Raw genomic sequence first — 144,179 nt, 5'->3', positions numbered from 1 at the left:
GCATTGAATGGGGGCACGCTGGTCATTGTGAATTGAAAGGGGGCACGCTGGTCATTGTGCATTGAAAGGGGGCACGCTGGTCATTCTGCATTGAAAGGGGGCACGCTGGTCATTCTGCAATGAAAGGGGGCACGCTGGTCATTCTGCATTGAAAGGGGGCACGCTGGTCATTCTGCATTGAAAGGGGGCACGCTGGTCATTCTGCATTGAGAGGGGGCACGCTGGTCATTTTGCATTGAATGGGGGCACACTGGTCATTGTGTATTTAAAGGGGGCACGCTGGTCCTTCTGCATTGAAAGGGGGCACACTGGTCATTCTGTATTGAATGGGGGCACGCTGGTCATTCTGCATTGAATGGGGGTACGCTGGTCATTGTGAATTGAATGGGGGCACGCTGGTCATTGTGCATTGAATGGGGGCACGCTGGTCATTGTGCATTGAATGGGGGCACGCTGGTCTTTGTGCATTGAAAGGGGGCACGCCGGTCATTCTGCATTGAAAGGGGGCACGCTGGTCATTCTGCATTGACTGGGGGCACGCTGGTCTCTCTGCATTAAAGAGGGCATGCTGGTCACTCTGCATTGAAGGGGGCACACTATAGGCCCCTTTCACACTTTTGTGACCTCAAAGTCACGCAATTTTTTACTGCGTTTTTTGCCGCAAAGCAATGCCTATTACATTTTTCTGTTTGCGCCCCCCAAAAATTTGGAGCACCAGCCGCCACTGGTAAGGAGGATCCATTGAAGTGCATTTTACTGGGGAAGGGAGGGGGGAATGTTGTGTGTGAGGTCTGTTTTGTATAGTAGTCAGTGTAGTGGGTGATTAGTGGTCACGATAGTGGTCAGTGTAGTGGTTAGGGTGGTCAGTGTAGTGGTTAGGGTGGTCAGTGTTGTGGTCAGGTGGTCACTGTAGTGGTCAGTGTAGTGGTTAGGGTGGTCACTGCAGTGGGCAGTGTAGTGGTTAGGGTGGTCACTGTAGTGGTTAGGGTGGTCACTGTAGTGGTCAGTGTAGTGGTTAGGGTGGTCACTGTAGTGGTTAGGGTGGTCACTCTAGTGGTCAGTGTAGTGGTTAGGGTGGTCACTGTAGTGGTTAGGGTGGTCACTGTAGTGGTCAGTGTAGTGGTTAGGGTGGTCACTGTAGTGGTTAGGGTGGTCACTGTAGTGGTCAGTGTAGTGGTTAGGTAGGTTAGTGTAGTGGTCAGTGTAGTGGTTAGATAGGTTAGTGTAGTGGGTAGATAGGTTAGTGGTCAGTGTAGTGGTTAGGGTAGTGGTTAGGTAGGTCAGTGTAGTGGTTAGGTAGGTTAGTGTAGCGGTTAGATAGGTTAGTGTAGTGGTTAGGTAGGTCAGAGTAGTGGTTAGGTAGGTGAAAGTGGGAACCAGGTAGGTCTGTGTAATCTCCACTGTATACATGGGCAGGGCAAAGGTAGTGGAGTCAGGGGCGAGGCCAATTGGGGGGGAAGGGGGGTTGGCAAAATGAGGTTTGGCCTAGGGTGTCAAAAATTCTTGCACCAGCCCTGCACAGTACACAGGGGGAGCACCTCCCCCTCGCGGTCTGCGTAGGAGCGCCGGGTGTCACGTGACTACCCGGCACTCAGCATGACACAGACAGCATGCCAGACATCGAACGCCCCCCTCCGCTCCCCTACCATGACAAGCAAAATGGCAGGGAGGGAGGCAAGTAAGGATAGCCCTTTATTTGACAGATGGCTCTGCAAGTGCTGCGTGGGACGAGGATTGCATGGGTAGATTTCAGGAAGGGTGGGAGGGTATATTGAGTAAGGGGGGGGAGGTTGGAAAGGGGGCTGGGCTAGAGATATTGAGGAAGGGGGGAGGTTGGCATGGTCATGGGGGGGGAACACCGATACAGCTCCTCGCCAAGGGCGCTGGAGACCCTAGGTACGCCTCTGTTAATTGGAAACATTTGGACATTTATATACTGTATTGATATTTATTGTGTACATATGGACATTTATTTGGATTTATATTTTTTTATTCTGTTTATTATGTATGTGAGCGAGTTTTAATCACGGAAGGAGCTCACTCCTGTGATGGTATCATGGAGCAGTAATGACTAGGCCCCTCTTAGCAACGTTCCAGGAGTATTCCAGTAAGGCTAGTAAGGTAAAAGTAAAGGCTATAGCAAGGGCATTATTCAACTTTGGTCAAATTTAGAAAGCTTGTTTTTATCTACAGACACCTCTTTCCTCTTAACCCTTTCAATTCAATAATGAAACACGAAGGCAACATGTGTGCCACCTATGCAGTATACGTGGCATATGGATTGTTTTAAACATGTCTATTTTTTTTTTTATTGCTTTTTTTTTTGTAAAATTTCCCATTCACAGAGTTGGGGAGTTATGGACATTTATTTCTAATGGTACCCCAATGAACATTTATCTCCAAAACAAATGCACCCACACCCTAACAAAAAATAACATATGCAGTAGAAAACTGCATAGTTGTCAGATGCCCCATATTTTGCAAGACCGTGCATATATGTTCATAGATGTAAAATGCAGCTACTGTATATTTTGTTGTATTGGTTTCTAAACTGACTTTTAGGCTCCATTCGCACCTAATCATACTGCAGCGACACCTGCTGCACCGCGTTTTTTTTTTTTAGCTTTTTTGTGTGTTTTTGTGGCACATCTTGGCAGAGGCACTATTCATTTCAATGGGCTTTCCTCTGCTCCAAAAATGTGCCAAAGAAACTTATGTACCAAATTTTGGCACATCGCAAGGTGCGTTTGGTGGTGCGATTTTTGCCACAATTTTAGCATGTTTTGTAACTCGAAAATCGTGGCAAAATTGAACCGCATTTGGTGTACCATTATGAAGTTATGGCATTGACAATGCGTCCCATGTTTTGACGCAATTCTGGAATCGCGGGCATAATTGCACGATTGTGCCCATGATTCCGGTATGGTCTGATGTGAATGAAGCCTTACATATGGACTCTGCACAGTAGTGTGTCTTCAGTTATACACACTGAATATAATTCTCTGTTTTGATTTTTACACACAACGCAGTGCTGTTCCACTCCTTCTGTATGCTGAGTATCATTTTCAGAGTCTGTTCTTATTCTGGTAGCAGAGAAAACAATCGGGCAAGATGGCCCTCACTCGACTCTATGGCCTTGGAGGACCGGAGCGACGTCATACGTCGCTTCCTATCAACGGATAGGAAAAATTACTTTCTTTTTCTTTTCTTTTTTAGTGTAGATGTGAGATCTGAGGTCTTTTTGACCCCAGATCTCACATTAAAGAGGTCCTGTCATGCTTATTTCTATTACAAGGGATGTTTAAATTCCTTGTAATAGGAAAAAATGTGATCCATTTAACCACTTAAGCCCCGGAGGATTTGGCTGCTAAAAGACCAGGGGGTATTTTGCGATTCGGCACTGCGTGACTTTAACGGACAATTGCGCGGTCGTGCGACGCTGTACCTAAACAAATTTGACGTCCTTTTTTTCCCACAAACAGAGCTTTCTTTTGGTGGTATTTGATCACCTGTGCGATTTTTTGATCATGCGCTATAAACAAAAAAAAGAGCGTAAATTTTGCAAAAATAACAATATTTTTTACATAATTTATATGAAATTCCCCCCAAAAAAATGTAAAAATCAAAATTTTTTAACATTTACGGCCAATTTGTTTTATGCTTCATATGTTTGGTAAAAAAAATCGCAAAAAGCGTATTTTTATTGGTTTGCGCAAAAGTTATCGCGTTTGCTAACAAAGGGAAAGATTTTTGTTGTTTTTTTTTTTAACGCGTAATGGCGGCGATCTGCGATTTTTTTGCGGTACTGCGACATTGCAGCGGACAGATCGGACCCTTGACTGACATTTTTGACACTTTTGGGGTTACCAGTGACATTTCTACAGTAATCAGTGCTATACATATGCACTGTTACTGTAAAAATACACTGGTAGTGAAGGGGTTAACTTTATTTGAGAGGGAGGGGCTGTGTATGTCCCTAGGGGCGTGATTCTTACTGTGATTTGCTGTGGCTTGAGCTGTAGGAACACTGATCAATGGTCCCACATTGTAGAACCGTGTGATCAGTGTTTCTACACCGGGGAGAATGACAGGTGGCTTGTTTACACAAGCCGCCTGACTTTCTCCCTCTCCCCCGACGATCGCCGAGTGACCGGCGGACATCGGGTCCGCCGGTCACATGCGCGGGGGGGTCCGTGACCGCGCGGGAGTGGGGGGGGGCCTCCGCGGGCACACGCTCGCTCCCCAGAGCCTCACAGGCTAGCGACGTATACCTACGTCGCTCTGCCTGTGAGGGGCTGACTGCCGCAGTAAATATACTGTGAGCAGTCGGCAAGCGGTTAAACAGTATAAAAATAAATGATAAAATAAATAGAAAAACCCCCCAAAAAAAATTAAAGTACCTTGTCCTTGTTAGCTCGTGCTCAGAAGCAAACGCATACGCAAGTCGCGCCCACATATGTTCAAACCACACATGTGAGGTATCTCCATGATCGTTAGAGTGAGAACAATCATTTGAGCCCTAGACCTCCTCTGTTAGTCTAAACTGGTAACCTGTAGAAATGTTTAAAGTGTCGCCTGTGGGGATTTTTAAGTAACAATATTTATCGCCATTCGACGAGCATGCGCAATTTTGAAGCATGACATGTTAGGTATCTATTTACTCAGTGTAACATTATCATTTATATTACAGAAAAAAATTGGGCTAACTTTTCTGTTTACCTATTTTTTTACTCAAAAAAGTGTATTTTTTTAAAAACAAATTGCGTTTGTAAGACCACTGCTCAAATACGGTGTAATAAAAAATATAGCAACGATCTCTATTTTATTCACTAGGCTAGGGTTTCTGCTAAAAAAAAATATATATATATAATGTTTGGGGGTTCTAAGTAATTTTCTAGCAAAAAAATCAATGATTTTAACTTGTAAACAAGTGTCAGAGAAAGGCATGGTCCAGAAGTGGTTAAAGCGGAGTTCCGGGCACAGAAACCATTTTTCAATAAACATACCCCCGGGACAGTCAGGGCTAGTACATTCCACAATGGCTAGCCTCTGATCTGTCCCGGTTCGCACTTACCTTTTAGAAGAAATACTTACTTATAAAATTTCTTCCACAGCATTTCCATCTCTCTTGTGGGTAGCTGAAGCCGGCGCGGTCCTCTTCGGCGTCTTCTTCCGCGTCTTCTTCTCCCAGAATGCGCCTGCACCGGCCCCTCTCATCACTTCCGGTGCGGCGCCACATTCCTCCACAGCTTATGGGCATGCCCAGAAGATGTTTAGCAGGGAAATGCGGCGTCGCCCGGAAGTGACGAGCGGGGCCGGTGCCGTCGCATTGATTCCTGGGAGCGATGACGTTCAGCTCCCAGGAATCAGTGCAAGCCAGGAAGTGATGGCGGAGCCGTGTCGCTGAGGGAGGAAGTGAAGACTAGGTGAGTATATTCGATCTTAAATTACAAGGTGAGTTTTAAAAAAAAAAAAAAAAAACCTTACTATCCAATTCCTTTTCAGGTGAAGGGGAACAAGTGGACGGGCACAAAAAAAAAATATTGATTTTGTGCCCGGAACTCCGCTTTAAGTCTTAAGACTTTTTAAGGAATTTAACCACACACAGACTTGCTAAATCTTCTGCCACTTCCTTATCACTGTTCCTTCTAGTTCGACAACTCTGCATGGATGCAAACATCCAATGCATAGAAAGCCTAAAAAATCTGCAATTGCACAGCTTTGGGTTTTAAAAAATTGCCAAGAAAGAAAGCTTTTGATTGACATGAGTGAAAAAAAAAACCACATCTAGTTAATCAAGAAAAGATGGATGCATAAGCTTAGAAATATTTTTAGCTGGCAAACTGAGCTCATGAATATACATTAGTGCAGTTCCCTCTGTACACAGTATGCTGTCAATTGGATACAGGCGATCACAAAGTTTCACATTTGTGATGGGGGCACACTGAAAAAAAAAAATGTAATTTTTGCTCAAGTGTGCGTCTAAGTGATAGACAAAGTGGATAAGGCTGTCTTCGTATCAAACTGTTTTAAAATCATTTCTATTATTTTTTTTATTTATTTACCCATTTCAATTAGAATGAAAATATTCAATTGTATCCCAACTGTAAATCATATAAAAAAAAAAAAGCCTTTAACATAACAGAACATTTTCAGAAGCTTTGCTAAATAACATAGTTTATTGAATAGCCAAGGGTGAAGCAGATGGAAAATATAGCAGGGATTATACTGAAGTGTAATATTAATGCAGGCTTTTACATTTTAATAATAAAATATTAAGAGGAAATAAAAGTTTCTGTGAAACAGAGTTCATGTTATTGAAAAGTCAAAAAATATTTTGACTACCTTTGAAGGACAACTGCATTTGTAAAACACTTTAGCTCCTAAATACATATGAGTATACTAAGGCACTTTACAAATATAACCTATTACCTATCTGCCTTTTCTATCATCATGTGTCAAGTCTTGTGCATTTAAAGTATTGGTTAAATTTAGCTTATCTGAATGTTGAAGGGTTTTTTTTCCACAGGGGGCGGTAAAAACAGGTGAAAGAGCCATGGTTTTACCACCCCCTGGCCACCCACTAAAATCCTAACAATACAGTTAGTCAGGGCTGTACACATGCTGTAGCCTCAATGTTTTGCTTTAAGGCCACTGTGTTTTTAACTTGGGCTGCAGAGTTTGTCTAGCAACAGCTCCTGGTAAACTTACCCATTGAGATAAATGGGGCTGCTCCGCAACTGTGTGCAAAGTATGCAATTGTGGTAGTGCGGCACTGCGGGGTTAAATCTGGTGGTAAAGAGGTAATATAGCAACCCCCTCCCGCCCGTCAAAAGCAATCTAAACACCATAAGTGTGAAAGAGCTTTAACTGCAGAGTAGGACTGAGAAGGAAGATATCAGCTCCCTAGATCAGAAACCGATATACAGTAGAAGTAGGCAGTCCTTATATAGAAATGGGTGCAGGCCAGTACCCAAAAATAAGAATGCCATCACTATTTTATTTTCCACAATCGGCTGCATGGATCAGGGCCGGGGCTACTTATAGGCAAGCTAGACGCCGACCTAGAGTGCACATTAGTAGGGGGCACCAGACTGGTGCCTCCTCAGGCTGTGCAAGTTAGGTACAGCTTGAGAAAGAAAGGGGACTTCACTCCAAACAGCACAGTGCAGGCTGAAATGGCTGCTGGAAGGAGGATTCCCCCCCCCCTTTCTCCAGCTGCAGGACTTGATCTCCTCTGGCTACCAGCCAGACTCTTATTGTGTGGGTGGGATGGGAATGCAGCCAGCTTTGGGGATTCCACCCGTCTGAACCCCCTGCTGCCCGCCCGTTTGCCCACCCACATGTCTGAACCTCCTGCTAACCGCTCATCCGTCCGCATGCCCACCCACATGTCTGAACCCCCTGCCGCCTGCTTGCCCGCCTGTCTGTCTGCCTGCCCATCTGGCTGCCTGCCTGCCTGCCTGCCAACCCTTGCGGCCACCTGCCAGCACTTGGAGGGAGATGTTAGCTGACCAGGAGCAAGTGTGTGCTGAGGTAAGCTTAGCTGATGGTACGTAATTGCCAGAGCACTAGGGAATGGGACTGAGTCCACCGATGCAGGTGGGGGGTGGGAAGAGTCAGTGGCAGCAGTGCTGTATCTTGGCCTAGGCTGACAAGGCCCAGGCCTAGGGCGGCACTTTGCAGGGGGCAGCAGATAGATGCACCCCGCATGAAAATAAAAAACAGCCTCCTCCCAGCTCATGCATGAAAAGGTTCCCCGCCGGCTTGTCCTACACTTCTAGTATAGTGCCAGCCCTATGGGGCGAATTGGGCCAGAGGGCAGGGTCCAGGAGGCAAAAAAGATGAGGACATTCGGACAGACCGCATGCCGCCAACCACACTTAATACAACTGGCCCAACAGCCGCCAATGCTCTGCATAAGTGTAGCACTGCAGCCTAATGCTCCGACTACCCTACTCTGCCCCCAGGTATCCCGATATGGTAGGCATCATGTCAATAATATTTCATTTCTTTAAACATCCTTGTCCTTGACCAAGCATATTGAATTGCATCATATACAATTAGGACTTTTCATTGTATATGATGGCAATAATCTTTTGGACCTGCTCACCTCATATGTGCGATCACATTATGTCACTGGATTAGTAAGATTACTCCTATCTTCTAAGATATTTGGACTTGTGTTTGCTGCCACTGATTATTTCACTTATTTGTATAATGACTATGGACTTCCTAGTCATTATACAAATAAGTGAAATAATCCTATAATTACAATCAGTGTCAGCAAACACAAGTCCAAATATCCTAAAAGAAAGGAGTAATCTTACTAATCCAGTGACATAAGGCTGTACCAATGGGCACTGATAAGGCTGCACTGATGGCCACTGATGAGGTGGCACTGATAAGCTTCAATGATGGGGCTACACTGATAAGGCAGCACTGGTATGCTGCACTGATGGGTACTGATATGCTGCACTGATGGGCGCTAATAGGCTGCACTGATGGGCACTAATCTGCTGCTCCTATTTCCACTGATGAGGCGGTTATGGCAGGTACTGATAAACTGCACTGATGGGCACTAATGAGGCTGCACTGAAAAGGTAGCACTGATATGCTGCACTGATGGGCACTGATGAGGCTGCACTGATGGGCACGAGGTGGCGCTGATAAGCTTCACTGATGGGGCTGGACTGCTATGGTGCCCTGATTGGCCTCACTGATGGGCACTAATAGGCTGCACTGATGGGGCTGCACTGATGGCCACTGATGAGGCTATGCTGATGAGGCTGCGCTGATGGCCACTGATGAGGCTGCACTGATGGCCACTGATGAGGCGGCACTGATAAGCTGCACTGATGGGACTGCACTGATAAAGCAGCACTGATGGGCACTGATATGATGCACTGATAGGCTGCACTAATGGGCACTGATGGGGCTGTACTGATGGCCACTGATGAGACCGCACTGATATGCTGCACTGATGGGCAATAATGAGGCTGCACTGATGGGCACTGATGAGGCTGTACTGATGGGCACTGATGAGGCTGAATTTATGGGCACTGATAGACTGTGGTTGTGGTCTGTTGTTTACAGATGGCAGGGCGGGTCTTAAACAGGAAGGGGTGTGACCTTTACAGGAAGGGGTGGGTCATATTTAAATTAGGGGGTGCACAAGTATAGTCAAGCCTAGGGCAGCACAAAACCTAAATACACCACTGAGTGGCAGTGAAAGTTATCCCCCCCCCCCCCACACCATCCTCCACCTTGCATTATCCTCATAGCAGTGATATTTTACTTTCAAAGAATTTATTAAAGATTTTGCATCTAAATAACAATCAGTACAAATAGCAATACCAGATCCGACCAAAGGGTCTGGCCCATAAAACATAGGTCAAAAACAGACATCAGAGTTTCTGAGCACATCTTTAAGTATCAAGAACAACAAAATATATAACAGCAGGCCATACCAGCCTGTAAACTAAGGTATCATAAACACAGCTGATACAATAAAGATTACTCCTTGGTCCAGTAGTACATAATAAACACTGTAAACTTGCTAGTTCCCCGGAGCAATCCCTTTTCTCAAAGACCAGGGACAAAGGTGGAGAAAAAAGAGGAAAGAAGAAAATGGAAAAAGAGAGAAAGAGGAAGGATAAAAAAGGATCAAGCCAGAGAGGTGAGGTAGAAGATAGGAGGAATATGGTCCAGCTTGGAGACGGAAGGCAAGAGTGTTCCCTCACTCCAATGGGAACAATCATACTAACCATCTAGGGAGACCTGCATATAAGCAGCCCAGGGCTCCCATGTTTGTTAAAACGTGTGAACCGTGTCAATCAGGATACTCACAATGTTCTCATGTATCATAATCCATGTACAGTAATTTTCCTCTTTGACTGTTTTAGAGATATGGTAGGCTGCTTCCAGGATTTAACCATCGTCATCTTAGCCCCCAGAAAAAAAAAGAAAATTAAACGCTGTAAATGTTTAGATAAGCCAGGGATCGGGGAGTTAAGAAGAGCTACCCGCGGAGTTCGTGGCACCAACCGGCCTGTCACCCTCTGAATCAGGGTGGAGATGCCATTCCAGAGATCCTAGGGCACTCCTACCAAATATGACACATCCACCCTAATAACTGGCAATCTCGGAAACACAGGGGCGAAACTGAGGGATACATTCTAGCCTATCTAGTCAGCACCAAGTACCAACGAGTAATAAATGAGCTAGTGGTTTAAACTGGGAACCCAACTGACCGCTAGAGCGCACTTTATCCCAGAGCCCCACTGGAATGACAGAGTAGGCGCCAGGATGGGGGGTCTATGTCTTGGGGGGCACCACAGAAGGTAATCCAACGTATAGCCTATAGACGCCATTCTCTCTATGTACACCCAATCTGGTTTAACATAACGAGAGTAAACTATCGATAATTGTGTGATTTGGGCCGCTTGAAAATATCTGAATAAATCAGGCAACCCTAAACCACCCTAAGTCCTTGGGTAAAGTAGAATCTGTTTCCTAAACCGGTGACCCCCCTGCCCCACACATACTGTATTTTATGACTTTTGCCTGAAGTCTGTGAAGCACTGCACGAGGCACTGGGATCGGTAGGGACGTGAAAAAATAAAGGATCCGTGGTAGAAGAGTCATTCACTGAATGAAGTTTACCCAACCAGGACAGATTATGCAGTGACCACCGTTGGAGGTCCTCTTCCAACTTTCGGCTGAGAGGGGGGTAATTATATTTATACAAGGAGTCTAAATGTGCTATCAAGTGAATACCCAAATATGGGATAATTACAGGGTTCCAAGAAAAAGAAAAATGGTCCCTCAGGCAGTCAACCACCTCCCCAGGAAGAGAGATATTTAATGCCATAGACTTCGCAACATTAACCTCCAGGCCCGACGCACTACCAAAATCTTTCAATAGTCTAAACACCTTGGGGGTTGTAGTCATAGGACAAGTGAGGAACAAGAGGAGATCATCTGCAAATAAAGTGCATTTATGTTCCTGATCCCTGCAACGCACCCCTTTGAATATCTGGGTCTAACCTAATTGCTACTGCCAGAGTTTCGATAGCGATCGCAAAAATTAAAGGAGACAAGGGACAGCTCTGTCTGGTCCCTCTCTCAATATAGATAGGTGAACAATATTTACCCTGGAGACAGACCTGGGCCCGTGGGGAAAAGTACAAAGCCCTCAAAATAGTGAGGAACTGAGGTCCAAACCCCCATGCCTCCAGAACCCAAAACATGTACCTGCCCTGTGTCGTTATCCTGGAAATATTCCCGTATCATACATTCCAGCTCAGAGCAACGGACCGGATCACTGAGCAGAGATTCGTTCAATCTCCATCTAAAAGGTCCTGGCCTCCCAAAGTGTACTGTGAGAATCATGCAGACCAGGCCGTCTCTCTGATCTGAGTTTTCTGTATCAAAGGTGTACTTGCACTAGATATAATGATATGATCGATTCTAGCGTACGTATTATGAGGTGCAGAAAAATTAGTGTAATCTCTACCCGTCAGTTGCATTTCTCGCCAAGCGTCCACCAGGCCAAGAGAATTAAGAAGCCTGGCAAGGTGTAGACTTTCCCTGGTTGGACTTTTAAGGCCAGCTTTGGAAGGTCTTGATTTATCCAACCCCAAATCAAGGGTGAGGTTGGAATCCCCACCAAACAACACCACCCCTTCCACATGTGGGGCCAATTCCTTAAACATGACAGTAAAAAAGGGCATCTGGCCCTGGTTAGGTGCATAATAAGAAACAAAAGAAAAAAGCTGCCCTTCAATCGTGCCCTTCAAAAATAAAAATCGCCCTTCAGGGTTCTGGGCTTCCTGAGTGCGACAAAATCTATCCTTTTAGAGAGAATGGCGGCTAATCTAGTTTTGTCCTGTGCACTCGCGAGATAGAACTTAGGAAACCTATTGTGTATAAATGAGGGCCTATAAGTAGCAGGAAAGTGGGTCTCCTGAAGAAAAAACATGTCTGCCCCCTGAGAGTGATAATACTGAAGGGCTTTGCAGTGCTTTACAGGATGATTCAAACTCTGAGTGTAATGGTTAAAAATTTGCAAGGTCGGACAATTAACTGGGGCCATGGATGCAGATCAACAGGGTGGGACCCCTCTCCCCCATAGGCTGTCACTCACCATTCCATGACAACACGATGACGGAACATCCCGCTGAGCACCGCCAACTCCATTTCCCCCTGCACTGCTTGTAATGGCCGACTCCGACTCCAGACTGGACCTAAGAAAGAAGGCAGAAAGGGAGAAAAAGATAAAGTAAGAATAGAGGATTGCAGAAACATACAAGAAAAAAGTAGGCGAGAGGTAAGTGGGGACCAGCCCACACCCACTATTCGCCCCCAAACTTTTGGTGGTCATCAAATAGAATGACCACAACCCAGGCCGATGTGTCAAATCAAAACCCACTGGGCTAGGTGAAGACACATGTCACCCCAACTCAGCCTTTTCGCCACCAACGTATGCTAAGAAAAAATTCCAATAAAACAACAATAAACAGTTTGAAACCCAAACAGTCCTTAGACCTGCTATCCAGAGTCCCCCATCCTGTCACCCACCAAGGCAACCCAAGATCCCAGCTGGGGCACTCCCAACCTCCCCCATAAGTGTCTCCGGGCATCTCCAGGTACAGCACAACACCGTCCCGCGAAGCCCAGGTCAGGAAACAAAAGAACAGTCCCAGCCCTCGTAGAAACAAAGTAAACAGAAATTACCTGAGAGCGGGGGATCTACGTCCCCCACTTAAGATATCCGGAATAAAGAAAATTAGTTCCACAGAGGATCACCACATAATGACAACTTCCAGTCATCTGGGAAAATGTTCAAGGTGGTAGGGAATTCCTGGAGGAGCAGGATCGCGCCTCCCGCCACAGAGGCAAAATCGGGTGCGGCGGAGAGGATCTCTGAGCTGGAATCACTTCCACATGTGTGGAAGATGAGGGGGGCCCCAGACTGATGACCTCCAGGGGGAGTAAAAGCTGCTACCCCTCCTCCAAGGACGAAAAGGAGTAAGATTTATTCTACATAGTGAACGACTGAATGGAAATGGCTAACAGTATTTCACCCCTTTTTTTGAATAGGAGGGGCTTTAGGGCTCTTCTTCTTCGGATCATATAGGGAGACAGGTCTGAAAAAATCATGAGTTTATGTCCTTGGATAGAAATGGTTCTCCAGATCATCAATCTTGGCCATAGCAATATCCAATTGCTCCTGTAGGGATTGTATACAGTTAGTATTCTGGTTTGTTCAAGCCACTGTGACATCCAATTTTCGTTTAGGCCTGCTCAATCCGCAAGCCTAAGCCCGCCAGGTCAGCTTTAATATCCGAAGTGATCTGGGTAGCAATTTTAGTGAGCCTAGAGTCCAGCATCTCCAAGAATTTAGTGAAGAGAGAGCCCACACAATCAGAGGCTATGGTGTTAATGGCTGCTATGGGGGGAGCTGGGCTGTGGGGCTGTAGCAGGGAGAGCATTATGTCCTCCATGGGGCAGTTTATGAGGGACTCCATGGATGCTGGAGAACCCCCACCGCATAGTGGATCACTCACCCCCGAGTCCTGAGTGCCCAGCGTCCCCAGAGGATCCTCCGATTCCCCCCTCTGAACAGACGGTTTGGCTCCACATGTGGAGCCGGAAGGTCAGGGTGCCATCTTGGATTTGTCTGCCTGTAATATGTCCCCAGCGGGGGCCAAAAATGGGCATCTCCTTGCATGATCGTGTGCAGGGGGACTTTTCCCTCCCGCTGTTGAGTAGTGGCAGATTCAGGGTCTGTGGGCGCTGTGGTGGCTGAACTGCGGCCAGCTCGAGATAGACCTCTCGGCCTATGTGGTCATCTCAGAGAGCCCCACGCATGCGATTTGACAGTGACATTTTAACCCACCTCCCCCCTGCTGCATTTGTGGTAATGTAATTATCATTAACCCCCACTCCCACATTGGTGGTCATGGAAGGGATTCAATTTCAATGTCATTGATCACCAATGGGGGGGAGGGGGTTAATAATACTGACATCAATGCTGGGGGGGGGGGGGCTTTTAATGCATCCACTGACATCAATGCTGGCAGGGTCTTTAATGCATCCACTGAGATTAATGCTGGGAGTTATTAGTGCACCCACTGACATCAATGCTGGGGGTTATTAGTGCGCCCACTGACATCAATGCTCGGGGTTTTTAAATGGATCCACTGACATCAATGCTGGGGGTTATCAAAGCATCCACTGACATCAATGCTGGGGGGTCTATTGCGTCCACTGACATCAATGCTGGGGGGGGGGGGGATTTATTGCATCCACTGACATCAATGCTGGGGGGGGGGGTTTAATAGGTCCACTGACATTAATGCTGGTCGGGGGGGGGGGGGGGGTTAATGCGTCCACTGACATTAATGATGCTGGGGGGGTTTTCAATGCATCCACTGACAACAATGCTGGGGGGGGGGGGTTGTGTCCACTGACATCAATGCTGGAGGCTTATTAATGTGTTCACTGACATCAATGCAGGGGGTTTTTAATGCATCCACTGACATCAATGCTGGGGGGGGGGGGGGGGGGGTTGCGTCCACTGACATCAATGCTGGAGGCTTATTAATGTGTTCACTGACATCAATGCAGGGTTTTTTTAATGTGTCCACTAACATCAATGCTGGGGGCTTATTAATCCATCCACTGACATCAATGGTGGAAGGGTTATTAATGTGTCCACTGACATTATAGCTGGGTTATTTAATGCGTCCACTGACATCAATGCTGGGGGCTTATTAATGCGTCCACTGATATCAATGCTGGGGTTTTTTATTGCGCCACTGACATCAATGTAGGGGAGTTTTTAATGCCTTCACTGAAATCAATGCTGGAGGGTTTTTATTATATCCACTGACATCAATGCTGTGGGCTTATTAATGCATCCACTGACATCAATGCTGGAGGTTTTTGATGCGTCCACTTACATCAATGCTGGAGGTTTTTAATGCGTCCACTGACATCAATGCTGAGGGTTTTTTTTTTTTTTTGCGTCCACTGACATCAATGCTTGGGGCTTATTAATGCGTTCACTGAGGTCAATGCTGGGGAGTTAATAATGCATTCACTGACATCAATGCTGAGAGTTTTTAATGCATTCACTGACATGAATACTGGGGTTTTTTTTAATTCGTTCTCTGACATCAGTGCTGAGGCTTATAAATGCGTCCACTGACATCAATGCTGGGGGGGTTTAATGCATTCACTGACATTGATGCTGGGGGTTATTAATGTGTTCACAGGGCCGGTTTTAGACAAAGTGTGGCCCTGGGCAAACCTAAAAGTGGGGCCCCAAATTTTTTTATATTCTACCAAAAATATAGGCGCCATATGCTGCGCGGCACCCAATTGCACCAACCGGCAAGGGAAAGGGAAGAGAGGGGCCGTGTCCTTCCACAGGTGCGCTAGGAATCTGTAAGATCGGTGCTATGGGCTCCTGACAGTGACAGGGCCCCTTTGTAAAATGAAGCCCGCCAGGGGCGGACTGAGAACACTCAGGGCCCCCGGGCAAAATAAATCAAGGGCCCCCTTCCAGACCCCACCCATGTCCCGCCTCCAGTTACACCCTTGCCCCGCCTCCAGACACACCCACATCCCGCCTCCAGACACCCTACACAATCTTTAGACACAAGGAACAAAAGTGCAATAATTTATAAATAAGTGCAATATAAATAATTCACAAACCAAGACCAGTGCATTACAAAAATCATACATAGACAAAACCAGAGCATTACAATAGTAAATTGCCAGGTCTAGGTGGGGTAGGGTTGCTACCTCACCCCTTTAATCCAGAACACATACGAATTACCAGTGGCGGCTGGTGCTCAAAATTTTTGGGGGGCGCAAACAGAAAAATGTAATAGGCATTGCTTTGCGGCAAAATAACGCTGTAAAAAATTGTGTGACTTAACAAACAATCATTAGGTTGGTTCAAGATTGACCAGCGTGTCCCCATTCACTGCACAGTGACCAGCATGTCCCCCATCAATGCACAGTGTCCACAATGCACAGTGACCAGCATGTCCCCCATCAATGCACAGTGACCAGCATGTCCCCCATCAATGCAGAGTGTCCAGCATGTCCCCCATCAATGCACAGTGTCCACAATGCACAGTGACCAGCATGTCCCCCATCAATGCACAGTGACCAGCATGTCCCCCATCAATGCACAGTGACCAGCATGTCCCCCATCAATGCAGAGTGTCCAGCATGTCCCCATTCAATGCACAGTGTCCAGCATGTCCCCCATCAATGCACAGCGTCCAGCATGTTCCCCATCAATGCACAGTGTCCACAATGCACAGTGACCAGCATGTCCCCCACCAATGCACAGTGACCAGCATGTCCCCATTCAATGCACAGTGACCAGCATGTCCCCCATCAATGCAGAGTGTCCAGCATGTCCCCATTCAATGCAGAGTGTCCAGCATGTCCCCATTCAATGCACAGTGTCCAGCATGTCCCCCATCAATGCACAGCGTCCAGCATGTTCCCCATCAATGCACAGTGTCCACAATGCACAGTGACCAGCATGTCCCCCATCAATGCACAGTGTCCACAATGCACAGTGACCAGCATGTCCCCCATCAATGCACAGTGTCCACAATGCACAGTGACCAGCATGTCCCCCATCAATGCACAGTGTCCACAATGCACAGTGACCAGCATGTCCCCCATCAATGCACAGTGTCCAGCATGTCCCCCATCAATGCACAGTGACCAGCATGTCCCCCATCAATGCACAGTGTCCAGCATGTCCCCATTCAATGCACAGTGTCCAGCATGTCCCCATTCAATGCACAGTGTCCAGCATGTCCCCCATCAATGCACAGTGTCCAGCATGTCCCCATTCAATGCACAGTGTCCAGCGTGTCCCCCATCAATGCACAGTGTCCAGCATGTCCCCCACCAATGCACAGTGACCAGCATGTCCCCATTCAATGCACAGTGACCAGCATGTCCCCTACCAATGCACAGTGACCAGCATGTCCCCCACCAATGCACAGTGACCAGCATGTCCCCATTCAATGCACAGTGACCAGCATGTCCCCCACCAATGCACAGTGACCAGCATGTCCCCCATCAATGCACAGTGACCAGCATGTCCCCCATCGATGCACAGTGTCCAGCATGTCCCCCATCAATGCACAGTGATCAGCATGTCCCCCACCGATGCACAGTGACCAGCATGTCCCCCATCGATGCACAGTGACCAGCATGTCCCCCATCAATGCACAGTGACCAGCATGTCCCCCACCGATGCACAGTGTCCAGCATGCCCCCCATCGATGCACAGTGTCCAGCATGTCCCCCATCAATGCACAGTGTGCAGCATGTCCCCCATCAATGCACAGTGACCAGCATGTTCCCATTCAATGCACAGTGACCAGCATGTCCCCCATCAATGCACAGTGACCAGCATGTCCCCCACCAATGCACAGTGACCAGCATGTCCCCCACCGATGCACAGTGTCCAGCATGCCCCCCATCGATGCACAGTGACCAGCATGTCCCTCATCAATGCACAGTGACCAGCATGTTCCCATTCAATGCACAGTGACCAGCATAGCATGTCCCCCATCAATGCACAGTGACCTGACCAGCATAGCATGCCCCCCATCAATGCACAGTGACCTGACCAGCATAGCATGCCCCCCATCAATGCACAGTGACCTGACCAGCATAGCATGTCCCCCATCAATGCACAGTGACCTGACCAGCATGTCCCCCATCAATGCACAGTGACCTGACCAGCATAGCATGCCCCCCATCAATGCACAGTGACCTGACCAGCATGTCCCCCATCAATGCAGAGTGTCCAGCATGTCCCCCATCAATGCACAGTGTCCACAATGCACAGTGACCAGCATGTCCCCCATCAATGCACAGTGACCAGCATGTCCCCCATCAATGCACAGTGACCAGCATGTCCCCCATCAATGCAGAGTGTCCAGCATGTCCCCATTCAATGCACAGTGTCCAGCATGTCCCCCATCAATGCACAGCGTCCAGCATGTTCCCCATCAATGCACAGTGTCCACAATGCACAGTGACCAGCATGTCCCCCACCAATGCACAGTGACCAGCATGTCCCCATTCAATGCACAGTGACCAGCATGTCCCCCATCAATGCAGAGTGTCCAGCATGTCCCCATTCAATGCAGAGTGTCCAGCATGTCCCCATTCAATGCACAGTGTCCAGCATGTCCCCCATCAATGCACAGCGTCCAGCATGTTCCCCATCAATGCACAGTGTCCACAATGCACAGTGACCAGCATGTCCCCCATCAATGCACAGTGTCCACAATGCACAGTGACCAGCATGTCCCCCATCAATGCACAGTGTCCACAATGCACAGTGACCAGCATGTCCCCCATCAATGCACAGTGTCCACAATGCACAGTGACCAGCATGTCCCCCATCAATGCACAGTGTCCAGCATGTCCCCCATCAATGCACAGTGACCAGCATGTCCCCCATCAATGCACAGTGTCCAGCATGTCCCCATTCAATGCACAGTGTCCAGCATGTCCCCATTCAATGCACAGTGTCCAGCATGTCCCCCATCAATGCACAGTGTCCAGCATGTCCCCATTCAATGCACAGTGTCCAGCGTGTCCCCCATCAATGCACAGTGTCCAGCATGTCCCCCACCAATGCACAGTGACCAGCATGTCCCCATTCAATGCACAGTGACCAGCATGTCCCCTACCAATGCACAGTGACCAGCATGTCCCCCACCAATGCACAGTGACCAGCATGTCCCCATTCAATGCACAGTGACCAGCATGTCCCCCACCAATGCACAGTGACCAGCATGTCCCCCATCAATGCACAGTGACCAGCATGTCCCCCATCGATGCACAGTGTCCAGCATGTCCCCCATCAATGCACAGTGATCAGCATGTCCCCCACCGATGCACAGTGACCAGCATGTCCCCCATCGATGCACAGTGACCAGCATGTCCCCCATCAATGCACAGTGACCAGCATGTCCCCCACCGATGCACAGTGTCCAGCATGCCCCCCATCGATGCACAGTGTCCAGCATGTCCCCCATCAATGCACAGTGTGCAGCATGTCCCCCATCAATGCACAGTGACCAGCATGTTCCCATTCAATGCACAGTGACCAGCATGTCCCCCATCAATGCACAGTGACCAGCATGTCCCCCACCAATGCACAGTGACCAGCATGTCCCCCACCGATGCACAGTGTCCAGCATGCCCCCCATCGATGCACAGTGACCAGCATGTCCCTCATCAATGCACAGTGACCAGCATGTTCCCATTCAATGCACAGTGACCAGCATAGCATGTCCCCCATCAATGCACAGTGACCTGACCAGCATAGCATGCCCCCCATCAATGCACAGTGACCTGACCAGCATAGCATGCCCCCCATCAATGCACAGTGACCTGACCAGCATAGCATGTCCCCCATCAATGCACAGTGACCTGACCAGCATGTCCCCCATCAATGCACAGTGACCTGACCAGCATAGCATGCCCCCCATCAATGCACAGTGACCTGACCAGCATGTTCCCATTCAATGCACAGTGACCTGACCAGCATGTCCCCATTCAATGCACAGTGACCTGACCAGCATGTCCCGACTCCCTGGTGACCATGCTGCTCGGGAGTCGACTTCTTCCTCCTCCATGGCGTCGCGACTCGGTCGGACCGGTGTCCTTCGACCGGACACTGGACTATTCTTCCTCCATGCGCGCTGCCCACTGCCTCTTCTCTGACGGCGGGCGGGAAGGTGACGTCGGGACGGGGGGGGGGGATAGGTAGTAGTGAATGATCAGGTCTGAAGGGGATCGCATATTGGGATGGGGGGGAATCACAGTGTTGTGCTGAATTTGGGGGAGATCATATATTGGTGGGGGGCAGTGCTGAATCATCAGCCCCGAGTGTCAGTGGTGAATTGTGTGTTGGGGAATGAGAGCAGTATTGAATTTGGGGGAGATCACATTTTGTAGGGTGTAAGGGGGGGGGGGTGGCACAGCAGTAGTGAATTTGGTGGGGATCACATATTAGGGTGGGGGGTGTCAGTGGTGAATTGTGAGGTTTTGGGGGGGCTACACCACCATTGTATCATACCCCCCCCGCACACAATTCACCGCTGATCTCCTCACCAAATTCACCACTGCTTGTCATTCCCTCCGAATGACAAAGAAGTGGTGAATTTGGTGAGGAGATCAGCGGTGAATTGTGTGTGGGGGGTTATGATACAATAGTGGTGATCGGTGAATTTGGTGGGGAGATCACATGTTGGGGTGGGGGGGGTGTCAGTGGTGAAATGTGTGGGGTATGACACAGCAGTGCTGAATTTGTTGGGGAGATTACATATTGGTGGGGGTGTCAGTGGTGGTAAGGGGGGGGGGGGGAATGACACAGCAGTGGTGAATTTTGTGGGAAAATCACATATTGGTAGGGGGTTTGTGCCACAGACCCCTACCAATATGTGATTTCCCCACAAAATTCACCACTGCTGTGTCATCCCCCCCCCTTACCACCACTGACACCCCCACCAATATGTGATCTCCCCACCAAATTCAGCACTGCTGTGTCACGCCCCCACCCCCGACACCACACAATTCACCACAGAGTCTGAGTCTAAAAAAAGTCACAGAGTCTGAGTCACAGAGTCTAAAAAAAAAAAGCAATTCCAGAGAGAGAGAGGTTGGAATTGCTTTGACAAAATGTGTTTGCCACCATATTAAGGGCTGCTTCCAAAGCCTATAAATGTAGCACACTGACCTGACACCCCCTCCCCCCTCCCCCTGCTATTACTGTGCTTCCGAACTTACACAGATAAGCACAGTAGCAGGCAGCAGAGCAGCAGACTCTCCATTCTTCTGCACGAACTTCACAGAAGCACAGTAGCAGCAGAGGCAGAGCAAACTGTAAATCTCCACATACCTGTCACAACCCGTGGGTGGCTGCAGGCTGGGCTGGCTGAGAGATGTCTTCCGCTCTCTTCTCTCTCTGCACTCTGGCTGCCCCCCGCAGCGGGAACGTGTGGCCCCGCCCCTCAGCTAAGCAAGAGTGTGTATGCACCTCCAGGGACAGACTGCTGTGGGGCCCCCCTCCCCCCTCAACCACGGGGCCTCGGGCAGTGCCGCCCGACTGCTCGAATGATCAGTCTGCCCCTCGCCCGCCGGCACATAGTGTCACGCTGCCTCTGCTCCGCTGACAGGGGGCGGCTGGGGGCCCCTGGACACTCGGGGCCCTGGGCAGTTGCCCAGTTTGCCCCCCCCTAACGCCGGCCCTGTGTGTTCACTGACATCAATGTTGAGGGGTTTTAATGCATCCATTGACATCAATGCTGGGTATTTTTTATGGCTTCCACTGACATCAATGCTGTTTTTTTTTTAATGTGTGCACTGACATCAATGCTGGGGGGTTTCAATGCGTTTACTGACATCAATGATGGAGGTTATTAATGCATTCACTGACATCAATTCTGGGGGGTTTTGATGCATCCCCTGACATCAATGTTGGGGATTATTGCAGTGGCATCACTAGAAGGGGAGGCCAGAGGGGGCCATGCCCCCCCCCCAACATTATACTGTGCCCCCTCAACAGGATCCCACCTCCTGCTCTGGGATGGCGGTTCGGTAAGCCCAGATTGCAGGTTCCCGACCCACCATCCCTGAGAATTATTGTGAAGAACGGAGCCGCAGTAGAGGAAGCCGATGCTTTCTGTATAGTTCCCGCTCCTGTCACAGGCGGAGTGATATCAAATGCACTCCACCTGTGACAGGTGTGATACAGGAATCATTGGCTCTGCTCTCTTCACAGCGGCATGCTTCCTCCAGCGCCGCTCATGTCACATCTCCATTGAAGTCTCAGAGGAGCTAGATTTCCCAGCCAGCAGTACCCCCCAGCAGTACCAGCTAGCAATACCCACCAGCAGTACCAGCCCTGGAGAACAGCCAGCAGCAGCCACCAGCTATACCCGACTGGGGGACAGCAGCAGCCAGCAAAACCTGCAGGAATCCTGAGGAAGAAGTGAAGATTGAGGTCAGTTGAGGAGCAGGTAAACCGCAGTGCATCCGTGTGAAAGCAGCTTTAGGTCCTTCTCACAAGATCGGTCTGATCGGGTCTGTCTGTTTTTCAGGTGGACCCAATCGGACCCTTCATTCATCTCTATAGACCAGCAGATGTAAACAGACCTGTGCCCGTTTATACCCACCTTTCTCCAATCCGATCCACTTAGGTCCCATTTTGTCTGGGCGGATCAGAGCAGAGGGCCCATAGAGTAGAGCGGGCTGTGTCTGCTTTACATATGCTGAGTGGACACGGATCTGTCATCTGCTCGATCTGCTCATTGTGACCCGCAACCGGTTACCAAGTCGCTAAAGTGGCCCTCCCTCCTCAAAAGGTTGGGCACCCCTGCTGTAGAGGCACGAGTCCCGGGTGGAGAGGTGCGCTGTAGCAGCCTTTCCCTTGGTTTCACCACAGTGTGCGGCAGAGGGAAGGAGTCCCAGATGGAGAGGTGCGCATCAGGAGACCCACAGGGAAATCATAAAGATCGCCCATGAAGTTGATAAAAGTGTTAAGACTGCCGCCACTGTCGCTGCTGGCCTTAACCCTTTCATCACTGTGGTTGGCAGGCCTCACTATTCTTCCCTACCTGGCATCAATACTAGGCATCAATGCTAGGCTTTATTACCAATACTAGGGGCTATTACTGCGTAAACTGGCACCAGTACTAGGCTTAATTTTTGCGTAAACTGGCACCAATATTAGGCTTTATTACTGCATAAACTGGCACCAATACTATTGGCTATTATTGTGTAAACGTACACCAATACTAGGGAGTATTACTGCATAAACTGGCACCAATACTAGGGGCTATTACTGCATAAACTGACACCAATACCAGGAGCTATTACTGCGTAAACTGGCACCAATATTTGGGGCAATTACTGCGTAAACTGCCACCAATACTAGGGGTTATTACTGCATAAACTGCCAGCATTGGTAGGGGTTTTTACTGCTTAAACTGCCACAAATACTAGGAGCTATTACTGAGAAAACTGGCACCAATATTAGGGGTTATTACTGGCTAAACTCTTTAAAGAATAGCTGTTTTGCTTATAGCAATTTCAGCAAAGAGTTTTCCTCTTTCTCAGGTCTGAAGCAATACCTGAGGAAGAAAGGAAAACTCTTGAAAACTTGTCTTTTAGTTGTTAGGTTAGTACAGTAAAAATGTATCATTGCATACTGTATTATGCTTATATTTTGTAACCATATTTATATAATGTAATCGTATGTATATACAGTGGGTACGGAAAGTATTCAGACCCCCTTAAATTTTTCACTCTTTGGTATATTGCAGCCATTTGCTAAAATCATTTAAGTTCATTCTTCTTCCTCATGAATGTACACATAGCACCCCATACTGACAGAAAAACACAGAATTGTTGACATTGTTGCAGATTTATTAAAAAAGAAAAACTGAAATATCACATGGTCCTAAGTATTCAGACCCTTTGCTGTGACACTCATATATTTAACTCAGGTGCTTTCCATTTCTTCTGATCATCCTTGAGATGGTTCTACACCTTCATTTGAGTCCAGCTGCTATGTTTTTCTATGTTTTTGGAGGCTATTTTGTTGATGGCGCAGACAATAGCAAAATTAAGGGGGTCAAAATGGCAACACTTTTAACAAGAAATAAACAGAGGGTGCCCTGGCCTAGCACACTATCCTCAATGCACACAGCTTAATTAAAAGAAAGTACAAATTCATACTCACAAACGTAGATTTGACAAAGGCACATCAACACTAATGCGACAATCTCAATGCTGTAACATCACAGATATAAAGTCCTTACAGCGATTGGCTGATACAATTCCAGGTCTCGCCTCTTCCTCAGAGCCTGCTGTACTGTGTCTCAACCGCTATATTTATAGAATGAGACTCATTGCAAAGAGGTGTAAACCAGGGCTAACCCCTCCCAGATGGGTGTGTGAGATTCTGAGGAGTCAACCCACCCAGCGATGCTAAGCACCCTCAAAGGAAATAATGCAAAGGCATATATTGGGTGCATAAAAACATTGCAAAAGGATACTTATAAAATTCATCATGAGCGAAATACTTAAAAAGCATATACATACCATAATACATCTTTGTCATATAATGGCTCATCCTTTGGTGTCATATGGGAAAGTGAGTGTATAGATGGTAATCCATACATCTGTTCCATGACTCCAGTGGAGGGGGGGGGGGTTGTTGGGAAAAGAGACAAGACATTGGGGGGGGGGGAAGAAAAGGAAAGGCTGAGGAGGGGGATAAGGAGGCCAGGGATGCTCCAGCCATCCAAATTGATTGATGCCCTACACAGTGTTTTTCAACTCTGGTCCTCAGTTCACATTAACAGGCCAGATTTTAAGTATTACCTTGGTGAGATGCAGACTATAATACTGCAATCACTGAGCAGCAAATTATATCACCTGTGATGTATTTCAGTTTTCTTGCAAACCTGGCCTGTTTGTGTGCCCTGAGGACCGGAGTGGAGAAAAACTGTTCTACAGAGTGAATGAGTGGGGTCTCCCATGATGGCAGGGCTCTGGAATGGCTGGAACTGCCCCCTGTCACTACCAGATAGAGCGGGTGCCTCCTGCGTTCCAAACCACTGATTTCCGCGTCATTTCCGGGCCGGCAGCATCTGTGTCCCTTAAAGTTTATTGCTTGTATTTTGTTATCTTGTAAGTGCAATTTAATAGGCGGGTGGGGGCAATAAAAGTTTAAATGACATTATGCCATGTACCTCATCTCTTCATTACATGCACTGTGTTGATGGATGGTTTGATGGATGTACTGCCTAATTGGATGCAAAGCGGACCTATGACGCTGGATGATTCCTATACATTATTGTATCAAGGCGTAGCTTTGTCCATGTTCTGGTGAGTTCTCTATTCAAAGGGGAGAGGAGGATCACATGAAGAGTGGTGAAAGTACTGACAGGATTTAATCCAGTATTAAGTTATTGATTCAACTTTGTCTACCACCTATCACGTTTGGCCTTTCTCTCATGATTTCATCTATGGACTATGCATAAACTCTATTATTTTATTTTATATGGTTGGTTTATCCCTTCAGTGCTGCCTGAGCTTTCTTGGTGATTTTTTAAATCAAGCATTGTGTTTTATATATATATTATACTTTTTTTTATAGATATATCACTATTGCCAATAATATGAGTTTTAATGGATTTTTTACTGTATCTTTTACGAGTTTTAGATTTATATTTATCACTACATTCTCAATGTTTGTTATTGAATTCAAACCAGTCAACATTGTAGGAATTTGTATGGGGATATATACTGTATATATACAGTATATACAGTATCTTACAAAAGTGAGTACACCCCTCACATTTTTGTAAATATTTTATTAAAATCTTTTCATGTGACAATACTGAGGAAATGACACTTTGCTACAATGTAAAGTAGTGAGTGTACAGCTTGTATAACATTGTAAATTTGCTGTCCCCTCAAAATAACCTAACACACAGCCATTAATGTCTAAACCACTGGCAACAAGAGTGAGCACACCTCTAGGTCAAAATGTCCAAATTGGGCGCAAAGTGTCAATTTTTTGTGCCGCCATCATTATTTTCCACCACTGCCTTAATCCTCTGGGGCATGGAGTTCACCAAAACTTCACAGATTGTCACTGGAGTCCTCTTCCACTCCTTCATGATGACATCACGGAGCTGGTGGATGTTAGAGACCTTGCGCTTCTCTATCTTCCAGATCCAGATTGCGCTTCTCTACCTACCTTGGCCAGTCCATCACCTTTACCCTCAGCTTCTTTAGCAAGGCAGTGGTCGTCTTGGAGGTGTCATTAACAAGTTGGAATACTGTTCTGCGGCCCAGTCTCCGAAGGGAGGGGATCATGCTCTGCTTCAGTATGTCACTGTACATGTTGGAATTAATGATTCCATCAATTAACTGTAGCTCCCCAATGCCGGCAGCACTCATGCAGCCCAGACTATGACACTCCCATGACCATACTTGACTGTAGGCAAGACACACTTGTCTTTGTACTCCTCACTTGGTTGCCACTACACGCGCTTGACACATCCTGAACCAAATACCTTTATCTTTGTCTCATCTGACCACAGGACATGGTTCCAGTAATCCTTGTCCTCAGGGGCGGACTGACAGCTCATGGCCCTGGGAAATCAGAGATCATGGGGCCCCCAGGTTTAAAAATGGCCACCATACAGCAGCCATCTTAATGATGCAACAATAATGTGGCAGGGCCATGTGGAGAGGCATGAAGCTCCATGACATGCAGAGTGGCAGGAGACTTAAAGCTGCACCCGGAGCCTCTTATGGCAGGGTTCGTACAGTCATGAAAAACCTGGAAAAGTCATGGAATTTTAAAATGGCAATTTGCAGGCTTGGAAAAGTTTTGGAAAATAATTTAACCCACAAAGTTTTGGAAAAGTCATGGAAATTTGTTTCACAATCACTGTATATTCGAATATGCAGAAAAGAGAGAAAGGCGCCACTCAGCATAGCAGATGTAAATAATTTTATTGACACATATTAAAAACTTACATGGAGGTAAGCGTCTATCTTCATAGCTCGGTGTCCTTCTGGGTCCACGGTGTTTCCGTCCCTGAGGCTGGCCAGCAGCCAGCAGATGACACTAGGGGAGAACCAATCAGGGGACTAAGTGAGATCGAGGCAGCGGTGAAGCACATACCTCACTGAAAGGGCTGCAACAACGTGATGACGCGGGGGGGGGGGGGCGATAACCGGTTTTGGAGCATGCGTGAACTGCTCCTGCTTGTTCGTGGGACTGTTGCCTAACAAAGAGCTGCCCTCGATGTAAGCACCGCATTTGTGCATCTGTTCCATCCATATCAGTCCGGCTGCACCTTACCCATCATGACTGTACACTACAAAGCTTGTCATTTATTTTAGTAAAAATATGCTGTGTGTAACATGGATTTTCTTCTTATTTAACATGTATACATAGACATTTCATGAAACATTAGGTCATGAATATTTACTTGAAGTCATGGAAAAGTCATGGAATTTTATTGGTAAAAATGTGTACGAACCCTGTTATGGGAATTGCCACCTTAAAAGCATCATGGGCCCCTAGGCGAAGTATTGCACTGGGTCCCCTACCAAGGAGATGGTGATCTGTGGTGTGCATAGTGAACTGCGGCACACAGTGGGTGTGGCTAAATTATGCTGCATATTTGATGTAGTTTTTGTAAACTAATTAGAAATTTTAGTTTATTTTTGTACAAGTTTTTTTTAAATTTTTTTATATCTTTTCATGTGACAACACTGAAGAAATTACACTTTGCTACAATGTAAAGTAATGAGTGTACAGCTTGTATAACAGTGTAAATCTGCTGTCCCCTCAAAATAACTCAGCATACAGCCATTAATGTCTAAACCGCTGGCAACAAAAGTGAGTACACCCCTAAGTTAAAATGTCCTAATTAGGCCCAATTAGCCATTTTCCCTTCCCCAGTGTCATGTGACTCATTAGTGGTACAAGGTCTCAGGTGGGAATGGGGAGAAGGTGTGTTAAATTTGGTGTTATCACTCTCACTCTCTCATACTGGTCACTGGAATTTTAACATGGCACCTCATGGCAAAGAACTCTCTGAGGATCTGAAAAAAAGAATTGTTGCTCTACATAAAGATGGCCTAGGCTATAAGAAGATTGCCAAGACCCTGAAACTGAGCTGCAGCATGGTGGCCAAGACCATACAGCAATTTAACAGGACAGGTTCCACTCAGAACAGGCCTCGCCATGTTTGACCAAAGAAGTTGAGTGCACGTGCTCAGCGTCATATGCAGAGGTTGTCTTTGAGAAATAGATGTATGAATGCTGCCAGCATTGCTGCAGAGGTTGAAGGGGTGGGGTGGTCAGCCTGTCAGTGCTCAGACCATAAGCCACACACTGCATCAAATTGGTCTGCATGGCTGTCGCCCCAGAAGGAAGCCTCTTTTAAAGATGATGCACAAGAAAGCCTGCAAACAGTTTTCTGAAGACAAGCATACTAAGGACATGGATTACTGGAACCATGTCCTGTGGTCTGATGAGACCAAGATAAAAGTATTTTGTTCAGATGGTGTTGAAACGTGTGTGGCAGCAACCAGGTGAGGAGAACAAGGACAAGAGTGTCTTGCCTACAGTCAAGCATGGTGGTGGGAGTGTCATGGTCTAGGGCCGCATGAGCGCTTCCAGCACTGGGGAGCTACAGTTCATTGAGGGAACCATGAATGCCAACATGTACTGTGACATACTGAAACAGAGCATGATCCCCTCCCATTGGAGACTGGGCCACAGGGCAGTATTCCAATATGATAATGACCCCAAACACACCTCCAAGACAACCACTGCCTTGCTAAAGACGCTGAGGGTAAAGGTGATGGACTGGCTAAGCATGTCTCCAGACCTAAATCCTATTGAACATCTGTGGGGAATTCTCAAATGGAAGGTGGAGGAGCGCAAGGTCTCTAACATCCACAAGCTCCGTGATGTCATGGAGGAGTGGAAGCGGACACCAGTGGCAACCTGTGAACCTCTGGTGAACTTCATGCCCAAGAGGGTTGGGGCAGTGCTGAAAAATAATGGTGGCCACACAAAATATTGACACTTTGGGCCCAATTTGGTCATTTTCTACTTAGGGGTGTACTCACTTTTTTTGCCAGCGGTTTAGACATTAATGGCTGTGTGTTGAGTTATTTTTAGGGGACAGCAAATTTGCACTGTTATACAAGCTGTACACTCACTACTTTACATTGTAGCAAAGTGTCATTTCTTCAGTGTTTTCACACAAGATATAATAAAAAAAAAATTCAAAAATGTGAGGGGTGTCTTCACTTTTGTGAGACACTCTATGCCATTGCATTATGTGCTTTGAGTGTGTTTAGCAATGCTGGGTGGGTTGACACCAAAGGAACTCCGATCTGGGAGGGGCTAGCCCTGGTTTACACCTCTTTGCAATCTGGTTCTATAAATATAGAGGTTGAGATACAGTACAGCAGGCTCAGAGGAAGAGGCAAGATCTGGAAACGCATCAGCCAGTCGCTGTAAGGACTTTTTATCTGTGATGCGCCAATATCGATGCTGTAACATTAGTGTTGATGTGCCTTTGTCAATTCCATGTTTGTGAGTATGAATTTGTACTTTTTTAAATAAAGCTGTTTGTATTGAGAATAATGTGCTAGGCCAGTGCACCCCCTGTTTTTTTCTTGATTCCAGTGCATCTTGACATCCCCAGTCTTGAGAGGGCAGCAAGGTGGGTGCTATCCCGGGTGGACAAGTATTAGAGCCCTGAGTAACACCTTTCATGAGGCCCATCTCTAAGCACAGGAGAGTGGTGTTTTTTTTTTTTTTCTTTAACACTTTTAACACTGGGTTTGTGCTTGTGTTTATGACTGTTTAAAATTTTCAAGTTGAAATATTGGATTTTTTTAATTTTTTTAAGAAAAAAAAAAAAGAAAAAACAGCTACATAGTTCATTAAAAAGGGTAAATGCAAAAAAAAAGATGTTTTGCATTTTTAATGATTTTTTTACTTGTACTTATTGAATATGTATTTTGTGTTAATAATCCAATGCCTCTTCATGTACTGAATGTACACTGATCAGCCATAACTTTATGAGCACCCACCTAATGCCAATGTCCCCCTTTTGCTGCCAAAACAGCACGGACCCCTCGAGGCATGGCCTCCACTAGACCTCTAAAGATTTGCTGTGGTATCTGGCACCAATCCATCAGTAGCAGAGTACTGTAAGTTGCAAGGTGGATCAGACTAGTTTTTCAAGCAAATCCCACAGATGCTTGATTGGATTGAGAGCTGGAGAATTTGGAGGCCAAGTCAACACCTAAAACTTGTGTATAAAAAATCAGGTGCGCTATATTGATGCGTATCAAATCAATCAAATAAAAGTTGATCAAATTACCAATAAAGTGAACATAAATCACACAACTGAGATGTATATAGTGAATGATATACAATTGAAATAACTGTGGCAACACTGTAAACAAATTCACACTCAAGTGAAAAATAAATGGTATATATTGTCATGCATACAAAAATAAAACTCTCAATGGAGTTATCTGCACCTGACATTTTGAGTGGAATTTTCTTCTCTGGATCTCTCCACATCCCACTGGGATTATTATTTGGGACTTTATGCACCTTCACCTTTGCTCTTCACCTTTTCCCCACTGCACCCAAGGGAGCAGTGGTGATTCCACTTGGACTTTTTTCACAACTCCGTTGAGAGTTTTATTTTTGTATGCATGACAATATATACCATTTATTTTTCACTTGAGTGTGAATTTGTTTACAGTGTTGCCACAGTTATTTCAATTGTATATCATTCACTATATACATCTCAGTTGTGTGATTTATGTTCACTTTATTGGTATTTTGATCAACTTTTATTTGATTGATTTGATATGCATCAATATAGCGCACCTGATTTTTTATACACATATTTACCCCCATTTGGTTCTAAGGTTGCAGCTTTATTTGATTACACATCCTGCGCACTTTTTTCACAAACACCTAAAACTTGTTGTTGCTTTCATCAAACTATTCTTGAACCATTTTTGCTGTGTGGCAGGGTGCATTATCTTGGTGAAAGAGGCACTACCATCAGGGAATACTGTTTTCATGAAGAGGTGTTCTTGGTCACCAACAATGTTTTAGGTGGTATATGTCAAAGTAACATTCACACGTATGGCAGGAGCCAATGTTTTACAGCAGAACATTGCCCAAAGTTTCACACTGCCTCTGCCAATTTGTCTTCTTCCCATTCTGCATCCTGGTGCCCTCTCTTCCCCAGGTAAGCCAAACACATGCACCTGACCGTCCACATGACACAAAATGTAATTCAGACCAGACCACTTTTTTCCATAGCACTTTCGGATGTAGACAGGGGTCAGCATTGGTATCCTGACCAGTATGCGGCTATGCAGCCTCATATACAATAAACTGAAAAACCTCCTTTTTATGCTTTCAAAACATCAGCTTCAAGGGCAACATGTTTACTGCCTGCCTAATATACTGTATTCAACAGACTTTCGGATGCCATTGTAACAAGATAATATTCACTTAACCTGTCAGTGGTCATAAAGATATGGCTGATCAGTGTAAATGACAACCTATTCATCATCATGACCTTGTTTCACTTTTACAGTCTATTCAATATGTTGTGTTTACTATACAGCTCATTAATTTGAAAGGTACATTGAAAATAAATATATGAATGGACTTCTCTATCAATCAGCTGTACAGTACAACTCATTGAATAGACTCTACAAAGGTGATATGGGGATGTGGCGAGGATCAAACAAGTTTGGATGACCCCAAACTTGTCCTTCCATTTCTACATGTTTTAACCACTTCAATACGGGGCACTTTTCCCCCTTCCTGCCCAGGCCAATTTATAGCTTTTAGCGCTGTTGCATTTTGAATGACAATTGCGTGGTCATGCAACACTGTACCTAAGCCAAATTGATGTCATTTTTTTCCCACAAATAGAGCTTTCTTTTGGTGGTATTTGATCACCGCAAGGTTCTTTCTTTTTTGCTAAAAAAATTAAAAAAGACCGGAAAGTTTGAAAGTTTTTTGTTTATGTTATAAAATTGTGTAAATAGATAAGTTTTTTTTCCTGCACTGATAGGCGACACTGATGGGCACTGATAGATGGCACTGATGGGCACTGATGGGCACTGACGGGCACTGATAGGCAGCACTGGTGGGCAATAATAGGCACTGGTGGGCAGCACTGATGGGGAGGGCACTGGCGGGCAGCACTGATGGTGAGGGCACCGGCGAGCTCCCTGAGCCCTGATTGCCATCCCTGGGTCATGGGTGGGCATCCCTGGGGTCATGGGTGGGCATCCCTGGTGGTTCTAGTGGCACCCCTACCCCAAGGGTCTGCACTGGTATTCAATGCTCTGATTAGCCGGCGGCTTGATCCATTAGTTGACCCGTGTATTCCTGATATTACTGGATTTCCTATTACCGTCCCAGCTTGACCTGTCTTATTTCCATTCCTGGCTTTGACCCTCGTCTTGCTCCATTGACCCAGCTTCTGCCTGCTGACCAGTGTATGACCCTGGCTTACTCCCGACTCTGCTTGCTGCCTTAACCCTGGCTGACATTCCATGTATGACTACTGGCCTGGCTCCTGACCGTGCTTCTAGCTCTCCCTTCTGCCAAGTCTTAACTGGTAAGTCTGTAAGTAAGGACTCCTGCCCAGCAGTGCATCCTGCTTGTACAGCCGCCATCCAGCGGACATCTCCTCATCACTCTTGATCATTCTTGTTGCAACTGGCAACCCCTGCTACTTTGGGCATAGAACTCCCTGTCACCACTTTCAGGGGTGCCCTGCACTCAGCCGCAATAGAAGCCCTTTCAGCACTTTGACCTCCAACCCGGTATGTGACACTGTACTGGTTACAGTGAGCACAACTAGATTTGATTAATATGCTGATTACAGCCACAATGGTTGCAGTAGGGCAAGCTAAATTTACCAAAAACAAAAACACACCCAGCTCCACTGAACATGGTAAGCCAGCACTAAGACTCTGTTCACACTAGTGTGGGCCATGCGTTCCGCCTTTGCTCGGGCATGGCATCCCATTTATTTGAATGGGCTGCTGTGCCATGTGAAACGCACAAAAAAGGTGCATGCACCTTTTAGAATCGTGGCTGCAGGGAACCCACATGGACTTTTTGACCATGCAATTTCCCTGTGGTTCCTGCACTTGCAATCAGTATGAATGAATGAAATCAGAATGAATGGCAACCTCCATGCATCTCGCAAGAGCAGTGTGATTCAACTGCGAGTGGTTACAGGTGCGGGAATCGATGACTAGTGTTAACCAAGCCTCAATCTAACTAATACTAACACCTATGTAGTAGGGTGCTACGTATAAAAATGCATTGATGGGTGGCTGTCACATCCAGAGGAGTGGGAGTTTTAGGTATTTGCATTTAGACTGCCCTAGGTATTGACCACATGTGATACTAAACCTACACAATAGAAAGAACTTAAATCCAATGAATGAAACAGGCAAACTAGGGACAGACAAGGCTGGGGAATAAGCACTAGATGATACTGGATGCCCTCTATCCAGGAATGCCAGCATGAAACATGCTCTATCTGACTATCTGTAGTTTCTAATGCACACTGAGAAAGCTCAAAGTATGCACTGAAAACAGAATAAGAAATGTCAGTACAGGAGAGGAAGCTTTATAATTGTGCTGCACTAAAGGTAAAGGCCGGATTCAGTTTAAACACATTGCACCTGCACCCGCATGGCTGATAAATTGGAAGCAATGGCTGTGTCTTTGCAGCTGCTCCTCCCAATAGACATAAATGGGGCGGCCTGTATACGGATACAAGAAGCACCTGTGCATCCCATGTAGGTGAAGACAGCTATTCGCACAGGTGTACACATAGATACTCCCCTGTGAACGAGGCCTTAGATCAGATGGTTTGTGACACATACAAGGAATGATAGGTGAAGCTCTGAAAATGAATTTAATCTAATCATAAAGTCATTTTATAAAAATGAGGGTCGGTGACTGTGGAAACGTTGAGTTAATACTTGAGTTTTCCTTTAAGATCCTCACCAAGCATAAGAATGTCACATTAGCTGCACAATTTTCAGCAGCATATTTCAGCAGATGGCCATGCAAATATATGTGCAATATCTAAAATATTTCACTTAAAAATCTGTCGTGTTCCATATTAAAAAGGCACTTTGTGTGGCATATTGTTAACTCTACTCCATAAATATATATTATACACATAATAAACCTGCTTAATAGCCACATATAGTAATTCCACCTCTCTCAAAAGCCTAAGCCTGATAAAGGAAGCACATTTGACTAGAGAGGCACACTGCTCAATGACCCTGCTTGCATCTGTTTGTATTTAATTGGATTGAAGGGAAAGATTGCAATTGCTGTAACAAAGATAAAAGATGAGGCCAATCTAGGCCGGGGTTCATGGTGCCGCAATCCCAGGGAGTTAAGCAATGAGCATTCTAGAGGACGAGGACAGATCAATACGTGGTGCACTCATGCTGTGTATGTAATTTTGTTTTAATTGAGAGAATGAAATTTCTATCTCTGTTTGGGTCACCTCTATGCTGTAATGTTGAAGGATCTCAACCTCTTCTTGAGATACAGACCTGCAAACAAAAATGTTCTCAGCAGCACCATCTAATAGTGCAAATTGGCACTGATGCATGACCTGAAAATGTTTCTCATTTTTTTTTTTTAGCCTGTATTTTTTATTTTAGCCTTTAGCCATCCAAAGCACTTCAAATAACTGTTGTGCTATAAAGCTGTGTGTGGTCAAAGTGTGATCCTGTCAAAAAGGACATTAAACATAAACAGCCTGAAAATAAATCAGACTATTTTGTTTTTGGGAGTAAGCAACATCATCAACCCCCCTACCCCCATACACTGGAGCACCACACAGTACCTAAATTTGACTTGGTATTAGACTCTTGCAATCCCCTATAAAGCAGCAATAGGAGAGATATGAGCAGGAATGGCAGCCAATGTTCCACATGCAAATGTGTTGACAAGGAGTATAAGGATAGTAGGAAAGAGCAGAGAGGTGACTTGATTAGTCTTCCACTGCTATTTTACTGTCCAGTTTTCAGCTTGGGAGTGGTGAGAGGACACCACGGTATTCCTTAACTGTTAGGCCCCTTTCACACAGGCGGACCGTTCAGATCCGCCTGTCCATTTTTTTTGGCGGATCTGAATGGTCCCCCCATGCATCTCTACGGGGCATCGGATGTCAGCGGAGACATGTCCGCTGACACCCGATCCGTCAAATCTGGACGGATGGAAACCCTATTTTCCATCCGTACAGCGGATCGGATGGGGTCGGATGAGAACGGACCGACGGTCCGCTCCTATCCGATCTCCCCCATAGAGATGCATGGGGAACTGACAGCTGTGTCTCCGCACACAGCGCGGAGACACAGCTGTCATCCTCCTGCTCAGCGGGGGATCGGCGGCTCGATCCCCCGCTGAGAAAAATGGAATCCGTCCGACGGACGGATATTGTGGAAGGGGCCTAAGGCCCCTTTCACATATACGGTCCGTTCAGTTCATCAGTTCAGTCACGTCAAAATGTATCAGTTTTCCATCCGTTTTTCATCCATTTTTTCATCCATTTTTCATCTGTTTTTCGTCAGTTGTTATCCGTTTTTCATCCGTTTTTCGTCAGTTGTTATCTGTTTTTCATCCGTTGTCATCCGTTTTTCATCCGTTGTCATCCGTTTTTCATCCGTTGTCATCCGCTTTCATCTATTGTCATCTGTTTTTCGTCAGTTGTCATCCGTTTTTCATCCGTTGTCATCCGTTTTTCATCCGATCCGTTTTTTTGACGGATGAAAAATAGGGCATTCATCCGTTCAAAAAAACGGACATTGACAGAAGTGGATGAAAACGAATGTTAACTGATGATCATCCGTTGTCATCCGTTTTTACATAGAGATACATTGATGTCCGTTTTTCATCCGTCAACGGATGGATGAAAAACGGACAAACGGACAGCATGTGTGAAAGGGGAATAAGCAGTATCATCTGCCTGGCTGTTTAACTTAAAGAAGCTGTGTGAACCTTTGGAGTTTAGCTTTAAAGTTTAGTTTTAATGTGGTTGTAAACCCTCTCGTATACCCAGTGAAGTGACTGGCCTCAGGTGATACACAGAGATGAACCAAATTCTCCTATACGTTGTACCTATACCAGACAAGAATTTATAAAGCTTGTCCGAGCTGTCAGAAAAATTGATATTACACTCTGCAAAGCTCAGAGAGGAGAGCTCCGAGAGCTGATTGAAAAGATTGGACACCTCCCACCCCCCCACCCCCCACTCACACAGCACACAGGAACAGAGCTGAGGCTGTCAATTAGATGGGAATCCCTGCAATGTCACCTTCTATCTCTTGGTGTCAGGAAACATTGTAAGAAGTGATTTATTCTGATAGCAGAGGAATGAGGCAGAAGACAGTGAGGTTTCTATACATACAAAGAGCATTTAAAAAACACCTTTTTTGTTTTGGTGTTTTTAGCACTTTTTTGTTCTGGCGTTGAGTTGCGACTAGCTGGTTGTTAAGGAGCAAGCCGGCAAACTGGCCTTTGCGTCCTTAATAGCCGATGACTCCCCCCCCCCCCCCCTCCTGAACTATACCAGACCACATGTCCTCAACATGGGAGGGTGCTTTGGAGCAGGGGGCTCCCCTTCCCAGAGCACCTTATCCCCATGTTGATGGGATATGCCTTATTCATATTTCATATCTGAGGTTTAAAATCACTACAATAAACAAATGGCAACAATTTTATTTGTTAAAATTACATTACAATTTCAGTAAACAGACACTGTAATTACAGTGCTTTGCGAAAGTATTCGGCCCCCTTGAACTTTGCGACCTTTTGCCACATTTCAGGCTTCAAACATAAAGATATAAAACTGTAATTTTTTGTGAAGAATCAACAACAAGTGGGACACAATCATGAAGTGGAACAAAATTTATTGGATATTTCAAACTTTTTTAACAAATAAAAAACTGAAAAATTGGGTGTGGAAAATTATTCAGCCCCCTTAAGTTATTACTTTGTAGTGCCAGCTTTTGCTGTGATTACAGCTGTAAGTCACTTGGGGTATGTCTCTATCAGTTTTGCACATCGAGAGACTGACATTTTTGTCCATTCCCCCTTGCAAAACAGCTCAAGCTCAGTGAGGTTGGATGGAGAGCATTTGTGAACAGCAGTTTTCAGTTCTTTCCACAGATTCTTGATTGGATTCACCTCTGGACTTTGACTTGGCCATTCTAACACCTGGATATGTTTATTTGTGAACCATTCCATTGTAGATTTTGCTTTATGTTTTGGATCATTGTCTTGTTGGAAGACAAATCTCCGTCCCAGTCTCAGATCTTTTGCAAACTCCATCAGGTTTTCTTCCAGAATGGTCCTGTATTTGGCTCCATCCATCTTCCCATCAATTTTAACCATCTTCCCTGTCCCTGCTGAAGAAAAGCAGGCCCAAACGATGATGCTGCCACCACCATGTTTGACAGTGGGGATGGTGTGTTCAGGGTGATGAGCTGTGTTGCTTTTACGCCAAACATAACGTTTTGCATTGTTGCCAAAAAGTTAGATTTTGGTTTCATCTGACCAGAGCACCTTCTTCCACATGTTTGGTGTGTCTCCCAGGTGGCTTGTGGCAAACTTTAAACGACACTTTTTATGGATATCTTTAAGAAATGGCTTTCTTCTTGCCACTCTTCCATAAAGGCCAGATTTGTGCAGTATACGACTGATTGTTGTCCTATGGACAGAGTCTCCCACCTCTCTGCAGTTCATCCAGAGTGATCATGGGCCTCTTGGCTGCATCTCTGATCAGTCTTCTCCTTGTATGAGCTGAAAGTTTAGAGGGACGGCCAGGTCTTCGTAGATTTGCAGTGGTCTGATACTCCTTCCATTTCAATATTATCGCTTGCACAGTGCTCCTTGGGATGTTTAAAGCTTGGGAAATCTTTTTGTATCCAAATCCGGCTTTAAACTTCTCCACAACAGTATCTCGGACCTGCCTGGTGTGTTCCTTGTTCTTCATGATGCTCTCTGCGCTTTAACCACTTAAGCCCCGGAAGATTTTACCCCCATTCCGACCAGGGGGTATTTTGCGATTCGGCACTGCGTGAATTTAACGCACAATTGCGCGGTCGTGCGACGCTGTACCTAAACGAATTTGACGTCCTTTTTTTCCCACAAACAGAGCTTTCTTTTGGTGGTATTTGATCACCTGTGCGATTTTTTGATCACGCGCTATAAACAAAAAAAGAGCGTCAATTTTGCAAAAATAGCAATATTTTTCACATTTTTTTATATGAAATTCCCCCAAAAAAAAATGTAAAAATCAAAATTTTTAAAAATTTTCGGCCAATTTATTTTATGCTACCTATGTTTGGTAAAAAAAATCGCAAAAAGCGTATTTTGATTGGTTTGCGCAAAAGTTATCGCGTTTACTAACAAAGGGAAAGATTTTTGTCATTTTTGTTGTTTTTTTTTTTAACGCGTAATGGCGGCGATCTGCGATTTTTTTTGCGGTACTGCGACATTGCGGCGGACAGATCGGACCCTTGACTGACATTTTTGACACTTTTGGGGTTACCAGTGACATTTCTACAGTAATCAGTGCTATATATATGCACTGTTACTGTAAAAATACACTGGTAGTGAAGGGGTTAACTTTATTTGGAAGGGAGGGGCTGTGTGTGTCCCTAGGGGCGTGGTTTCTACTGTGATTGGCTGTGGCTCTAGCTGTAAAGACACTGATCAACGGATCTACATACCAGATCCGTTTTATCAGTGTCTTTGCAGCGAAGAGAATGACAGGCAGTTTGTTTACACAAGCTGCCTGACATTCTCCCTCTCCCCCGCCGATCGCCGAGTGACCGGCGGACATCGGGTCCGCTGGTCACACGCGCGGGGGGGTCCGTGACCACGCGGGAGCGGGAGCGCGCCCCGGGGGGCGCGCGCTCGCTCCCTAGACCCTCACAAGCAAGCAACGTAGCCCTACGTTAGTTTGCCTGTGAGGGGCTGACCGCCGACGTAGATAGTCGTGCGGCGGTCGGCAAGTGGTTAAACGGACCTCTGAGACTATCACAGTGCAGGTGCATTTATACGGAGACTTGATTACACACAGGTGGATTCTATTTATCATCATTAGTCATTTAGGTCAACATGGGATCATTCAGAGATCCTCACTGAACATCTGGAGAGAGTTTGCTGCACTGAAAGTAAAGGGGCTGAATAATTTTGCACGCCCAATTTTTCAGTTTTTTGTTTGTTAACAAAGTTTGAAATATCCAATAAATTTTGTTCCACTTCATGATTGTGTCCCACTTGTTGTTGATTCTTCAAAAAAAATTACAGTTTTATATCTTTATGTTTGAAGCCTGAAATGTGGCAAAAAGGTTGAAAGTTCAAGGGGGCCGAATACTTTCGCAAGGCACTGTATAACAATTCTGATTACCATTTTCAATGTCTTTTAGTAAGGCAACTCAGAGGTGTTCTGTAAAGTAACAGCGCCCATTGTATTCTTCTTCTCTGTTTGTGTGATTGGTTCACTGAGCTACAAGTCAAATTTTAGGCATTCCCTGCAAAAGAGGGATCTAAAGAAATGCATGCACTGCACCTTTTTTCATATCAATAGTTGTTCATGTGGTTATAATGAGGCTGGCCCTCCAATTTGGAAATCAGTTTGAACAGGTATGTATCTGAAAAAAGAAGTTTGCTAAACTCCTGCAATGTTTGTAGCTCACCTGGAGGTAGGGTTGCCACCTCATCCCTTAAAACCAGAACACATACTAATTACACGGGTACTGAGGCTAATTTAATGCAGATAAGGCACCACATGAGTTTAATTACCACCTTAATCCACCACAGAACTTGTGTAAATAATACATGTTTGGGTTTAAAAGGATGAGATGGCAACCCAACCAGGAGTGCGCTTTTTTTTCTCAATAAAATTGCAGTTACACTTTAAATATTTAAGATTTGAGATGAGTGTGTGACTTTAAAGCGGTTGTATACCCCGCTTGGGGATTTTTTACCCACAGGTAAGCCTATAATAAGGCTTATAATAAAGCTTACCTGTAGGTAAAATGAATATCTCCTAAACCTACACGGTTTAGGAGATATTCACCCTGCATGCAGCCACTAACATCAGCGGGGTGTGAGTTCTGAAGGTCCAGCATATCGTGCTGGAACTTCAGATCTCCTTTCTGGGAACAGGTGGCTCCCGTGCGCATGTACGGGAGTGACAGCATCGCGGCTCCAGCCACTCACAGCGCCAGAGCCCGCGGACCCTGAAAAAATGCCAAGGGAACATGTAAGCCCCCTCAGCGGTGCTCGCTGTGAAGGCTTCCTTCTAAGGTAAGTATTTTATAATGTGCTAGCATGCGATGCTAGCACATTATGCTATTGTCTTGCAGGTTTTTTTTTTTTGGGGGGGGGGTTTCAGCGGTTTACTACCACCTTAAATATTGCTATTAAATAATTTCCTTATTTAAGAAAGCTTTTTTGCTCACCAATAGGATGCAAAGTTTTGCTCATTTCTCTACTTCAATAGTCTGCAGTGAACATTTCCCTATGCAAACTGGGCTGTGTGTAAACACTTTTAAACCCCAACTTGCCAAAAAAAAGCTCAACCAAGGTGGTAATGTAGAGGAGATTGGATGCAGCAAGAATGAGTAGTACTAATGAACCAGGGTATGCAGGGATATCTTACTAAATTAAGCCAAACAATAAAATACTGGATAAAACTCAGAACACCAATGAACATTTTAACCACTTAAGCCCCGGAAGATTTTACGCCCTTCCTGACCAGGGCCTATTTTGCGATTCGGCACTGCGTGACTTTAACGGACAATTGCGCGGTCATGCTACCTAAACGGATTTGACGTCCTTTTTTTCCCACAAATAGAGCTTCCTTTTGGTGGTATTTGATCACCTGTGCGATTTTTTTTGATCATGCGCTATAAACAAAAAAAGAGCGACAATTTTGCAAAAATAACAATATTTTTCAAATTTTTTTATATGAAATTACCCCCCCCCCCCCCCCCAAAATGTAAAAATCTAATTTTTTTAACATTTTTAGCCAATTTGTTTTCTGCTACATATGTTTGGTAAAAAAAAATCACAATAAGCGTATTTTGATTGGTTTACGCAAAAGTTATTGCGTTTACTAACTAAGGGAAAGATTTTTGTCATTTTTGTTGTTTTTTTTTTTTTTTTTAACGAGTAATGGCGGCGATCTGCAATTTTTTTTTTTTTTGCTGGACTGCGACATTGCGGCGGACAGATCGGACCCTTGACTGACATTTTTGACACTTTTGGGGGTACCAGTGACATTACTACAGTAATCAGTGCTATACATATGCACTGTTACTGTAAAAATGACACTGGCAGGCAAGGGGTTAACTTTATTGGGGAAGGAGGGGTTAAATGGGTCCCCAGGGGCGTGTTTCTAACTGTGCAGGGATGTGGCTTTACATGTAACAGCAGTGATAAATGGTCCTATATAGCAGGACCGTTAGATCTTTGCTGTTACACAGGGAAGAATGACAGGCAGCTTTGTTTACATTAGCCGCCTGCCTTTCTCCCTTCACAGCAGACGATCGCTAGTGACTGGTGGACATCGGGTCCGCCGGTCACACGCGAGGAGGTGTCCGTGAACGAGCCGGGTGGGAGCGCGCCTCCGGCGACGCGCGCTCATCCGCTATTGGCTCCCAGGCTAGTGACGTACCGGTACGTCACTTTGCCTGCCCGGGGCTGACCGCCGCAGTATATGTACTTGCGGCGGTCGGCAAGCGGTTAAGGTAAAGAATTTTTTAAACTTAAACAAAATGATTACATTTGGAAAAAAAAAATTATTCCGACATATTGCATACATATATAACACCTCTCCTTTCTCAAAATGCATAGCCCACACTTTTTTGTTAAAGTTTGGAAGTGTATTTTTGTTCATAGAAAAGATAGGTAAAGTGTCAAAGAAGAGTTGACGGTGTGTCAGATAATTTATGTATGCACATAAATTAGGAATCTGACAGGGGTTCTAATCCTCCCCAGTTTTATACAAGAAGTTTGTGACTGGACAAATGGGGCTGAAGGGAAAGGCAAATGCAATGAGGCTTTACTGTTAGACCTAAGGCTCTAACAGTATTATTATTATTATTAGGAAAACTTTTTGGGGTTTAGACCTGCAGATAAGGCACAGGAACATCAGGTACATGAAGCAAAGTTGTAGCCAGGGTGGGCAAGAGTTGGCATCAGCCGGGCAGCAGTGGTCAGAGTTAAGGACAAGTCTGATATCAGAGGAAAGGAACCAAAGCGGCAGGCAGAAGTCAGTAAAAAAAACCAAGGTCTGTAGCTGGAGATCTGGATAAGGCAAAGTCAAGAAGCAAACTAAGCCACATATAGGATAGGAAATTAAAAAACCCAGGTCCAGTCACAGGTAGAGATGTCCCGAACTATTCGCCGGCGAACAGCTCCCGGCGAACATCTCTTGTTCGCGTTCTCCTCGGCGGGCGAGCATATGCAATGTTTGGTCCGCCCCCTATACATCATCATTGAGCAAACTTTGACCCTGTACCTCACAGTCAGCAGACACATTCCAGCCAATCAGCATACCCTCCCTCCCAGACCCTCCCACCTCCTATAAAAAAGCAAGGACAGCATCCATCTTAGATTCATTCTGAAGCTGCAGAGATAGTTAGAGCAGGGAGAGTGCTGCTGCTGCTTCTGAATTAATAGGGAAATCATTAGCGAGGCCAGTTGTATTGTGTCCACTCCTGCTGTAAGGACAGCATCCTGACAGCACCCAAAAAAAAGCCCTTTTTAGGGCTGGTATATCAGTATGCTTTTATTTATTTTTTTCTATATATATATATATATATATATATATATATATATATATACAGACTGTACTGTGTGCAAACCACTCATATCGGGTGGCACAGTACCTTGCAGATAAAAAAGTCATTTCATTTTTACCCTTTAATATAATTGCAGTTGCCTGCCAGTGTGTGTCAGGCCCACTGACTGAACTGTGCCCACAGCCAGTGCCCACCACTCATATAGGATGGCACAGCACCTTGCAGATAAAAAATTCATTTAATTTTTCCTCTGTAATATAATTGCAGTTGCCTGCCAATGAGTGTCAGGTCCACAGACTGTACTGTGCCCACTGCCCACCACTCATATAGGGTGGCACAGAACCTTGCAGATAAAACATTCATTTAATTTTTCCTCTGTAATATAATTGCAGTTGCCTGCCAGTGAATGTCAGGTCCACAGACTGCACTGTGCCCACTGCAAATCACTCATATAGGGTGGCACAGCACCTTGCAGATAAAAAATTAATTTAATTTTTCCTATAATAAAAAATAAAATTCATCCAGAAAAAACAGGAACTGGCTTTTTCATTTGAATTTCAGTAGCGCAGGGATGGTGATAACCTCTTACCAAATAAATATGTAGATATGTAACAGGGTTGATGTTCCTGGCGGTAAACGCCAAATGGAAAAGGATTTAGGAAAACTAGAAGAATGGTCAGATCTCTGGCAACTGAAATTTAATGCGGATAAGTGCAAGATAATGCACCTGGGGCGTAAAAACCCAAGGGCAGAATATAGAATATTTGACACAGTCCTGACCTCAGTATCTGAGGAAAGGGATTTAGGAGTAATTATTTCAGAAGACTTAAAGGTGGGAAGACAATGTAATAGAGCAGCACGAAATGCCAGCAGAATGCTTTGATGTATAGGGAGAGGTATAAGCAGTAGAAAGAGAGAAGTGCTTATGCCGCTGTACAGAACACTGGTGAGACCTCACTTGGAGTATTGTGCGCAGTACTGGAGGCCATATCTCCAGAAGGATATAGATACTCTAGAGAGAGTTCAGAGAAGAGCTACTAAACTAGTACATGGATTGCAGGAAAAAACTTACCAGGAAAGGTTAAAGGACCTTAACATGTATAGCTTGGAAGAAAGAAGAGACAGAGGGGATATGATAGAAACTTTTAAATACATAAAGGGAATCAACTCGGTAAAGGAGGAGAGCATATTTAAAAGAAGAAAAACTACCACAAGAGGACACAGTTTTAAATTAGAGGGGCAAAGGTTTAAAAGTAATATGAGGAAGAATTACTTTACTGAGAGAGTAGTGGATGCATGGAATAACCTTCCTGCAGAAGTGGTAGCTGCAAATACAGTGAAGGAGTTTAAGCATGCATGGGATAGGCATAAGGCTATCCTTCATATAAGATAGGGCCAGGGACTATTCATAGGATTCAGATATATTGGGCAGACTAGATGGGCCAAATGGTTCTTATCTGCCGACACATTCTATAAATAGGATGATAACATATACCAAAATATATGAATCAGATGTGATAAATATAAGCATAAAATCATAAATACATAAAAGCATGAAATCACATCAATAGGAGTCCATGAAGTCCATAGGTATAAAGTGCATAGAGCAATGAAAGTGCAAACATGAAGGATCACAGGTGCGACTTATGGGGACCACCCTTGCTTGCCACCACCACACAGTGCCGGGAGAAGTATCTGAAATTCAGACTCAGTATAAATTTACCAGGAAATCTTCCAGAGGAGTCTTTGCAGCACAAATCAGAGATCTGGAGGAAATCTGATTTTACTATATGCTGTTGTTGGCTAGTCCATGAGAGTGGTTAGGCATAGGCGTCTGGTGAGTCTGAATTTCAGATACTTCTCCCAGCACTGTGTGGTGGTGGCATAAGTTGCACCTGTGATCCGTCATGTTTGCACTTTCATTGCTCTATGCACTTTATACCTATGGACTTTATGGACTCCTATTGATGTGATATCATGCTTTTATGTATTTATGATTTTATGCTTATATTTATCACATCTGATTCATATATTTTGGTATATGTTATCATCCTATTTATTTGGTAAGAGGTTATCACCATCCCTGCGCTACTGAAATCTGATGCATGTGCTCTCATTGTAGAGACTCTTTAAATTGTAGAGTTAGGGACTGCAGATTACAGGGTGCCTTGCTGGGGCCTGCAGCTTACGTATGTATTTGCAAATGTGTGCAACCAAACCCCTGTTTTTAACGCATACTGTTAGACAGTTCAATTCGGTTGGTCGCTGGCTGGTTGGTAAGTTGTGACTGGAAATCTCTTTGTTTTTTTTTTTATCTGCATCCGCCCTTCCAGTGCTCCTTACCATTAAGACCAGTTATAGGTGGAGGCGGTGACCACTTTTTGCACAATTTACCAATGTTACAGCCTAAACTCTTTGTAAACTTTCAGAAAAGGCTCCTTCTTTGTTTCAGATAGGAAAGTATATCATATTTACTTGTTTTAAACTTTTTTTTTTACAATTCTTCTGTTACTTCCTGGTTTCTTGCCTAGGCAAATGATGTCATACATCCCAGGAGTCTTTAGGAGGGGAGGGGAGGGAAGGAGAGGAGGAGGGGTATTCTCAGCTCAGCACACTCTCTTGAGTGCATGCTTGAGCTACGAGCAGATGGATTCCAGGAAGTAAATGCTACATTAATTATTTGCCCTTACCCAGAAATGCTAGGGGGTGTTTTTCAAAGTGATTTCTTAAAAAAAAAAAATAAAGAATTTAGACATGGATGTATGGGGGAGTGTGATTTGAATATTAAAAATGAATTAAACTGTGTTTTTGGTTCATGGTGCTCAGATTCAGTGAAGATTTAAGTAGATTACACTCATATTTTATTTTGTTAGATAACCGGCACAATTTACCAATGTTCCAGCCTAAACTCTTTATAAACTTTCAGAAAAGGCTCCTTCTTTCTTTCTACAGAAGAAAATTATACTAATCAATTTATTCATAAATCAGCCAAAAATGTGTATAGTGCATGTGCCCATGGTAAAAGCTATTTCAAAAGCAGACTTCTTTTATTCTCATCCATTTGGTGTATGCAAGAAAATTGCTTATTATGTCATCAGGGTGCTAAAAGATTAGTGAAAAAAAGTTAGCATGCATGAACAGACCAAAATAAGTCATGCTAACTGATTTCTCCCTTTAGTGAATTGACCTGGGTCAACAAGAACCAACGCTATTATCCTGTATATGTACTAAGCAGTCGGCGATGTAATCCCTCCAATGCTTTATACAGCTCCTGTAATTTTTTTACCTATTTATATCTTGAGCCCAAAGGGCAAAGGGATAACAGAGACTAATAAACACTTCAAGGGTACCGGTAGCAAAGAACAGACCGAAAGCATTTTGTGAAATGTGCAGAACAAATTGTTGTAGTTTAAAGACAGAAGAGAGTATACTCAAGGGGACTGTAAGAAAATAATTCTTAATAGAGGCTTGGAACAGCTTAATTAATGTTAATAATTAGATCCATAAATTAAATATTATTTTGTCAGCATTAAATCAAATTTGGCAGTTAGCCCAAATGACTGTTTACAAATTAAACTACATAGGGATGCTGATTTATTAACTGTTGCAAAAAGATTTAATGGTGTAGGCTATCAAGACAAGTTGGTTGTGATTTAATCTGGCCATGTATGACACTTGCATATTAAGAGGCTGAATCCAGAAGCTTTCGATATGCCAATACACAATCTTAGCTGATAACAAACACTTTTACTTATGTGGAATGCCATGGAGATTTGCGATCAGAATAAAGTGAAAATTAGATACTGGATAGTAATTAACTGGAGAAAGCTAGTGTTAATTTGTGAAAAGAAATCTCCAGAAAAAAAAAAAATAGATATTTTTTTTAACATGCTTAATATGCAGCAGTACCCTGTCTCCTATAGGCTAGTGGGGAACCCCATAGGTATGGTAGGTGACATTTACCCAGGGGCTTGGCATGTGGTGGGGATCAGAAACAACAGGCACCAGTCTCTTTCATGGTGATTGACAATTCTATTTTCACCACAAATTTGCAGCAACTTAGCAACTTGGGTGGCTATATTCTGACTCCCTGACAAGTAGCCAGTCTCCCTGCAAGGCCCTAGCTTCACACAGCTTTCAGGGACACCTCCTGCAGCAGAGTTCCCCTACTAGCAGAACATTTTGGGACCAGCTTTATGCCTTAACCCCAAGCCTATTCTGTTAAGCACAAGAAAGCCCTCCCTAGTAAGTAGGCTGGCCTAGGAGAACAGAAAGACTGGTACAACCCTTCCAGAACCTAGAGGAAATATGGTGACACCTTTACACGGTTGACCCAAATACTTCTACCCTTTCCCAGGATACATCACTGGCAGTAAACCTCCAAAAGGCTGATCCAATTTTCTCTTCCCACTATATTACCAAGGGCACTCCCCAGTAGCCGGCAGAAGTAGACAATTAACCTGGAAGTAGACAATTAACCTGGACCAAGCAAAGACAAACTCTATCATATCAGTCCTTGGCTGAGTAAAACCAGACAGTACTAAAATAAGGAAAACACTTCAGGTGGGATGGCTACAGATACATTTCAGTTTCAAAAAGTTTTGCACCTGCAGCAAATAACCTACTACTGTGGACAACACAGTTTGCCATTCTACACAGTGCAGCTCACTCAAAAATGCAAGAAGTCTATAGATCACATTTCCCATATGTAGCACCCTCCTAGATAGGTGCTAGGAAAAAGCATCTATTGCTCCTTATGCTTATCAGGGGAGCCTGATCTGTTAGGTTGCCTGTTGCATGTCTCCAGGTGTGATTCACTGGGTCTGAGGGAGTGTCCCCACTGTATCTAATGAGGGAGCTTGTTGGACAGTGGAGAAAACCCAGCCAGTGACACATTAGCTTTTATGGCAGTCCCAGTGGGAGGGCATTCTTGCAATGCATCCTGGGATTGCTCATAAAAGCGGAGGGGACATGTGACAGGGCGTCTTTGGTGGGAAGCAGAGTCCCAGGAGGAGGCAGACGGCTGGTTTCTCCTCCTGCTGTGTATGAGGAAGGTGGTTTTAGGCAGTCGGCCTAGTGAACCAGGTGGTGAGCTGAGCTGCAGAGGATTCAGTGTAGCTGATGGTGGAGTTGCTGGCAGAGTCTCTCATGAAAATAAGGGTCCGTGAGTACTCAGGGACTTGCCAAAGGGTTGGCCCAGAAAAGGGACCACTTCAGTGAAGTCAGGGGATCAAGGAGCTAGCTCACACAGAGAGAATTATAGTAAAGGGGGTGCCGTGTAGAACCCTGAAGAATAGGGATAAAGGGGGTGCCTAGTTGGGCCCTGAAGAGCCATTCACAGAGTAATACAAGTCCAGTAAAATTCTTCTTCACTGCTAGTGACAAGGTGAAGCAGCCGCCTTGCCGCACTCAGTTATTTGATATCTAAACTTTATATCTATGCAAATTGTGCATAGTTTATTCAAGTTGGGAGTATCCAACTCATCCCTTTTCCTATCCAAGTTCTCAAATAAAACTACAAAAAAACAAAATCCCTAGACTGTTTCTTGACTGAGCCAAGCGGCACTTTAAAGTCGCTAAACAATTATGTTGTTGCTATGGGTAACCCAGGGGAACCTGTCACCAACAGCTCCCAAGGGAGTAGTGCTACACATAAAAGGAAGATTACAATCCACCATTGGCCCTGTATACCTTTTATTATCTAAATGAAGGGGTGGAGTATTTGCTAAATAAAAATCCTCTGATGCATTACACTGGAAAATTATGCTTACATATAGAGAAAAAGACTGAAGGATTTTAGCCATTATTTCACTGAATTACACATAGCAGCTTGAGTAGGTTTTACCTGCTTCACACCAGAGTTCCCTACACCATCCTTGGGAACAAATCACTATCCTAAGACTCCCTGCGCAATTTTAGATATCATCACACTAGCCTAGGGCACTACACACATTGCTTAGGCTTTCAAAGCTATCCTAGGGCTTCCTGTACTATCCCATGTCTCCTTACACTATTCCAGGGCCCCTCTACACCATCCCGGGGTTCCTTTTACTATCCTGTACCATCCTAGGGCTCTTCATACCACCCTTGGACTCCCTACACCTTCTTATGTCACCCTGCACAATCCTATGGCTCTTTACACCCTCATGCCATCCCAGGTCATTGCCATCCCAGGTCAGTGCTATGTTTGTATAACTGCTCTCAACCTACTCATTGCATCAGGGCTGAGGGTTATTGACAGGACTGAGGAAGGGTGCTGTGATGTTTTCAGGAAGCTATGTATGGCATCCTGCAACCCCCCCCCCCCCCAATCACCCAGCCATGCTTTGCATTGCACAGAGAAGTGTAGAGACTCAGTAATGATGCCACTGTGTCCAAAATAAGGTATGTCATTAGAAATTTTAACATGTGGATGAATAACTAGGTAAACATGACCCACTATTGTAGTGCTACCCCCCCCCCCCCATGAGAGCCGCTTAAAGAATCCGTACCCCACTGGTTGCCCTGGCCTTGCAAATCCTCCTATACCACTGACACTCTGGGTTCTGACATTTTTGTTGTGACAAACATACTTAAGAAAACACATAGTCAAACAGATCAGTTAAATCTTATTTACTGAGAGATTAATAGCAATGAAAGCCAGCAATATAAATGTTACCTGCAGGGAACTTACTACGATAAATCACCCTGAAAGCAGAGACAATCAAAAATGGTAACTAATTGCAATATAGTAAGAACACTTCTACAAAACCAAAAGATTCTTCCAGGATTGACCTCTATGGATACAGGCCAAAGAAGGGCAGAGGATTGACCAGGTTTGTGTCAGACCACTCCCTTCTGTTCCCTGACACCACAGTCCCAGGAACGTATAAGCTCTGGATTCAATTCAAATAATATAACCCTTAAGTCTTTAAACCCGCTATTTTAGTAAGTAGAGTCCTGGGTTTAAGTATGGACCTCTATGGCACCAATGACTTTTATCCCTTGTGGAGGGAAGATATGCTGTAGTCCCTTGGAGGAAAAAATAAAGTACTGGGTCTTTGGCTAGCCCTTTAGTAATGTGCTTAAAGTGTCCTGACAGCAGGGTAGATTAAAGTATGCTTGTGGTGTCCTGACAAGCAGGATGATTTAAGGTATGCTTATGATGTCTTGAGACTGAATACTGTGGCTGCTCAGCAAAGAGTAAGTGTAGCACAAGGTTCTCCTAGAAGCTTAATCAGAGGAAAAAGACAATTGTGTCTGCATGCAGTGTCCTTTGTTATAGGAAGATGGGCAAGTGCCTGCTCACCAGTCCCAGTGTTTTTCAGTTTTCCAAAGCTGGCGTGGAGACTCCAGAGCAGGCCATCCACAGAGTCTGGCTCAAGGGACCGCACCTAACCTCATGTTGCACTGCGCTGCAATCCAGCTGGATCTGAAGTGGCCTCCAGGTTGCCACAAATGATCAGGTAAGGCTGGCGGCAGACGCCCCTGTACCTGCTGATGATGACTCTCTCTTTGCACACAGGTCTTAACTTGACCACAGCACTGCTCGCTTTCCGAGTCACTGGTTGCAGGTCCATGCCAGGGGGATCCCAAGAGACTGGCTCCTCCTCCTCCCAGGCTATTTATCTCTTCTTCCAGCATTCTGTCTTATCCCATCAGCTGAAACTTGTAGTCCACAATGGCCTGGCTCCCATACAAACTTGTCTTATCGGACTACATATCCCAAGATTCTATGCTACCCATTTTCAAGTCTTTACCCACTCTGCATTCAGGAAACCACAACAGAGTCCGTGCTTGGCACTAGGGGAGACAACCACTCTGTGGCGATGCTGCATAGCATCTCTTGTCACTGCAGGTAGCTTAGCCAGCTCCTGGCTACACTATAAAGGAATAGTTTTTATTTACCACTGGAAGCAAGCTGGTGGTGAGCACAAGGCAAGACCCACCTAATCATTAAGATGACTTACTACTCTTCTATGAATAGACATGAAAAGCAGAAAATCTGATTATACACACAGAGCGGAATCATTCAGAGAAGACACATACGCCACAATCTCAGGGAAATCATCTGATCAAAATGTCATGTGTCATTGTGAATACATTCAGGCTGGAAGCTCCATTAATATTTAGCCTGATGACAAATACTGACGTTTTAAGGATACAGAGGGTTCTGCAGTGCCATCTATTTTATAATTGTCAGATACAAGTACATTATCAAAATGTATTACATTTATTTTTGCAAATTTGTTAGCCTATAATCAAAATATCAGAGCAGGGTTACAACAGTGCATCAATCAGTTAATGTTATTAGGAGTAAACCTTATAGACAACAGGGTACCAAAAAAAAGCTTTATGAGCTGTTAAAAAGTATATAAAATCAATTTTTTATACAAATTACACAACAGTTATGATTGTGTTGTTCAAGTTAAGACCCATGCTGATGCTGTTAAATTTGGCCTGGCCATTTAGGCATCAATGACCTCTGGTCATGAAAGGGTTAATCACTGGAAACTTTATAGACATTTTCCATGCATCTAAAAGTATTACATTCAAGCATTGGTAAAACCTCCCACTCTCTATACCTTTCCTTTAGTCATGAGTAAATAAATATTCAATAAGCATTCAAAATAAAGTCATCTCAACATTTCTCCTTTAATCTAAATCTTTGTGGTATAAGTCAAAATTTGCAATGGAAAGGTGACATTCGACTTGTGGAGATAAAAGTCAGGCAAGCTTCTTATTCATTTTCCACCCAGTATAACTGAGGGATCGCTAAAATATGACATTCCAAATTAATCTGAAGGGAGAGCACATTAAAAATGCATAATTTATATGATCTTGAATAATTGATGACATGTTTTCTTGTTATTTTCTTAGGACAGAATTGTTCCAACTCTGCTCAACATTAAAATTTGCTCCAAGCTAGAAAACTCATAGAGAAAGAAAGGTAATATCAATACTCTGTACACTGTTTTTTGCAACTCGGCAGGTTGCAAAACAGCCATCATCATTTAATCTCGGCATCGAGAACAACATGGTAATTTTCTGTGAAAAAAAAAAAAATTACATTTCCATTCTCGCTTTTTTTTTCTGGCAGATAATCTGGAGAAAACAACAAGTTACGACAAGTTAGAGAATTATATAAGATTACATACTTGTAGAGTTTCTAATATGTTTATGTTTTTGCTGAGCTGAACCAGTTGCGGTTTTATGCTTTTGTTGCTATTGTATATAGATTTTTTTTTATTTATTTATTTGTGTTAAAAAATGGTGTTCCTAGTGCAAATACAAATTTAGTTCTTCGTTTGACAAATATCAATAAAAGAGAACCCCAGAAAAAAAAGGGGCGTTGATATGCTCTCAGGAAATAAATCAACAATAGTCTGTTTTTTGTTCTTCAGGAAGCTCGTATCTTTTTCAGGAAAAAGATAAAGAATTTGTGACCCATTGTTTTTAGAAGTCAAAGAATAAAAGGTAAAAAGGAAGGGAAAAAAATAGCACTAACCCACAGGTGCCACCATTGGCTAGAACACACCTTTAGTCTATTTGGGTGGTACTCAAGAGCAGTCCAGGCAAATCACAAATTTGCTATGCTACTACAAACTGTAACACAGATGGACCATAGACACACTTGTTTTATTGTATGCTCCCAGCAGTGTTTCTGAAAATCTGGCCTCCTGATAGCTTGCACTAACAAGTATTGCATTATGGGAAGTATGGTAGCTGTGCGCTGCTGAACTACTCAAAAGTGCTTAGCAAAATTCTTTAGCACTAAAATGATGTCCCAGCACGTTTTAGTGCCTGCAATTTTGCACTAGGTTTATTTTACTTCTTTAAAAACTGTAATGTTCACCCAGCACCCAAGTTCATACCAAACTTTGGCTTTTTGGTGTTTGCCATTTTTTTTCCTTCAACCTGTAAAAGCACCTTAAGCTACCTTAAGCACCTAAAAGTTAGCCTTAAGCTGGATACACACTATATAATTTTCTTTAGGTTTTTTCCTTTTGATTTACCAAAACCATATAATATGAGTTTAAACCTAAACACTTTCAATTTGTATGCAGTGAGGCCTGCCCTTGCACTACATAGTTGAAGGTAAATCTAAAGGAAATCTAACAACAAAGTTGTATAGTGTGTATTCAGCTTAAAAGCCCATACACACGATACGAAAATCGAAAGTAAAATTTAGTTCGACAAACGATCTCCCGATTTTCTGATTGTTAGTATAGTGCTTTCGACAGCCGATTACGAATTTTCAGACAACAAAAACTGGATGTGCAGGCTATAAAATTGTTATCATACGTGAACACAACGTCCAATTTTCGTTTAATTAGTACAGTTTTCGTCCGAAAAAAATCATAAGAGCAAGACTGTGCATGCTCAGAAATGAAAGAACACATACAAAACAATTCAACACATGACATCACTTATGGAGTTGAATTCTGTCGTACAAGAATTTTCGTATGAAAGTAACCTCTTCACTTTCCATATGAGACTAGCATGCAACAAAAAAACGGACAAAAGATCATACGATATTGATCATGTGTACGAGGCTTAAGTGTCCATGCACACATAGGCATTTACAGGCATGCTAAAAAAAATATGCTGAAAAAAAAACGTGTCAAAAGTGTGTTCAATATATAATGTGCAATGTACCTAAATGCCTGTAAATGTGTTTAGATGCATTTAAGCGTTTCATTGTAAATGCATTCTTATAGCCAGAATAAATTATTATTCTGGCCAATGGAATCCATTAATCCTCAAGCGATTGACACACCTAAACATGCTTACAGTTGTGCTCATAAGTTTACATACCCTGGCAGAATTTATGATTTTGTGGCCATTTTTTCAAGGATATGAATGATAGCACAAAAACTTTTCTTTCACTCATGGTTAGTGTTTGACTGAAGCCATTTATTATCAATCAACTGTGTTTACTCTTTTTAAAACATAATAACAGAAACTACCCAGATGACCCTGATCAAAAGATTACATACCCTGGTGATTTTTGCCTGATAACATGCACACAAGTTGACACAAAGGGGCTTGAATGGCTTTTAAAGGTTAAGGCCATCCTCACCTGTGATCTGTTTGCTTGTAATTAGTGTGTGTGTATAAAAGGTCAATGAATTTCTGGACTCCTGACAGACCCTTACGTCTTTCATCCAGTGCTGCACTGACATTTCTGGATTCTGAGTCATGGGGAAAGCAAAAGAATGTTCAAAGGATCTGCGGGAAAAGGTAGTTGAACTGTATAAAATAAGAAAGGGATATAAAAAGATATCCAAGGAATTGAGAATGCCAATCAGCAGTGTTCAAACTCTAATCAAGAAGTGGAAAATGAGGGGTTCTGTTGAAACCAAACCACTGTCAGGTAGACCAACTAAAATTTCAGGCACAACTGCCAGGAAAATTGTTTGGGATTCAAAGAAAAACCCAGAAATCACTTCAGGTGAAATACAGGACTCTCTGAAAACATGTGGCGTGGCTGTTTCAAGATGCACAATAAGGAGGCACTTAAAGAAAGATGGGTTGCATGGTCGAGTCGCCAGAAGAAAGCCATTACTATGCAAATGCCACAAAGTATCCCGCTTGCAATATGCCAAACAGCACAAGCCTCAAACCTTCTGGCACAAAGTCATTTGGAGTGATGACTGATGAGACCAAAATTTTGATCACAACCATAAACTCTACATTTGGAGAGGAGTCAACAAGGCCTATGATGAAAGGTACACCATTCCTACTGTGAAACAAGGAGGTGAATTGCTCCTGTCATTGACTACAGCAGAATATAGTGAAGCTTTTGGAGTGACCATCTTAGTCTCCTGACCTCAATATCATTGAGCCACTCTGGGGAGATCTGAAACCTGCAGTTCATGCAAGACAGCCCAAGAATTTACAGGAACTGGAGGCTTTTTGCCATGAAAAATGGACAGCTTTACTATCTGAGAAGATAAAGAGCCTCATCAACAAATACCACAAAAGACTTCAAGCTGTCATTGATGTTAAATGGGGCAATACACGGTATTAAGAACTGGGGTATGTAAACTTTTGATCGCTGTCATTTGGGTAGTTTCTGTTGTCAATATGATTTAAAAAGAGAAAACACAGTTGATTGATAATAAATGGCTTCAGCCAAATACTAACCATGAGTGAAAGAAACGTTTTTGTGTTATTCATATTCTTGGAAAAATGGCCAAGAAATCATAAATTCTGCCAGTGTATGTAAACTTATGAGCACAACTGTAAATGCTCCTAAACGTGAGTGCAATAGGTGGATATACCATGGTTTTTTAAGCGTTTTTTTCTCCTGCCAGAGAAAAAGGTGTTCAGACGGGCTAAACAGATGCCCTATGTGCATAAGGCCCACAGGTAACCTGCCACAAGAGAATCAATCAGGCCATGCTGACTATTCCTTCTGAGAATTTTAGTTGTCTGTCTGTTGTGTTGATTTACTGGCTTCCAAGATCAATAACAAGTATAAGGATAAGAATTTTCAACACTTATTTTTAGCAGGTCTGCTCTGAATCTTTGACACAAAAATGATTGAAGCTAGGCTCAGGTGGACAATCAGCATTTTGTGGAGGAGGCAAGCAAAGGCAGCCCCCAAACTGTTCTCAAGTCATGACAAACGCAGTATCAGGCCATTGCCCTTCTCACTAACTTGTGCCAAAGGACTGATTGGCCTCACAACCACTCTGTCACTGATACACAACAATGACACTCTCAGCCTCATCCTGCATAAAGATTCTCCTGCTCGCAGGACCACAATCTAGGTACCAGTAGCCGGAGAGCGATTGTTACTGGGTAAAGTTAACTAAGCAATTAACCCTTTAAACTCCCACCACGACTTTTACCCAAAAGAGTCGTAACTTTCACAAGATTAGCAATATAAATATGATTTTGCAAATAAACGTCTGTACACACGCTGTCACCACAGACAGGTATATTCAGAGATTTATACTACAGTAGCATTCTTCAAGAGACAGGGATTTTTTGAGTTTGCATTAGGGCAATAGAGACAGTTTAACACTTTTCAAATATGGTTGAATAATGAAAAGGTAAAAAATGGTGCAAATAAAATATTTAAAGAAAAAAGATTTTACAAAGAAATAAAGAGACAATAATGCACCAGATTGGTTCAGCAGAGTCTAATCAATTAAGCAAGATGGTACATTGGCTCTCAGACGATTTGACAGATGTTCCTTGGTGTGATGTTAAAATGAAAGTGGCATTACACTTTTCTTCACATCAAGGGGGTATCGACAGAGACCATCTGACAAATCATCTGGTCTAAGGGGTGGTTGCTGGAATGTCACCACTTTTAGGACAAAATCCCAGATAAAGTTTTCTATAAGTTTTATTATCTATGAATATCTGCAGGGTACAGTTGACTACTCTGCATATTATTGCCCAGCATGAAATTTGCTTTGAAATGGACATAGATATGACAGGTCTCGGATATATATTTTCCATAGGAGGGGTGTCGGGGCCTAATCCACTCTGGTACCTATTAGCATAGGGGTGTTTGCGTTCAAAATGCTACATGGATTCTTTGAGTTTGCGTAAGGACAATAGACACAGTTTAACACTTTTCAAATATGGTTTAACCACTTTCCCGACCGCCTGCTGCACATATACTGCGGCAGGCTGGCTCAGCTGGGCGAATCAACGTATGGGTACGTCGGTTCGCAGGAGCGCTTCCACCTTAACTAGGCAGAGGGAATGCCAATCCAAGGGACCGGCGACCGCGATTGCCACCGGGAAGAAGGATGGTTAGCTATTGTAAACACAGCTGACCGCTGTTCTCTCTGAAATGATCACATGGATGTGCTACACACACACAGCTATCCATGTGCCCAGCTCACATGACCATTACAACAGGGTTACACTAAAGTGTACTAAATAGAAGAACCACTGCATAGTTAATTGTTCTGTCCCACTTACATGTATTTGTGTGTTGCATTGAACCACATCGCACCACATCAGGTTATTGTTGTTCTGTAGTAGGCTGACATCTAGTTGCGGTTCTGAGCCACAACAACTTGTTTACTTATGTGATCTTTGTTTCTCCCTCTGTTCTCCCTTCCTGTTTAGTACTAGTCAGTTCAGTTCTAAACAGACTCTCCCTATTTATTCTATGTTCTCTCTGTCAGTGTTAGTTATTTGCAGAGATTAGACTTAGGAAAGTCATTCTTACACTTGAAAGGACTGGAAAAATATCCTCTGTGCAGCAATCAGCTGAAGAAATATTATGTCTGTGTCTTATTGAAGATTTAAGCTGCCTGTGGATGGTGCCAAGTCAACAGGTGACATCTGCATGCTTGGTCGAGTCTGAGCTCATGAGAGGGCTTCCCCTTACTCCCCCTGTACTGTTTTTCCTGGAGGTGATGACAGGATATAACAGGGCACAGATGTGCCTGGATGTCTTGTTGGAGATCCTGGCCTGAAGAACCTTGCTTCTGGTGCCAGGCAGCAGGTGGACTGATGAGCTGGCTGATGTGAAGACACAGCAGCAGGTGCAGAATGGCAGGCAGCAAGCAGGCTGGCCAGCAGGCCAATGTAGGATATTCTGGGAGATGTGGAGGCGCTGCAACAGGAAAAGCAGGCAGCAAGCAGGTTTGCAAACAGGGGAATGCAGGATCTCAGGTGGTCATACAGGCAAGAGTCGGTATCACCCGAGAGGCAGAGGTGCAGAATCAGGAACCAAAGCAGAGTCAGGGTCAGGCTGGGGTTGATATTGGGCGAGCAGAGAAGGTGCCAAAACAGCAGGCAGAAGGCAGGGTCAGGTCACAAGCTAAAATCTGCAATGGATATCAGGAACAAGCAAGGTCAACACAAGCCGTATCGGATCCGCTTCCTGATTGGCCAGGAGGAGGATCCGTGTGACAATAGCAAATATTCATTCGCTATTGTCACACAATGGGTGGGCTTGGGGCGCACTGCTCTGCGCCCTGGGTCAACCCTTTGCTGAAGCCCCTGTTAGAGCCTCTGGCTCTAATCAGGTGACTAAAAAAAAAAAAGCCCCATTGAACTCCATGCGCTCCCAACGCACCGGCCGCCACTGATCACAGGTCTCAATGATCATTTCACAAGTCCCTCCCTCATACAGTTAGAAAACAATCCCCTAGGCTCACACTTAACCCTTTAATCCCCACTGTGTTAACCCCTTCCCTGCCAATGTCATTATTACAGTAACAGTGCATATTTTTACTGTAGTAATGTCACTGGTCCCCCCAAAAATGTAAAATATGTCAGTTAGGGGTCCGATCTGTCCACCGCAATTTCTTAATACCGCTAAAAATTGCAGATCGCTGCCATTACTAGTAAAAAAAATAAATAAATAAAAATTACATGAATATTTCCCCTAGTTTGTAGACGTGATAACTTTTGCAAAAAACAATCAAAATATGCTTATTGGGATTTTCTTTGCTAAAAATATGTGCAAATTGGCCTAAAATAATTGGAAAAATTTGATTTTTTTATTTTTTTTATTGGAAATGTTATATAGCAGAAAGTAAAAAATTTTGTTTTGCTTTTTAGAATTGTCGCTCTTTTTTTGTTTATAGCGCAAAAAATAAAATTTGCACAGGTGATCAAATACCACCAAAAGAAAGCTCTATTTGTGGACATGATAACTTTTGTGAAAACCAATCAAAATATGCTTATTGCGATTCTTTTTACTAAATAGCAGAAGCAACACCAAAAGAAAGCTCTATTTGTGGGAAAAAATAGGACATCAATTTTATTTTGGTACGACTGCGCAATTGTCTGTTAAAGTAACGCAGTGCCGAATCGGCCTGGTCATTAAGGGGGCAAATCCTTCCGGTCAAAACTGGTTAATCTATTTTGTACTAAATTCTACACCATCTGCTCACTAGCTAGAATCCTAAGTTGTTTTTTTTTTTTTTTTGCATGCATTGATGGTGCGGGTAGCAAACAGGCACAAAGTTGGTGACACGGTTTTACCTTCTAAAGGGCACCTGTCAGCCCTTTACATTTTAACCACTTTACAAACTTTTTAATTGGTAAAGGTTTCTACACAGACTACATGTCTCAGCCTGTTTGGATGGAATTGCAATTTAATGGAAGTGGCAGTACGCATCTTGAATATGATGTGTGTTACAGCAATAGTCAGTATCTATTTATTATTGATGTCATTGTCTTTATTTTTTTTCTTGAATGTCACCTATCTTCAGTCCATTAACACGAACCAGCATATGTTTCCATCACTCAAAAAAAAAGTTATTTTTTCACCTGTCGTTCCCTATGATAACACATTATAGCACTTTTCCTGTAATGAGTTATTATGTTATCATTGACGCATGGAATGTCAAAATAGAACACTGTCACTGTGTTGAATGTTATTCTTTAACAAAGCACTGATCAATAGGTGTCTGGATACCAGAGCTCGGAAAGGTCACCATTGGAACCGGAGTTTAAGGAAAGATGTTAATAAATATGCAGTAAATTTTTCTCTGTCAAGCGCAATGCTATGGCGATAGAAAATGTTGAATGCACATTTTTATTTTTACAGCTGATATAGCGTGAAGCTTGCTTTGTTTACAGGGTGAGTAAGCTTTATTTACACAAAAGACCAGGTGTAATTTGTGGATTGATGCTAATCCCTAATTTAAGCCTATTTTTCTTAACTAATCCCCTACACTTTCCTAAATCAATTTACAATAGGATTCTGATCATTTGTAAACTTCCTTTTGTCTTTGCTCATACATAACAGATCAAGTTTTTTCTTCCAGGCTTAAATTTAGGCCCCATATTGCTTTGCTTTATAACTATCTAGTGCACACATACACTATGGGGATCATTAACCGCTTTAAGACCGGAAGGATTTTCCCCCTTAATGACCAGGCCCTATTTTGAGATTCGGCACTGCGTTATTTTAATGGACAATTGCACGGTTGTGCAACGCTGTACCCAAACTAAATTTACATCTTTTTTTTCCCCCACCAATAGAGCTTTCTTTTGGTGGTATTTGATCACCTGTGCAATTTTTATTTTTTGCGCTATAAACAAAAAAAGAGCGTCAGTTTTGAAAAAAAAACAATATTTTTCACATTCTGACATTTCAAAAAAAAATAATTTAAAAATCAAAATTTAATATTTTAGGCCAATTTGTTTTCTGCTACATATTTTTTACTAAACTCTTGCGCCCCCTAATTTAAATATGACACACCCCTTCCTGCCAAGGCCACAACTCTTCCTTTTTAAGACCCCCCCATCATCTGCAAACCACACCCCTTCCTCTTTAGGCTTCACCAGCGCAGCAGCTGGTGTGAATGGACCCTAAGCTGTGTTGAGAGGCTTTTGCTTGCTTCAAGTAGGTTTTCCATACCTATATAAGTCTATTGGAATGCAAAAATCTGCAATAAGCACAGGTAAATACACAGGTCAAGTGCACCTGTCAATTAATTCTAAATGACCACTGAAACATCTAAAACTGATGTCAGAACAAATGCCAGTGCTAAGTGATAACAAAAGCTCTTGCAGTGGTGGAAGTGCTCATATTCACCTGCTAAAATATACCTAAATGACATCACATTGGGCCAGCAGATAGGGTTGGGCTAAATCTATATTTGTGGATTATTGGACATACAATGCTGATCTGACCACACAGGTACCCATCTTGGCTGTCAGTGCCACTTATTCCAGGAGGAACACTGGGAATGGCGACCTGCCCATCTACAGTTCCATTTGAAGGTGGTCGTGTGACATGTGACACAAACCAGTTTAATAGTCAAAGCATTAGGACTCAATCAGGCCAAAAATTACCCCAAAATATGTCAACACACAGACTGAAAGATCTTTTACCTGAGTATGTTTAATTACAATACATTTTGCTAAACAAAACAGGATTAACTGGCATTAAGATGTTCCTATAGAGAAAAACCTAAGACAAATCAGCAGGTTGGAAAAAACAAGAGCAAAAAAGTATATGTTCCAGTTGTATTAAGTGCGGCCACTGGTCTGTCCAAACGTCATGCCAGTCATTGGCCGCGGGCCAGTATTATCATACTGGCAGCAGTGCAGCCGCTTAATGGGGGCACCAGACTGATTTGCCTTCAAGGCCCTGCCACTTAGCCCAGTCTGGCCCATAAGACTGGCGCTACACTAAAAGTGTAGCGCAAGCAGTGGGGACTCTTTTCATGCAGGAGCTGTTTTTTTCATGCAGGGATTTTTTGTCGCCCCACTGCAAAGTGCTGCCCTAGGTCTGGGCCTTGTTGGCCTAGGCCAACATACAACGTTGACCCACATTATACATCCCATTCATAATACCAGAGCAGAGAGAGCTCAGTGTTATTGAAAAGCCGGACGTGAGACTTTATTTGGTCCCGTGAAACAGGTTCTCCTCCTATTTTTTTTCTTCCTCTGAATTATTTTTATTGTTTACCATTGGCATTAGACTCCCCAAGCTAGTGGAGTACACTTCACATTTATAAAGCACACCCCTGTTTTTTAAAAATGTGCTACGGCCATGTCGCCACCTTTTAAATAGACCTTTTAAGTGACAGTTAAAGCTTAATTTCACTATGGAAATATTTAAAAAATAAATGAAAACCCAGCAGTTTAAAAAGTATTAAATTGTAAACCCAGGCAGTGCTTATAAACTCAATAATTCAGTCTCCTGAGGAAGCCTAACTGGGCGAAATGCATTGAAGTGGATCTGAATGACTTTGAACAGCTCTGATGTCACCTTTGGGTTATGATTAGGGATGATCGAACGGTTCGGGTCGACCATCGGTTCGGCCCGAACATTGGGTGTTCGAGGTTCGGCCGAATTTAGAACTTTTTGCCCAAAAAGTTCGGAATTCGGCAACCAGAACCGCCCAAAATGCAATGCTTCAGGAAATGGGCTTTAAAAGCCCGTGATTGGACCAGAACCATTAGCAAAATCCAATTGAGGGGGCAGGAGAATGCTAGGAATGTGATTGGAGTGACTAGGGGGTCCCTAGACCAATCATTAGTGAATACGCCCCCCAGTATATAAGATCGCCCCCGCCAAATTCCTAGCATTGTTATACTGGACATGGAAGAGAGTGGAAGCAGTTCTGTTAATTTTACTTTAAAAGTGTCATTTAGCTATTTTTAGTGTGAGGAAAGGGATATCTAGTGTAGTTAGAGTGCTCCTTTACACTTAAGTTAGCTTCAAAAAATTAGTTTCTGTAGGGAAAGTATGAAGTGCCAGGGTGACCGTAATGTAGTGTAGGGGAAACAGACTGCCATGGCAGGCTGACCGACTGACCAAACCCTTCCATACCAGGGTGATCGTAATGTAGTGTAGGGGAAACTGACTGCCATGGCAGGCTGACCGACTGACCAAACCCTTCCATACCAGGGTGACCGTAATGTAGTGTAGGGGAAACTGACTGCCATGGCAGGCTGACCGACTGACCAAACCCTTCCATACCAGGGTGACCGTAATGTAGTGTAGGGTGAACTGACAGTGACTGCCATGGCAGGGTGACCAATCCCTTCCATGTCAGGGTGACCGCAATAGAGAAATGATCATTTCTCTGAATAGCTTCGGAACACCATTATGGCTTCTCACCAGCAAGCATTTTTTTTGCTGCAGGGGCTGCCACTGTCAGTGCTTTTTTGAGGACATGTTTGATGTCAGACATGACATCTGAACATGTGTATAGGGGGTATATATACATATATATGTCTGAATATATACCCCTAGACATATATAGGTGTGATAGTAGCAGAAATAAATGCTTGCGCTAATGAAATCATTTACAGTAATATATTTCTGCTACTATACCCCCTATACACAAGTTCAGATGTTTTGCCTGCCTCAAAAGAACCCCAAAAAATGCCCCAAAAAATGCCAAAAAAAACGCTAGCGTCAAAAAAAAATGCCCAGGTGTGTTTTTGCTGGCATTTTTTGGGGGTTTTTGGAGGCAGGCAAAACATCAGAACTTGTGCACAGTACCACTATACACAAGTTCAGATGTTTTTCCTGACTGCAAAGAACCCAAAAAAATGCCTGCTTTGAAACCGGCAAGGTGTGAAAACCGAGAAGAGAAGCTAACCCCCTGAGCTGAAAGTGTTCTAATACAAACGATCTTGTTTTTTATGGTTCTGGACCTGCTACAGAGCTGAAACTTCACATGTACACTTTTTAGACCCCCCAGATACGAAATCCTAAGCAAAAAATCAAAAAAAATCTCTTTTTTTTTTTTTTTAATTTTTTCAATAATTGGCTTTTTTTTATCAAAAATGACAATTTTTAAGAACTTTTTTTGTGTGATTTTGTGTCTGGGGGGTCTAAAAGGTGAACTTGTGAAGTTTCAGCTCTGTATCATGTCCAGAACCAGAAAAAAAGATCATATAGGTGTAAAAGGAGGGTCCCACATCCCTGTTCTACTGAAAAATTATCTTTTTTTTTCATGGTTTTTGGACATGAAAAATGCTTGGCTGGTGAGAAGCCATATTCCTGTCCCGAAGCAACTCAGAGAAATGATCATTTCTCTATAGCGGTCACCCTGCTATGGAAGGGTTTTGTCACCCTTCCATAGCAGTCACTGTCAGTTAACCCTACACTACACTACGGTCCCTTTACACTTAACACTTTCCCTACAGAAACTAAATTTTTGAATCTAACTTAAGTGTAAAGGAGCACTCTAACTACACTAGATATCCCTTTCCTCACACTAAAAATAGCTAAATGACACTTTGTAACACATTAGAACAGAACAGCATTCCACTCTCTTCCATGTCCTGTACAAGAATGCTAGGAATTTGGCGGGGGCGATCTTATATACTGGGGGGCGTATTCACTAATGGTTGGTCTAGGGACCCCCTAGTCACTCCAATCACATTCCTAGCATTCTCCTGCCCCCTCAATTGGCTTTTGCTAATGGTTCTGGTCCAATCACGGGCTTTTAAAGCCCATTTCCTGAAGCATTGCATTTTGGTCGGTTCTGGTTGCCGAATTCGGAACTTTTTGGGCAAAAAGTTCTAAATTCGGCCGAACCTCGAACACCCAATGTTCGGGCCGAACCGATGGTGGACCCGAACCGTTTGATCATCCCTATTTATGATGTGTTTGACAGAATTTTAGTGGATTGCGAGCCAGTTCCTGTGACAGGTGGAGTGTCTATAATCTCTATACAAAATTGAGTTTGACTATCCATGTAGAACCTCTTTTTTAGACACCAACAAATGTGACTGCATTGCTTTTTTTCATAAACTTAAATAAAGGTTCTATGCAATTAGTATTTTCTAGTCTTCTTCACATCCTGTAGGTGGAATCTTGGAGGCCTGGAGACATGGAGGAGTGCATCCCATTTCCTAAAAAGCAAATTTGACATTTGTTATAAGGGGCCAACTCTTCTGGGGAGTCCATGCTGTCTAAAGGGTACACATGAGATTCTTGACACCTGTTTAATAGTGGATGGAGCACCAATGAATTGTCTATTTTGGATGGATCACTGTGTGGGGAGTGTTGGACACTTTCACTATTTAGATTAGTATTATCTTTATTTATATTATATTATAGTATTTACTTTATTTATGTGTGAAGCACGACTTGTGGATTAAGGAAATGACACAACAGTCTGATCAGCACTGAACTGCATTTGGATAATGTTTTACCTGTATGCTTGTGTATATGTTTAACCACTTCTGGACCGGAAGGGGGTTTACCCTCTTAATGACCAGGCCATTTTTTAGCAATATGACACTGCATTATTTTAACTTACAATTGCATGGTCGTGCAACGATGTCCTTTTTTTTCTACAAATAGAGCTTTCTTTTGGTGGTATTTGATCACCTGTGTGATTTTTATTTTTTGCTCTATAAACAAAAAAAGAGTGACAATTCTGAAAAAAACAATATTTTTTACTTTCTGCTATATAACATTTTCAATAAAAAAATAAAAATAATCAAATTTTTTCATCATTTTAGGCCAATTTGTATTCTGCTTCATATTTTTGTAAATCCCAATAAGTATATATTTATTGGTTTGCACAAAAGTTATTGTGTCTAAAAACTAGGGGAAAGATTTATGCAATTTGTATTTATTTATTTATTTTTACTAGTGATGGCGGCAATCAGCGATTTTTATCGGTACTGCGACATTGCGGTGGACAGATCAGACACCTAACTGACATTCTTGACACTTTTGGGGGGACCAGTGACATTACTACATTAACCAGTGCTAAAAATATGCACTGTTACTGTACTAATGACACTAGCAGGGAAGGGGTTGACACCAGGGGCGATCGAAGGGTTAAATGTGTCCCCAGGGGGTGCTTTCTAACTGTATGGATGATGGGCTTGTTGCATGAACACAGAGACCTGTGTTCCAAAATAAGAGGAACACAGGATTTCTGTGTTTAAAACTCACAGAACAGCGGTCTGCTGTGTTTGAAACGGCAGACCGTCATTCTGTCTCCACAGGGAGCGATCGTGGGTGCCCGGCGGCAATCGCAGATGCTGGACCCACTGATTGGCTCCCCTTGTGGCCAATGGTCTTCCGAAGCGACATACAGGTACGTTGTTTTGTGGGACAGAGCTGACCTGCTGCAGTAAAACTATGGCGGCCCGTCGGCAAGCGGATAATTTGCACTTTTTGCTATATGTTTGTAATTTGATTTATCTTTTTTTTTTTTTTTTGTATTAGTGAGATCATAAGAGCTGCCTGGGTTTACATTTTTTTTTATTTTAACGTGTTTTTCACATGTTTAAGGTAGCAGCTGTAAAAAGGTTTTTGAATTTATTCACATTAAAACGATTGTGAAGTCTCCTTATTTTTCCTATAAAAATAACAAACATGTTATTCTTACCTTCTCTGTGCAGTTGGTTTTGCACAGGGCAGCCCTGTTCCTCCTCTTCTCGGGGCCCTTTTCTGTGCTCCTGGCCCCTCCCTCCTGTTTAGTGCCCCCACAGCAAGCAGCTTGTTATTGGGGCACCCGAGTCACAGCTTCCTGTGTCCATTCAGATACAGAGCTCCAACCCGGCCCCACCCCCTCTCTCTCCTGATTGGCTATTTTTTATGTTTTGTGAAAAAAAAAATAGAATTGTAATAAGTTTAATAGGTGTTATAAGGAGTAGGGATTAGAACGCTGACAATGTTCATTTTTCATAAATTTTGAAGACAATTAGGAGACTGTACAAGTTTGCTACAGTGAGGGAAAAAAGTATTTGATCTCCTGCTGATTTTGTACGTTTACCCACTGACAAAGAAATGATCAGTCTATAGTTTTAATGGTAGGTTTATTTAAACGGTGAGAGACAGAATAACAACAAAAATATCCTGAAACGCATTTCAAAGAGTTATACATTTTGTTTTGTATTTCAATGAGTGAAACAAGTATTTGATTCCCTATCAATCAGCAAGATTTCTGGCTCCCAGGTGTATTCTATACAGGTAACGAGCTACAATTAAGAGCACTTTCAATAAGGGAGTGCTCCTAATCTCAGCTTGTTACCTGTGCAAAAAACACCTGACTACAGAAGCAATTAATCAGATTCCAATCTCTCCACTATGGCCAAGGCCAAAGAGCTGCCCAGGGATGTCAAGGAAAAGATTGTACACAAGGCTGGAATGGGCTACAAGCAGCTTGATGAGAGTTGGTGCGATTATTTGCAAATGGAAGAAACACAAACTAACTGTTAATCTTCCTCAGTCTGGGGCTCCATGCAAGATCTCACCTCGTGAAGTTTCAATGATCATGAGAACAGTGAGGAATCAGCCCAGAACTACATGAGAGAATTGTGTCAATGATCTTTGGGCAACTGGACCCAAAGTCACCAAGAAAACAATTGGTAACAAATTACGCCATGAAGAACTGAAATCCTGCAGCGTTCACAAGGTTCCCCCACTCAAGAAAGCACATGTACAGGCAAACCTGAAGTTTACTTAGTGATTCAGAGGAGAAATGGGTGAATGTGTTGTGGACAGATGAGACTGAAATCAAGCTCTTTGGCATAAACTCAACTTGTCGTTTTTGGAGGAGGAGGATTGCTGCCTATGACCCCAATAAGACTATCCCCACTGTCAAACATGGAGGTGGAAACAGTATGCTTTAGGGGTGTTTTTCTGCTAAGGGGACAGGACAACTTCACTGTATCAAAGGGACGATGGACGGGGCCATGTACCGTCAAATCTTGGGTGAGTACCTCCTTCCCTCAGCCAGGGTATTCCAGCATGACAATGACCCAAAACACACGGCCAAGGCAACAAAGTGGCTCAAGAAGAAGCACATTGAGGTCCTGGAGTGGCCCAGCCAGTATCCAGACCTTAATCCCATAGAAAATATGTGGAGGGAGCTGAAGGTTCGAGTTACCAAATGTCAGCTTCGAAACCTTAACTTGGAGAGGATCTGCAAAGAAAAGTAGGACAAAATCCCTCCTGAGATGTGTGCAAACCTAGTGGCCAATGGTAAGAAATTTCTGACCAGTGTGATTGCCAACAAGGGTTTTGTAACCAAGTACAAAGTCATGTTTTGCGAAGGGGTCAAATATTTATTTCACTCATTAAAATGCAAATCAATGTATAACTTTTTTGAAATGCGTTTTTCTGGATATTTGTGTGTGTTTTCTGTCTCTCACTGTTAAAATAAACCTATCATTAAAATTATAGACTGATCATTTCTTTGTCAGTGGACAAGCGTACTAAATCATTAGGGGATCAAATACTTTTTTCCCTTACTGTATGTTGCTGAAATGCATTGGCCTCAAAGCAGAATATAAAATTAAGATGTTTTTAAGATTGCAGTGTGTTTTAAATTGCTCTGGAGGGATAAAGTGTTTGTTTAAAAAACATACTGGTTGTTTAAATGTGATTTATCATGGTAAAGTGGAACTTTAGTCAAAAAAGTAAGTCCTGCTAGATCACTTCTGGCTGACCCCTTTTGTAGGTATAGCTATGTAAAACTTAAAAAAAGAAAGTCCCTATACTGCTTAAAAATACAATAATACACTGTTTCACCCTGCTCTGCACATGTTCAGTTGCTCTCCATTTTAGGCATTTTTAGGCACTGCTGAGTTTGTAGAGGCCTATCTGCTGGCAGCCTTAAAGCAGAATAAAACACTCCTATCCTTTAGAACGCATTTACATTGATCCGACTTGGACCGCGACTTGTCAGACTGACAAGTCGCGGTCCGTCACGCTCCCATTGTGTGGTACAGAAGCCGTTCTAATAGGAGCGACACAAGTCGCTCCGACTTAGAAAAAGGGTCCTGTACTACTTCGGGGCGACCTGGAGGCGACTTGCATAGACATTCATTTTATGAAGTCCGTGCAAGTCGCGCCGAAGTCGCGCTGCACGCGACTTCACAGTTCGCCCCCTAAGTCGGAGCGACGTAGTGTGAACCGGGACTTACAGCCAGGGAAGCTGCTTCTGTTTGAGCTGCAACTGCCATGGTGTTGCACATGTGATTAGTTATGGCACCAGCTACTTGATGGTTTGACAGTTTGGTTTAGGACACAATCAAATCAAACTGTTTTTTGAAACTAGTAAACTGATGAGAGTCGTTCCCGCTTTATGATTTACTGCTGGGGCTCTGGGTTTCAGAAACATGGTAGCCCCCCAAGAGGAAACAGGAGCAATGCTGGAGACAATATACAGCATACACTAATTTTGGTAGTATAATTATTAATGTGGAATGTATGTTCCTTGCTAAAGAACATTATTTTTTATCAAGTTGTTATAAGTAAAGTTCCACTTTAATATTACATTTCTTTCTGCCGATGTTCTGTTTTACCTGGTTGATCCTGCCTGTGCCCATCTTCCTGAGAATAAAGTGACCATGCTAGCATGGCTGCAGATCCATTCCAGCGTGGTCAGATAACATCTTGTGTCACCCGCTAAAGATACAGACAGGCTGTGCATGAACACAGCGCCTGCATAATCCATAGTCATGCACAGCTGCTCTACCCACCCCCCCGGGGAAAGGTAGAAGTGGCACTATGCCACCAGGTCTGATGGCACTCCATTGCTTTGGAAACAGAGAAGTTCATCAGCAAAATAATTTCCTGTAATGACATACATGCCGCAATAATGGGAATGCCCAACTGCAACCCCGTGCATCACTGCGGAAACTTCAGCGATCATGTGACCTGCACTATTGAAGCCAGAGAAAGCTGTAAGGGAAGTTTTTTATTTAAAAGCAAGCACACAATTAATATCATTTTACATTTCTCTGTAGAATATTTTTTTTTATGATGAGTAAGATTTGCAACTACTTTACGGAAGCTAATTCAGCTATCAAGGACTTGTTCTTGGACCAGAAAACACCTTCATAATCTCAATATTTTTTAACAAGAAAAAAAAAAGTGTAAAATAATACAATTTAAACAATAATACACAAACAAAATAATAATAAAAAAAAAAAATACCAAGAATGCTAAACTCCCAAAACTTGTCTAGCGTTATCTAGCATGTTTCTTAGCTTGGATCCATTGCATATTTTCAAACTATTAAACATTCACAAACGCACAAAATTCATATGCAAAAAGAAAATCAGTGAGCTGTCGTAAAATTCTATTTCAGCAAATAAGGGAAAGAAAGATGTTATGTTACATAAAACGGTAAATTATAAGAAAAAAATGTACTGTATTTTCTGGCGTATAAGACTACTTTTGAACCTCAAAAAAATCCCCCAAAAATGGGAGGTCGTCTTATACACCGAGTATAATATCTCCAAGGTAACCTAAGTATAAGTATTACCGGTAGATCATGTAATGGGGGGGTCGTCTTATACGTCCAGTCGTCTTATACACTGGAAAATACAGTATATAAAAGTACAAATGTTACCAAAAGAAACATAATATATCCAAGTGTTAAAAGTGTTATATAAACATATCAATAAATGTTCCAGGAAGCAAAATACACATAAAAATTATGATAAATAGCATTTTAATGTTGAAAAAAAAAAAAAAAAACTGCACTCCAAAGTTTCAGTGACATGAAAAGGACTAGCATATCTCCACAGAAGGTTTCCAAACGATTTGAGATATACTTCATTAAATGTAAGTTAAGTCATTAAAGCTGTTGGGAGAAAAATAATAGCTAAACTTTAGCTTTAAGAGCACAGTGTTGCCCTAAAAAGACCACTGCATAGCCCTAAAATATTTGGTGTTAGTTCGAAGTTACTGTAAAATAGTGACGATATCTAATATTTTAGTATCTTTAGGCGTTTCCGGATGATTAGCATTGATAGCCAGACTGACTTAAAAACAAAGCGTTAATTTATTCAATCACACTTGGCATCCACATAAATACAAAGTAAAAGGTATAACAGTTCAGTTCAGTGTAGGTAAAAATATAAGGAATAAAAGCAATACTTCTGAAAAAATGTGTCCAACTTGAAATCATGGCTGTATAGGCATGTGTGTTCCTCTATGTCCTTCAATCTAATCTTCAAGTACAAGAAGACGCAGGAAATGGTGTCTTTAGGCTTCTGAGAACAAGCACCTGTTTAAGGTTGTCAAAGAGAATGTATAGTCTTGATCACCTGATCAAGGTCATTCACACATATTATTATTATTATTATTAATCATAAAACCAAATATATTTTGCAAGCTTGCTGTTAATATAATATAATTCCAATAAGTGCCGGATTATGAATTTGGAATAATTATCTAACAGTTACCATATAAAAACTATGAAACAAATTTCTTGTAGTACTAGAGACATTTGCATTAATTAGTGCTGAAAACAGATGGTGTAAATACCCACACATTTACTGTGATGACACACTGTATGGCATGCTGTTTAAAGCACAACCCCAGATGTGTTGTGTCCACTAAACGTTTTATAATGCATATATAGTATGAAGTCTTCAGGATGGTCTGATGGCATTGTGTCCTCTTCCTCCTTACCTCTGGTAGGGCGATTACAGTCCTAAGTTTCCCGGACAATGCTGTCAAGTAGTGACTTGTGAGGACTGTGCTTTCTGGGCGTGCTGTGAGCCCACATCGGCATGATGATGTGTCCCCAAGGGGGATGGTCATGGGGACATGGACTCGAAAGAATGAGGTTAGAAAATGCTGAGCATAATTCAAACTTGACGAGAGCCACAGAGAATACAGAACTGTGAGTGTGCAGGAGAGAGCACTGGAAAGGAGATGAGTATTGCAGAAAGAGTTACTTTTTACTTTTCCCCTATCAGGCCACTAATTTTATTTTTAATTATCCCCAAAGTGGAGCTGGCCATTAAAGATCATAGGTGTTTTACCTACATGACCTGATTTCTTAGAAAGCAGAAGTGTATTGCATCTCTAGGCCAGTGTTTTCGATCTCCAAGTATCCCCTATAATTCTTTTACTGTTCACTTTTCTCTGCAGTCTATTATCTAACTACTCAGACATGGCTACCAGATGTATGTGATCTTGCTAAAACCTAAATCTTTGAAGTCTGCTTTCATTGCCCTGTAGCACTACCCCCTTGGGGGTTGCTGGTTAATGGGTGTTCCTAAGTACTACTGTGACCATGTAAATCGTCCAGCCCACCTGACACTCGAGGTTCAGACATTGTGTATACACCTTTAAGAATCACAATGATAGAGTACAAATGAGTTTTGACTTTTACGCAGTGAATAAGCAAGTGAAATTATGTCAGGCGGCCAAACCCCATATAAGCTGTTAGCGTTCAACAAGACTGACACAGAAACTACAGATAAACAGAATGGTAATTATATCAGGGAATAATATTTAACACAATACTCTATACTTGGCAAGTAGATAGATATTCTCTACTATAATTAAGCAGTACTCAAGTCTAAGGAAGAACTCTAAGCTAATCTATACCGTCAATATTCTAATTAAAGATATGGTAGTATATCCAGAACATGTCCCCTTTAAGAGCTGCTGTGCACCAATGTCCCTCCCTCTAGCAAGGCCTTGCTATGTTCTTCACTGGCAGGTGGAGCTCATAAATAGTTTCCACTGTGGTTCAAGATAACAAGCAGATCCAGATGTTAAATTGTAATCCTAAGGGAATTAGTGTCTGCTGCAATGTCTGTGCTTAGTGCAAAGATGTGGTGTAATATTTGCAGTCTGAGCCGGCGCAGGCACCCTCTCTCTGTCTCTCATGTCCGTCTGTGGGGGCCCTGTGGAACAGGTGATGTGATCTCCCTCACTTCGACATCTGGAAGATGACTGTTCTCTGTCACATCAAGATGCCCAAATGACCTCCACTTCCTCTATCTCAGCGGCACTGCGAAAGCATCCACAAAGTACAGCAACGGGCATCCACTCCGACGAGGCTGAGTTCTTGGAGCATGTCAGACCTCATGCAATAGGCTGCAGGCTGCTGTCAGAATCACACTCAGCACGCTGATGTGGACGCGATGGGTCCCAGGAGCAAGAGGGTTTCCAGGCTGTAGAGCAGATAGCTTTATAACTCCTCCCATGATGCTCTATTCCCCCTTTGCTTCCTGAGAAGATAGTTTCCTCAGCAATCCAGGCAATGATCAACTCTCTGCCAAAAACTACACCTCACACAATGCCAATCTTCCACTTCCTGCCAGATGATGATCCCATCTGAAACCAGCATTAAAGGGGCACAAGAATAATTCCAACAACAAAGATAAGTCTGTATATTTATAATGATAGTCCGATCCCGGCTACAGCCCCCATGACTTTCTCTGCATACTTCCTTGTTTTTCCTTCTATGTAGTTACACAAATTGTTTCCAACTCATCTTCCAAAAAAAAAAAACTAAATTTTTTTTAGGACAAGCAAGTCTCCAAAAGGACCACAGATACTTTGGGCCAATTAGGAAGACATTGTAAATGTTATAGTTGGAACCAATTTAAAGTCTGTTGCTTCTGACCACTAATTTGTATGCTTTCATTGTTCATGGCAATATTCCAGCCTTCAGGGGGGGAGACATCTGAGAACCTGCACCATCATCGGACATGCAGTCCAAAGTATTTACTTACTACTGCACTTAGGTAATGCTAGCAATTTTGACTTATTGTATTTATTTTAGTTTCCTTCTTTTCCATTCTGCCTTTTTGTGAACTCTAGGTGGGCTTCAAAAGCTCCATTATTATCAACAATGTGTCTTAGTTGCCGACAGAATAATTATTCGTAAGCAAATAAATTGCTTTCTAGATAATTGTTGTTCATGTCCAAAATAATTGGTAAAGGCCTACAAAAACAGTCAGATAACATCACAAATGAGAAATGAATGCCTGTGCACCATGACCCCACTTACTCCATAAAAATGACCTTAGGTGGCCTGCATTATCAATGGACTTAGTGTGGATGCAAAGGACTCAATTTGTACTTTTTAATTGTTGGACTTGTGACTAGTTTTCTTTCTTTTTCTAGTGTCAATGGCCTGTCACTTTTCCCTGTGCTGTAAACAATAGATTCGGTATTTTCACTAATTAGCTAATAGCGCTGTCTATAGTCCAGGTAATCAGAGCTATAATAAGAAACCGTAATTGAGTAAATGGAGGAAGAAATATCCGCTGGTCAGACCCAGCTTTGTTACTTTTGGGAAACAATTGACTGAATTTGAGAAACACTGAAATTCCAAATGATTAACTCTGAAATTAAAACATACTTACATTTCTGTGTTATTTTTTGGCTACATTGATTACAGCTCATTTTTCCTAATTAAAAGAAAAGAAACTCTATAATATAATCATGGTCAACTGAAACTCTTGGATTGTACCTGAAATGTCTTTTCTGCTATCTCCTTTTTATATTAAAGGCCAAAAGTAGCCATGATTACTTTTTAAGAGAATGTCAGTTTCAAGTTAGCTTAGCCTTTGATATTTAACTTTATTGGATTTAAATAAATAAAATGTTACGGGGTTAGGCTAAGGGAGAGCTAGACTTACTAGAGTTCTAGAAAGAAAGAAGGATTTGGGAAAGAAAACTAAAAGAAGAAGGATACGTACATTTTACTCCCTTGCTTATAGTATCTACCAGATGCTGAAATGCTTGAAGGAGTGTTAGCTGTGATTGGCACTAGTGTTCTGCAGAGAAACTGATAAGGGAAGGGAAAAATTGGACAATGTAAAGTACAAAAAGATTTACGTAGCTTTTTGACATTAAAGTGACTCTGTTGCAATTTTTTTCCCTTTTTTTACAGAACTCCGCAGTGTGGTGCTTGTTGTCCTGTGAACAAAAAAGTGAACCGTGAAATCACAGCACACAAAAAATGTACAGGACAGTACAGAAATAGCCAAACCTCCGAAGAGGAAAGGTCTCAAAATCCTGAACCTTGCTGGGTCCTAATAGGCGCAAGGTACTCAATGGTCTACCTAGGCAAAAGCCAGGTGGACCCTGCATTTTAGGGACCAGCTGACGTTGGCTCACCAAATACTTGGTTGGGGGCTCTCCCAAAGCAGAGAGGAAAAATGCTTAAAGGCCACAGATTCTCCCCCTAACATCAGGGTGGGTCCCAATAATCTGCACCCCCCTTCTCTGTGCATAAATAACAACAACAACAAAAACACACGTGCAGTGCAAGTGCTCGTGCATAAATAGTGAAAAATAAAAGAGTACCATGTGCAATGACAAGGCAAGCCAGCCAATCACAAGGCAATCAAGATCCTTAGTAAAAGCAGCACATATCACACACATTCCACATAGTTAAACACACATTTAATCCTTTGATCAACTGATATGTTAACTCATTCCTACCCAGTGTCATTAGTACAGTGACAGTGCATATTTTTAGCACTGATCACTGTATTAATATCACTGGTGATGTTCCCCCCAGTGTCAGTTAGTGTCAGATTTCCGGCCACAACTATCACAGTCCCATGATAAGTTGCTGACCATAAGCATTAGTAGTATAAAAAAATAAATAAAAATTCCAATATACGTATATACTAAAAAAAAAAAGAATTCAATATACGTATATACCATGGTTTGTAGATGCTATAACTTTCAAGTAATCTAGTCAATGTAGCATCCTTCTAGGTAGGTGCTAGAAGAGAGTTTAATTTTTGGGTCTTTCTGCTTACCAGAGAGTTTGCCAGGTAAACTTAGATTGCTCTCTGCCTACCCGAGCAGGATCCATTGATAGGGTCTGCTCATGGTGCTCAGGTGCAGCTCAGCTTTTCTGAAATGTTTCACACTGGTCCAATAGGGAGGCATATTGGACAGTGGGAGGAAAACTGACAAGTTAGAGCTCAGGCATTGTTACAGCCCTGGTGATTGGCAGAGAAAAGTGCCTGGGTGCATGCAGGGTGACTGTATAAATGTCAAGGGCACATGTGCTTGGGGTCTTCAGCTGAAGAAGCTGCCTCTGTAGAAGCTGCCATGCAGCCTCGGGTAGTCTACCTGAGGACCTGAAAATCAGATAGAAGCTGAACCCAGATGTTTTACAGAGCTGACACGAAGGGAGACACTGGAAATAATCTGATTCTGCCTACAGTGAGTACAGATCTGTGTCATGAGGCCTGTCATGTGAGGGCCACCCCTTCAGTGGAAGAGTCAGTGGATGGGTGTCAGTCAAGGGGATGCAAGAGAACATCCTGAAGATAATGTAGTTGCAAGAGGACCTAATTCTTCCATACAAGTGACAGTATGGTTAAAGCAGCGTGTCTGCTTCCACAAATAACCTAGTGAGGCCAAGTGGGAGTTGTCCTTATCTACTGTGAATAGTTCAGTTGGAGTATCCCACTATTACTTTCTCCCATCCAAGTTCCACAATAAATACAAAACCAAATCCCCTGGACTGTTTACTGAGTAACGAGCCAACGGGAGTAAGGATGTATGTGTGAAAAATCCTCATGACTGTCTGCAGGTTATTAGAAGGAAGCCCAATAAGTCATCACACAACAAGCCCTACGGGGACAGTGCTACATCAATATACACTTATTGGGATTTATTTTTTAACAAAGACATGTAGCAAAATATGTTTTGTCCAAAAATTCTAATTTTTTTTTTTTGGATATGTTTTATAGTAGAACGTAAAAAATATGTTATGTCTTTAAAAATTGTTCGCCTTTTTATGTTTATATTGCAAAAAAAAAGAAAAAAAAGCAGTGGTGATCAAATACCACCAAAAGAAAGCTCTATTTATGTGAAAAAAAATATATAAATGTTGTTTGTGTACGCTATTGTCAATTAAAGTAGCGCAGTGCAGAATAGCAAAAAATGGCCTGGTCATGAAGAGGCTAAAAGGAAGTAAAGTGGGTAACATGCATATTTATCATTTAATTATTCATATCCTAAAAGGGATGCACCATGAGGGTTTGGCAAATTTTAACTAAGTTGAAATGCCGAACATGAACCCCATTGATATCAATAGGAGCTGACATTTTTAAAATTAAAATGCAAATTTTCTGGGCTAGTACACAAGGGGTGCAAAAAAATAGCATAATGGGGAAGGTGGTCACTGCCTTGGGAAAAATATACTAATGCAAAGAAATAAAATGAAATTCCATTTAGCCCAGAGGAGTGTTTTTTTTTCTTAATGCTTAAAGTAAAACATTAAAATACCCAATTTCTTTAAATGACATGTCTGGAGGATACCCTAACCCTAAGTGCTGCAGGGGATACATTAATTTAGTACACAGGAAAAAAAAATGTTTAACCACTTGCCGACTGCCGTCAGTATATTTACTGCGACAATCAGCCGATCCTGGGCTACATTGCTCGCCCAGGAGCCTGTTGTAACTGCAGAGACTATACGATCCTGCTATGTAGGATTGTATGTCTCTGTGGTTACATCACTAGCCACGCCCCCCCACAGTTACAAACACGCCCCTAGGGATACATTTAACTCCTTGATCACAATAAAGTTAACCCCTTCCCTGCCAGTGTCATTTTTACAGTAACAGTGCATATTTATAGCACTGATTACTGTAGTAATGTCACTGGTACCCCCAAAAGTGTAAAAAATGTCAGTCAAGGGTCCGATCTGTATGCCGCAATGTCGCAGTCCCGCAAAAAAATTTGCAGATCGCCACCATTACTAGTTAAAAAAAAAAACAATAAAAATGACATAAATCTTTCCCGTAGTTAGTAAACGCAATAACTTTTGCGCAAACCAATCAAAATACGCTTATTGCGATTTTTATTTACCAAAAATATGTCGCAGAAAACAAATTGGCCTAAAATGTTAAAAAATTTTGATTTTACATTTTTTTGGGGAAAATTCACGTAAAAAAATGTGAAAAATATTATTATTTTTTCAAAATTGTTGCTCTTTTTTTGTTTATAGCGCAAAAAATAAAAATCGCAGAGGTGATCAAATACCACCAAAAGAAAACTCTGTTTGTGGGAAAAAAGGACCCCAATTTTGTTTAGGTACAGCGTCGCATGACCGCGCAATTGTTCGTTGCAGTCACGCAGTGCCGAATCGCAAAATAGGGCCTGGTCTTTGAGCAGCCAAATCCTCTGGGGCTTAAGTGGTTAAAATTGCCTGCAAATGACAGTTCATTACCAGATTCTTAAAAAAAAGCAGCTTACTGACCCCTCCAAGGTTTCAAGGGTATATTTATTGGGGGATCTTTGGAAGGCTTTGTGTGCTTTTTACTGTATTTATTAATTTATTTTCAGAAGCTGGCAATGAAATATCATTTGACATCAGTTTAAAATGTCATTTTTTTCTTTGTAAATGTCACTTTTACTGAAGAACATTTTATAGACTTTTTGAGTTTAGTAAGATTTTAACGAGGTGCCATGCAAAAAAAAAAAAAAAGTGAGAGGTCTTCCTAAATACCTATACCAGACCCTTAATCCAAGCATGCAGCCTGGCAGGCCAAGAAAGAGAGGGGGTTAGCGTGTGGCACACCATCTTGAACCATACCAGACCACAAGCCCTCTACAAAGCAGGTTGATGAGGACAAGGGGTCTGCAGGCAGGGGACTTATCAGAACCTGGAAGTCCTTTTTAAAAATAAGGGGCCACCAGGTGCCACCTTTATCGGTGCTAAATAAAGACAATCCAAATGTTTAATAAGTAATTTATTAAAAAAACAAAATTGAGCTTGGAAAAAGAAAAATCCTGGCCGGTGCACATGACCAATCCCAAAAGTACCACTAGCCGAATGACAGCTCCGCAATCTGTCATCAGCTGTAAAAAGGAAAGGGCAGGGGTGGAGGTGACATCATTGACCAAATATGGCCAGTGGTCTTGCTAGACCAGGAGTCTGCAACTCGTTGATCGTGATTTAACAATCAAGGTTGGTGAAGAAACAGATAGGTCGCGTTCGCATCCCTGCCTTGCTTCACCCCCAGAGGGGCAGAGGAGTGCAGGGAAGCAATGAGCTCAGGCGTGTTGGCACTACCCTACATACTACTGTCTTATTTACTACTGACCCCTAGACACTGCCCAACAAACTAATTACACTTCCCTAAACTCAGAGCAGGCCAGCTAGGCCTGAAAACAGTCAAGCAAGTCAGCCTGCAGTGCCAGATGTTCAGCCTTCATTATGAATTCCTGCATTAGACTTGAAGGTGTGACCAATTACTCCCCAGACATGAGAAAAATTGTGAATGTAAATAAATGTAGAGTTTCTTTAAAGGTAGGGCAAGTTTATATTTTTAAAATAACATTAGTTGTATTGGGTTTGTATAACTTTTCTTAATTCATACTGTCCTTACGTTTTATTGGGGGCTTGCTAGTTAAAAAAAAAGGCACAGCACCCCATTGAACTTTGATCTTTTCAATCTGGTAGATCTCCACCTCTCAAATGTTGCCTACCCCTGTGCTGGACTGTGCTGAGCACAATAACAGGTCCTCTTTTAGTAAGACTATAATTATTTGTGCCATTATGCTCTTAAACACCTAACCTAGATATTTTTCGGCAGACCACTTTATGAGATAGATCTTAAATATGTGTTAGGCATGAAGATGTCTTTCTTCACTTGAGTCTAACAGAGACAACCCCAGGTGGTGCTCTTTAATGGATTGGGATTGCTTTTGCAAGTATTCCAGCACAGTAAGAAAGGGCAGAGTGCTCAAGCCACATGAAATGTGTAAAAGCAGAGATGTGCATCCACTGTGATAATGAATGTCCCTCACCATAACCTATCGCCTCAAGGTGCTGATATCTTTACTACAGCCGCCGGCTATGTTCAGTAGTATTATTTATTTATTTGCTTGTGAGACAAGTAGCCCACACAATACATAAATAAATACCATCACTGTGTTTTGTCATACAAATAATTACAGCATATAGTATAGCAAATAATCAAATTGATTAATATAGAGGTAAGTGAGTAATTCAGCCAAGAATATACCCAACTTGGTAGATTTGTACAAGATCGATATTTAAGAAATGACATAACCTGCCAAACCCAGTCTAACAGACTTTTTTTTTCTTAATGTTTTCTATTTTATTTTTATATATATTTTAATTAAAGGGTTATTTCACTTTTACAAAAAAAAAAAACACACAGACAACAACTGCTATACAGATAATGAGGTCCATAAAACCATAGAGATTGGACTACAGTTGAATAATGTCCTTGCAATAGGTGTAGTCCTTTTACATACCTTCCAAAGTTTGTCTGAAAAACTCCCAGATATGGCATCCTCCTATCCTGACTTGTTGCTTGGACATTGATAAGACACTCCAAGCCATTACTGCTTGTCTACATCATCACAGGAGCAAGCTTTCAAACCTCCACACATGTGTGATCCACAATCTTCTCCATTGAAGCATAACTGAGCTCAGAGCTACTGTGACAAAGAAGAGTGCATGAAAGGGGATTTAAATTGGTGGTTTAAATCTTAGCAACATCCTAGCAACAAGGCAGAAGTGGCAGTTTTACGGTCAGGCTTCAAAAGGTGCATACTGTAAATGGCTTACACCTATATCAAGGGCATTATTTAAGTTTGGTCAAGGCTGCATAGTTTGTTTTCATGTACAGGCACCCCTTACTCACTTGGTAGTTTTATTTTAAGGATGAACAAACACTTTAACCACTTTAATAGCGCGCTATAGCTGAAAGATGGCTTCAGCAATGCTCTCTATTGTTCTGGGGTGGCATCCATGGACATCCTATGGAGAATGAGCGTCCCATCGGGAAGTGTATGTGATCACTGTGTGGCTTGGAAACTGCATCATAGATCAGGATAAAAGGGCAATCACAGTGGCCCTTTACCATGTGATTGCTGTGTCCAATCACAAGCAATCACAAAAGCAAACAAAGAAGGTCATCGGGGGTTGACAGCTCTCCTTCCCTCACACAGAGACTGAGTGTGAGGGAAGGAGAAGGATCTGTGTCGGGACAGTGAGTTACAATATCCCCCTTTTACTGGACAGCCAGGTTTGCAGGCCAACATGGATTTTTTTTTTTTCACCAATGATTTATTACATTTAAAGTAATACTAAAGTCTTGTATTTTTTAGTTAAAAATAACAAACATGTTGTACTTACCTGCTCTGTGAATTTATTTTGCACAGAGCAGCACAGATCCTCCTCTTCTTAGATCCCTGGCCCTTCCCTCCTGTTGAGTGCCTCAAAAACAAGAAGCTTGCTATGGGGGCACCTGAGCCGAGCCACAGTTCCCTGTGTCCATTCAGACATGGAGCTGCAGCCTGGCCTCGCCCCCTTTCTCTCCTCATTGGCTGACTGACTTTGATTGTCAGCAATGGGAGCCAATGGTGCCATGCTGCTGTCTCAGCCAATAGGGAGGGGAGTTTTTGAATTTTCGCTTATATTTATAAAAAAATTAAAAATAAAAAACTCAGTGGTGATTAAATGCCACCAAAATAAAGCTCTATCTGTCTCAAAAAAACAAAAAAAAAAAAAATGTCATTCAAAGTGTGAGAGCAGTGAAAGCTGAAAATTGGCTTGGACAGGAAGGGGGTAAAAGTGCCCGGTATTGAGGTGGTTAAAGCTAAACTCTAGACAGATATAAAGACTACAAACGAATATAGCCCTCGATAAACATCAACCAATTTATTTTTTTTTCATTCAAGCAGTGAAAGTGTTTTGACTTAGAATCAGCATTTTGCAGTCCACTGTGCAGCAGAGCTCAGACTGGGAGATGAAGATGCAGCACAAGGAGTCAAGTAGTTGTGCTGTAGTTACCATAGCATGCTGATGGTAGGAGAGAGCAGAGTGATAAAAGAGATAAGCTGCTACTTCTCCTTTCACCCAGTAGTCACAGGTTGGAGGAGGGACTTGTAAGATTTACTTAAAGTGGATGCAAACCGGATACATGAAATTTCACCTGGGCACATATAACTGTAGTGTTTACTTATCTCTCTCCAAGCCCTAAGTGCCGTGGCTTTCTGCTGCTCCGTTCTTCTGTTATCAGCATGATAACTTCTGACAAGTTCTCTGACACAGGAGATAAAAGCAGCTGAAAATTTGTGTTGGGGTGGCTGTATAGATTAGCAGAGAGCTGGTCTATTCACAGCACAGCTCTGCACATTCCTTCCTTCCTCTGCCTATGTGGAGTGGGGGTGTGCGCCTTTCCTCCAATCAGCTGTCACACAGTGTATGCCAAGACTACAATACAACAGCTGAAACAGGAAGAAATAAATCTAACATGATGTATACTTTCTAAATAGTACTGTATATAAGGCTGAATAAAGCAGATATATAAAAAAAAAAACGTATATATAGGGAGATTTGTTTCATCTTTGTGTATCATCTAAGGCTGTTCACTTCCCTGGGTATAGGAGAGAGTTTACATCCACTTTTTATTTTAGAAATATTTTTATTGAGAAGTAACAAAACAAATAACAGAGCTTTGAATTTTTCCATTATTTCGTAAACAAACAACAAAATAGTATTAAAACACTTAACAAGGCAATCAAAATACGATCGACCAATTAAGGGATCCAACAAGTAAAACATTTGCTAGAAGGAAACTAGCAGTACAGTAAACATTTGAGTATTTGGATTGAAACAAGACTCTCTTAAGCCTCGTACACACGCAACGAATTTCCGCCGACCGGTCGTCCGTCTTTTGTCCAGAGTGGTGTTTGTTGGTTGGAATGTGCCTAGACTGCACATGAATTTTCCCTCACGACAGAATTCTACTTCAGAAGTGATGTCATGTGTTGGATTGCTTTCTTTGTGTTCTTTCATCTCTGAGCATGCCTAGTCTTGCTCATAAGATTTTTCCCCATCGAAATCTGTACTAATGAGACGAAAATCGGACGTGTTTTGACGGTCGACAAAAATTATATCGCCTACACACCAGGATTTTTTCGCCCGAAAATTCGGAGTCGGTTTTCGGAAGCACCATACTAACAAGCCGAAAATCGGCAGATCAGGCGTCGGACGAAAATTCCCGGCCGAATTTCTACTCGTGTGTACGGGGCTTTACAGAGGACTCTGACTAAGGGAGGACTAGAGAGTGGAAACCAGGAGTATTATACATGTGGTACAACAAGACATGAGTGCAAAAAGTTTTAGCTAGCTGGCAAGTGGGGCTGTAGTATGCATTTGGCTTGGGCTAGCGGTGGGGGGTGTAGCTTGTGGAATGTCCAGGGGGCTTTTGACATTTGGGTGGTTTGTTAGGATAGTATTCTTAGTTTGCCAAAGGTGCCGGTGGCCGCCGACATGAGGTACTATATGGAGTATTGGAAGGGGGTCAAATGGAAAGAGATCTCCTTACATCCACTTAAACCACAGCAGATAAAATGCCTTTCCAGACAGCACTGTCCTTTGTGGAGGAGCTGTCTAAACCTTGGGACTGGATGGAAAACAATTTGACAGGTAAAATAGCTTCCACGTGTGCTTTTTATCTTTGTATGTAGCTGGTTTCCTGGAGTTCAGCTTCAAAATGAAGGAAAACATTTGAGGAATTCTTCCCCAAATATACCAGCGCAACACACCATGCATGGAGGCTAATATTCCGTTAGTGGCTGGGCAAGAGTTTTGAGTATTTGCTCAAATCCAATTTCAAATATTAATTACCGCACCCGCCCAAAACAGATTCTGAAAGTTGAAACTGGTCCAACCATCTGCCAAAGCAAATTACACTAAATACAAAGAAGGAAATCTCATTCTGATTACAAAATGCCCACATACAGTCTCTTACGGCAATCCCAGTGTATCTACAGTACATCTGGCTGGGAAGCATAATAAATGCATCACATATATACTGCATATTACCCAAAAAAACAACACTTGATTAACCATTTATTTACCCTTACTATCCAATATTTTGAGCAAAATACACAAGTTTGCAATAAACACTAAGGGTCCTAATGTCTTGAAAATTCTATATCACCCTTTAAAGCAAACTCCAGGCAAACAGCTAAATACACAAATGAAATACATATATGGTTGCTTTTTTACCCACTGAATGATTTGTCTTTCTACTCATCCATTCTGTAAGGAATATGTAGCCTGGGTATGACCAACATCTGTGGGAATTGCCTTAGGGGTTGATTTACTCAAACTGGAGATCTAGTGCCCATGTACATTATAGCCAATACGCTTCTAATTTCAGCTTGTCCAAATAAGTTTTGAAAAAACAAAAATTGGAAGCTGATTGCTTTCTATGCAGAGATGCACCAGATTTTGCATTTTCCAGCTTTAGTAAATCAACCCCCTAGTGTCAATAGGAGGGAAGAACACCCCAGCATCACCTAGGTGATAAAGATCTACTAGATCTCAGATCAATGGCAATTCCTCCTCCTCTACATATAGACCTCTCATAAGCACGTCTCCTGTACAGGAAATTTGGGTGTTTTGTGTCCCAGATTTCCTTTGTGGCTCTGTGTCATGTAATGTGTTTATCATGTTTCTTGAAACAGAAAGTGAGAATAGAAGACTTATCTGAAAAGGCTTCATACTGGTAAGAGGTTTCAGGCATGGGACTGTCCCAGGAATTAAACCAAATCCAAGCTCCCATCAAACCCATCCCATGTTCTGTCACTGGTTACTTGAAGGCTTGCTCCAGCACCTAGCACGGGGACATGAATTAGGTCCGCTGGACTTAAAATCAAGTTCAAATCCCAGAACAGTCCCTGTCATATTGTCATATTGTTTAATTATCCAGTGGGTGGAACCTGATCTCCTACTAAAGCCATAGACGGGTTGAAATTTTGCCGCTTCAGCAGAAACTGGGCGAAATTCAACCCATGTATGGGCAAGCTGGTTGTCTTCACTACAAGCAGCCTGTTGTTTTTTTTTCCTTTTCTTTTATTGCCTCCTGTGGAATCAGGAAGGAATCCCCCTGACCCCCCCCCCCCCATTGAAATGAATTGGATCATGTTTATTTGGGGTTTAGGATAGGATCTATGGATGTTTTCTTTTTGTTTTTTGCTTTTGTTTTATCGGCTGAACTAGATAGCCTAGTGTCTTTTTTTCAACCTGTCTAAGGCCCCTTGCACACTGCAGCTTAAAAATGCTCAGTACAGCTTTTTTTTTTATGAGCTAAAATAGAGCCCATTCATTCTAATGTGCCTATGCACACAGGCGCGTAAATGAGCCCCGCGTATTCTTCAGTAAGAACAAAATAGAAAAATCTGCATTTTTGGACAGTAATTTACGCCTAATGCGCGCATTTGCGTGCAAATACGCGCAAATACGATCAAATTAACGCACACAATCCCATACTGTTGATCTGAAAAAAAAATTTGCATATTCAGAGGCATGAATTTTTTCACGAATGCATATGCGCGAATTTGCGCTAAAATGCACGCATTTCAATGAGACAAAATTTACGGCTGAAAAAGGAGATGCTCAAACAGGAGTATCGTGTGCCTTACTATGTAACTATAGCTAGGGCGTTAACTTTGCTCAGAGCTGCACAATTTGTTTTTATCTACAGGTGACTCTTACTTGCAAAGTCAGTTTTGGTATTATTATTATTATACAGGATTTATATAGCGCCAACAGTTTACTCAGCACTTTACAATACAAAAGGGAGACAGTACAGTTACAATACAATAAAATAAAATACAAGAGGGTTAAGAGGGCCCCGCTCATAGGAGCTTACCATCTAAGAGGGTGGGGCAAGTGGTAAAGGTGAACTTCATTGCCTTGCGAAAGTATTCGGCCCCCTTGAACTTTGCAAACTTTTGCCTTATTTCAGGCTTCAAACATAAAGATATAAAACTGTAATTTTTTGTGAAGAATCAACAGCAAGTGGGACACAATCATGAAGTGGAACGAAATTTATTGGATATTTCAATCTTTGTTAACAAATAAAAAACTGAAAAATTGGGCGTGCAAACTTATTCAGCCCCTTTACTTTCAGTAAAGCAAACTCTCTCCAGAAGTTCAGTGAGGATCTCTGAATGATCCAATGTTGACCTAAATGACTAATGATGATAAAAAGAATCCACCTGTGTGTAATCAAGTCTCTTTATAAATACACCTGCACTGTGATAGTCTCAGAGGTCCGTTTAAAGTGCAGAGAGCATCATGAAGAGCAAGGAACACACCGGCAGGTCCAAGATACTGTTGTGGAGAAGTTTAAAGCCGGATTTGGATACAAAAAGATTTCCCAAGCTTTAAACATCCCAAGGAGCACCGTGCAAGTGATAATATTGAAATGGAAGGAGTATCCGACCACTGCAAATCTACGAAGACCTGGCCGTCCCTCTAAACTTTCAGCTCATACAAGGAGAAGACTGATCAGAGATGCAGCCAAGAGGCCCATGATCACTCTGGATGAACTGCAGAGATCTACAGCTGAGGTGGGAGACTCTGTCCATAGGACAACAATCAGTCGTATACTGCACAAATCTGGCCTTTATGGAAGAGTGGCAAGAAGAAAGCCATTTCTTAAAGATATCCATAAAAAGTGTCGTTTAAAGTTTGCCACAAGCCACCTGGGAGACACACCAAACATGTGGAAGAAGGTGCTCTGGTCAGATGAAACCAAAATCAAACTTTTTAGCAACAATGCAAAACGCTATGTTTGATGTAAAAGCAACACAGCTCATCACCCTGAACACACCATCCCCACTGTCAAACATGGTGGTGGCAGCATCATGGTTTGGGCCTGCTTTTCTTCAGTAGGGACAGGGAAGATGGTTAAAATTGATGGGAAGATGGATGGAGCCAAATACAGGACCATTCTGAAAGAAAACCTGATGGAGTCTGCAAAAGACCTGAGACTGGGACGGAGATTTGTCTTCCAACAAGACAATGATCCAAAATATGAAGCAAAATCTACAATGGAATGGTAAATAAACTTATACAGGTGTTAGAATGGCCAAGTCAAAGTCCAGACCTGAATCCAATCGAGAATTTGTGGAAAGAACTGAAAACTGCTGTTCACAAACGCTCTCCATCCAACCTCACTGGGCTCGAGCTGTTTTGCAAGGAGGAATGGGCAAAAATTTCAGTCTCTCGATGTGCAAAACTGATAGAGACATACCCCAAGCGACTTACAGCTGTAATCGCAGCAAAAGGTGGCTCTACAAAGTATTAACTTAAGGGGGCTGAATAATTTTGCACGCCCAATTTTTCAGTTTTTTATTTGTTAAAAAAGTTTGAAATATCCAATAAATTTCGTTCCACTTCATGATTGTGTCCCACTTGTTGTTGATTTCAGTTTTATATCTTTATGTTTGAAGCCTGAAATGGGGCAAAAGGTCGAAAAGTTCAAGGGGGCCGAATACTTTCGCAAAGCACTGTATGCCTTAAAAGTAAAGCCCTATATACAGAGTGCAGAGGGGTCAGGAGTATGTTGTTTACAGTCTATCATACAGAGTGTAGTGGTCAGGAGTATGTTGTGTCCAGTCTATCATACAGAGTGCAGAGGGGTCAGGAGTATGTTGTGTACAGTCTATAATACAGAGTGCAGAGGTCAGGAGTATGTTGTTTACAGTCTATCATACAGAGTGCAGAGGGGTCAGGAGTATGTTGTGTACAGTCTATCATACAGAGTGCAGTGGTCAGGAGTATGTTGTTTACAAACTATCATACAGAGTGCAGAGGTCAGGGGTATGTTGTGTACAGTCTATCATTCAGAGTGCAGAGGTAAGGAGTATGTTGTGTACAGACTATCATACAGAGTGTAGCGGTCAGGAGTATGTTGTGTACAGTCTATCATACAGGGTGCAGTGGTCAGGAGTATGTTGTGTACAGTCTATCATACAGAGTGCAGCAGTCAGGAGTATGTTGCGTACAAACTGTCATACAGAGTGCAGAGGTCAGGGGTATGTTGTGTACAGTCTATCATACAGAGTGCAGCGGTCAGGAGTATGTTGTGTACAGTCTATCATACAGAGTGCAGAGGTCAGGAGTATGTTGTGTACAGTCTATCATACAGAGTGCAGCGGTCAGGGGTATGTTGCATTGAGTCTACCATATAGAATTCAGAGGTACAGATTACTTAAAACAGAACTATAGTTGCTTGGCACGTGCCATAATTTCTGCCACTGCCCCTTCCATGTGCAATTACAGTCTGGGGGCAGGAAAGTAACCCACCTGTATTGCCTAAATGCACCTAAAAAAAAGTCAGTTCACAATCTCTCAGGACTGGATAGCCAAAATCTATTTTTTTTTTGGTAGGTATAACAGTTCCCATTTATGTATTACAACTGTTTATTTATCTGTTTGCCTGTAGTTGAGCTTTAACAACTATGCCAGCACCTAACTAAACTCAAAACAAAGTTTTGCATGGAATTGTCCTTTATATTTTGTTCTTGAAACCAGGCTTCTAAAGCACAGTATCCACACACTTAGCCTATTTTTGTCACGGCAGGTTCCTCGCAGCCAATGCATAATGATGTGAGTGATAACATTTTTGACAGCCTTGGACGGCTAACAAAATAAGGATAGTAATACAAGTGCAAAAAATAAAAATAAAAAGGACGACTCCATCAGCACATAGATTTACAATTTAGGGCTCTGAGTGTCATTGTCACTGTAACATGCTGGTTTTAAGCCTCACAAAAACATGCCACATTCCCCTCAATTTCTTTTAATACGGTACGCTGGCAGCCTGCAACGGCACAGAAAGAAATATGTCACTGGATCTCAGGGGATAAATGTCCTGTTTGAATTCCGCCAGATATCTGCAGATTTAAATATATGGAAATATTTTCTCTCATTACCACCTTTGAAACACAATGACACTCTGCAGTCTTGTCAGCTGTTATTGTCAGCCCCATTTAAAAGTGATAAGTCTTGCTATTAGGGCATAGCGTGTTGGGAAACGATATTATTATTATATGTATATATATATATTTTTTTTTTTTTATTTTTTTTGTGAGCGGAAAATATTCTAAACATAGATGACAGCTCTATACTAAGAATAAAAAAATAAAAAAATAAAATCTTGGTGTTTTAAAGTAGGGCAATGTATTTGTAACAGCTCTTCCTAGGTCCATGTATCTTCTTTATTGTTCTTCATAAACAGACGATTGGATTTCCTCTACTCGTGGTGTTGAAAGAATTTCCTCTCTATCCTCACCTCTGTTATCTCATAATTGTCTTGTTCGGAGGAAGCAGGGAAGGGCAATATAAATGGCCGTGCTCCTTTCCACTAAATGTCCTTTCCAAACTGTTCTTCTCATATATCTCCCTAATGGCAGCTGTTGTCGTTTCCTCCATGAAAAAAAATAAATAAAAGTCTTCTGATTTATTCTTATTCGAGGGGAACACAGAGCAATTTTTGGAAGATGTTTATATTCTAACAACATTCAGTAGAGTTAGGCCTAGGTGAGTAGGGTTTTTATTTTCTCTGCCTCTCTGTGGACACGATAGGAGAGTAAGAGTCGGTTCACACTATGGCGACACGACTCTGCACTACTTCGGGAGGCGACTTGTCAGTCCTGTGCACCGCAACTTCGGCGCGACTTGCTCTGACTTCATATAATGAATGTCTATGCAAGTCGCTCCAAGGTAGCCCCGAAGTAGTACAGGACCCTTTTTCTAAGTCGGAGCGACTTGTGTCACTCCTATTAGAACAGGTCCTGTAGCAGTCAATGGACCACGAGGGACCGCGACTTGTCAGGCTGACAAGTCGCCTGACAAGTCGCAGCAATGTGAATGGGGTCTTAGCCAATGTAGGGTTGTGTAGTCCCCTACGGATAAGTACATGTAAAAAGAAAGGGTGAGAGCAGACTATGCAGAAGTGTCAGGAAAAAATATAGAATTTTTTAAAAGTCTGTTTCATGAAGACATGTGGAAAAGAAATCAGTCTGTGTATATAAAACTTATTTTCTTCTATATGCTTTTACTTGACCCCATACATTTTTATTCAGTATGTCTTTAAGGATGGAAGGAAAAGAAGAAGCTTTTTAAAAATGTAGCACCCTTCTAGATAGGCTGCTAGTAAGGATTAGGCAAATTCAATTCTCATAGCTTTGCTGTAAACAGCAGACCAGCATGAGTATGTGAACCTGGCTCTGGAGGCTGCAAGTTGGATTGCTCCCCCTGCCTTCTGGAGACTTATAGCATTTAGTGGATGGAAAAATCAAATGAGTAGCCTGAATATGTATGCAACTCCAATTAATCACTTAGGGAAGGTGCCCAGATGGTGGCTGGGAGAGTGTATAATTAGCCTGAAGCCTGGGAGAGCAGTGTTTTTCCCCTGTAGGAAAGGTTCTCAGCCAGAAGGGCTGCTGCCCTTCCTGGTAGTTCGGTTGAAGATCCTTATAGTTTCATCAAGGTCCCAGGTAGGCTTAGTTGTAGGGTATATTCTGCTGCAAGTTCCTAGAGAATTAAAAAATTAAAAGAAGTGTTTCACTGAGGGTCTGGAGGCTCACTGAGGAGATTGTCTGCCTGAGTCTGGAGGGAGACATCCAAGTCCCATGGACACTGTGAGTACATACCTGAAAGGGGGATCCTGGTGACTGTTGCTGCTGTAATCCCTAATGTACTAGTGTTAAGACTTGCCTGGCCTGGAGCATGGCTTATGGTTTTTCAGTGCTGTCCACTTCATATTCTCCTGCTCAAGTCGATTTAACCAGAGGTAAAGGCAGAGAATGTTGCTACCATCCCTATGTCTACAAATACATTGTGTAAAGACACCCATTTTGGGACTTTCTTAGGCAACAAGGTACGGGAATATTAAAAAAAATGTATCAAACTTTACTGTAATAGAGCAAGATAAAAGTCCATTAAATAAAATACATTTGTGGCTGTATGTTTAACAAACATTATATGATAGTTTTACAAGGTGTTACTAAATGCCAATACATGTGGTACTCCACATCACTACTGACAACAGTGTGCTGAAGTAGTGGCTTGTAGTGGCTTTCCTTCCTTCAGGGTGTACAAAATACGTATACCCAGTGGTGTATTTAGGTTTTGTGCTGCCCTAGGCCTGACTAAACTTGTGCACCCCTAATTTAAATATGGCCCACCCCTTCCTGTAAAGACCACACCCCTTCCTGTTTATGACCAACCCTGTCATCTGTAAACCACAGACCATAAACACAGTCTATCAGTGCCCATCAGCATAGCTTCATCAGTTCCCATACGTTCAGCCTCATCAGTGCCGCCTCTTTACTGCCCGTCAGTTCAGCATATCAGTGTGGCCTCATCAGTGGCCACCAGTGCAGTCCCATCAGTGCCCATTAGTACAGCCTTATATCATGGATTTAGTAAGATTACACTTTTAAGATATTTGGACTTGTGCTTGCTGCCACTAATTGTAATTATAGGATTATTTCACTTATTTGTATAATAGGAAATCCATAGTCATTATACAAATAATGAAATATTTTTTTGCTGCCCCCCTGCAAAGTGCCGCCCTAGTCCTGGGCCTTGTTGGCCTAGGCCAGGATACAGCACTGCGTATACCTACCATCTATATTGTACACCCCTGAGGAAGGAAAACAGTCTTTCTGAAATGCATTAGGTATTCCCTACCAAAAAGCCACAACTTCAGCACACTGTTGTCAGTAAGGATACGAGGTACCATCTGTATTGAGATTTTGTAACGACATATAAAATTATCATATAATGTTTTTCAAACATACAGCCGCAAATGTCTTTCATTCAATGGACTTTTATCTTGCTCTATTACAATAAAATTTGATACCATTTTTTTTTTAATATATTTGTACCGTGTTGCCTAAGAAAGTCCGAAATTGGGGCTCTCTACACAATGTATTTGTTCTCCTGCTCAAGGGACAGCTCTGAGAAGTAGCTACAAAGGGAAGAGTGTCCTCACATTTCTTTTTAGTGTTCTGGAGTATCCCACAGCCTCCTTAAGCCCATCCAAGTTACTATGCAGGGGCAGCCCCTAGACTGTTTATTTATACTAAAGGAATGAATACTGCTATTTACCTGGCTGCTGCTGCTACACAGGGGGAAAAGAACATAGGACACAAAAAAGCAGCTCCTGCGGGGGGTAGCACTACAAACAAAGCATCACCAACTTAAAATATTGAAGGTAAAAGTACAGAAATATAAAGCATTTTTAAAGTTGAACTTCAGCTTTACTTTCTGTCTTATACAGGCTCCTCTCTTGTACTGGAACTGCATACCCTGATTTTAATGCACACTGTAAGTTTGTGGGCAGCGCCAGGAGGTTGATATCTAAATTTGAAGAATGGGACAAAATGTCCAGAGAAAGGCTGAACAGTAATTATTTTGTTGATTTATATGTAAAACAGATAGCAAGTTTAGCAACAATTGTCAATTACTAGCACTAGTAATGTGGCTGTAGTAACTGTGTCAGAACCTTTGAGGTACCAGCCATGATCTACCTGAATTGCAAAGAGAAGCACAGAGAGCCAATGATTAGGTAAATGGTCCTAAAATAGGTTACGTCAAAAAAGGGACACCACTCCAAGCTTCCTCAACTTATCATTTGTGGACTATTAGGGGCAGACTCTTATAGCCCATCTCCCCTCCAGCTTGAGAATGTTTACAAGATGAGAGTTTGGTGACTGAGATAGTCAATCATAAAATCTTCTTATTGCTTTTTTTCCCAGAAATAAAGTAGAAAATAGCTGCATACATACTGTATCCCAATGTATTTTACCCTGACATTTTCTCCCCCGACTGGACCTCTACGAATAACCCCAATTGGGGTGAAATACCTAAGAGGTACGTGGCCTAAGGCGGGGATTGTATTGGAAGCCTGTTCCATTAAAGAAATGCTATGCTGTGACATCTACAAAGTGGCGGCTTTGTTTTCTTCCTTACCCTTTTACTTTGCTCTACATGGACAAAGGAAATAATCATATCTCTCCCTATTACTGCTCCTACCAACTCTTGGTCATTCTACATCCATATACTGATAAACCTCCAGAACTTTGGTACATGTCCCTTCATATAAATTGCACTCACACATTACCTCCCTCACCCTCCTTCTTCTCCTAACCACTGGTGACCTATCCCCAAAACCTTGGCCTCCATCATCTGACTTTGCCCGACGCTCCCATCTCCCTACACCCTCTGGCAGCAGGCACAACCCACAGAAATTTTTCACCATTCCTCTTCTTCTCAAAACCCATCTCTCCTTCTCCTGTGCCCTCTGGAATGCCTGCTCTATCTGTAACAGACTCAACGCCCTCCACAACCTCTTTATCACAAATTCCCTTAACCTACTTGCCATTACCAAAACCTGGCTTCATGAATCCGATACTACTTCTCCTGATTCCCTCTCCCATGGTGGACTTCTCTGGACTCACTTCCACAGACTAAGTAGATGGAAGTTAGGTGATGTGGGAATCCTTCTAGCCACATGCAGCACCCATCAGGTACTTCATTGACCTCCCTCCCTGATACTCTCCTCTTTTGAGGAATTGCTATCATCCCCCTGCCCCCTGGACCTGTATCAACCTTCCTAGATGACTTCTCTGCCTGGCTACCCTACTTTCCCTCTTCTGAAATCCCCACAATCATTCTCGGCGACTTCAACAACCCCGTTAATGCTAATACTACTACTACTTCTAAACGTCTCAGTCTAACCTCATCTCTTGACCTGAAGCAATGGATATGAGCTCCAACTCACTCCAACGGCAACACCCTTTACCTTATCTTCTCCTATCTGTGCACTCCATGCAACCTCTCCAACAATCCTCTCCCGCTCTCTGATCACCAATGTATTACTTTTACTCTCTCCCTGTCTTTCACCTCCACCCCCTCCAACCACCTAAAGGTTACCCGTAGAAACCTTCACCACCTCAACCCTTCTCTTCTCTTCTCTGCTACTGACCATCTCTATGACAAAATCTCACCCCTTTCCTGCCCAAACCTAGCCACCTTTGTCTACAACAGCTCACTGTCATCCTCCATAGACAAGCTCCCCCCCCCCCCTCACTACACGCAGAATCAGGCCCCGACTACTACATCCCTGACAAACAGATGACACCAGGAGTCTCAAAAAACACAGCCGAGCTCTTGAGTGTCTGTGGCGGAAGACTATATCCCAGGAAGACTTCAACCAATATAAATCTGCCCTCCTAAAATACTATTCCTGCCTCCACACTGTCAAACAGACCTATTTTTTCACGCTCATTAACACATTATCATTCAGTTCCCAACAACTCTTCTCTAACTTTAACACTTTAATCTGTCCTCCACTGCCTCCACCCTCTAACTCACTCACTGCCCAGGAGATTGCCAATCTTTTAAAAAACTAGATTGATACAATTCGTGAGGAGATCTCCAATGCGCAGAAATCTCCCCCACTCAACACCCGATGTCCATAGGTACAATCATTGCTTCCCTTTGCTAAACTTTTTTTTAACACCCATCTAAATACCTGCCCCCTGGATCGTGCTACCTCACAAATGCTACGCTCACTCTCTGACTCTATTCTACACTCTCAAACTCACATCTTTACTCTCCCTCAATTCTGGCATCTTCTCCAACTCTCTAAAACATGTGCTAGTCACCCCTATCCTTAAAAAAGCCCTCATTGGACCCCACCAATCCTAACAACCTACACCCCATCTCCTTACTCTCCTTCTCCTCCAAACTCCTTGAAAGACTGGTCTGCAACTGACTGAGCGACCATCTGAGTATGATCAAACTTCTTAATCCCCTTTAGTCCAGATTTCGCCCTCAACACTCCACGGAAACTGCTCTCCTTAAACTCACAAACGACCTACTAATGCCAAAAACCAATAGACACTATTCCGTACTGCTTCTCCTGGACCTCTCTGATGCCTTTGATATAATGGACCACCCCCTCCTCCTCAAAAAACTCCAATCCTTTAGTCCCTGTGACCTTACTCTTCGCTGGTTCTCATCCTACCTATCCCACCACTCCTTCAGTGTCACTTACAACTCTACTTCCCCTCTCCTCTTCCTTTCTCTGTCAGGGTCTCCAAAGGTTCAGTTTTTGGACCTCTCCTTTTCTCAATCTGCACCTCCTCCCTGGGTCAGTTGATTGCCTCCCATGGCTTTCAATATGTACTCTACGCTGATGACACCCAAATCTACCTCCCCACCCTCCAACTCACTCCATCTGTCTCTTTACGCATCACCAACTTACTAACAGACATATCAGCCTGGAACACACATCACTTTTTCAAACTCAGCCTATCCAAAACAGAGCTGTTGATATTTCCTCCCTCATGTGCCACTTCCCCTGATTTCCTTGTCAAAATCAACAGCTCAACTATGAACCCGTCCCCCCATGTCAAGGTCCCTGTGCACTGTCAGCGCTTATAAATTCTGTATAATAATAATACCGCTATCATTAAATACTGCATAAACATATACTCTTATATGAAAAAAGCAAATATGTTCATTTTTCTTTTTGTGCCAAACGTAAGTTAACTGATACAAATATATTTAAATGTATTTTAAATGCATGTAAACCAATACAAGGAAATTTATGTTAATGCTTGGTAATATATTGTATGTAAAGGTGCCAGAACTAAAAAAAGATGATTACTGTTGTAAAGTTACTTGTTTTTTTTTTTTTTTTTTTTTTGCTACTGCTTTAAAGATGTTGTGTGTGAATAAGGTGTTAGGACTCATTCACATACATAGCAGGTTTGTAATTGCGCCTATAGAATGTAGATGAGCGGTACAGGCTTGTGCTAATATGCTGTATCCAAAAATAATAGTGATGTTAAACGCAGCACCGTTCACATAGGTAACAGCTTCATGCTGCTATGTGAGTTTCTAAGTTCTTACATGTGTTGTTCATGGAAACAAGAGTGTGTATTTTCATGGAGATTGTTTTACAGAATGCACGTAAAATAATGTTTTTGTTTGAACTGTGTATTTCCTAAACTGGAAGGCAAGTCAAAACCTAACTAAGCTTAATTCTATTTCCAACTCCATTCTAAGTCTATTCTATCTACCCTGTCAAAGGAAAGATCTGTATACTTACCTATTCTAAATTCACTCAGGTCCAGTCACATGATCGGGTGCCAGCACCAGCTTCAGTGTGGAGGAGGGACAGCCGACAACAAATTCCTCATAATAAGCCTATGGGCGACGTCACCGTTTAGGCTCTACAGATGTTGTCAGCGATCTCTCCTCTACACTGAAGTTGGCGCTGGAAATATAATGTTACTGGACCAGAGCAACTTCAGAATAGGTAAGTATAGGCATATTTCCTTTTACAAGGTAGATAGAATAGGCTTAGAATGGGGGTGGGAGTAGATTTAAGCTTAGTTAGGTGTTGACTTGCCTTTACCTTTAGGAGCACTTTCAATGTAACTTTGCAGAAATAGCCATACGTCAGCTTTTGAGTGCTTTCACACTGCCGTGCTGTGGTCAAACCACATACTTCATTTTTAAGAGCACCGGTGTGAAAGGACTATTAAGCCGGGTACACACTATGAAAAAAACCTTACAGATCACTGTACTAACTTCCAATGTTAGTACGGCGACCTCCCCCTGTCAGGGGAATAGTCAGAGGAGAACTGGCAATGTCACCAATACCCAGCATGGTGGCATCTTAAGCACTCCTGTGCGTGTGTGCAGCGGCGCAAACATGCTAGTTCACATGCGCAGTGGGGCAGGCAGGGCGCAATTGATTCTGGTGCATGATTGTCAGCCCTCCTGTGTTCCTGTGTATGCTATTATTGGATTCCCTATTACCGACTCTACTTGCCTTTGACCTGTCTCGTCTCCATTCTTTGGCTTGTTCTACTTACACTGCTGTTGCCTGATCACCTGTGTATGACCCCAGCTTGTTCCTGATCCTGCTTCCTGCTTCTGCTTCTGACTGACCTCCTGTGCATGACTACTGGTCTGGCTCCTGACCCTGCTTCTTGTCTTGCCCTGCTGTCAAGTATTGCCTGGTAGCTGTCAAGTATTGCCTGGTACTTCTGAGACACCGGACCTGCAGTTTATCCTGCTCGTCCTGCCATCATCTGGTGAACATCATCTCAGTTCTTCAGGCTTCCACAGCTGGCAACCTGTGCTTATTTGAGTGTAGCGTCTCCTGTTATCACCTTCAGGGGTGCTGTGCCTCTCAGCACTCCAACCTCTGACCAGGTACGTGACAACCCTGCTGAGCTATTGTGTTCTGAATGGGAGACTGCACCCCTGCCAGTACACATTGATCAGAGCTCAGCCATTGGCTGTGAGGGCGGATTAGATGCTGGTTTTCCAGTAGCTTGTTCGGTCATGAGGCTGGCTTTTGTCGTATTGATTTTTCATGTTCCTGTCCCATAGACTTTATAGTCCTTATGTCCCTATGACTGTTATCCCTATGTTATAGCTCCCAACTATCCCTGATTTCGAGGGACTGTCTCTGATTTGGAACAAAGTCCCTCTTTCCTCCTCATTTTCCCTAATTTTGGTCAGATCTATATAGTTACATATAAAATGCATGCTTAATCTTACAAAAAGTATTTCCCGGTGCTAAGCCTTTCATACAATTTCTAAATTGTTGCATTTGTTAATTAAAAAAAAAAAACAGCATAAAAGAATAGTAGGGGTAAAACAAAAAGCACACGTGGGTTTAACTGATCCTTTTTGCTTTATATGCCTACATACTTTTGCTAATAGGTGTCCCTCATTCCTATCCTAAAAAGTCAGAAGGCATGCAATGTGACTAAAATGGTCAGCAAAAGGTACAAGACTGAAATGTTGTTTTTCAGTAAAACAGATCGTTGAAGTCCATGTACAGTTTCAAAGGATTTCAGAAGGTGGATTTGAGTCCCTTTAGAAAATAGCTTTCGGTCTGAGTGATGAGTCTCAGACTTCAAGAGCTGTAAAAAATCCTAGCTGCAGACAAAAAAGAAAAGAGTTAACAGTAGGAAGTGGCCTTTACAACTGCTTGGAAATGTTTTTGAATGGAGTTGACCTTTATTGAAAAGCGATTTACTAAAATCAAGGAGAGAGGGCATAAACTACTGTCAGAATATAATAATATAGTTATAGCTAACTTTTCATGACAAAATTATGTAGTCTGGCTTCTCTTTCTAATTATACTAATTGCTAGGTTGCCATGCTGATCCTCTGGCCCCAATGTTTTTTATGTAATTGACACAGAATGCAAACAATATAGAGTGAACCACATACTTTAGGTAAGTGATTCTAGTAGTGTTGTTCACAGTGACCTCCTATATTTTTTGCAAATTCTTTTACCTGTATCGCACTCATAACTCTCAACTGTCCCTGATTTCGAGGACCTGCCCCTGATTTGGAACAAAGTCCCTCTGTCTCTCTTTCCTCCTCATTTGTCCCCATTTTGGTCTAATCTATATAATTGTATTCAAAATGCACTATTTATCTTTTAAAAAATGTTTTCCAGTGCTAAACCTTTCATCCAATTTATAAATTGTTGCATTTGTAAATGTGAAAAGCCGATATAAAGCAACAGTAGTGGTAATTGTTTTTTTTCATATAGCTCTCCTTTAAGGGGGGCATGGCAGGGGGTGTGTGTCCTATGCCTACATACTTTTGATAATAGGTGTCCCTCATTCCCATCTCATACATTTTTTGGGAGCTATGTCTTACCCATGTGTTACCCAAACCAATTGTATTATATTGCAGCTTACCAGTCCTGATATGTGACGATGCAGTAAGTTTTCTTTTGTTTTAGGCTTTTTTCTTTATTTTCATCTGGTGATTCTACCAATAACACGCTTCCTGTCCTAGAGTGACACTGCATCAGAGGAGACCTGAGCAAGGGTGTTAGTGCAAAACACGAAGTTAGGTATTTTTTTTGCCTTAGTGAGCAGATATAACAACACACTTTTAATGGCATATTTAAAGAAAAAGGAGCAACTAGGGGAAGATGGGATTCATTTTTTAAGAATTAGATTCTGCATAACAGTTTTCAATGATCCCTGTAATATTTGTAATATATGTGAAATGCCAGTTTCCATTTGTTATTTATAATACAGTATATTATATACATTTTTAAGGTTGAAAGAACTATGGTTAGGTAAGGGTTAATACCGGCGAAGTTCCATGCAATGTGAATGCTTTTTATTGTCCCGAATCATGTGAGTACTTTGTGGAGTTTTTAACAATAAAAGTGTATTAGCAGTATTCACGCTATGTGCGGCCTATGTTCATTTTCCTCTATGGCTGTCTGAGTTAGATCTGAAGTTGTGGCATTGGTATTGGGGAATATCATATGTTGAAACTCAGTGGACCATACTGATTCCATTTAGAGACACCCAGAGGGGTCCATTATCTATAACGTGTGCTTGATCTCTGTAATTGGGGATTACAACCATATGGTAAGAGACTTGATTATGGTGGAGGGCATGTGTGTATAGTGGAATTCCTTAACAAGTCATGTGGTTTTGCCACCCAGTGGCATATATCATTATCTTGAGAAGAATTCCATACACCTTCATTTCACTATATATTTTCATTGCTATTGGCATATTAACTTTTTTTCATATTCACTGTTTGATTGTACATTTTCAGTATTTAATTCCTTGCATAGTAACCAAGAGTGCGCTATTGTTTATGTATATATAAGGGTCAATGGGATGTCAATAGATATACAACATAATAAGTACACAGACAATTTAGAGTTTGTTCATTTCACTTCTATTTTTATCTTTATTGTTGTATTGCCCTATTGCTAGATGTTCTGGATGTTTTCCTTGGTGTTATGGGTGCTGCTGAGCCTTGTAGTTCTCTGGGCACCTGTTACTATCCTGTAAATGGCAGCTTGTCCGTAAGTCATTATGGCCTAAGAAAGGAACTTGAATGTTCCAAAACGCGTAGCCACGACCTTTAACTGCTAGTCCATCTCAGTGTGATGTCACTTTTGCCCTGCACTTTCTGTGAGTTCCAAGCTGGTATTCGGTTGCTCACTGTTGGTGTCCTGAGTTCAGTACAAAGAGCCGGCGGTTGCAGCTTGTACACCAGGCGGGAGATCAAAACAAGGAGATGCCATTTATTTTATGAGCGAGTTAATTTCTACATGATGTGAGTTACAAAAATGTATTACTACACTTAGTTGGTGCTCCCCTCTTTTTCCCTATTTTCTACATTCACTGCTTCTGACTCTCAGGTTCTGCTGCCAAAAGAAAGTTATGGACTTTTTAAATTAAGATATTGTAGTGTCTTTAACTCAGACTTTTCACATATTTACCTGGTAGTGCTTTTACTCTGATGTGCCATTTACCCTTTGCTCCACTTGTTGCCTTTCACAGGGTAAGTGCAATTCTCTCTAACATTCCGTTCCTAAGAGAAAATAGTCCAACACTAGAACATTCAACCACATTTTACATGACATAATCCTTGTCATGTTTTTTTTCCACCTGTGTCCCATTGGGCAGGATTTCCTACACTTCTTGTCCCAAAGCCAAATAGGAACTGAAAAGAATTCTCTCTAAAGTGAGGGAAATCCCTGGTAGTTACCAACTAGTGTCCCCACTGGAAGATTTCCCCTTCTTACTTCAAGGAAGGACAAAACAGGGGACAAAGAAAAAGTACCATAACCCATGATTCTTCACCAAAATGGAGGAACATGATTTTGGCACTTTTTCTTTGTCACCTGTTAGGTTAAGTCCTCAATATACAAATAGGGCTCATTATGGGTTGTTGAGGTTTTCAATTTTATTAGTTTTTTTATTGCTGTCTTGTCTTGGTTGCCATTCTCTGCAGTGCAGAATGGCCCTGTTCTGGTGACAACTCAAAATCTGGGATTTTCTTTCTCTTTGAGTGAACAAGGACACTAGTGGTCACCAAGGTAAATGAGTGGGAGGGGGCCGGAATCTCCCTAATGGGGACACAGACAGCAATGAAAACCTGACAGGTGTTTAATCTCTCTCCACGCTATCCACAACTAATTAAAAAAAAGAAAAGTTTTTTTTTTTTCTCTTAAGTTGTATTTTAATAGAAGCTTAAAAGTTATTTAAAAAGGTAGGCATGCAAAAGCATTTGACTAGTAAATATTTTTCTTCAGATAAATAGGACATTCCTTATTATGATGTGACTGGGGTATGCAATAATTAACATTAAGGATGTAGGTCAACGCTTTGGATTTCTCACAGAAACAGCAAAACTTAAAGTAATTAAAACTGCAGAGAAAACGTTGAGAAATAGTTTGGAAGTCTCAACTCACAATCATAATTAGAAAACTAATTTAAAAGTAAGGACTGAATGGGTGCAGAGAGATTAATTACATTTCTCCCTCTAGGAAATGGTCAGAAATGAAGTGCAAAGGATTGAGATCACATCAATTCATTATAGGTTTTTGTCTTTACTCCCTCTTTCTTTCTTTTTTTTTTTCTTTTTTTTTTTTTTAGCCCATCCTGTGATATTGTTCATTTTTCTAGGTCTGAGGAAACTAATTATTCTGGAGGCCAAAAGGTGAAAAACACTTATGGACGAATTACACGCAACTTCTAGATAAAATGTATATAATAGGGTTTGTCAAAATAAAAGAAAAGTTTAACATTGGGTTTTATATAGATGTTCTTAGGTTGGGTTGTAATATTACATGGTGCCAGAAAACTAAGCATCAAGCTATTCCTTACCAAGTTGTAAAAAAAAAAAAAAAAAGGTTTTGGCCAAATATTTCCACCTAGTTTTCTGCATTGTCCTTTGGCCTGAGTCCCACAGGGAGTTTGTTTGAGCCCAAATGTGTCTCAAAGACAGTTCAACAGTCTTCCAGTGCTTTTAAAATTGCAGCTGGAGGACAATCCGCTGATCAGATTTACTCCTGGCCAGTGCCGAGTTAAACTCTGTGGAATCTAGGCAGTCAAAATCTTGTAGGTGTCTGGAGGTTTATTGTGCCTTCACTCTAGTGTGATAACATTGAACTAAGTAGTGTGTATGTTGGTTGCTAGATGGAAATACTCATCAGTACTGTACATTACATGTACATAATTTGCATCAAATTTTTTTACAAGCTCACAGCTGAAAAAGGATGAGCTTTTTAGAGACACACTGTAATGTGAACCTTATGTCTATGGTTTATGTACTTTAGGTTGTTATTGGGTACATTACATTAATACCCCCTGCATAAGGGGTTCTTCACTGTAAGGAATGTGGAACTCTCTTCCACAATTGGTGGTAGCTGTGGGGAGTATGGCTTTTTTTAAAATACTTTTGGACGTGCATCTCACAGATCACAACATTCAGGGTTATGGGAAATTATCAGGCCACTGACACACACACACCTATACAGGTTAAACTGGATGGACTGATGTCTTTATTCAACCTCAACTACCATGTAACTATGTAATACAGAATTCTCTCTATAGTGTATTTAATGTAAAGTATGTGTTTCTTTGAGCAGATTCTATCTTTTGTAAACAATTGAACCCCTTCAGACCTAGGGAAAAACAAATCTTAATGCCTAAGCCCATTTTTTCAACTTTGACATGTGTTAGTAAAACCGTACATATCATGACTACTACTTTGTAAATCCAGGTGGATTATACCTTGTTTTTTTTTTTTTTTTTTTTCAGGACAAATTTGATGTTCATTTGGTAGTAAATGGTAATGGATATCTCCTGATTTTTAATATTTTTATTATCTAAGAAAATCTGGCCTAAAGTAGTAAAACATTTTTTTTTTTTTTAGATTTCAATATGTTTATTACATTTTTTGTAAGAAAAAGTCACAAAGATACTTACAGTCAATAACCATGGAACAAGAAAACATGGAACAGTTGCAAAACAGTTGACATGGCCTGCTAGGTAACAAAACACTGTGGCATACACATCTGAAAATACAGTGCTGGCTCTCCTTGTGAACTAAAGCAGTTCCAGTCAGCCAGAGCCTCGCCACACCCCCTCCGGCGCCCCCAGGGGAACATGCTGCACCCCGAGGGGGAGAGCGGCCGCCCAGCTCCCAGCATATAGTACCATGACTAGTTTTGGCTGCCTGCACCTCCGGTAATGTTGCAAAGGAGCCACTGGCATGCCAGGTATAGATAATGACCACAACAGGCAGCAGCAGAGGACCAACAATGGTCCTATGATGACCACATCTTCATAAATTACTTTGTGGTAAAGAAAATGAAAAGGTAGAAAGGAGAAAGAAACGAGAAAAGAGAAAACAAAGAAAAGGAGATCGGAGTAGAAAAATGAAAGAAGAAAAAAGAGCAGCAGAGAATTGGTGTCTAGATCCATGAGGTAGAGTGTTGGGTAGCGTAAGCAAGCCCACTCGATCTCGTTATTTGGGGGTTTCCCCCCTGATCATGGGGAGCCTGCTAGGTATCTCACCCAGGGGTCTCATGTTTTCTCAAAGGGGGGCATTTTGTCTTGAAGGACGGCTACCATCCTCTCATTGATCATGATCCAGGTCAGCTTAGCCTTAAGCAGCTCAATTGGCACCACCGGAGATCTCCAAGAACAGGCTATTGCTATTTTGGCTGCTGTGAAAATAAATGTTATGGGGCGTTTGGTATGTTTCAAAGTCCCCTCAATAGATTTGCCCAAAAGCGCCTGTTGAGGAGATTTCACCAGATTAATGTGTGTAAGAGAATAGATAAAATTGTATGTACGGATCCAGAACTGTCGGACTTTAGGACAAGGCCACCAGGTGTGTAAAACTGTGCCCATTTGGCCGCATCATCTAAAGCAGCTTGGAGAGGCCTCTCAAACTGCCGCAGCCAATCTGACCGGGACCATGTACCATCGCAAGAACACTTTGTAATTAGCTTCTAAGATGTATTAATCAAGGCTTACTAGTTGAGTTGTGCCAACGCATGCCACTCAGTCCTATCCAACTCCTCACCCAGGTCCGCTTCCCAACATTTCATGTAAGGTAGTTTTGTTTTGTCTTCATTCAATAGATTATATATCATAGATATAAAGCCCATCTGTTTATCAATCGTATTGCATAAGTATTCCATGGGGGTCGAAGTAGTTACATCACAAATGCATTTCATAGAATTTACATAATGAGAAATCAGAGAGTATCGATAATATTCCCTTGCTGGAAGGGAGTGTTTTTCTTGTAATGTAGATCTAGGGAGCAAACCCTTCCTATCACAAAGGTCCGCTAACCAGAGAAATCCCTTATTTGTCCATGTAACGCCGAGTGCTCCGGGTTCCGTGGCTTCCCCGGAGCACTCAAGGCGTCCTGCGGGCTGCAGCGCTCCGGTCGGCGTCCCCGACCATGAGCGCTGTTCCCCCGCATTAGTGGAACTCACCCGCCGGGTCCTCTCTGCTCCCGGCGCACGCTGGGTTCCTTCCTCCTCTCGGCGCGCGCGGCCCCGCTCCCTAGGGCGCGCGCGCGCCGCAGCATGTAAATTTAAAGGGCCAGTGCACCACTAATTGGTGCCTGGTCCAATCAGCCCAAATTCAATAAAAACCCACTTCCCCTTCCTGTCCTTGCCGGATCTTGTTGCCTTTGGTACCTTGAGAAAGCTTTTGGTGTATCGTTCCCTGCCTGTGTATCTGACCTTCTGCTGTTGCCCCTGACTACGAACCTTGCCGCCTGCCTTGACCCTTTGCTCCGTCTGACCTTGCCTTTGCCTTGTCCTTCTGTACCGCGCCTGAATCAGCTGTCTTTGAGGTTGAGCCGTTACCGGAGGATACAACCTGGTTGCTACCGCCGCAGCAAGTCCATCCCGCCTTGCGGCGGGCTCTGGTGAAAACCAGTAGTAACTTAGAACCGGTCCCCTGGTACGGTCCACGCCAATCCCTCACTGACACAGAGGATCCACCTCCAGTGCCATCACCTGCCGCCAGTCCGGACTCTGACAGTAGATCCGGCCATGGATCCCGCTGATGTGCCGCTGCCTAGTCTCGCTGACCTCACTACCGTGGTTGCCCAGCAGTCCCAGCAGATTGCCCAACAAGGACAACAACTGGCACAGTTGACCGCCATGCTGCAACAGCTTCTTCCCGCACCGCAGCAGCCGCCTGCTTCTGCTTCCGCTCCACCTCCGCAGCCGGTGGCCGCCGCCTCCGCTAGAATCCGTTTGTCTCTCCCGGACAAGTTTGATGGGGATTCTAAGATGTGCCGGGGATTCTTGTCCCAATGTTCCCTACACCTGGAGATGTTGGCCGACCAGTTTCCTACGGAACGATCTAAGGTGGCCTTCATGGTCAGCTTATTGTCTGGGAAGGCCTTGGCCTGGGCCACGCCACTTTGGGACCGCAATGATCCTGCCACTGCCTCCGTCCAGTCTTTCGTCTCTGAAGTCCGCAGTGTCTTCGAGGAACCTGCCCGTGCCTCGTCAGCAGAAACGGCCTTGCTAAACCTCGTCCAAGGAGACGCTACAGTAGGCGAATATGCTATACAATTTCGCACACTGGCCTCCGAACTGACTTGGAACAACGACGCCCTCTGCGCAACTTTTAAAAAAGGTTTATCCAGCCATATCAAGGATGCTCTAGCCGCACGAGAAATACCTGACTCCCTGACGGAACTCATCCAGTTGGCTACTCGCATAGATATGCGCTTCCTTGAAAGACGCCAGGAACTTCGCCAAGAAAAGAATCTTGTTCGCAACAGGCGTTATCCACGCCTGGCACCTCTCTTCCAGCAACCATTGCAACCGGTTGCTGCGCCTCCCGCCGAGGAGGCCATGCAAGTGGATCGGGCTCGTCTGACCCAGCAAGAAAGGTCTCGCCGGAGGAATGAGAATTTATGTTTATATTGTGGGAGTTCCGAACATTTCTTAAAGGACTGTCCAGTTCGTCCACAGCGTCAGGGAAACGCTCGCACCTAGTGAACGTAGGAGAGGCGTCGCTGGGTGTAGAGTCTTCCTGGAGACAATTGACAACAAAGAGAGAGCCGCTCAGGTGTTAGTTCAAAGGGTGGTGCTGGTCAGATCCGCCGTCCAAGCTATGAAGAATCCAAAAAAGTAGACCGCACTCGGGAAAGTAAGATGAAAACAATCAAAACTCCTTTATTCTTCTTCGGTGTAGCAGACAGACAGTACAATGCACATAACAGACGTGCCCGGTTACGGTAACCGGGCACGTCTGTTATGTGCATTGTACTGTCTGTCTGCTACACCGAAGAAGAATAAAGGAGTTTTGATTGTTTTCATCTTACTTTCCCGAGTGCGGTCTACTTTTTTGGATTCTTTGTAGAGTCTTCCTCTCCACGTTTGATGGTTCCAGTACGGATTTCTTCTACCGCTAAAGTCTTCTTCCCTGCACAGGCCTTCTTGGACTCTGGTTCTGCAGGAAACTTCATTAGAGCCTCCTTCATAAACCGCTTTAACATTCCTGTGATCCGTCTCGTCAAGCCTTTCTTCATTTCTACAGTTAACGGTGAGAATCTAAACTGTACCGTGCGTTATCGCACAGAACCTGTGCTCATGACCATAGGAGTCCTCCACCAAGAGACCATTGAATTTTTTATTCTACCGAACTGCACCTCTGACGTCCTTCTTGGCCTGCCCTGGCTCCAGCGCCACTCTCCTACCCTCGACTGGACCTCTGGGGACATTAAATCATGGGGGCCTACCTGCCACACTCATTGCCTCAAGTCGGTACCTACTAGACAAGTCTCCGTTTCCTCACCATTGCTCGGCCTTCCTAAGGCTTATCTGGACTTCTCTGACGTCTTTTGCAAGAAGCAGGCGGAGGTCTTACCACCACATAGACCCTATGATTGTCCCATTGATTTGCTTCCTGGTACCACGCCACCCCGTGGCAGGATTTACCATCTTTCCATCCCTGAAACCAAGGCCATGTCAGAATACGTTCAGGAGAACCTTAAGAAAGGTTTTATCAGGAAATCCTCTTCTCCTGCCGGAGCAGGATTTTTCTTTGTTGCCAAAAAGGATGGGTCACTACGCCCATGTATTGACTACCGCGGTCTTAACAAAATCACGGTAAAAAATCACTACCCTTTGCCTCTCATCTCGGAACACTTTGACCGTCTGCGCGGAGCAAGGGTCTTCACCAAGCTTGACCTCAGGGGCGCTTATAATCTCATCAGAATCCGTGAGGGAGATGAGTGGAAAACCGCTTTTAATACCAGAGATGGCCACTTTGAGTATCTCGTCATGCCGTTCGGCCTGTGCAACGCTCCTGCAGTCTTTCAAGACTTTGTCAACGAGATCTTCCGGGACATGTTGTATACTTGTGTAGTGGTCTATCTCGACGACATTCTAATCTTCTCCTCCACCCTGGAGGAACACCGTCGCCATGTTCGTCAAGTGCTCCAGCGCCTTCGTGTCAACCATCTGTACGCCAAAATGGAAAAATGTCTTTTTGAACGTAGCTGTCTGCCGTTTCTGGGATACCTAGTTTCTGGACAGGGTCTTCAAATGGACCCTGACAAACTCTCTGCAGTCTTGGATTGGCCACGCCCCTCAGGCCTTCGCTCTATTCAGCGCTTCCTGGGATTCGCCAATTATTACCGTCAGTTTGTTCCCCATTTCTCCACTATCGTGTCGCCTATTGTGGCCCTAACCAAGAAAGAAGCGAATCCGAAATCCTGGCCTCCCCAAGCTGAAGAAGCCTTTACTCGTCTTAAAGCCGCCTTCGCCTCCGCTCCAGTCTTGAATAGGCCTGATCCGCTGAAACCATTCTTCCTGGAGGTAGATGCCTCCTCTGTTGGAGCCGGAGCGGTTCTTCTTCAAAAATCTGCTAAAGGGAAAAACGTCACCTGCGGTTTCTTCTCAAAAACTTTTTCTCCCCCTGAAAAGAACTACGCCATCGGAGATCGTGAACTTCTAGCCATTAAATTGGCACTGGAAGAATGGAGACACCTTCTGGAAGGATCCCCTCATCCGATCACCATCTATACTGACCACAAAAATCTCTCGTACCTTCAGTCTGCCCAGCGCCTTAATCCACGCCAGGCCAGGTGGTCATTGTTCTTTGCCCGATTCACCTTCCAAATCCATTTTCGTCCTGCTGATAAAAACATTAGGGCGGATGCCCTATCACGCTCCACCGATGCCTCCGAGGATGAAACCGTTCCTCAACACATCATTCCTCCTGAGTGTCTAATTTCAACTGCCCCTGCTTCACTGGTACCAGTTCCTCCAGGGAAAACATTTGTTCCTCCACGTCTTCGCCTGCGGACTCTCAAATGGGGTCACTCCTCTCACCTGGCGGGTCATGCTGGAATTAAAAAGACGACTCAACTAATTGCCAGACACTATTGGTGGCCTTCCTTTGAGAAAGATGTGACGGAGTTCGTTCGGGCCTGTACTGTCTGCGCACGTGATAAAACTCCCCGCCAGAAGCCTGCAGGTCTTCTTCTCCCTCTGCCAGTGCCTGAACAGCCTTGGTCCCACATAGCGATGGACTTCGTCACGGATCTTCCTGTATCCCATGGCAACAAAGTCATATGGGTGGTTGTCGACAGGTTCTCTAAAATGGCACATTTTATTCCGCTCCCTGGCCTCCCTTCTGCGCCACAGCTGGCAAAGCAATTCTTTTTACACATTTTTCGTCTCCATGGTCTTCCAACACACATCGTCTCCGATAGAGGCGTTCAGTTTATCTCAAAGTTTTGGAGAGCTCTCTGCACCCAATTGAAGATCAAATTGAACTTCTCCTCTGCCTACCACCCTCAGTCCAATGGACAAGTGGAGAGGGTTAACCAGATCCTTGGTGACTACCTGCGACATTTCGTCTCCTCCCGTCAGGATGATTGGGTCGACTTGTTGCCCTGGGCCGAATTTTCTTACAACTTTAGAGACTCTGAGTCATCCACCAAATCCCCATTTTTTGTGGTGTATGGCCGTCACCCGCTTCCCCCCCTCCCCATTCCCACTTCTTCTGGAGTTCCTGCCGTTGATGACTTGACCCTGGACTTCTCCTCCATCTGGAAAGAGACTCAAAAGTCGCTCACCCTCGCCTCTTCTCGCATGAAGAGACATGCAGATAGGAAAAGAAGAACTCCTCCTGTCTTTTCTCCTGGGGACAGAGTGTGGCTCTCTGCCAAATACATCCGGTTTCGGGTCCCCAGCTACAAACTGGGTCCACGTTATCTTGGGCCTTTTAAAATCAAAAGCCAAATTAATGCTGTCTCTTACAAACTCCATCTTCCTCCTTCTCTCCGTATTCACAACTCCTTTCATGTATCCCTCCTCAAACCCCTCATTCTTAACCGATTTTCCCCCAAGGTCATCGTTCCTGCTCCTGTCTCTGGGTCCTCTGACGTCTTCTCAGTAAAAGAGATCCTCGCCTCCAAGGTCGTCAGAGGTAAAAAGTTTTTTTTGGTTGACTGGGAGAATTGTGGTCCTGAGGAGAGGTCGTGGGAGCCCGAGTCCAATATCCTTGACAAGGACCTCATCCACAGGTACCTGGGCTCCAAAAAGAGGGGGAGACCTAAGGGGGGGGTACTGTAACGCCGAGTGCTCCGGGTTCCGTGGCTTCCCCGGAGCACTCAAGGCGTCCTGCGGGCTGCAGCGCTCCGGTCGGCGTCCCCGACCATGAGCGCTGTTCCCCCGCATTAGTGGAACTCACCCGCCGGGTCCTCTCTGCTCCCGGCGCACGCCGGGTTCCTTCCTCCTCTCGGCGCGTGCGGCCCCGCTCCCTAGGGCGCGCGCGCGCCGCAGCATGTAAATTTAAAGGGCCAGTGCACCACTAATTGGTGCCTGGTCCAATCAGCCCAAATTCAATAAAAACCCACTTCCCCTTCCTGTCCTTGCCGGATCTTGTTGCCTTTGGTACCTTGAGAAAGCTTTTGGTGTATCGTTCCCTGCCTGTGTATCTGACCTTCTGCTGTTGCCCCTGACTACGAACCTTGCCGCCTGTCTTGACCCTTTGCTCCGTCTGACCTTGCCTTTGCCTTGTCCTTCTGTACCGCGCCTGAATCAGCTGTCTTTGAGGTTGAGCCGTTACCGGAGGATACGACCTGGTTGCTACAGCCGCAGCAAGTCCATCCCGCCTTGCGGCGGGCTCTGGTGAAAACCGGTAGTAACTTAGAACCGGTCCCCTGGTACGGTCCACGCCAATCCCTCACTGACACAGAGGATCCACCTCCAGTGCCATCACCTGCCGCCAGTCCGGACTCTGACAGTCCACCACTCAAATGCAGGAGGACAGAGGCCCGGAGGGAACAACGGATTGCCCAATAAGGGTGCCAATGGAGTTTGAGGGGACTTGAAGTTATGTCTTTTTGACAATCTATCCCATATTCCCAATGACAGGGACAAGGTGGAGCAAAGAACCCTAGGTCTATCCTTGGCCCGCAGCCACAGCAAGTGACTAATCGGGCGGTGGGTAGATGTGTAGATTCTAGCTGCATCCATATTGGATGAGGTCTCTTGGAATGGAATCTAATCAAATGGGTGAGTTGAGCAGCATAGTAATATTTTACCAGATCAGGGACCCCCAGACCTCCCTGCAATTTATGCGTAAAGAGAGTACACTTGTTCACTCTAGGCCTCTTGTCCCCCCATATAAATTGCACAATCTTTTGTTAAAACACTCTTAGATCTGTCATATTGATCATTATCGCCAGTGTTCGAAATAGATAGAGCAACCTAGGCAAAACATTCATTTTTACAGAATGCAACCTGCTGAACCACGATGGAGGGCTAACCTCCCATCTAGTGAGATCTGCCTGCAGAGTTTTGTACAAGGGTGGATAGTTAGATGTGTAGAGTGTATCTACGGAGGCTGTGAGATGAATGCCGAGGTACGGTAGTGACTTGTCCTGCCATTTGAAAGGAAAATTATTTTTAAGTGCGGACACAGTGGTTCCGTCCAACATCAGATTCATTGCCTGAGATTTGGAGTGGTTCACTCGCAAACCAGAAAGTGCGGTGAATGACTCCAGCTCCCTGAGCAAATTAGGGATAGACCAACGGGGTCGAAAGGTACAGCAGGATGTCATCGGCAAAGAGTGCACACTTAGGCATTCTGTCGCCACCGGGGATGCCTTGGATATTGAGTTTTTGGCATATTTTAATGGCCAGCAGTTCCAGGGCTAAAATAAATAGGAGGGGAGATAACAGGCATTCCTGATGCGTTCCCCTGCGAATGGTACATTTTTTTTTTAAATTGAACTGTATATTTCTTGCTACTACTATAATCTACCACCAAAGAACATCCCAAAATAAATTCTCCTTCTCCTGACGATTGAAGTGATACCACATATGTGTATGTTATTTGTTATTTGTCCCCGTAGTACAGCCCAGAAACAATAGTGCACATTTTGCTTTTTTTTATCCAACCTAAAAACACACTGACACTAATACTAATTTAAAAAAATCCTGTCCAAAAAATACTAACCCTTAACTTTGACCTTGACCTTTGACCCTGATTTTGACTCAAACACTAACCCTGGGGCTGACCTAGCTTCAAACCTTGATCTAGGTTTGTTTTTTTTTTGTTATTATTTTTTTGTAAATTATTATTATTATTATTTATTTCTACACACACTTTATTATCTATTAAGCACAGAGAAAGATAGAATGTATCTGTCTTGCCCATTCATAGAGACAAAAGACACAGGGGCAGGCTTCACAGTGATCAGGTGACCTGGAATCAGATGCTCCAGGTCCTGATCGTTAGAACGGGGCTCTCAGTAAGACCCAGGTCTCTGTGCTGGGAGATCGCCATGCGGTTTTTGCATACAGTCAGCCCGAAGGGGTTAAGAAACCTTATTTATCATTTTCTTTCAAAATCAAATCAGTATTATTTTGATCTCTTGTCATGGGGCCCTGAAACAGTGTGGGGGTCCTACTCTGCCTATTTTGTAAGCCAGCACTCGCCCTGGAGAAATTAGATCTCTTTTATAAAAATCTGCTTGAGATTCTCACAGTCCACTTCTGCAATTTCATTCTCTGATCTATTTCTGTAATTATTTAAATGTATTTTTATCAATTAAAAATATACTTTCCCTCCTCCCAAGGCATACCAGCTCACCAGGGAAACACACTACTATGTCAGATGGTTGCTACAAGAGAAGGTGTTAGTTATGCCCCCAAACAGGTAGAGAATCATGTAGAACTAACCTGACACAAAACTTACATAAGAAATTACTTCTATCTCACCAAATTATTTAAAAAAAATGGTTTCTGTGATATAGTGTTTTGGGAAAGATTATCATTCATACGCACATGTAGCAGATGTCTTGAGAATGTCTTGAGAAATACAAGAATAACTGGATTGGGGGTAACCCACTAATCTTTGATTGAGAAATGCTGTCTATGATGGTCCTGAAATTGTTTATACAATTTTTGTAAAATACTTCTTGTGCTGGGTATAGATAAGTGAAGGGCGGGAAGTTTAAAGTGATTGTAAAGTCTCATTTTTTTTTCAATAAAAATAACAAACATGTTATACTTACCTCCTCTATGCAGTTGGCTTTGCACTGGGCAGCCCAAATCCTCCTCTCCTCGGGTCCCTCTTCACCTCTCCTGGCCCCTCCCTCCCTTTGAGTGCCCCCACAGCAAGCAGCTTGTTATGGGGGCATCTGAGCCGAGTCACAGCTCCCTATGTCCATTCAGACTCGGAGCTATGGTTCGGCCCCGCCCCCTCTCTCTCCTTATTGGCTTAATTACTTTGATTGACAGCAGCGGGAGGCAACGGCACCGCTGCTGTGTCTTAGCCAAAAAGGAGGAGTCCTGTATGGCTGAGACGGTCATGGACATTGCTGGATAGAGAGGGGGCTTAAGTAAGCATTGGGGGGGGGGGGGGCTGCTACACACAAAAGGTTTTTATCTTAATACATAAAATGCATTAAAATAAAAATCTTCTGACTTTGCAACCCCTTTAAAGATTTGCCTTTTCCAACAGGCCTCCTGAGATCCTGCATTCTGTGCTGGCCTACCTCTCTGCTAACACGCTATACGTAATTTGTAAGCCCAGGCCACTCAGCAACCTGTCACTGAGGCACATTGGGTTCCCCTCCTGGCACCTTAGTTGTATTAGGCTCCTGCATTCGGCCAGTATGCCCATTGTTCATAAACACTGGAAGGTGTGCAGCCACTTCTGTGTTGCTAATTATCATGGTGGCAAGCCGGGCGGCACCTGAGAAAGAGAGCCATATCAGATCTTGCAGAGTGGTGATAACCCTGTATTGTATGCTGTTCAGTTTCTCTGTGTCCTGCTTACCAGGCAAAACCTTTTGCTTTCTCCTTCTCTCAGATTGATGGGTCCTTCCTTCTCAGATGCCTGATTTACGCCTTACTGACTCTACAGCCAATCCTCATTATAGGTTTTCTCAGGTGCCTCACTACCTGCCATTTGCCTGTATCTGATCGTCTCTGTGCTTGTTTTCTGATTATATTTCTGTCAGCTGCCTGTGCCAACCATTTGCCTGTATTCTAACCACGTCTCTGTCTTTCACCTGGATTAACCCTTTGCCTGTCTATGACTAAATTTTTGTCACTTTATTTTTTTTATTTTTTTATTAACAGTGGTTGGTTTTAAAGATGTTTACCTTTCTTAAGACATAAAAAGGGGGTCTCAATGTTTATTATGAGGTAGTGTTGCTCTTGTTAATTAAATAGGCTGATAGGTGGGTATTGTAGAATCTTTTGCAGTTAAGGAGAGTCTGTTGGCTGCAAAAAATCATCTGTTCTGCATTAGTATCTCAATTATGCTGCTTGGTGGCTTCAGTGCCTTGAGAACATTTAAGACTGTACTTGTACATACCCTACTCTGCAATCCCAATATGCATATATGTACCATGTGTTCAAGAAATAAATTAAAGTTTGCTCTAACTCCTGCCTGTAGACACACAGGTGTTTTTTCCCTCAACCACCATTCTTACAGGTTGAGTCACTGCCTCCTGTATATGCAACTTGCATTCAGCACCCCATGTTTGATCCAGAGAACAAAATAAAAATGCATGTATTATGAAAATCTGGATACAGTAGGTGGTATTTTTTGCTATACTTTAACTGGGCTAGTTGCATTGCACAGTATTAGTTGTTTTGAAGGTCTTATCCCGACTATTTTGCACATGTAATCATTGCCCCTTTTTGCCATTTGCCTTCATATTCCCAGGCTTTATCCAAAGAAAAAATAAATAAATAAAAAAATAACAGTGGAAGTGTATGTCTAAAATATATATTCATATTTTAAATGTATACAGTACTAGGGACAAAACATACCTCTAATGACGTGTATCCTACATGTTGCTGGCTGCTGGTTACTGTAAACATCTTCCCTCCCATGATGAACTTCCAGTGCTGCATGGGTTACAAATTAAACGTACTAGTTTTATTTAACCATAAGAGGCATCATCCCTATATAAAATTCTATATGCCTGAAATGGTGGGTGGACGGAAATAATATTTAAAATAGGAGAATCTTTATTACAAATATAATTACACAAACATTAAAATGTATCCTTTAAAATGGATGACTTAAAAATCATGTTTTACATACCTGTCACATCTGAAGGTCAATACATCAACTGACTTGATACAGATTACACAGGATAAAGTCGATGTGTATTGGTAAACGTGTTTCATGGGAATTCCCGCTTCCTCAGGGCCAGTTGACCGTGAATGTTTTCACATGCACATGAAAAGAACTAAAAATATACCAAAAACTATTTTCAAAACAACATATCAAGCTGTCCAAATAGAAATATACAAAACATATGATCTATTATTAATAATAATAATACTGTTGGAGCCTCAGTTCTAATAGTAAAGCCTAAGGTCACTTCTGCCCCATTTGCCCAGTCTCAAAACTCCTTGTAAAAAACTGGGAAGAATTAGAACCCCTGTCAGGATTTCATGGCTAATTGCTATAGATCAGGGGTGGGGAACCTGCGGCCAGCACAATCATTGCGTGAGACCCCCCCATGCCGCTGAGCCTGTGTATGCCAGCAAAGCTGTCAGAAGGAGCCGATGGCTCCGTCCTGACAGTGTGAGTCACAGAAAAGCTTCAGAAAAGGGTGGACCTGGGACGCAGAGCAGTGCGCCCCGAGCCCACCCATTTGTGTGACAATAGCAAATGAAAATTTGCTATTGTCACACGGATCCTCATCTTGGCCAGTGAGGAAGCGGGTCGAGGAGGAGGCGGGAGAACTCGAATAGAAGCCTCTGCTGCAGGTAAGTGCACTGGCTTTCTGCATTGAAAGGGGGCACGCTGTGGTCAGTCTGCATTGAAAGGGGGCACGCTGTGGTCACTCTGCATTGAAAGGGGGCATGCTGTGGTCAGTCTGCATTGAAAGGGGGCACGCTGTGGTCAGTCTGCATTGAAAGGGGGCACGCTGTGGTCAGTCTGCATTAAGGGGGCACGTTGTGGTCAGTCTGCATTGAAAGGGGGCTTGCTGTGGTCAGTTTGCATTGAAAGGGGGCACAAAGTGGTCAGACTGCATTGAAAGGGGGCACGCAGTGGTCAGTCTGCATTGAAAGGGGGCACGCTGTGGTCTATATGCATTGAAATGGGGCACGCTGTGGTCTCTATGCATTGAAAGGGGGCAGGCTGTGGTGAGTCTGCACTGAAAGGGGGCACGCTGTGGTCTCTCTGCATTGAAAGGGGGCACGCTGTGGTCAGTCTGCATTGAAAAGGTGGCACGCTGTGGTCTCTCTGCATTAAGGGGGCACGTTGTGGTCAGTCTGCATTGAAAGGGAGCACGCTGTGGTCAGTCAGCATTGAAAGGGGGCACACTGTGGTCAGTCTGCATTGAAAGGGGGCACGCTGTTGTCAGTCTGCATTGAAAGGGGGCACGCTGTTGTCAGTCTGCATTGAAAGAGGGCACGCATTGGTCAGTCTGCATTGAAAGGGGGCACGCAGTGGTCAGTCTGCATGGAAAGGGGGCACACTGTGGTCAGTCTGCATTGAAAGGGGGCACACTATACCTTGATTACTGAAGGCCCCTTTCACACTTTTGTGACCTCAAAGTCACGCAATTTTTTACAGCGTTTTTTGCCGCAAAGCAATGCCTATTACATTTATGCATACATTTTGTACGGCCCCCGAACGATGTTACAAAAATCCAAATGGCCCTTGGTAGAAAAAAGGTTCCCTACCCCTGCTATAGACAAATCCATCTGGCACCTGACCCTGAACGCCACTGATAAGGAGTGCATGACTAGCAGAGATCATGTCAAGCAAAGAGATAGCCAGCAACTCCATATGTCTTCAAAATCTTTTTTTTCTTATCCCAGTGGGTAAAATAGTGGCTAACACGTTTCGGCGATGAGCCTTGGTCACAGCACACACATAAAATACAAAAAAAAAATCTTTATATATGTGCACAAATGACAGGAAACACCACTCCTCCATTGATTGTTAACCGAACACTAGCAGTTGTATCATTGGGAAGAGGAGGAGACCTCTTGTTAGTACTAACATGAAAATGACTAACGTCATAAAAAAACCATAGCAAAACAGAAAATAAGAAGAATAAAATAAAAAATACTTTGTAATGCATTTGAAAATACATATAGAAAGATCAACACTACACTATTTAAGAAAAAGATCTATGTCGTACCTATGATTCATTTCCAGAGGCATTCTCGTTTGGAGGTTGAATATCCACCCCACCTCCCGGGATAGGAGTCTACAGTGGATATCCCCTCCACGAGAAGACAGTTTAACCACTTGCCGACCGCCGCACGACTATCTACGTCGGCAGTCAGCCCCTCACAGGCAAAGTGACGTAGATCTACGTCGCTAGCCTGTGTGCCTCTAGGGGATGCCCCCGCTCGTTCCCTAACATGTCCGCGCGAGTGACCGGTGGACCCGATGTCCGCCGGTCACTCGCAATCTCCGCATGGAGAGGGAGAAAGGCAGGCGGCTAATGTAAACACACCCGCCTGTCATTCTCCCCTGTGTAATAACAGAGATCATACGGTCCTGCTATGCAGGATCGTATTTCTCTGTTGTTACACAACAAGCCACATCCCTATACAGTTAGAAGCACACCCCTAGGGACACACTTATCCCCTCCTTCTCCAATAAAGTTAACCCCTTCCCTGCCAGTGTAATTTTTACAGTAACAGTGCATATGTATAGCACTGATTACTGTAGTAATTTCACTGGTAACCCCAAAAGTGTCAAAAATGTCAGTCAAGGGTCCGATCTGTCCGCCGCAATGTCGCAGTCCCGCAAAAAAAAAAATCGCAGATCGCCGCCATTACTCGTTAACAAAAAAAACAACAAAAATTACAAAATCTTTCCCTTAGTAAACGCAATAACTTTTGCACAAATCAATCAAAATACACGTATTGCAATTTTTTTTTACCAAACATATGTAGCAGAAAACAAATTGGCCAAAAAATGTTAAAAAATTTTGATTTTTACATTTTTTGGGGGAATTTTATATAAAAATGTATATGTGAAAATATTGTTGTTTTTTCAAAATTTACGCTCTTTTTTTGTTTATAGCGTAAAAAGTAAAAATCGCACAGGTAATCAAATACCACCAAAAGAAAGCTCTGTTTATGGGGAAAAAAAGGACGTCAATTTCATTTGGGTACAGCATCGCACTACCACGCAATTGTCCATTAAAGTCACGCAGCCCTGGTCAGGAAGGGGGTAAAATCTTCCGGGGCTTAAGGGGTTAAACCTCTCCAGGCCTAGGAAGGTGAAGCATGTCACATTACCATGGTGAGCATACTTGAAATGTTTAGATATATTGGATATATTCTTATCACTGCTGTATGAGGCTCCATGAAAATGCTCACTTACTCTGGTTCTCAAAGGTCTCGATGTGCATCCCACATACTGTTTGTTGCACAATCTGCTTTCCACAGCATAGACAACATTGTTTGTGCCACAAATGATGTATTCCCTGATTGAAAACTCTTTACCAGTTGCACATGAAACATTGCTCCTACAGTATGCTGTTTGGAATGCTTATCGCAAAAGCGACATGTATTGTTTCTGCAAATATATGAACCAGTGGTTTGCAACCAAGTCTTGTGATGACATTTGGATTCATATAGACTAGGGGACAATATGCTACCCAATGTTTTGGCATGCCGACTACAAAACTTGCAGCCTGCTGATACTATGAGAGCCAAATCACTACCTGTTGAGAGAATAGGTAAGTATTTGGATATAATATTCCTAATTGAGCCAAATTCTAACAAATAGGCAGTTACAAAGGTGATGGGCCTTTTATTGCCAGAGGTGTAATGATTGCTTTATGCTGCTTGTTTTTCTCTTTTCTCTTTTGTGTTGGCCCTGACCAGAAACCTCCAAAAGGAATATTCTTGAAGTGATAGTTTTACACTCCTTTGCAAACGCATCCCCAGTAGACAGTTACGTCTGGCTCTGATAAACTCCCACCCCCCCCCCACCCCAGTATAGAACGCATGGTATGTACTGGGTACCAACTGGAAGCTAGAAGTAAAGAGTTTCCTGCACATTCTTTGCAATAGGTACAAGTGTGGACAGTGCCAAGGACACTATCTCCCACTAAAGTCAAGTCAAGAATGAATGGGGTCCACTTTACATTCATAACTAAAATCAAGGTTCAAGGGATTGGCATTATCAAAAGAAACAAAAGATGCCACATCTATGATAGAGCTAGCCCAGACTAACAGCAGGTCATCTATGTAGCGACCGTACCACTGTATGGAACCTGCACATAGGGAAAAGAAAATTCTCCTCCCACTAACCCATGTACAGGTTTGCCAAGGATGGTGAGAATTCAGCCCCCATAGATGCACCCCTATATTGTAAATAGTATGTCTGGTCAAAGATAAAGTAATTACGTGTAAGAAGAAAATCCGCTGCCAAAATCAAGAACTCCCTTAAGCTCTCACTGTATGTACTGTAATATGTGGGATGAAATCTTAGGGCTTCAAGTGCAAGATTGTGAGGGATGCACGAGTATAGGGATTTAACATCTAAATGTATTCATCTATAGTGGCTCTTCCATTTGACTGTATATTCCATTCCTGTATATGTGTTAATACTGTAGAGGTGCCTCTAAAGTGGAGTTCCACCCGAATTTGTGTTTATTAAAAGTCAGCAGCCACAAAAAGTGTAGCTGCTGACTTTTAATAAACACACACTCACCTGTCCCACAGTCCAGCGATGTGGCCGGCAGCAGCCTCCGTTCTCTCCATCTTCTCCCCGCGGCGCTGGTATCTCTAGTGTGGGCACCCAGCTGTGACAGCTTGTGGCTTCACAGCCAGGTGTGCACTGCGCATGCGCGAGTCGTGCTGCGTGTCCTGAGTGAGGTGTGCACTGCGCATGCGCGAGCCGTGCTGCGTGTCCTGAGTGAACGGGCAATCTTCTGGGACCTCTGAGGTGTCCCAGAAGATTGCAGGGAGGGAGGGGGAGAGGAGAACTTCCACTCTAGCCACTTAGGCATCCCGAGCGGAAGTGGGAGCGGGTGCCTGTCAAATCTAGGTACCCGCTCCCCCCCCCCCCCCCCCCAAAAAAAAAAAAAATGACATGCCAAATGTGGCATGTCAGGGGGTCAGGAGGCCTTAAAACGGAAGTTCCATTTTTGGGTGGAACTCTGCTTTAATGTGCCCTGGTAGTCTCAGCACCAAAGGTTGAAGGTACTGGTGAATACATTGATCTAATTTCTCAAATAGAGACCCAAATGCCAGCCCCTATAGATCTTCCCTGTATAGGAAAGATATTTTTATGGAGTTTCGGCAAATGGTGAAAAACAGGATTCATAGGAAACTCTACCATAAGATGTTCTGTTACTTTAGAACTCAAAACACTGATTTCCTTGCATGTGTCTAGTAAGCTGCATAGTTGTTGTTTGAAGGCAACAGTAGTGTTCTCCCTTAGAACTCGATAAGAGGAAGCATCTTATAACTGACAAAGTGCTTCATCTCTTTACTCACTGGCATTGAGAACAACAAATTGAACTACCTTTGTCAGCCCCCCTAATGACTAAGTCTTGTCGGGATTTTGAGATTGACAATGGCGGCTCTCTCTGCTTTGGTTAAATTATCCCTGGCTGAGATAAAATTCCTGGTTGTCCTGTCTCCAAGTGCTGTGAGTTCCTGTTCTACTAGGGCCTGGAAAGTTTTTCAATGGCTGAATTTCAGGCATTAATTGGGTAATAATATGTATCCCCTTTACACAGACTATCGCTCTTAAAGCCATACATCACTCCTGTTGTCTCTGACTGTAGCTTCTCAAGGGTGGATCTTACTATATGATCTTGAAAGTTAAATGTGGCCATACACACTTCCTCTGATTCACCCATATGAGAGGCTCCAGGAGAGTCCTCTAAAGAGGCAATTTTTTTTCTCCAGACCAAATTGCGTACAAATCTATTCACATCCAAAAATGTATTAAAGGCATCAAAATGAGTGTTAGGCAAAGGACAAGCCTTTGAATAATACAGACATTTCTGCTGATGTCAAAGACACATGTGAGAGATTAACAACATTCATGGTGAAATCTGTTGCATCAGTCACCTGTGTTAATCTTTCTGGCTCTTCGTTTGCTGGCAATGAGTGTTTTTTTTTTTTTTGGAGCCATATCTAATTCTCCTTGTTTTCCTTTACTGTTGCCTTTGTTCTGTTTGTTCCATCCTCCAATATGTTCAGCCGGTTTTTTGAAGACTCTTTTGTGAAGACTGAGGATGCTTAGCCTCTATAGGTGATCACCAGCATTGTCCAAAAACTCAGATTGAGAATCTGATGCCTCCGGTGAACTAAAACGAAAACTAAGATGACTCTGGCTCCTCTGGCATCTCCCCCGTGTTTTAAGTATTGAATGAGGTTTGTCAGATCTATTCCAAATGTAAACATTGCCTGATTGATAATCTTGTTCATCTCTTAAGTATTTCTGTCTTTTGTTAATCATAATATCCTGCTCCAATTTTTGAAGGGATTTGGCAAGTTCGTCATTCAGTGATGTATACACTTCCAGGGATTGATAGATTTTTAAGGAATCCTTGAGAGACTCAATCTTCCCATTAATAGTGCTCAGCAGTTTTTCCTCATTGGCAATTATTAACCCCCATCAGTTCCAAAGAACACTTGGAAAGAATGTTGTTCCAATCAACCATGAATTCCTCTGTGTATGTGGTAAATGGAGACTTTTAATCCTAAATCCTCTGGGAATACTTTTTTTTCCAACATATTGTTTCAATCCCGTAGCATCCCACCAGATGAGAGTTTCTTTGGTCAATGCTATTTTTAGTTGAACGAATAGAGTGGTCATGCCATCTCCTCTGGTATTGAAATTGGATCTTTAGTGTAAACCTGTAAATTCAGGAAGTAAAGGATCCAGCATGTCTGTTCTGCCGGCTGCTGCTCAGTGTACACCGCATTGAAAGTGACTGTAGAATCGTCACAGTAAACCATATCTCCAACATACTGCTTAACAGCAATACAGGGCTCATCTTATTTCATCTTCTGGTGAGGGCCTAGATTGGTGGAGGGAGATCACTGTGAACAAACAACTGACAACACTTGAGGTTTATTACCTTTTGTTCTCACTGCTGTTTCATAGCTACTGTCTGGTGCGTGTTCTGACACTCTATGTTCATCATTTGACTGTCATTTTTCCCACTTGGGTTCACTATTTGGACTTTGTGTTTATTTAAATGTGTGTTATAGACTTTGATCACCATTTGAGGGATTTTTTTCTTTGTTTGGGCATTCATTTGTTGAAACACTAAATGTAATAATTATCAGCATTGCACATAAATTATTTTATATTGTTCTCTGTAGGTTGTATATTCACCTTTTTTTGTGCCAGTTGCTATATATATACTACTCTATCTAACGCTCACTTTATCTATATTTTTTCATTTTTATGTTAGCACTAATGAGAGGTCCCCTCCACTTCCAAATGATACAACTTCTGGTGTTCGGTTAACACCTGTTTGAATAATGAATTGATCAATGGAGGGGTGGTGTTTCCTGTTGTTTGTGCACACATATAAATGTTCTTTTGTATTTTATGTGTGTGTTGTGACCAAGGCTCATCATCAAAATGCGTTAGCCACTATTTTACCGACTGGGATAAGAAAATTAGGATTTTGAAAACATACGGAGTTGCCTGCTATCTCTTTGCTTGACGGTTTGTCTCCAGCCTGGGCACCCGTTACACATTTCCACTTGCACTATGGTTCCACTCTTCTGAGTGATGCACTCTTGTTGTCTTAGGATACCAGTGATATAATGTATTGAAGCTCATAAAATAGAAAAGACAGCACCCCATAATATGCTTCATTGCATATTGCGTGCTTAACAAAACAGGTGACAAGAAAAGGTGCCAAAACCATGTTACTTTACCAAAGTGGGGACACATATTTTACTACTTTTTTTTTGTCATCTGTTTTATTTAGCCATCATTATGGGTTATTTTTTTTTTTTCTACTTTATTAGGTTTTTATCAGGGTCTTGTCCTTGTTGTCATTCTCTGTGGTACAGAAACATTTTTTGTTCACTGGAACAGGATTTGAGGGGAAATCCTCCAATGAGTAAACCCATTGTTTTGACACCTATATAAGAGGGGATTTCCCTTCAATTTGGAGAGTACCCTTCTTACTTACTATTGTGTCCCTGGGTATGGGAAATGAAGAAAAATCTTCCAAGACAAAGGTCTTAGCCAATTCCTGCTCTAAAACACATAAAATATACTCATATTATAAACCTAGATTTTTAGGCCTCATGCATAATTCCATAAAAAATGTGAGATGAGCCCAGGGACTATGTTTATGCATATTTGTATGCAGCAATATGTACATTCATGCACTGGAATGTGTAATGTGTGTTCAATAGCATAACATGGACACAGAATTCTGTATGTGTCTCCATCATATACAGAGGCTGTATGTGTCTCCAGCAGGTTGCTTGCAAGGTTGTACATGTCTTTGTTATATACACCTTGATACCGTCAATGGACACAAGCCTTAGACAAAATGTATGGGACACCTTGTCAACCAATGTGCTGGTTTCACAGATCTCAAATCAAATTTTAATTCAAAAGTGTCTTACACTGGGCATCATAATATCGCCCATAGGATTTTCTTGCCGATACTGGCCAGATCTAAAACAGGGATGGCATTTGTGTTATAGAATTGAGCACTGTCCATCTACTGCCTTTAAAGGTCTACATTGGATTTTACTGGCTTTTTTTACATGCAGCCTTCCCTGATTCTGTCTTCTTAAGGTAAAGCCAGGGAGTTTGCTTGACTCTTAGCAAGTAATACCCACAAAGTGATTTGTATTTGCAATACAGCTTGATAAAAAAAAAAAGTAAATTTACTGAAACAAATAATGGAATGCATTCTATGGAGCATCAAACATCAGTAGCTGAGTATTGAGATTTGAGCAGGAAATAAAGGTGGCAGCCATTGGGCATGGCACAAATAATCTCAGAACTCTAATGACCCAGAACACAAAATGCCAGGTTGGAAGGGGAATTAGCAGCAGTGGTGGCTGTGAGCAAATTGGCAACCTCTACGCACAGATGCTGTCCCTACTATATTCACAAACCTCCAAGAGTCCCTTCTCCAAACTAGTTGCCTCAAATTGTCTTTCTAAGAATTGGTCATGCCATCTCCTCTGGTATTGAAATTGGATCTTTAGTGTAAACCTGTAAATTCAGGAAGTAAAGGATCCAGCATGTCTGTTCTGCCGGCTGCTGCTCAGTGTACACCGCATTGAAAGTGACTGTAGAATCGTCACAGTAAACCATATCTCCAACATACTGCTTAACAGCAATACAGGGCTCATCTTATTTCATCTTCTGGTGAGGGCCTAGATTGGTGGAGGGAGATCACTGTGAACAAACAACTGACAACACTTGAGGTTTATTACCTTTTGTTCTCACTGCTGTTTCATAGCTACTGTCTGGTGCGTGTTCTGACACTCTATGTTCATCATTTGACTGTCATTTTTCCCACTTGGGTTCACTATTTGGACTTTGTGTTTATTTAAATGTGTGTTATAGACTTTGATCACCATTTGAGGGATTTTTTTCTTTGTTTGGGCATTCATTTGTTGAAACACTAAATGTAATAATTATCAGCATTGCACATAAATTATTTTATATTGTTCTCTGTAGGTTGTATATTCACCTTTTTTTGTGCCAGTTGCTATATATATACTACTCTATCTAACGCTCACTTTATCTATATTTTTTCATTTTTATGTTAGCACTAATGAGAGGTCCCCTCCACTTCCAAATGATACAACTTCTGGTGTTCGGTTAACACCTGTTTGAATAATGAATTGATCAATGGAGGGGTGGTGTTTCCTGTTGTTTGTGCACACATATAAATGTTCTTTTGTATTTTATGTGTGTGTTGTGACCAAGGCTCATCATCAAAATGCGTTAGCCACTATTTTACCGACTGGGATAAGAAAATTAGGATTTTGAAAACATACGGAGTTGCCTGCTATCTCTTTGCTTGACGGTTTGTCTCCAGCCTGGGCACCCGTTACACATTTCCACTTGCACTATGGTTCCACTCTTCTGAGTGATGCACTCTTGTTGTCTTAGGATACCAGTGATATAATGTATTGAAGCTCATAAAATAGAAAAGACAGCACCCCATAATATGCTTCATTGCATATTGCGTGCTTAACAAAACAGGTGACAAGAAAAGGTGCCAAAACCATGTTACTTTACCAAAGTGGGGACACATATTTTACTACTTTTTTTTTGTCATCTGTTTTATTTAGCCATCATTATGGGTTATTTTTTTTTTTTTCTACTTTATTAGGTTTTTATCAGGGTCTTGTCCTTGTTGTCATTCTCTGTGGTACAGAAACATTTTTTGTTCACTGGAACAGGATTTGAGGGGAAATCCTCCAATGAGTAAACCCATTGTTTTGACACCTATATAAGAGGGGATTTCCCTTCAATTTGGAGAGTACCCTTCTTACTTACTATTGTGTCCCTGGGTATGGGAAATGAAGAAAAATCTTCCAAGACAAAGGTCTTAGCCAATTCCTGCTCTAAAACACATAAAATATACTCATATTATAAACCTAGATTTTTAGGCCTCATGCATAATTCCATAAAAAATGTGAGATGAGCCCAGGGACTATGTTTATGCATATTTGTATGCAGCAATATGTACATTCATGCACTGGAATGTGTAATGTGTGTTCAATAGCATAACATGGACACAGAATTCTGTATGTGTCTCCATCATATACAGAGGCTGTATGTGTCTCCAGCAGGTTGCTTGCAAGGTTGTACATGTCTTTGTTATATACACCTTGATACCGTCAATGGACACAAGCCTTAGACAAAATGTATGGGACACCTTGTCAACCAATGTGCTGGTTTCACAGATCTCAAATCAAATTTTAATTCAAAAGTGTCTTACACTGGGCATCATAATATCGCCCATAGGATTTTCTTGCCGATACTGGCCAGATCTAAAACAGGGATGGCATTTGTGTTATAGAATTGAGCACTGTCCATCTACTGCCTTTAAAGGTCTACATTGGATTTTACTGGCTTTTTTTACATGCAGCCTTCCCTGATTCTGTCTTCTTAAGGTAAAGCCAGGGAGTTTGCTTGACTCTTAGCAAGTAATACCCACAAAGTGATTTGTATTTGCAATACAGCTTGATAAAAAAAAAAAGTAAATTTACTGAAACAAATAATGGAATGCATTCTATGGAGCATCAAACATCAGTAGCTGAGTATTGAGATTTGAGCAGGAAATAAAGGTGGCAGCCATTGGGCATGGCACAAATAATCTCAGAACTCTAATGACCCAGAACACAAAATGCCAGGTTGGAAGGGGAATTAGCAGCAGTGGTGGCTGTGAGCAAATTGGCAACCTCTACGCACAGATGCTGTCCCTACTATATTCACAAACCTCCAAGAGTCCCTTCTCCAAACTAGTTGCCTCAAATTGTCTTTCTAAGAATTGGTCATGCCATCTCCTCTGGTATTGAAATTGGATCTTTAGTGTAAACCTGTAAATTCAGGAAGTAAAGGATCCAGCATGTCTGTTCTGCCGGCTGCTGCTCAGTGTACACCGCATTGAAAGTGACTGTAGAATCGTCACAGTAAACCATATCTCCAACATACTGCTTAACAGCAATACAGGGCTCATCTTATTTCATCTTCTGGTGAGGGCCTAGATTGGTGGAGGGAGATCACTGTGAACAAACAACTGACAACACTTGAGGTTTATTACCTTTTGTTCTCACTGCTGTTTCATAGCTACTGTCTGGTGCGTGTTCTGACACTCTATGTTCATCATTTGACTGTCATTTTTCCCACTTGGGTTCACTATTTGGACTTTGTGTTTATTTAAATGTGTGTTATAGACTTTGATCACCATTTGAGGGATTTTTTTCTTTGTTTGGGCATTCATTTGTTGAAACACTAAATGTAATAATTATCAGCATTGCACATAAATTATTTTATATTGTTCTCTGTAGGTTGTATATTCACCTTTTTTTGTGCCAGTTGCTATATATATACTACTCTATCTAACGCTCACTTTATCTATATTTTTTCATTTTTATGTTAGCACTAATGAGAGGTCCCCTCCACTTCCAAATGATACAACTTCTGGTGTTCGGTTAACACCTGTTTGAATAATGAATTGATCAATGGAGGGGTGGTGTTTCCTGTTGTTTGTGCACACATATAAATGTTCTTTTGTATTTTATGTGTGTGTTGTGACCAAGGCTCATCATCAAAATGCGTTAGCCACTATTTTACCGACTGGGATAAGAAAATTAGGATTTTGAAAACATACGGAGTTGCCTGCTATCTCTTTGCTTGACGGTTTGTCTCCAGCCTGGGCACCCGTTACACATTTCCACTTGCACTATGGTTCCACTCTTCTGAGTGATGCACTCTTGTTGTCTTAGGATACCAGTGATATAATGTATTGAAGCTCATAAAATAGAAAAGACAGCACCCCATAATATGCTTCATTGCATATTGCGTGCTTAACAAAACAGGTGACAAGAAAAGGTGCCAAAACCATGTTACTTTACCAAAGTGGGGACACATATTTTACTACTTTTTTTTTGTCATCTGTTTTATTTAGCCATCATTATGGGTTATTTTTTTTTTTTCTACTTTATTAGGTTTTTATCAGGGTCTTGTCCTTGTTGTCATTCTCTGTGGTACAGAAACATTTTTTGTTCACTGGAACAGGATTTGAGGGGAAATCCTCCAATGAGTAAACCCATTGTTTTGACACCTATATAAGAGGGGATTTCCCTTCAATTTGGAGAGTACCCTTCTTACTTACTATTGTGTCCCTGGGTATGGGAAATGAAGAAAAATCTTCCAAGACAAAGGTCTTAGCCAATTCCTGCTCTAAAACACATAAAATATACTCATATTATAAACCTAGATTTTTAGGCCTCATGCATAATTCCATAAAAAATGTGAGATGAGCCCAGGGACTATGTTTATGCATATTTGTATGCAGCAATATGTACATTCATGCACTGGAATGTGTAATGTGTGTTCAATAGCATAACATGGACACAGAATTCTGTATGTGTCTCCATCATATACAGAGGCTGTATGTGTCTCCAGCAGGTTGCTTGCAAGGTTGTACATGTCTTTGTTATATACACCTTGATACCGTCAATGGACACAAGCCTTAGACAAAATGTATGGGACACCTTGTCAACCAATGTGCTGGTTTCACAGATCTCAAATCAAATTTTAATTCAAAAGTGTCTTACACTGGGCATCATAATATCGCCCATAGGATTTTCTTGCCGATACTGGCCAGATCTAAAACAGGGATGGCATTTGTGTTATAGAATTGAGCACTGTCCATCTACTGCCTTTAAAGGTCTACATTGGATTTTACTGGCTTTTTTTACATGCAGCCTTCCCTGATTCTGTCTTCTTAAGGTAAAGCCAGGGAGTTTGCTTGACTCTTAGCAAGTAATACCCACAAAGTGATTTGTATTTGCAATACAGCTTGATAAAAAAAAAAAGTAAATTTACTGAAACAAATAATGGAATGCATTCTATGGAGCATCAAACATCAGTAGCTGAGTATTGAGATTTGAGCAGGAAATAAAGGTGGCAGCCATTGGGCATGGCACAAATAATCTCAGAACTCTAATGACCCAGAACACAAAATGCCAGGTTGGAAGGGGAATTAGCAGCAGTGGTGGCTGTGAGCAAATTGGCAACCTCTACGCACAGATGCTGTCCCTACTATATTCACAAACCTCCAAGAGTCCCTTCTCCAAACTAGTTGCCTCAAATTGTCTTTCTAAGAATTGGTCATGCCATCTCCTCTGGTATTGAAATTGGATCTTTAGTGTAAACCTGTAAATTCAGGAAGTAAAGGATCCAGCATGTCTGTTCTGCCGGCTGCTGCTCAGTGTACACCGCATTGAAAGTGACTGTAGAATCGTCACAGTAAACCATATCTCCAACATACTGCTTAACAGCAATACAGGGCTCATCTTATTTCATCTTCTGGTGAGGGCCTAGATTGGTGGAGGGAGATCACTGTGAACAAACAACTGACAACACTTGAGGTTTATTACCTTTTGTTCTCACTGCTGTTTCATAGCTACTGTCTGGTGCGTGTTCTGACACTCTATGTTCATCATTTGACTGTCATTTTTCCCACTTGGGTTCACTATTTGGACTTTGTGTTTATTTAAATGTGTGTTATAGACTTTGATCACCATTTGAGGGATTTTTTTCTTTGTTTGGGCATTCATTTGTTGAAACACTAAATGTAATAATTATCAGCATTGCACATAAATTATTTTATATTGTTCTCTGTAGGTTGTATATTCACCTTTTTTTGTGCCAGTTGCTATATATATACTACTCTATCTAACGCTCACTTTATCTATATTTTTTCATTTTTATGTTAGCACTAATGAGAGGTCCCCTCCACTTCCAAATGATACAACTTCTGGTGTTCGGTTAACACCTGTTTGAATAATGAATTGATCAATGGAGGGGTGGTGTTTCCTGTTGTTTGTGCACACATATAAATGTTCTTTTGTATTTTATGTGTGTGTTGTGACCAAGGCTCATCATCAAAATGCGTTAGCCACTATTTTACCGACTGGGATAAGAAAATTAGGATTTTGAAAACATACGGAGTTGCCTGCTATCTCTTTGCTTGAGGGTTTGTCTCCAGCCTGGGCACCCGTTACACATTTCCACTTGCACTATGGTTCCACTCTTCTGAGTGATGCACTCTTGTTGTCTTAGGATACCAGTGATATAATGTATTGAAGCTCATAAAATAGAAAAGACAGCACCCCATAATATGCTTCATTGCATATTGCGTGCTTAACAAAACAGGTGACAAGAAAAGGTGCCAAAACCATGTTACTTTACCAAAGTGGGGACACATATTTTACTACTTTTTTTTTGTCATCTGTTTTATTTAGCCATCATTATGGGTTATTTTTTTTTTTTCTACTTTATTAGGTTTTTATCAGGGTCTTGTCCTTGTTGTCATTCTCTGTGGTACAGAAACATTTTTTGTTCACTGGAACAGGATTTGAGGGGAAATCCTCCAATGAGTAAACCCATTGTTTTGACACCTATATAAGAGGGGATTTCCCTTCAATTTGGAGAGTACCCTTCTTACTTACTATTGTGTCCCTGGGTATGGGAAATGAAGAAAAATCTTCCAAGACAAAGGTCTTAGCCAATTCCTGCTCTAAAACACATAAAATATACTCATATTATAAACCTAGATTTTTAGGCCTCATGCATAATTCCATAAAAAATGTGAGATGAGCCCAGGGACTATGTTTATGCATATTTGTATGCAGCAATATGTACATTCATGCACTGGAATGTGTAATGTGTGTTCAATAGCATAACATGGACACAGAATTCTGTATGTGTCTCCATCATATACAGAGGCTGTATGTGTCTCCAGCAGGTTGCTTGCAAGGTTGTACATGTCTTTGTTATATACACCTTGATACCGTCAATGGACACAAGCCTTAGACAAAATGTATGGGACACCTTGTCAACCAATGTGCTGGTTTCACAGATCTCAAATCAAATTTTAATTCAAAAGTGTCTTACACTGGGCATCATAATATCGCCCATAGGATTTTCTTGCCGATACTGGCCAGATCTAAAACAGGGATGGCATTTGTGTTATAGAATTGAGCACTGTCCATCTACTGCCTTTAAAGGTCTACATTGGATTTTACTGGCTTTTTTTACATGCAGCCTTCCCTGATTCTGTCTTCTTAAGGTAAAGCCAGGGAGTTTGCTTGACTCTTAGCAAGTAATACCCACAAAGTGATTTGTATTTGCAATACAGCTTGATAAAAAAAAAAAGTAAATTTACTGAAACAAATAATGGAATGCATTCTATGGAGCATCAAACATCAGTAGCTGAGTATTGAGATTTGAGCAGGAAATAAAGGTGGCAGCCATTGGGCATGGCACAAATAATCTCAGAACTCTAATGACCCAGAACACAAAATGCCAGGTTGGAAGGGGAATTAGCAGCAGTGGTGGCTGTGAGCAAATTGGCAACCTCTACGCACAGATGCTGTCCCTACTATATTCACAAACCTCCAAGAGTCCCTTCTCCAAACTAGTTGCCTCAAATTGTCTTTCTAAGAATTGCTACAAAAATGACAGCAGGTTCTTCGGCTTCTAGAAGCCCTCTGTTTTTGGCAGCTTCAGTATGGAGAGGACACTACATGGATATATTTTACATGTATTATCAGCTGGTACATCACGACAGTGGTTAAAAAGGGCTTTTGTGTAGCAGTACCCTTTTCTCTTCTATGTGGATTCAAACAGGGCGTGGACCCCAAAGAGAACTCCTTCTTGCTTTGCATGCCCCCCACAGGCCTGGTAGGGAAACTTGGTGAGAGCACAACTGTCATGTCAGCCAGATTTATGTTTATCCATCTGGTTTTGTCTAGGTCCTTGTTTTTTTTGCTTGTTTTTTAAAGGATGGAGCCCGGATAGTTTTATTGCTTATCCCTGATAGCTAATATTTATAATTCATGTTATTTCCAGATGGAATATTGTTCCCATTTATTTTCACTGAAATGTAAACAGCTCTTTTTGAATGTCCTGGAAAAGCAGAATATTCCATGAAACATGTAGACAGCAGCTGACGTGTCTGGGTTACAATTTTAGTGTTTTTGTATGGATTTATGTCTTACATGTGATTTTATATTTTGTACATAATACAAATGTGTTTTATGTGAAATTATATGTTGTACGAGCTTATATATAACAATTGGGAGGCACATTTAAAGTCCCATTTCCCACATTTGGGGACTCTTGGTTGTTCTATTTTATGTGTAGTATATTACTTTATGGGTTCTATTTGGTACTTTGGTATATACTTTTGATATAAATGGTATAGATGCTTGTTTTATATTTATTTAGTATAAATATTTTGGTATTGAGCTCCAGAAGGTTTTATAATTGGCCATTTTTTGCTATTCAGCACTGCGCAATTTGAACTGGCAATTGCACGGTCATGCAATACTGTATGCAAATTATATTTTTATCATTTTTTTCAAATAAATAGATCTTTCTTTTGGTGCTATTTGATAACCACTGTTTTTTTCTTCTTTTTTTTTGCAAAATAAACAAAAAAAAAAAACAAAACAGAAAACTTTGAAAATTAACAATACTTTCTACTCTCTGTCATAAAACATATCCAAAAAAATCTAATTCCGTCATACATTTAGGCCAAAGTTTCATCTGTTACATGATCAATTCTGATATACTGGTGGCCTATCTTATTTCTTAAAGCCCTAAAATACTAGGACAGTACAAATTTCCCCCAAATTACCACTTTTTGGAAAGTAGACTGAGACGTTTAGTAACAGCCACAGTGCTCTTTTTGAAGTTGTACTTTTTTTTGTCACAATTGTTTTGACAATGAAGAAATGTAATACAGGTTATTTTTTTCACAATTTTTTTTTACATACTGTCACCAGTACAGTACAGCGTCATGACTGATGTGACAGTGATCAGGGACATTGACTGGTGACGGTATAATTTTTTATTTAATTTGTTTTTACTTTTTTTTCATTTCCTAGCATTTCCTAGCATTGTATTTTACTTTTTACTACTTTTTTTGCATACTTTCATCAGAGTAGTTCAGTGTCACCATAGTAATGCTGTACTAATCTGAGAAAGAGGGGGGAGGGGGTGATCAGGGATTTATGTATTTAGTTTTTTACATATTGTTTGTTGTTACAATGATCTGTGATTGGCTACAGCTCATCACATGGTACTGGGTGCTGTGATTGGCCCAGGTGCCATGTGATAGCTGTGGGCCAATCACATCTTAGGCAACACAGCTGTTTTGAATGAATTAGTTCATAACAGCTTTGTTGACATTATGATCATATGATCATGCCCTGAGTACATGGATCCGCAATCTGCTGTGTCAGGCTCGCTGCGTGCCTCCTAACCCCGATGTAGGTACATGACTTACATATACCTAATTGTGTCTTCACATGGTGCCCGTCACACTATATGTACTGTGGCAGGTCCCACCACCCACCGGTGGCTCTCCATGCTCTACCATGTAGTCAGGGAGCCCGGTAGGCGATCTGACGATTCTGTCAGGTTACCATAGAGATGGTCGCGGACCTGATGGTCCCCAGCCATCATTATGGTCTCGGGAGTTAGGAAGCGATGTCATGATATCACTTCCATTTCTGGCAGATGTAAACAGTGCCATTTTGTTTTTTGGAAAGCAGAGATCAATGTTTTTTTTTTTTTTATCTCATGCTTTCCAAAGTAGAGGAGAGATGTGGGGTCTTATGGACCCCAAATATCTTCATACAGAGGACCTGTCATGCCTTATTTCTATCATAAGGGATGTTTACTTTTCTTGAGATAGGAAAAAAACTGAAAAAAAAATTAAAGGGACGGTGTAGGACAAATAAATAAATAAATAAATAAAATAATAACAAAAAAAAAGAATTTAAAGCAATCCTGTCCCTTCGTGATTGTGTACAGAAGTGAACACATACGTAGGTTGTGCCCACATATGTAAACGGTTTTCGCACCCCACATGAAGAGCAATAATTCTGTAAACCTGTATATATCTGTAAAAATTTTAAAGTCATCTATGCAAATTTTTCAAGCGGTAGTAAACCAAGGCTGTTTTAAAAAAAAAAAACAAACAAACAAACCAAAAACACATGTAAGGCAATTGCATAATGTGTTGGTATGCATCACATACTAGCACAATATGAAATACTTACATTGGAACAAAGCCTTCCAGCGGTAATCTGTCACTGCTGAGAGGGCTGACATCTTCCCCTGGTCTTTCTTCCGAGTTTGCACTCTCCGGCTATGTGATTGCCCGGTGCCACGATGACATCACTCTCACACATGCACCCAGGACCCCTCAGTTATGGCATGAAGCTCTGAAGGTCCAGCAAGGTATGCCAGACCTTCAGAGTGCATGCGCCGGAGACGTAATTGGCTGCATCCAGGGGGAATATCTCCTAAACAGTGCAAATTTAGGAGATATTCATTTTACCTAAAGGCAAGCCTTAATATAGGCTTACCTGTAGGTAAAAATCACCAAGTATAGTGGTTTGGCATCATTTCATGAGTGTGTGCAATTTTAAAGCATGACATGTTCGGTATCTATTTACTTGGCTTAACACCGTTTTTATTATACCAAAAATTGGGTTATACAGTATATTGTGTTTATTTGCTTTATAGTTAATTAAAATGTAATTTTCTCCCCAAAAAATCATGTTTGAAAAATCCTCTGCTTAAAAATATATAATGTTTGGGGGGTTCTGAGTAATTTTCTAGCAAAAAATAAAAAATAAATTATTTTTTTCAAGTAGGAGAGAAATGCCAGAATTGGCCCAGTAGGGAAGTAGTTAAAATACATAGCTCTATTGGCTTCTTATCTGTGCATTGCAGCAATATGTGTTTTATTGTGCATTACCGCAGAAAATAGTAATGCATGATGGTCATTACGTTATGGATTTATTCATTTTGAATGGTGAATCCAAGCACCTTGCAAATGTACCTCAATGCACATTTGTTGCAGAGCACCACAACGAACAGATGGGAACCATTTGTATGTTGTGGCATGCTGCTTAGAAAAAAAAAGGTAGATGTCAGTTTTTACGCTGCACCGTGGTGCATTGACAACCTATTCTGTAATGAATGAGTTGCCTTAAGCATTGAGTGCCACATGGTATCATGCATGCAGTAATGCACCACAAATGTGCGGAGGAAGACCTAAAGGTTTTTTTTGCTATGTGTTTAAGTTGTTTTCCCCTGTTTTGCTGGTACAGTATATGTGATTTATATGCTAAGTATGTTTGGTATTTATGAACTTGGAGATTATGTGTTTTTTGGGTGCACTTAAAATATGACTTGACTTGGAGTTAACTTTATGGATATACCCCTGTGACACTTCATCTGGATCACATTTATGAGAATCTTCCCAGTGTTGAATATTATAGAGAGTCTATTTATGCTTGATTGAGCATAGTATGAGATACACTCTTTTTGCAACACCTTAATTATAGTACAGCTAGAAGACACTTGGAACTTATGGAATGTGGATTGAAGCTTATTGGAGGATTCTAGGTGTATGAAACTTTTGGTGATTTACGTTAAATTTAAGAAGGTATTGGTGTTAAATTCAAAACAAAACCAATGAAATTCCAAGCTCAACTTACCGACCAGCCTGCTAACTGGGGTGCCTTGATGGGGGTCTGTAGCTTGTGCATGTATTTGCAAATCTGTGCAAATGAAACCACTGTTTTGAACACATAGTGTTAGACGAGACAATTCAGTTGGTTTGCAGGCTGGTCGGTAAGTTGAACTTGGAATTTCTTTGGTTTTGTTTTCGCATGTGTTGCCCTTCCATGTGCTCCTTGCTGCAAAGGCCAGTTAAAGGTTGGAACAGTGGCCATTTGTTTGTACTGTTGAAATATCGGTGAGGAGACGTACTGGACACCTTTGCTACCATTGTGCTATATGCTGGGTGTCCAGTGCGCCCCTGTACCTTTAAGGAGGGGTGGGCTCCCTCTAGGCTCACCTGTCCTCTGCCTATCCATTATAATGAATGTGCTTCTACTGTGGAGGCTCTTAAATTTAGAGTTAGGATTGCAGAAAATGGGGTGCCTTGATGGGGCTCTGTAGCTTACGCATGTATTCGCAAATTTGTGCAAGCTAAACCCCTGTTTTTAACACATACTGTTAGACGGGGCAATTTGATTGGTTAGCAGGCTGGTGTTTGTTGTAAGTTGAGCTTGGAATTTCTTTAGTTTATTTTGCATGTGTTGCCCTTCCATGTGCTCCTTGCTGCAAAGGCCAGTTATATGTGAGGGGAGTAGCCATTTGTATGTACTGTTGGTGTTAGATACAGATAGCCTTATTTTATCTATATGGTTTACTGATTGTACATGCCCAGTTTTACTGGGGAATGGATTATATGGAAGAGTTTTGTGGAATGGATTATATGGAAGACCTTTGTGTTATATAAAACAGTATTGTCTTATTATTAATAATGTTTTGTGAACATTTTTGCAGTTTATTTTTTTAAGGCGTCATTAAGAATCTCGCATGTACACTGTTAGACCTTTTTTATTGGTATTATATTGTATTTGTTAATTGGTGATCTGTACACACCTTACATGCATATGACTCTATTTATTGACAACCCCACAATGTATATACTCCATATTTAAACCAAGGGCAGTTTTCTGTTATACAAAATTGTGTAATACAATTCATCGTCAGAAAGGAAAGTACAAACTAAATTACCTACAATGATATCATCTTCAGAGGGAACCTCAAATACACTATTTTCACTTTTTAGCATTTTTGAACCATTAGGCCGTACTGTGTTATTTGTACAAAGTTGGTGTTAAAAATGGATAGGTAGTTTTATACCTGATGAGATAGGGATATAGGGATGCCCCTTTACATTGGGTTTTAGCTCTGACTTCACACTCTACTTTGGTATATGAACTCTTTTGGAAAAGTGCCACTTCTTTATATGAACTCTTCTGGAAAAGTGCCACTTCTTTATATGAACTCTTCTGGAAAAGTGCCACTTCTTTATAGTTGTTGGATAGGGTGACAAGCTTCATAGTCTCAGAGAACATATTCAATAACCCTATGGACTATTGGATCTTTAGACTTCATTAGTGACCTGAAATGGCAAGTCTGCAGTATAAGCTTCACTTTATTCCTCCACTGGCAAATACTAGCATTTTTGTCCCCACTCAGCCTAGCATTTTTTGTGCTTGTATCCCACTGACATGTTTCTTTGTCCCACGTGGTGCATCTTGAGTGAGCATACTTTCTTTTGTTAAAAGAGGCATTAAAATACATAAATAATATTGCCTATATAAAAAAAAAAACATTACTAAGACCTCATCTTCAAAAAAAGATGTTATGGAGCTAGAAAGTGTGCAGAAAGGGAAAAATAAATTAATAAAGTGATATGCCAATATTTTTATAGTGATTCTTAAAGGGATTGTAAAGGAAGAAGTTTTTTTTTTTTATCTTAATGTATTCTATGCATTAAGATAAAAAAACCTGTCTGCAGCAGCCTCCCTCAGCCCCCCTAAGACTTACCTAAGCCCCATCTCCATCCAGCGATGTTGCAGGAGTGTCTCAGCTGCCCAAGACTCCCCTCTTCATTGGCAAAGACCGCAGCACAGCACGATTGGCTCCTGCTGCTGTCAATCAAAGTCAGTCAGCCAATCAGGGGAGGGGGGCAGGGCTGGGTCGCAGCTCCATGTCTGAATGGACACACGGAGCTGTGACTCGGCTCGAGTGTCCCCATAGCAAGCTGCTTGCTGTGTGGGGGCACTCAACAGGAGGGAAGGGCCAGGAGCACAGAAGAGGGACCCGAGAAGAGGAGGATCTGGGCCACTCTGTGCAAATCCACTACAACAGAGGAGGTAAGTAAAACATGTTTGTTATTTTAAAAAAAAACAAGACTTTTCCATGCTCCCGAGGGACCCACGGCTGGAGGATCGACCATTATCATGGTCAATCAGATTTTTACCTGGAAAGACGCCTGGCTGTCTTACCACAAGTTCTAGGCTATTGCAAAACCGACCAATCTCCCAATGTTTGCAGGTGTCAATATTGTCCAATTAATGCAGGTCATTAGTGTTTGGCCTATATAATTATTTTATCTTTTCTATACATATCCTACCACTGGCAGGTTTTGGAAGACATGATATAATCATGAGATTACTCTCTCTAGGCGGTATTGCCCATTTTTCCTGAATTGAGTGCTACGTAGAACTCTAATTATTTACTAGGGTTTTCTTTCTGTCCTGCTGATTCCATCTTGGATTCCACTTGGGGTATGTTTTTGAAGAGCTCCTGAGAAAGCGTTTATCAAGAAACATGTCGAGCTTGGATTCTGTCTCTCTATGATTGCTGTACTATAAATCGCATGGTCCAACACTGGGGGTTTTCCTTATTTCCTCAGGGCCAGACATATGCGTTCTGGTTTTAAAGTGTTGTTATGCTTTGTCCTACGTTGCACCCACCTCATGGTGGATATGTGTTTATGTAGAAATTGCATATACTGCATATTGTAATGCTTCATTTTTTTAACAATTTCTAATAATAAAATGATGAAATTATTTTATCTGTGCCTATAAAGTACATGGTGTTCTAGTCTATATACAATTTCAAGACTTTACAATCACTTTAAAGCAATAATAATTTAAAATCAGTTTTGTAGTAGAAGTTAAAAGTTTAAAGGAGAAGTTTGGGGTACTTAAAAAAAATAAACATACATACTCATCTTGATGCTACAACATCGCTGTGATGCTGCAGCTGTCTCTCACTAGCTCTAAGACAGAGAACTGAGTGATTACATGACAGCTCATTGCTCAGTTCTTTGTCTTTTCGATGCAGAGAGTGGTGACTGTCAGTCATTGCTCTCTGATCTGACTCTCCCGTACTCATTAGAGTACTAGGCTGGAGAGGGGGCAGGTGCAGCTGACTTTAAGAAGCTGGGTGGATCCTGACAATGTGGTCCTTCCAGAGCCTGAAGCAGCCAAACACCAAAGCTGGCCAAGATATAGAGCCATAAGCAGCCATTGCCATGGTCTCTGACGAAGAAAGGACTTCATCTTTTGAAAAGCTGGATGACAGCATGTGTTTGTGTAGCTTGGTTTACTATTTCACCTGTGCATAGTGCCGTATTTTCCTCTTTGTACACTGTTTTTTTTACCTTTGTTTAGGAAACGTACACCTTATTTTTTTGTCTATGTAGTAAACAAAGTTCTTCATTTTAGTGCCGGTTCACACTTATGCGATGCGGGAAGGCTGCGAATTCGCAGCCTGTTCCCGCATCGCAAACGCACCCCTGGCAGTTCACATTGCCATATGCGATACGCTGGGGGTGTCAATGAAATCTTAACGACACCCCCAGTTTGATCGCATATCGCAGTGCGATCTTGCAGTTCGCACAGGATTGGATCGCACAAGTGTGAACCACTGTGCGATCCGATCCTGATGCGGCTGCAAAAAAGGGTCCTGTGCGTCTTTGCTGCGGGTGCGGTGCGAATTTAGCCATACAAAGTGTATGGCTAAACTCGCACTGCACAGCCGATCGCATGTAATGAAGGAGCAGTGCGCTCCAACATTACATGTGATCACCGCAGCCGCATCAGTGTGAACTGGCATTTAGGGTCACTGCAAAAAACATGAGGACCCTCTTTAGAACTTTAAGAAAAGGGGTTTAACTTTTGTATACAGAAAGGGTTCTTTACTATTTAGGTCGTCCTATTTAGGAACACAGGTCCCTGTGTTGATCCAATAAGCCCACCCCCTCACAGTTAGAAAACACCCCAAAGGCTCACATTTAACCCATTGATTACCCCTGGGTTAACCCCTTCCCTGCCAGTGTCATTATTACAGTAACAGTGCATATTTTTAGCACTGTTTACTGTAGTAATGTCACTCGCCCTTCCCCAAAAGTATCAAAAATGACAGTTAGGGCTCCGATCTGTCCGCCGCAATATCGCAGTCCCGCTAAAAATCGCTGATTGCCGCCATTACTACTAAAAAATGAATAAATAAATATTAGTGACATAAACCGTTCCCCTAGTTTGTAGACACGATAACTTTTGCATAAACCAATCAAAATTAGCTTATTGGGATTTTTTTACCAAAAATATTTAGCAGAATACAAATTGGTCTAAAATTATGAAAAAATGTGATTTTTAATTTTTTTTTGGGGGGTGGGTGTTATATAGCAGAAAGTGAAAAATATTTTTTTTTTTTTTTCAGAATTGTCGCTCTTTTTTTTTATTTATAGTACAAAAAATAAAAATCACACGGGTGATCAAATACCACCAAAAGATATCTCCATTTGTTGGAAAAAAGACATCAATTTTATTTGGGTACAGCATCGCACAACCGCATAATTGGCAAATCGCAAACAATTGCCTGGTCATTAGGGAGTAAAACCTTCCAGTTCTTAAGTGGTTAACCTATCAGTGTCAAATCCTGTTTTTGGGTACTGATGCAGCATTCAGCACCACTGCCAGTTCCCTGTCTAAATCTATGACATGCTGAAATACGTGGTGGCAGCTGGGCGATGTATGAGCGTATGTCTGTGTGAATAAGGTCTTAATCATAAAGTGACTGTACCTGTGCCTCCCTAGTGTCCAAAAACATGGACTAAACTGTCCAACTGCTCATTACCTAAAGCTGTGTCAGAGGCCATTATTTTCTTGCCTGTCCAAAATAAAGGATGGAAGGAAAAAGAAAGCAGGATGGAAGGAATAATGGGAAGGGTTGAAGAAGGAAGAGAGGAAGGAAGAGGAGGATAAAGAGAAGAAGGTGGAGTGAGAATGAGAGGAGAAGGTGAGAAAAATGATGAGAGAAACCTAGAGGAGGTGAAAATTATAATCCTAAAATTCTCTGGGTTCTTCTAATTCCAACCAGTGCAGGTTAGATTTGAGTTTAACCGCTTCAGCTCCAAAAGGTTTACCCCCTCTTTATGACCAGGCCATTTTTCCGCGATACGGCAGTGCTTTAATTGGACCAACATTTGCGCGGTCGTGTGACACTGTGTCCAAATAAAATTGATGTCTCTTTATTCCCATAAATTGAGTTTTTTTTGGTGGTATTTGATCACTTCTGCTGTTTTTATTTTGTGTGCTATAAACAAAAAAAAAACAGACAATTTTGAAAAAAATAAATATATATATTTTTTACTTTCTGCTATAAAGCACATCCAATAAAAAATGCAAAAAATCTAATTTCTTCACAAATGCAGGCCAATATGTAATCCCAATAAGCATATATTGATTGGGTTGGGCAAAAGTTATAGCGTCTACAAATTATGGGATATAATTATACAATTTGTATTTATTTTTACTAGTAATGGCGGTGATCATTGACTTATAGCGGAACTGTGACATTGCAGCAGACACATTGGACACTATGGGCCTGATTCATAGTACGGAGAAAACGGAAAATTTATATCAAATACTTACCGTAATTTTCCTTTCCTGATGGACTCCATGGCAGCATACGTATCGGGTTTGGCCCCGCCTCCAAACCTACCCATAGGACCTCACTCCCATAAATCTTTGCTCCTGTTCAGCACACGTGTTCTGTAACTATCCTCCACAGAAATCCGGGAGGGGACTCCTGCTGCCATGGAGTCCATCAGGAAAGGAAAATTACGGTAAGTATTTGATATAAATTTTCCGTTTTCCTGACAGACTCCATGGCAGCATACGTATCGGGAAATAACTCGCCGTACACACAGGGTGGGCAGGTGCTGAACAGAAAAGTTTTAATGCATTTTGTCAAACAGACAGGACTTGCAAACCAAAATTCACAGAAGAAAGAGCCGCTGGCTCAACACAGTAATGGGATAAGAAAGTGTTAATAGAGGACCACGATGCTGCTCTGCAAATGACTTCAGGAGCCACATGTCTGGATACTGCCCAGGAGGTAGAGATGCTCCGCGTCGAATGAGCTGTAACTACTGCTGGAGGGGTCAAGCCCTTAGCCCTATAAGCCCACTGGATGGTCTGGATGATCCAAGAGGAAATGGATCTCGTCGAGGCTCTTGAACCTTTGTTTTTTCCATAAAAGGTAACGAAAAGATGTTCTGATTTTCTGAAAGAGGAAGTGGCATTTAAATATCTCTTAATACACTCTCCAACATCCAGCGGATGAACCGAAGATTCTTCCTCTTCCTGTCTAAAGGTTGGTAATACTGTTTCTATGTTTTCATGGAAGACAGAGGTCCTTTTTGGTCTCGCATCCAACATGGGGATGAGCACCACTCTGTCAGGAAAAAAGGTTAAGAAAGGCTCTTGTGTCCCAAAGGACCCAATTTCCGACACTCTTTTTGCTGAGGTTATAGCCACCAGAAACACTGTTATCAGTGTAAGCTCTCTTATGGTCAAAGAATCAAACATGTCTTGAATTTGACTCGCCAGGAAATCCAGAACTAGTGGCAGATCCCACTTGGGAAACCTGGGTTTTCTCTGAGGTCTGATTCTTACTGCCCCTTGGAAGAACTGACGAATTAGGGCATGAGTGGCCCAGGAGATCCCTGTAAAAGCAGAAATAGCCGAGACCTGGACTCTGAGCGAACTCACTGATAGAGGCAAATCCAGTCCTGATTGGAGAAAGCTCAATACATCCTGGATCTTAATTGAAGATTGAGGATCAGGCCTTGTATTCAGTTGTGCAGAAAATTTTTCCCAGATTCTCTGATACACCCTGTTCGTTGAGCTTCTTCTAGCACTAAGTAGTGTCGAGATTGCCGTTTCTGGACAGCCTAAAGCCTGTAACCTCCTCCTCTCAACATCCAGACCTTGAGATGTAAACGGTCTGGGCATGGATGGAGTACAGACCCCTGGGACAACAGGTCCGGTCTGAAGGGTAGCGGGATTGGATCTTGGACACTGAGTAGCGTCAGAAGGGGAAACCATGGCCTGTTCGGCCAGAAGGGAATCACCGCCACTACCTCCACTGGCTCCGACCTGAGTCTCCGAAGGAACTGCAACACAATCGGAATTGGTGGGAAGGCGTATGCCCTGTGGAATCTCCACTGATCCGAGAGTGCATCTATCCCTGATGCTTGTGGATCTCTGAATCTTGAGTAGTACTTCGGCAGTTTGTGATTGCAGGGGGAGGCGAAGAGATCTGCCTCTGGAGAAAACCCCAATGTTAGGATCCAGTCGAACGTTTCCTTGTGAAGGGACCACTCGTTGTTGTCCAGATCCACTCTGGACAAGAAGTCTGCTTTGACATTCTGGACTCCTGGAACATAAACCGCTGAAAGATTCGAGAGATTTTTCTGTGCCCAGGACATAATCGGCTCCACTTCCCTCAATAGGGACCAGCTGCGTGTACCCCCTTGTTTCCTGATGTATGCCACTGCTGAGGTGTTGTCCAGGCGCAGCATGACAGGTTGGTCTTTTGTCAGGTGAGCAAATGCTCGAAGAGCTTGGAATGCTGCTCGGAGTTCTAGTATGTTGGATACTATTCCTCGAGTGGAAAACTCCCACCTGCCCTGTGCCACCTCCGACAGACAGTGGGCACCCCAGCCTATGTTGCTGGCGTCCGAGGTAACCACTACCCACGGAGCTGGTTTCAGAGAGTGGCAGTTCAGCAGGTGGTCTCTGCATAGCCACCAAGGAAGACTCGCTCTCATTGAAGGGGTTAGGAAGATGCGTTGATCCAGATGCCACGTATCCCATTGCTGAAGGAATCCCTTCTGAAAGGGTCTCATCCTCCACAGGGCCCACTTCACCATGGGGACTACTGCGACCATAGTCCCGATCACCTTCAGACATTGACGTGCCTGAAGATGAGAGGATGAGAGGGCAAAGCGAATCCTGTCTCGGAGAGTCCCTATCTTTTCCTCTGGAAGAGAGATAGTCGCCTTCTCTGTGTCGAACAGAGCGCCCAAATAGATCAGGGACTGAGTTGGAATCAGGTGACTCTTCTCCTTGTTGAGTAACCAACCAAACTTCTGGAGAGTGGACACGACCTGCTCCAGATGAACTAATAGTTGGTCTCTGTCTTGGGACAACAGGAGTAGATCGTCCAAATAGTGGTGAAGACGGATACCTTTCAATCTCAGTAGGGCTACCACGGCCAATAAGATTTTTGAAAAGGTCCGTGGAGATGTTGAGAGCCCGAATGGGAGACAGATAAACTGAAGATGTAATCCTCCCACTTCGAACCGGAGAAACCTTTGAAAATCTTCGTCCACAGGGACATGAAAGTAGGCGTCTTTCAAGTCGATGGACACCATCCAATCTGCCGGCTGGACTGACTGCTGTATGGACAACAGGGTCTCCATTTTGAACCTTTCTTTTTTTATGAATTTGTTCAAGAAGGTCAAATCTATTACTGGTCTCCATGATCCGTTCTTCTTTTGGACCAGAAAGAGCGGAGAATATATTCCTTGGCCTCGCTCTGACTCTGGAACGGAGATGACAGCCCCTTGAGCAATGAGAGCTTCGACGTAAGAAAACAAAATCTGACGCCTTTCTTCTAGACATGGTATGGCAGTAGGCAGGAACCTTGAGCCTGGCCTCTCCTTGAAGACCCACTTGTGGCCTGAAGACACCGTCCTGACGGCCCAGGGGTCCTGAATCGAAGCCGCCCAGACATGTCGGAAGGAGCGTAGACGTGCACCCACCCGACATGTCTGAGCGGGCCCACCTTCAAAAGGACTTAGTGGGCTCGCGGTCCCCAGAGGAGACATTCTTTGTCGTCTTCCTGGAAGACTGTCTGGATCTCCAGTTCCGGTTGAACTCCCGACCAGGTCTATAAGAACGAGCTTCCCTGGCCCGGTCAGGCACAAATTTTCTGGTAGGCTGTCCTTTCTTGACGTTGAACTGGCGCCGATCCTGGGGAAGAAACCCAGACTTACCGCCTGTAGCCCGGGCTATGGCCTCGTCCAGTTTATTCCCGAAAAGGGAGGACCCCTCAAAGGGAATACGGCACCAAACTTGCTTTGATGCCGGATCCGCCACCCAAGGGCGGAGCCAAAGAGCTCTCTTAGCTGTGACCGAGGACAGCATAACTCTTGCCAATAGACGGATCAAGTCTATGGAAGCCTCCCCAAGGAACGACGCGCCCAGCCTAAGCTCCTGGATTGGAGCGCTTCTGGCCACCTCCTCCGAAACCGATCTGACCGATTCGTCTACCACATCAGCCCAAGACTCCATGGCCTTGGATAGAGCAGCCAAAGCCAGGACTGGCTTACAGGCCATACCTGCTGTAAGGTAGATTCTCTTCAAATCAGAGTCCATCCTTCGGTCCAACGGGTCTTTAAATGAGACCGTATCCTCTAAGGGAAGGGTCACGTGCTTGACCAGTCTCATGACTGCTGCGTCAACTAGGGGAGGGGACTCAAGATGTTTCACATCATCCTCTTTGAAGGGGTAAAGTTTAGCCATCTTGGATACTAAGGAATTCTTTCGTTCCACCTTTTTCCACTCCTCCAAGATGATTTCACCCAACTCTCCCAGGAAGGGAAAATTAACACGCTCCTTATTGAGCTGTTTGAAGTACTTCTTCTGCTTGGGAGGGGGAACAGCTGACTCTTCCCAATTTAAGGTCTCTCTGACCGCTTTAACCAGGGAAGGCACCAAGGTATATTCAAAACCCAAGCAGGGATCCTCATCTTCAGAGTCGCTACCTGACAAGAGCATCGACTGATGGCTTGTGTGGGCTGACTCGAAATCTTCCTGTACCTGTAGTGCTACAGGGGAGGGGCTTGGGGAAGCCGTTGCAGTGTCTTGAGAACGACTGACACCCAACTCTGCCAAAGAGTCCTTAACCACTCTCTTGACCAAAGCCTCAATGCGCTGATCGGAAGTATCCCTTTCTCCCGCAGCCTGGGAGAAACATCTATCACAGAAAAGCTTCCTCTCCGGGACACTAGCGCCACAGCCTCTGCAACCTGCTTTGTCAGGTCTCCGTGCGTGGCTGGCTGAAGTAGATGATTTTTGATGATGTGAGCCCGAACGGGACTTTCCTGTAGAGTGCCGGTGGCGAGAGCTTGAGCGTCTTTCACTTCTTTGAGAAGAGTGCCTAGTCTCTGAACGAGGAGGGCTGTGAACAAGAGAAAAAACAGAAAAAACAGACAGGAAGCTAGGAACACTTGAGTTCCTACCCCCACCCCCTATAACCCACAGCCCCACTAAGAAGCCCCAAATACCTGTTAGGGGCGGGCTGACCGCCGAAGGGCAAAGTAGCTTCCATTCTGATGCTGACCTACAAGAATGAGCCGGACAGCAATGTCAGAAAACCAGCAAAAGAGGAGGGGGGGGAGGGGGGGGGGGGCTCCCAAACTGGGGCCAGTACTCACCAAGAACCAGAGGTTAGCAGGCAGAGCGGCAACGAACAGCAGGCGTCCAAAAACCGATCAGATGCGGAGTATGGAACACCCAGTATCAGCAGTGTGTATAAACACAACACTGCTGACAGTTCTGGGGTTTAAATATGGCGCCTGGTGACGTCATCAGCGCTCGCCGCCGACGCCAACTCACTGCGCATGCGCCGCGCTCTTACTGCGCACGCGCGAGAACCAAGCCTCGTTCTGGAGGCGCCGCACATGCGCAGTAGCGCACCGCACCGGCGGCCGGTCAGGAAGTGAACCGCTGACCGGCCCCGGACCACTAGCCACCAGGGAAGGCAGGAAAGACCAGGTAAGAGAAAAAACATATAAACAAAGGCAAATATAAGCATA

The sequence above is a fragment of the Pelophylax lessonae genome, assembly GCF_965119305.1.
Source record: "Pelophylax lessonae genome assembly, chromosome: 3".
NCBI lineage: Eukaryota > Metazoa > Chordata > Amphibia > Anura > Ranidae > Pelophylax > Pelophylax lessonae.
Note: the sequence above shows the minus strand (reverse complement) of the source record.